The following is a 143,071-nucleotide window of genomic DNA, read 5'->3' as shown; positions in this document are numbered from 1 at the left end:
TAGCAAGGGAAGCTAGAAAGGTGTTTGCTAAATTTAATATGCTTGGTTCTCCTACTAATTTTGTTAGTCTCCTTGAAAAGATGGATATGGATAGAATAAGATACACTAATAATATTGATGATGGAGGGGAGACCAAAGCACCAATACCATGTAAGCTCCTAGCTATGAATGATGCGCTAGAAAATAACTATGCTTGGCTTGTTCCCGAAAATTTGTTTGATGAGAGTAGCACGCCTAAGACTAATGAAAAGGGAGATGCTAAAACTTATGTATCTAATATAATATGCCTGGTTGAGAAAAGCCCACACCCCGCTGTAGAAATACCACCCTTCGATAATACTTGATTCACACTTTCGCGCCTAGCCGAAAGGCGTTAAGAAAAGCGCTTATGGGAGACAACCCATGTTTTTACCTACAGTACTTTGTTTTTATTTTGTGTCTTGGAAGTTGTTTACTACTGTAGCAACCTCTCCTTATCTTAGTTTTGTGTTTTGTTGTGCCAAGTTAAGGCGTTGATAGAAAAGTAAGTACTAGATTTGGATTACTGCACAGTTCCAGATTTCTTTGCTGTCACGAATCTGGGTCCACCTCCCTGTAGGTAACTCAGAAAATTATGCCAATTTACGTGCATGATCCTCAGATATGTATGCAACTTTCATTAAATTTGAGCATTTTCATTTGAGCAAGTCTGGTGCCATTTTAAAATTCGTCAATACGAACTATTCTGTTTTGACAGATTCTGCCTTTTATTTCGCATTGCCTCTTTCGCTATGTTGGATGAATTTCTTTGATCCACTAATGTCCAGTAGCATTATGCAATGTCCAGAAGTATTAAGAATGATTGTGTCACCTCTGAATATGTCAATTTATATTGTGCACTAACCCTCTAATGAGTTGTTTCGAGTTTGGTGTGGAGGAAGTTTTCAAGGATCAAGAGAGGAGTATGATGCAACATGATCAAGGAGAGTGAAAGCTCTAAGCTTGGGGATGCACCCGGTGGTTCACCCCTGCATATATCAAGAAGACTCAAGCGTCTAAGCTTGGGGATGCCCAAGGCATCCCCTTCTTCATCGACAACATTATCGAGTTCCTCCCCTGAAACTATATTTTTATTCCATCACATCTTATGTGCTTTTTCTTGGAGCGTCGGTTTGTTTTTGTTTTTGTTTTGTTTGAATAAAATGGATCCTAGCATTCACTTTATGGGAGAGATACACGCTCCGCTGTAGCATATGGACAAGTATGTCCTTGGTTTCTACTCATAGTATTCATGGCGAAGTTTCTCCTTCGTTAAATTGTTATATGGTTGGAATTGGAAAATGATACATGTAGTAATTGCTATAAATGTCTTGGGTAATGTGATACTTGGCAATTGTTGTGCTCATGTTTAAGCTCTTGCATCATATGCTTTGCACCCATTAATGAAGAAATACATAGAGCATGCTAAAATTTGGTTTGCATATTTGGTTTCTCTAAGGTCTAGATAATTTCTAGTATTGAGTTTGAACAACAAGGAAGACGGTGTAGAGTCTTATAATGTTTTCAATGTCTTTTATGTGAGTTTTGCTGCACCGGTTCATCCTTGTGTTTGTTTCTAACAAGCCTTGCTAGCCTAAACCTTGTATCGAGAGGGAATACTTCTCATGCATCCAAAATACTTGAGCCAACCACTATGCCATTTGTGTCCACCATACCTACCTATACTACATGGTATTTTCCGCCATTCCAAAGTAAATTGCTTGAGTTCTACCTTTAAAATTCCATCATTCACCTTTGCAATATATAGCTCATGGGACAAATAGCCTAAAAACTATTGTGGTATTGAATATGTAATTATGCACTTTATCTCTTATTAAGTTGCTTGTTGTGCGATAACCATGTTTACTTGGGGAACGCCATCAACTCGTTGTTGAATTTCATGTGAGTTGCTATGCATGTTCGTCTTGTACGAAGTAAGGGCGATCTACACTGAGTTGAATGGTTTGAGCATGCATATTGTGAGAGAAGAACATTGGGCCGCTAACTAAAGCCATGATCCATGGTGGAAGTTTCAGTTTTGGACAAACATCCTCAAATCTCTAATGAGAAAAGAATTAATTGTTGTTGAATGCTTAAGCATTAAAAGAGGAGTCCATTATCTGTTGTCTATGTTGTCCCGGTATGGATGTCTAAGTTGAGAATAATCAAAAGCGAGAAATCCAAATGCGAGCTTTCTCCTTAGACCTTTGTACGGGCGGCATAGAGGTACCCCTTTGTGAAACTTGGTTAAAGCATATGTATTGCGGTGATAATCCGGGTAGTCCAAGCTAATTAGGACAAGGTGCGGGCACTATTGGTACACTATGCATGAGGCTTGCAACTTATAAGATATAATTTACATGATGCATATGCTTTATTACTACCGTTGACAAAATTGTTTCATGTTTTCAAAATCAAAGCCCTAGCACAAATATAGCAATCGATGCTTTTCCTCTATGAGGACCATTCTTTTACTTTCAATGTTGAGTCAGTTCACCTATTTCTCTCCACCTCAAGAAGCAAACACTTGTGTGAACTGTGCATTGATTCCTACATACTTGCTTATTGCACTTATTATATTACTCTATGTTGACAATATCCATGAGATATACATGTTACAAGTTGAAAGCAACCGCTGAAACTTAATCTTCTTTTGTGTTGCTTCAATACCTTTACTTTGAATTATTGCTTTATGAGTTAACTCTTATGCAAGACTTATTGATGCTTGTCTTGAAGTGCTATTCATGAAAAGTCTTTGCTATATGATTCACTTGTTTACTCATGTCATACATATTGTTTTGATCGCTGCATTCACTACATATGCTTTACAAATAGTATGATCAAGATTATGATGGCATGTCACTCCGGAAATTATCCGTGTTATCGTTTTACACTGCTCGGGACGAGCGAGAACTAAGCTTGGGGATGCTGATACGTCTCCGACGTATCGATAATTTCTTATGTTCCATGCCACATTATTGATGTTATCTACATGTTTTATGCACACTTTATGTCATATTCGTGCATTTTACGGAACTAACCTATTAACAAGATGCCGAAGTGCCGATTCTTGTTTCTCGCTGTTTTTGGTTTCAGAAATCCTAGTAAGGAAATATTCTCGGAATTGGACGAAATCAACGCCCAGGGGCCTATTTTTCCACGAAGCTTCCAGAAGTCCGAAGACGAAACGAAGTGGGGCCACAGGGGAGCCAAACCCTAGGGCGGCGCGGCCCCCCCCTTGGCCGCGCCGCCCTGTCATCTGGGGCCCCTGTGCCCCCTCTCGACTTGCCCTTTCGCCTACTTAAAGCCTCCGTGACGAAACCCCCAGTACCGAGAACCACGATACGGAAAACCTTCCAGAGAGCGCCGCCGCCGCCGATCCCATCTCGGGGGATCCGGGAGATCGCCTCCGGCACCCTGCCGGAGAGGGAATCATCCCCGGGAGGACTCTACGCCGCCATGGTCGCCTCCGGTGTGATGTGTGAGTAGTCTACCCACTGGACTATGGGTCCATAGCGGTAGCTAGATGGTTGTCTTCTCCCCATTGTGCTATCATTGTCGGATCTTGTGAGCTGCCTATCATGATCAAGATCATCTATACTGTAATTCTATATGTTGCGTTTGTTGGGATCCGATGAATAGAGAATACTTGTTATGTTGATTATCAAAGTTATGCTTATGTGTTGTTTATGATCTTGCATGCTCTCCGTTACTAGTAGATGCTCGGCCAAGTAGATGCTTGTAACTCCAAGAGGGAGTACTTATGCTCGATAGTGGGTTCATGCCGCATTGACACAGGGACGGTGACGAGAAAGTTCTAAGGTTGTGTTGTCTTGTTGCCACTAGGGATAAAACATTGATTCTATGTCTAAGGATGTAGTTGTTGATTACATTACGCACCATACTTAATGCAATTGTCTGTTGCTTGCAACTTAATGCTGGAGGGGTTCGGATGATAACTCGAAGGTGGACTTTTTAGGCATAGATGTAGTTGGATGGCGGTCTATGTACTTTGTCGTAATGCCCAATTAAATCTCACTATACTCATCATGATATGTATGTGCATTGTCATGCTCTCTTTATTTGTCAATTGCCCAAGCTGTAATTTGTTCACCCAACATGCTTGTTCGTCTTATGGGAGAGACACCTCTAGTGAGCTGTGGACCCCGGTCCATTCTCTTTCTTGAAATACAATCTACTTGCAATACTTGTTCTCTTGTTTTCACGCAAACAATCATCTTCCACACAATACGGTTAATCCTTTGTTACAGCAAGCCGGTGAGATTGACAACCTCACTTGTTTCGTTGGGGCAAAGTACTTTGGTTGTGTTGTGCGGGTTCCACGTTGGCGCCGGAATCCCCGGTGTTGCGCCGCACTACATCTCGCCGCCATCAACCTTCAACGTGCTTCTTGGCTCCTCCTGGTTCGATAAACCTTGGTTTCTTTCTGAGGGAAAACTTGCTGCTGTGCGCATCATACCTTCCTCTTGGGGTTGCCCAACGAACGTGTGAAATACACGCCATCAGGGATCATGCACTTCCTCCTCCCATTAGCAATGTCATGGAAGTAGGCCGTGCAGGCATCCCCTTGGAGAGTCCATTGAAGACGGCTACACTGCCTCCAGTACTCCTCCTCCACCTCGTCAAGATGGACGAGCTGGTCCTCCAGGTGGTATCGGAGGGCCCATCCCTCCTCATCCAGCCCAGCAGAGTCCGCAATCGCGTCTACCTCGGCCACCCTACTCAGCAGACCCACCCAAAACTCCCTCTTCTCCTTACCTAGGTTCGCGCCCCACCCCTTGAGGAACTAGCGCAGGCATCTGGAGATGCACTGCCAGAGATCGACGTTGCAACGATGAGGGCCCTTCTCATGTATACAGTGCTTGATCTTGCCCATAACAAGATCGTCAAAACCCGCCATGCTAAACCACCATGTCTGAAAAAAGAACCTTGGTGGCCTCTTGATCCCATTCTCCCCACTATCCAGCAATAGGGGGTTATGATCAGACCCAATCCTCGTGACAGCCGATATCGAACACAGAGGGAAGATAGACTCCCACGATGGGGTGACGAACACCCTGTCCAACACCGAACGAATGGGGTCCAGTTGATTGTTAGTCCAGGTGAAACGGGCCCTTGCCCTATTCAGCTCCCTCAAGGACATCGCCACAATGGCATCATTGAAGCGTCTGATCCTCGACCAGCAGACCACCTCATTACTCTTGTCTTGCCTCCTCCTGATGAGGTTGAAGTCGCCTCCAACCACCAAAGGTAGGTGGCAGTTGGTCACCTCCGCCTCAAGATCTTCTAGGAACTCCCCTGTCCTAGAGTGATCAGCTGGACCGTAGACTAGAACAAAGCACCACTTGACTTTGTTGTTGCGCTGGTAGATGTCAACACTAATGAAGAATTTCCCTTTTCTCCATATGCCAACCTCAAAGCACTCGTCCCTAAAGCCCAACAGCATTCCCCCTAAATGACCATCGGCCGGAACCCATTTCCAAGCGAACTGTCCGCACATGGGGGCTCTATGCACTTTCACCGTGCGTATCTTGCTGTTCCTCTCACCCTTGAGGCAGACCTTGCTGCGACTGATGGAGTTGATGGTGGCCGCAGGGAGCACCGCGGGGATGTTGCCATGGACATCCTCCAGCTGAGAAGGCCACTACGATGGCACCCTCCTCATTCTAGCCCTCCTCCACGGACGGCGCCGACCCCGGCGTGGGCCTTCGCTGAGATCTCGGAGGACTTCTCCACACCACCACAACCTACGACCGGAGCTCCGCACAACCACAACCACGATTGGAGCTCCACCCTAACCTTGGCTCGACAGAACGAGCACCACCGATGCAGATCCGGCTACCGGAGGAGGAAAAAAATCGGATTTTGTCGAGCTCGATGCGGCAGATTAGGTAGAGACCGCGGGAGAGGCGATGAAGCAAGAGGAAAAGGCGACGGCGACCTGCGCGAGGTAGAGGGCGGTGGCGGGCGAGGGAGACTGCCGCGGTGATGCGGGCGACGGAGATCGCACCGGCGCGGGAGGGTGCGGGTGAGCGAGGTTGACGAGAGAGCGTCTGTCCGCACGAATCGAGCGAGGCCATCCACGTGACGCGTGCGAGGGCAAAAATGGAAACCCCAAAAATTTCGTAACATGAAAAAAATTGGCCTATAATTCCCCGACGTCTTACATTTCCGCAGTGAGGGAGTATTAGTTAGCTAGGATTGGCCCAAATACAACCTTCCGGCCCCCCAGGCCCAACTCGGCAACTCCCTGCGACGGAAAAAAAGTCTGCCCTCACGGCTCACCTCCAATCATCCCCGCCGCCCGCCTCCCCCCATCGCCTTCGCGCGCCCCATCCTTCCGACCCAGCTGCCGGCGACCAGGCGCACTGCAGCAGCCACCCGCCCGAGCAGCGAGCAGCGACCTAACCGCCGGCGCCTGTGCCTAACTGCCTAACCTCCCGAACGGGGGCGAGCGAGTCGGTGACCACCACCTGCAACGGGTGTAGAGCTCCACTAGTAGACCTGCCTTGATTCTTCCCGGTAAGTGACAATTAGTTACGAATTTACTAGGACATCCTCCTCATTCCCAAATTTCCAAGGGCTATTATGTTGCTGTTTTAAAGTTTCAACTACAGATTGTCCAATTGAGAGTCGGATAGATTACTAGTGCTGTAGCTTGAGAATTGGACTGAAAATGGGTAAAAAGGGCAACATTGCATCATCATACTTCAAAAGACAGAGGATGTTCAGGAGATCACCAGAACAGCATGTACCACTTCTTGAACTGGATGTACAACTACAACAAGATCAACTAGTACTGTAGTTAGTTCTAGGACTATTTTGAAGTAGACCAGTATATAGATATATCAACATATGATGTCACCGTACATGTATTTTGCAACCAATATGGCCAATATCAATATATATTTGTCTCAGGTATGCAAATTTAAGGAGTAGTATTTTTTTACTGCCTTTCAAATTTTGTTCGTCTGTCTGAAGGCTATGGCATCTCAGCAACAGTCGCCGCCGGCGACGTTATCGCCGAAGAAGAAGAAGAAGAAAGCCCCATCACTACCTCCTACCACCATAAGCGGCCTTGACCAAGACACTCTGTACGAAATCTTCGTCCGCCTCCCCTCTCTCCCCACCCTCGTCCGCGCCGCCTTCACTTGCCGCACCTTCCTCGACGCCGTCCGTTCGTCCCCCGCCTTCCGCCGCCGCTTCAGCGCCCTCCACTGCTCCCCAGTCCTAGGTCACTTTATCGGCAACGAAGAAGACACCCTTATCCCTAACTTCCTACCTCTCCGCCGCCGCTCCGACCCAGACCTTGGGGCTGTTCTCCGTGGGGCCGATTTCTTCCTCACCCGCCTCCCAGTTTTCGACCAAGAAGATGCCGTCCCCGTCCCCGACCCCGAAGAGGACGATGATGCATTCCCCGGGTGGTCAATCAACGACTGCCGCGATGGATTCCTTGTTCTCGGCAACTGGAGCGCCGAGCAGATGGCCGTCTACAACCCGCTCACGCGTACCATGGACCTGTTTCCCCCGCCGCCGCCGCACGAGGACCCCGATCCCGATGGCTTGTATCATGATTTCCACATCCTGCGCTCAGAAGAAGACCACCGCTCGTTCCGCCTCGTGTGTGTCCGGCACGGCGAAACTGGGGCGCGAGCTCTTGTCTTATCATCATCGGACACCAGCAAGTGGCAGAATTTTCCATGGGCAGATATCGACGGGCTCTGGCCTCAGAATGGCACCATGGTGAACGGTTGCATCTATTGGACCATTGGAATGCCAAATGACGCCCGTGTGCTCAACACCGCCACGATGCAATTCTCCCGGATTCATCTGCCACCGCGGAGAGTGAATACGACATGGAAGGCTGGCGAGACCAAGGATGGAAGGCTATGTATGGCATCCGTACCGTTCGAAGTCCAAGCCCAACGGCCGCTTGATGTTTGGTTCTGGAGAGCCGATGGCGATGGTGTTGAGAGATGGATGCTGGATAAGTCGCTTCCGATGCAGGGAGCTTGCTCGAGGTCGTTCGGTGTCGCATCGATGATGATGGTAATGCTAGAGTTCAACTGAATATTGCGGCGATTATCCATGGTTTTATCTATTTGTCTGCTTATTGTGGGAGGTGGCAGCATCATCATCCAACTTTCTGGTTCCTATCCTTGTGCCTGGAAACAGGGGTCCTGAACAAGCTTGGTCGTGTCCTTCGTGGTGCGTCCCATCCGTATATCATGCCGTGGCCTCGTTCTTTGGTGCACAACAAGGTGAGCCTTCGACTCATGGTAGCTTCACTAGGAGGATCAAATTCTATTTCTAAAGATCTTTATCGTTAAGCCATATTTTATACTGCTATCTTTGTCATCTGTGGGAGTGAAATGTTATTCTGTTAATTTAATCGTACCAAGCGTCAAGAACTGAAGTTAATGTTCTGCAAATCAAGATGTGGCTGCCCTCCCGCACAAGCAAGTTTTTGCAAAATTTATCTTTTATGGCCTTGTTATATATCCTGACATGATATTGTATACTTGAACTTGAGCAAAGGATATATGTTGTGTTTATTATCTTGAAAAAATATTTGTAGCGATCAGTACGATTTCTAAATTGTCCAACGTAAAGTAATTTATTTCTTTTTTGCTTTTGGAAGCATGTTTACATAAGTTTTATCGTTCATCATGCGTAGAAAATAGCTTCTAGTGTAATTGCTAAGAGGCGTATTGATCCCAGCAGTATATCACTGACGCCCCCTCTTCTAGTAGTACAATTGATGCAGATGAAAGCAGCTAGATTTTGCATTCATTGTTTGTCTCAATTGTATGTTATAGACTTGTAGGTCTGTAGGCTGTTGAAAGCTTGGGATTAGCGTCGCATCGTAATATCTTTAGCCTACCAATCTCAACGATTCCAGATTTACAAGGCAGGGTGAGAAACTAGGAATCAGTTCTCTGATACGCCACCTAGAAGAAAGTGATAGTCGGTGTTAATCTTGTTCTTCTAGATTTACAAAACCAGCTTATCCAGGGTAGCTGATTGCATCAATATCTGTTTTGCAGCTAAGCAGTTTGTCCAGTTGAACTCTGTATGAGCTAAGCAACGGAAGTTATATATGTTCATTAAGCTGCATCATTGGGCTCCTAAGGGCAAAATCACAGAAGAAGAAACATCTGTGCCACTCACTACTGGGTAGCACAGTTATTTCGAACTGTAGATCTTGAATTGGGAAGATTGAAGAAGCGGGATGCTAAGTTTGCAAGCAGGGCTACATCGACATGCTAGACTTGTTGGCTCACGCAACTTCACTTAAAAGTTGCAACATTCTGTTAGAACTTCCGTAGAGCTGTTTTAATTTTCATATATGGGCTATGAACTGTGTGATCAGTGAATCGATCAAAATTTATTAAATTTGTCCTTTTTGCTGCGCCCAAATTACAAAATATTTTCCATTGAAACTTTCCGTACTTGTAGTGTTTTTTTTGGCTACATGTAGGTATTTTTTTGTGAATTTTTTTGATGCTTTTCAAAAAAAGTAAGGACAGGATCCAGTGAGCCCGTCTCCCAAAACGACGAACTCGTTTACCTTCCTGCTGAAGAAATTGTATTATTGTCTCCTTGCTGAAGAAATCAAACTGGACCACAAGTTTCTCCTTGATGTTTTCTGAGATAATAAAACAAAATCAATAAGAAAGATAAATCTACTTTTCTCTTTTCAGCTTAGTTCTAACTTTTAACAACGCAGTCGTTAGAACTATACAAAATATTTTGCTTTATTGTACAGTAAAATTCAGTATATATGCGCATAATTTCCATCTAGCTACAAGCCATGTCATCACTTAGTTTTGCATTAGGGAATGGAAGTCACTCTTCACTTACTATGAATATTTGCTTATCGTGTCTATATGCAATTAAAAAGTCTGTAGTGCTCAGCACGGTCACCTAATAAAAAGGTCTTACAATCAAGTCTATGGAATAATGGAATCTGAGCTAGGGCTGCCCACCACATGTCTGTTATAATACATTAGTGCATTACCCGATATAAGAATTATTTTCTACTTCGGGAGAATTTTCCATCCATATTTTTCTATATAGTTTAGTTCAGCACTAAAAAAATGGTAGCCTATTTATTTGTCGTTCACAAGTGACATTAGCATTGTGTAGAATATTTCTAAGATCTCATTTCGTATCTTCTGATTCTCAATGTACCATTTTGGGGCAGTTTGAGCGCTGAACAATGTTGCCATGTTGACCATTTCACATGTCTTTGAAATGTTGATAAGCATGATAATATCTTAAAGCCTCGCCCTTGGTCTTTTATAATGATACATGATTTCCACCTAACTTATTTAAGAGAGGCCCAGTTTGGATCTGTCTCACACAACAATTTTATACACTCGTACACTTTCATAGATGGCCACAAGCTTCCGTTTTGGGTGTCTGCTGTTTGGACAAGGTTATCTCTGCCAAAGCATGAGCATTCAATGTTCTGTGGTTTTGATTGAAGTCAGTAGTGATATTCTGCTATCTAAAGTATTGTTTTCTTTAGGTTTATTTTGGCTCTTTAGGTGGAAAGCATGGCGTGAACTTTGTGATTATAATTTCTGCTGATATGTTTTGTTCCGAAATTTATATCTCGCAGACAATTCAGTCAGTTAGGCCTTTTCTGGACATTTTAGAAGTACTATGCTCATTTGATTTTTTTCCCAACTGGACTAGCCCCTTTCCATTACTCACATAACGCCCCCTTTCCAGTCTTTTACAAGCAAGTGACAGGAAGAAACAAAGCGACAGGAAATAGAAGTTGGAAGAGGGAGGTACTATCAGAAACCTGCTGCTAATCCTCGCCCTCGAGCATCAAGTGTAGCTTAACCTGCAGTGAGCATCAGGCGCTTGGACCTCTCAGTTCCCCCATCACCAGAACACTTCCATCTTGCTCCAGCAACCTCCTACTACATCTTCTTCATGAGTTGATCAGCACCAGCTCGAATAGCTCCTTTCTCTTCGTCACTCTAGAGACCTGGCCAGTGTTTCAGAAACGAGCACACAGTGAAAACAATAGTGACATGAGATCTGAGAATGAATTTCTCAAGGTAATTTTGTTTCTGATGGTCCATATCGACCAGCAAACAGCTGACAAAAGCAAAGTATAATGCTTCTTTCCTCCTGGCCACATAGAACCAAGCAACGAATTGCCATAAAGACACAGGACATGTAACAGTGCCAAAAACTGCACCAATGAAACCCCAAATTGTCCTGGCAGTAATAACACAAGTGAAAAAGATGGTTACAGCTCTCATTCAGATTGCAAAAAGAACAACATGGATTACCAGGCCACTTTCTTTTTTTCATGTTATCTCTAGTAGGTATGGCATTTTGTAGGATCTGCCAAATAAAGATCTTGATTTTTAAAGGTATCTTATCTTTCCACACCACTTTGCCTGACTCATCTTCCAACACTACAGCATAATGTGGTCAGATTCTAAGAATTTTTTTTTTTTTTTTTGCGGGGAGATTCTAAGAAATTGTTTGCTCTGGTTTGATTTACTCTCTTGGTGCTCGGGAAGCTGGTTGTATAATGTGGTTTTTCATATGTTTGAACACATTTCAAATTTATTCAAACATAACTTCTACAATACATGAACATTTTTCCATCGTATATAAGAAACAACATTTTATAACATATATGAAGTGTTATATTATAAAATATATACATGTAAACATTTACGGTGATGTATGTCCCTCTTCAAGAAGTTCCAGTAGCCCATGTTCCTCCATGTGCTAGCATCCTATTTAATCTTCACATCGTATCTTCCTATGGAGTTAATCAGTTAAACCCTGTTGCCATCATCTCGAAGAACTGGTTGCACACTTAAATTCATCATCTGGAATTCTGGATGCTATTTCTCTGGCCTGCTTGATGTTCACAGTCTCAAGGGGCAAACACTTACTCTTACCAGTTAGTGCTCTGAATTATCAACTCTGGATCTGAAACACAAGAGCTTGCCTCAACACCTGAAAGCTGAAAGCGGTTCCTGATTTGCTACCCCTATCACTGTATGTTGTTACCCCTATCACTGTGTAATGTACATATCAATCCAAGCAGAAACATCAGGAGAACTGAAGGATCTAAAAAACACAAGGCAATAAAGCTCACATCTTACATATACATAGTTACAACTTACGGGTGATCTGTTCTCTTGTCAACATATCTACTGAACCGATCAAAAGGGAAGACGATTCTACGAAGCCACATTCATATCCTTCACTAGTTGAGAGGAGCAACAAACTCTGGTTTGGTCATTCGTATCCTTCACTAGTTGAGAGGAGCAACAAACTCTGGTTTGGTTTTTTCATGCTTTGCTACAACGGCTACGAGCACCAGTTCCAGCATCCGAGCGAGGACGGCATCCGGCCAGTTCTCCTGATGTGCTCTGCCTGCTCTGCCGTCCTTGCGGCACTACGGTCCCTCTTCGACTCCGCGTCAGCTCGCTGCTCGTCCGCAGCATGCCTTGTGGACGCGAGCTTGCTCATCAGCCTGTCCTGCGCACGGGCTCGCATCCTCTCCACATCGACCTAGAGCAAATGAAACATGAAATATTCGTTAACATGGGCAGTCGACAAATGGTGTTTCCACAATGAAAGGAAAAAAAAAGGTATCCAAGTCTCGAACTATTTGATTCTGTATGTTCTAAAACATGGTAATCTGCGGCAAAAGCATGGCCAAAAGAATACTAGTACCAATAGCTTAAAAAGCTACTCCCTCCGGTCCAAATTACCTGTCACCGATTCAGTGAACCTAGACAGATTTTAGGCAACACTTTGCCTATATTTGCGATAAATAATTTGGATTGGAGGGAGTAGTAAACTTGTTATGATAGAGCCTAGACTCGAAGCATATCCAAACGGCAGAAACATAACTGTGTGATAAGAAATTTTGGTGAAGCGGAGATAGGAGTTAATACATTTCGATCTGAAATGAAGGACGCTACTTCTTTTCTTTTTAGAGACCAAAAGTGCAAGACATTACTCAAAGGTAGCAATACAGCTCACAGCAGTGATCACAGTATACCAATATCATGCTATAAACTATGTGCTAAGGCGCAACTGCTAACCAGGCTGAGGCAAAATCTAAAAGATAATAGCAATGCTCAGCTGAACAAACTTCCAATATGGATTATTCCGTGTCATGAACATTAGAATCTCGTGGTACAAGGCATATTACAATAAGTTGGCCAAAACTCAGACGAAAACATATGCATCAGAAGGCTTATATTGGATGGCAGGAAGTAACTGACCTCGATTTTCCTCATTTCAGCTTCAATTTTTGCTTTCTGGTGATCTTCCCATGCGTGGATCTTGATTTCTTCGCGTTTAAACCTACACAATAAGGGCCATAACATATTAAGTCACCAAGCGCCTAGAGTATTTAACAGGACAGAAAATGCACTTAATTATTATCACCTTGCTAAGTATTTTGCCTTCTCTGCCTCCTCCCATGCAGCTGCACGGATTTCAGTTGCATTCTGTGTAGATTGGTCCAACGACACTTTCTTGAGAGAAAGTGATGCATCCTTTTCCTCTTCCTTCTTACTCGCCCACGCTGCGATGCTGGTTTTACCTAGCTGGGTGCCAAGAAGCATTATTTCTCTCCTTGTCTTCAGTTGCAGCTCCTGTTCGCTTAATTCTGCATTGCTACATTCACCGCGGTTGATAATAGCACCGGCAGCATTGACACCCAATGTCCTTCGTGGAGTAGTTGGTCGGGAGCAATCCGGACTTGTTGCTCTCAACGGTGTTCCTGTACGGGATGGTTCTTGGCTTGCAATCGGAGTCATTTCGGTACCCATATCCCTCATCGATACTGACCGGACTGTTGGTGGGGGTGGTATGCATGCAGTGGCACTCTGAAGCGTGGTAGATGAGTCGCAGCTAAGAGTAACTGCAGAAATTTCAAAAAAAAAATATTCATGGTTATTTCTTATGTTCCTGTTAGAAGATATGCACGTAGACAGATGGCGTTGTTCATTTGGAAATGGGCGAAAGGTATTTCTCACTCATGATTTATTAATGCTAAGGGTAAACAAACAGTTCAACATGGTGAGTCATGGACGATTGATGAAACTATGCTACATAAAATCTGGCAAAGAAATATTCTTGCATCACCTGCAGGGTCTATATAAAGAAGCAAACAAAAGAGTGAACTATTTGCATTTGTTTATTCATGCATTGTCTTTCAACTTAGCTACTGGATTACCAACAAAGCTTTGTGCATTGTCAAATGAAAAATTATGATTTTGAATAATACTGGAGGAATCTTGACATAGATAATACGTGGAGCCCTCCATGTTCTAATGCTCTGCTCAACTAATGATCCCTGATAGAATAATTAATCAGATGGCATACTGCACCACCAACTACTTTATGAGAAGTGCAAGAGGTGGGATATGGCAACATTAAAGAGTTCACTACTTACCAGCTGAATCAACTATCATACTTTCCACTGCAAGTGTAGACTTTGCGCAAGGCTCCACTTCCGGATAGGGATCAGGCGTGGCCCAGCTCGCCGCTTTCTGCCACCCTATCTCCCTCTTCTCTTGGCTCGGGTCTATCCTCTTAGTATCTATCTCTTCCATGGCCTCCAGCACAACCTTCGTCGCCGGAAGCCTCCCACCGCCAAAACCACTCTTCTCCATCTTCCTCGGGAAAGCTCCATTACCGGCCCTACCAGGCCGGTTCGCCGTCGGGCTGGCAATCCATTTCTGGGCATCGTCCCACTTCGACGGCGGGTGCTTCGAGAACGGCGGAACCGCCGCCGCGGGCGCCGACCGAGCGGAGGCCCCTCGCTCCTTGTGGAACTCGAAGTTGGACGCCACGCTCTCGGAGTCACACGAGTCCTCCTCGGGCACCCTGAACCTCGAGCCCGTAGAGTGGGCGTCTCGCGATCGGTGTCCGCCGCCGGTGTCTAATGAGGACGATGATCCTGACATGGTGCTCACCATGTCCACGTCCTTGTATTCTTCGGATATGGTGTCTCCTCCTGCATCAGAACAATGCCACGGTTTTCACAATCCGAAATGATGAAAGAAGTTCAAGTTTCAGGCAACATACTGTTTATCGATTTTAGTTCAGCTTAATCGGCATCTCATGCAACTAATTCAAGTACGAAAAGCATTGCTCATCTACTCATCAAAGCATCAACCTCAGGCTCAAACGCAAGATATGAAGGATGTGTAATAAATGCGTAAACAAATCAAAGAAGTCATCATTGCAGGTACAGTGAAATGGGACCCAAAATTCAGAGACAAAATGGCCCAAATCGAGCAATGCAGGCGGTCATCGGCAGCAACGGGGGAGGGAGGGAGATGGAGGTGCTCACTGCGCGCGTCGGAGTCGGATCTGACGGAGGCCATGGGCACCGCGCCGTACTCCTCCTCCTCCTGCTGCTGCTCCCCGCCGTCGTCGCCGGCGTCCTTGCGCCGCCTCTCCACGCCCAGCAGCATCGCGCGCAGCCGCTTCGGCGAGAAGCCTCCGCCCTAGTGAGCAGACATGGCACGCGTTACTCCGCCGGGCTGACCAGGAGAGAAGGGATAGGAGGAGCAATGGCGCGGCGGAATGAGGGCGAGGCGCAGTGCGTGCTTGCCTGAGTGGGGAACGACGGCTTCTCGATGCGCTCGTACTCCATGGCGGCGGCGCGCCGGCGGCCGGAGATCTGCGGCGGCGGCGGCGGCGGCGTGGGAGTGCGAGTGGATGGGATAGTGATGGGGGTTGCAGTTAAAGCTAAAGCTAGCTCGGGAGTGTGTCTACTTTGACCGCAGTTTGACGGGCTCTGAGCTGACGCTTTTGCTGCTCGCGTTCCCAACAATTTACATTTGTTGCCACTGACCAGTAGTCAAAGATTTTAATCGTTTCACGACGTCATGGTTCCGTGGAGAAAGAAGTTCACTTTTGGTCTTGAATTCTAGTGAAAGGTTATTTTTGGCTCTCCAATTTCTGTTTGGTTTAAAGTAAACCTTGTACTATCAGAATCATTCACTTTTAGTCGTGATCCCTCTTCATCCAGACAAATTTACTACCGATGGCCAAAAAATCAAGGCAATTATGCAATAGAAGAGAGGCATGTCGATGATAATAGGCAACGCAAGCGAGCTTTCATGTCACAACGCTTTAAGTGAATTTAGTCTAATATTCACTAGGGTAGCTAAATTCAAGTTAATTAAAAGAGACCGAGGGGGGGCGCCCCCAGCTTGTAGAAAATTTGTGAATGAATTTTTTTACATGGCTTGTAGTACATTTCTTTTTAGTATTTTGCCCCTTCAGGTTGTGAAGTTTGTGGTTTTCCCCACAGATATTCTAGCAAACTAGGCCACTGCTAATATTAGTGCGTAGCCTCACTCGTTATGGTATGTATGTAGCATTTTAAAATGTCTAAAATGTCTTATATTTGAGAAGAGAAAGTATCAAGGGTTGCTTCCATAGGTGGAGCCACACCTAAACAAGGGACTATTTAGCTTAACTCCATTCTAAATTTTTTGTACGCCTGCTCAAGTAATTCTGGCTCCGCCAAATGGCGCGCTACTTCGATGTATTATTTCGACCATGACACGGTGTCAGCAATGAACATGCTCAAGCGTCTGTTAATTCTATAATACGAAACCATCATTCGAAAAGAAGTGTGAAGCACTACTCTGCAAGTTGGGAAAAAATATTTTGAAAGATCAACAATTATTGACGGCGCAACCATCATAAGCTGGCTTAAAACATGTTTGACCCGCATGATTCCACAAGCACCGGAACATAAAACCTGTGATTAGAGCATCATGCATGCACATAGGAACCCTACCCAATTGAATTTTTCGTCAAATTTTATTCGATTGCGTAACAGAAAAAAAGTTGTTTTTCTTTCCAAAATCTTGGAGAAAGGATGATAAATTTCTCTTGGAGGTGTGGCATAATCTTTCACAAAAAATACTACGAAACTAAATTCCAGTATCTGACATTAAGAAAATTTCTGGGGACTTTCATCTGCGGGCTTCATGTAAATAAATAATCGATAAAATCCCCGCAGCCCTCCAGTGATCCCTTCATTTGAAAAAAAATGAAAAAAAATATGTTTATAAGTTTCAAAAAAATCTGAAAAGAATCTGGAAATAGTCAATGATGTTACATACAGGCATGCAAAATTAATTTATATTATGGGCTACAAAAACTTGACAGAAATATGATAAATTCAGAGGTTTAAAAATATATACGTAGTACTTAGATCCACAAATTATTTGAATTAAAAGTGCCCATCGTTAGGAGTGAAGCATGCCATGGAGGGGGGCAAGATGGGAAATATTAGGATGCACGGGACGAGATGATGCGGCGATTACCTCACTCGGCACGCGCTCCCCATTCTACGCATCATTGGCCCCCGCGCCTAGCCGTTTCTCACACAAGGCTGGCCGTAGCCACGTGTCCAACGTCTCACTGCCAGCTGGACCCACGTCTAGGTCTACACCACGTGGAGCCGACCCTCGTTCTGTCGCGTGGCGTGTGAGTGACTGACTGGCTTGTCGAGCCGCTGCCGGTGGGGCCCAGTCCCAATCATGCTGTCCTTTGTTCTTGTTCCCAGCAGCACGTGACCGACTGACTCTGACTGAGGTCGACTGAACGTTCGAGCCGTCTGGATGACAGGTGGGGTCCCTCGTTTGGGTTCGGTACAAAACGGGAACAGGCCAACGGGTTTGTCCGTGTGTGGGTGAGACCTGTTTTAGTCGTTGCTCGATCCAACGGGTTCTAATCAGAGGTAAACGACTCGTTTCAGTTTCACCACCATTGGTCGATACAGGACGAGAGCATCTCCACCGACCCCCTCTATTGCAGTCTTGATAGCATTTTGGGGTGTAGTTTTTGGGCTCGCACTGGTGCGTCCCAGCGCACTCGCGTCACGTCAGAAAACGGGCTTGGACTCCGCCTAGCAGCCAGACGCACCGTTTTCCCCATCTCCTACCCACGCATGAGCCGACTTCCACCCTCTAGATCGCCACCGTCACCGTCGCGCCCCTGCTTGCAATTGACACCGCCGCCTGTCCAGGAACCACCGTCCATCGACACGGCCGCCAACCCCTCGACCGGCGGCCGCTGTTTCGCCCGGAAAAGAGCTCGCCGCCACCGCGGCACAACCGCCCCCGCCCTCAAGGTGTTCGTTGGATTGCCGCGATGGACAACGACGACGAGATGATGGTGCAGCTATTCACGGAGGAGCAGAACGTTGAGGCTGTCCGGCGGCAACAACGGCAACTGATTCTGACGAGTATGTTGGGCGTTCGCCAGCCTTTCTTCGCCGTGCCTCGGCGCGGCGGCTCAAAGCTAGGCAAGAGGAGGAACATCAACCGGCATCGTCAAGCCGGCGCAATGCTGCTTGACGCTGAATACTTCAACGACGACGTGACTCATTCGCCGAAGAAATTTCGGCGCCGATTTAGGATGAACAAGGATCTGTTCATGAAGATTGTCTACGGCGTCAGTGAGTACGACGACTACTTCATGGACAAGCAAGATTGCATAGGTTTGTGGGCAGGGCCGGTCCATACATTTTGGGGGCCCCGGGGCACAACTACAAGAAGGGCCCTTATTGACAAACATAAATTTGGAATGCATGCTAAGGATCGAATACATAATGTAGGTTGAATCTTTGAAACATAAAACTAACACTACAAAGTAATTTTTATTGCAACGATCCAAGGAGTATGAAAATATTTTTGTTCTATCAAAAAGGAGAATGCATAGCGAGAGGTCTCTAATCCGTGCCAAAGAAGTTACTTTTATTAGTGCGACAAGGAGACCATACTTTTTCATCCGCAAAACAAATAGCCTACTCAAATTTGACTGCTACTTGCTTTCTATCTTGCTAAATCTGAAATGTTCCTCACTCCATGTCTTCATCTGAATAGAACTTCTGTAAAGCTTCCTGCAGAAGGCCCAATAAACCAAACTTAGTCACACCCATGAGCAGCGAATCGAATTGAGGAACGGGACTACAGAAAGGACAAAGTCCTACCATATCTGATCTGTCAATCATCTGGTTGATGGGATCATAGAAAACTACTAGAATATTCAGAATGGAAAGAGTGCTCCTTGGAGAATGAGATTGTGCCATTGGTCTCCATGAATGGTTGCGGCGACCTCAGAATCGAAAAGTAGAGCGGCGGCTCTTCCATGTGATTGGAAATTTGGGAGGACGAAGGAGATGAGTCGGCAGGTAGAGAAGAGAATGATGCCACGCTGGGCCGAGCAGAGGTACCGTAGCCATCCATCGATTCATTGGGCCATACCGATCCAGTAATTTGGTTCACGAGTAATCTTCTCATCGCCACTGTCCAGCTACGTGATGGGCCTGATTTTGCTACTTGGGCGACCATATTATTTTCTCTCTCGCATTTCAACATAAGGCAAGAGTAGCACGTACTATTACCTGGGTCGAGGCCCTTGACTCCCTGGGGCCTAGGGCAATCGCCCCGCTGACCCGGTCTATGGGCCGGCCCTGTTTGTGGGACTTCACCTCAATTCAGAAGTGCACTGCTGCAATGTGTTATCTTGCATATGGAGCTCCTTCAGATACAGCCAATGACTACCTACAGATGGAGGAGTCGACATGTTCACAAACTCTCTACAGGTTTTGCTCAGTCGTCATAGCGGTGTTTGCTAAAGACTACTTAAGAGCACCAAGGACAGATGATACACCTCGAATCCTGGAAAAGAAATGCAGCAAGAGGGTTTCCTAGGATGTTCGGAACCATTGACTGCATGCATGATGATCAACCATTTGATTATCAAGGGCCTCTTGCTGAGGTAGGGCATGTACTCCAATAATTTGCCGCTTTTGTTCACATGCATCATGAAATTCGAGATGCAGGTGTTCATGCTCAACTTCAGGCGGATCTAGTTGAACATCTGTGGGCGAGAAGAGGAGCCGCCAACAATGCATGATTTAATTTCTATTTGTTTGATTGTATGAATAATTTAATTTCCATCTGTTTAATTGTAAGAATAATTTATTTTCCATTTGTTTGATTGTATGAATAATTTAAGTATTATTTATGTGATTGTATAAATAATTTAAGTATTATTTGTGTGATTGTATGAATAATTAAATATAGTATGAATAAAATATGATTGATATGTTGTTTCAAAATATTGTAAAAAGAAGAAAAAAATTTGGCGGCCGCCGTATGGGAGGCGCCGGTGTGGGAACAATGTCCCCAAACAGAGGATTGATACGTTGCAAACGTAGATATAATTTTTGATGATCTATGCTTGTTTTACAACAATGGCTATATGTTTTGTTTATACTTCGTGACATTTTTATGCATTTTCTGGAACTAACCTATTAACAAGATGCCACAGTGTCAGTTCCTGTTTTTTGTTATTTTTGTATTTCAGAAAAGTTGTTCTGGAAATATTCTCGAAATTGGACGAAACAAAAGCCGAAGTTTCTATTTTGCTGTCACGAAGACGGAGTCCAAAGGGGAGACGGGGAAGAGCCAGGAGGCGGCCACACCACCTCTAGGCGCGGGCACCCCTGGCCACGCCTAGGCATGGTGTGCGTCCCCCGGGTGCCCACCGACATCGCCCTTTGGCCTATAAATTGACATCCTCGGGAAAAACCTAAATACCTGAGTCTCCATCCACGAAAAGTTTTGTAGCCGCCGTCATAGTCGACCCTTGTTCGGGAGGGTTCTGAAGCTCTTCCCGGCACCCTGCCGGAGAGGGATATCATCACCGGAGGCCTCTTCATCACCATGTCCGCCTCTGAAGTGATGCGTGAGTAGTTCATATTTGGACTACATGTCCATATCAGTAGCTAGATAGTTGTCTTCTCCTCATTATGCTTCATATTTAGATCTTGTGAGCTCGCTAACATGATCCAGATCATCTTTATGTAACGCTACATGTTGTGTTTGCTGGGATCCGATGAATATTGGGTACTATTGAGTTGATTATAGATAGGTTTTATATGTTCTTTGTGATCTTGCATACTCTCCATTGCTAGTAGATGCTCTGGCCAAGTATGTGCTTGTGACTCCAAGAGGGAGTATTTATGCTCGATAGTGGATTCATGCCTCTAGAAATCTGGGAGTGTGACAATAACTTCTAAGGTTGTAGATGTGCTGTTGCTACTAGGGAGAAAAAACAATGATTTATTCAAGGATAATTTTATTGTTTACTTTATACACTTTACTTATTGCAATAATTTGTTGCTTGCAACTTAATACCCAAAGTTTTTCGGATGATATCCTGATGGTAGATTATTAGTCATAGATGCAATTGATTACGGTCTATAAATCTTATTGTAATGCCCAAATAAATTTTATAGTAATCATCTTGTCATGTATGGTCTTTATTCTGTCAATTGCCTAACTGTAATTTGTTTACCCAACATTTATTTATCTTTATGGAGAGACACCTCTAGTGAACTATGGACCCCGATCGTTTCTTTTACACTGATAAAACCGTCTACTGCAAATACATGTTCTGTTTCCCTACTGATCTCTTTATTTCACTCCAAGCAAATATTTTTTTCCACACTATATGTCTATTCCTTTGTTATCAGCAAAACCAGTAAGATTGACAACATCACTGTAAGTTGGGGCAAAGTAGTTTGGTAGTATTGTGTGCAGGTTCCATGCTGTTGTTGACACCGGTAGTGCACCCTGCCGAAGTCAGCTAGTAACAACCTTCATAAGTGATTTTTTTTTCCTACTGGTCGATTAAACCTTGGTTTCTTTCTGAAGGAAAACTTGCTGCTGTGCTCATCATACCTTCTCTTGGGGTTTTCCAACTGCATTACTCTGCACAACATCAAGGATGCACTGCCGGCACCCCACATACGACAATGTCGACGCCCCTACCGGCGACTATTTGGGACGCGCCGGTGGAGATGCTCTGAAAATCACGTTAGGGTGTCTTGTTAGATCTGAATGCGTAGAATTTGGATGCGTTGGGTTGACTTTGACCAGTGCAAATCCACTGCCATTTGAGGTTGACTCTTAGACTCCTGATAAGCCGGTCTTTGAGGATACAGTAATATACTAGTATCATGCATATGATACTAGTGTATGATAATATCTCTATAACACGTGATATCATGTAGTAGCATCATAGTTTGGCGAGATGGTTCGAGCGGCCACTCAAACCTAGCCTTAACCACCTCTCCCATCCTCCGCCCCCCTAATTCCCACCATCACCGGTGGTTGCCGCCGGGCAAAGACCGTGCGACTGATGGCAGCTGGAGGGCCTCCCGTTGCTGCTCCATGTGGTATAGTAATCTTGTACGGGAGGGGGAGACCATTGTTTCAAAGAAAAATATAAGGTTTAGACGGCAATAAATACGATTATTTTATCACTCATCAGCATCCCAAGCTTAAACAAAATATTATTACGGAGCCTCGAGAAGGAAGAACTAGCATCAATTGTATTCCAAAGTTTAGATTAAAATTTGTGCAAGTATATTTTAATTGATAAAAGCTATAATTGTAAATCGATATGTCGTTACAATGTCGAGTTGGCCAGATAAGGAAAGTTCAGTTAGATGTAAGCCAGGTGAAATCAGAATTCTAAGAATGTGTGTAGTGTTTTTGTACACGAGGATTCATAATATTTATTTTCTATATAAATTTTACAAAATATCAGCACAAGGAATCTAATGGAACACTTACATGTACATCCTCGCTCGCTCGCGTAAAGATGCACACATGCAAACATGTTGCAAATATATCCTAAAATAGAGAAGGCGTGATCCAAATAGGAGCCGATTCATCCAGCCAAGGAAATAACCTAGGCCACGCTTCACGAAGGTCCTGGAGGCTCCTCTTTTCAAAGTTCCAGATACCTAGGTCTTGTCGCACTATCTGGCCGAATTCGGAGCAGTCGTCCGTGAGATAGGCGCAGTTTGGTTGAAATGCCGGAAAGTCCATGGTTGATAGGCAGACGGCAGAGTTGTACCCAAGGAACAATGCGTGCTCTCCGATGCTTCTCAACTCCACCAGCTTCTGCCTTTCAATGTCGACCTTGAAGACTAGGAGGTCGCCCGTGGAGACCGCTATTTTCTCCCAAGACTCGCTTGTAGTATCTTCTTCCTCCTCTGTCTCTAGTTCACCTGCAGGATCATCTCTGCCGGTGAAATCAATGCAACCTTGGGATGTATAATGCGGAAGGATTTTGTAGATCCGGCGATGTTTGATTTGGGTGTGTGCCTCGCCCGTATCCCAGATCCTCCACACTTGGCAGAGCTCGCCAGATGGGGTGATGACGAGGTACTTGGCAGGGTCGCTAAGTGTTGTTACCCCACGCATGATCTTTGTCACGATCGGTGAAGTCTCGCCGAGATCAAAAACATAAACAGAGCCATCGGAACACAGGCCGTAAAACAATCCATTCCTGTCGTTGTAATGGACATCGTCCAACCATAGGTCACGGGACAGCAATGTCCACCGCTCGTCGCCCGGCTTGGCAAACGACAGCATTTGGCCTGACAGGTGCACTACCAGGACAGTGCATGTTGCCGCATCGTCGCCCGCGACGGAGATGGCCACCCGCCAATACGCGTTATCCCTCGCCCACTCGATGTCTTCTTCGGAGGGTTTATATTCTTCGGAGGGGTTACCATTGTCGTCCAAGGAGATCTCTACGCACGGTAATGTCTTCACTGGCGGGAGCATGGCCTGGTCGCCGGTGACGGGGTTGAGGAGGTACGGGTCGGCGACCTCGTCGGTGGCGAACACCCAGCCGTTTGAGGAGAAGAAGCGTCCCCTACCGTGGTGCGGGAAGGGGACGCGGAAGGTAGTGTTGGTGGAAGGGCAGTACATGGCGGCGTGGTTGGGTCCGTACTCGTCGCAGGCGTACAGCAGGCACGGGGCCTGCTTGGGCGACCGGCGGCGGAGGGCGCGGAAGGTGGAGTAGGCGCCGTGCCAGGAGGTGCAGATGGCGCCGGATCGGATGAGGCTGGGGATATCGAGCGCCGCCATGATGATCAGCAGGAGGTCCTCCGGCAAGCTCGACCAATCGGCGCCGCCGACCGCATCCGACCTGATGCTATGTTGCGCGTGGTTCTTGGTCGCCGTCATGGCATCGCCAGATGATGGACGGAGCGCTCCCATATGATCCGTGCGGCGTCGAGTATAATGAAAGACAATCTGGCCGTCCGTGTACATGGAAATCAGTCCCAACGTGCACGAAGAGGACACCCAGATCAGACGTACACGGAAAAAGTTGTTCGAGCAGACGTACATGAAAAAGGTTGTTCCAACGTGAACGTAGACGCTGCTCTATGTTTTTTTTTTTTTGCAAAAAAAACCACCCACCTATTAATCATCATCAACAACATTACAAAGAACAACAAAGGAAATAATTACCTCAAAAACAACAACAAAGGAAATAAAAAATTACAAATGGATCTTTGAACCATCTAGCGAAGACTACGTGCACTAGAGCGAGCCGAAGGGGCACCGCCGTCCTTGCCCCTCCATCACCGAAGCCGGACAAAGCTTGTCGAAGTAGAGCTTGTTATCGTAGACGAACGGGAAGTCGCCATGCTAAGGCCCCAAGGGACCAACACTGCGGAGCAGCAACCATCACCAATGATAAGAAACTTAGATCGAAAGAGCCAAACCCGTAAACAGACTGAAGAACATGAAGACGGAACGGATTCCAGGAGATCCACCGGACATAGAACTCCACGCGTCCTCCGTCGACGTTAGACGCACCACCGGAGCAAGGATAGAACGTGAAGAACCTTATTCTGCTATCAGGATATAGCCGTCGCCTAATCACCCCGAAGAAGACACTAAATACAACCTAAAAAGAACGGAAACCTCTCGTCGGCGAGAGCCCGTGGTTTGTCACGCCTTCAATGTCTTAAAGTCACCCAAGCCCGAGGCGGAGCAGACCGACGACATCGCCGATGAGAGGACGGAACCCTAGATGGGTTTCACGAGTCACCTCTCCTGGAGACCTCCTAGGTGCTGGTTTGTAAGTATAGACGCTGCTCTATGTAACACAATTCAAACTTACGTGAAAAAACTTGGGGATTCACTCTTCTTGTCTAGCCTGACGGCGATAGAGTTCTTTTTACATTTGTTTTTCTCCATCAAGTATGCCGTCTATCAAATTAACCTTTTTTTAATAGAAAGGTAGAAAAGTAATTTACAAGAAATTGATAAGCACTGCAAACATTGCCACCAGTGCATACTCCTTTTCCAAGCTGGAATAAAAGTGAGGACTTTATCTAACATTGGCTGCCACCTGGCCTTGGTGAGTGGCCTGAATGCCAATTGTAACCCCAGGTATCTGATGGGAAAGGGCACTGCAAACAATCAGCAACCGTTGCACTGTCTTGATCATCTCCTCGGTTATCTGAGATTCTCAAAAGTAACAAATGCCTTCAGCAATGAGAGCCAGCTCCAACTTCAACCATAATAGTCATGCTGTTGAAGTGTTGAGTTCCTCCAGTATAAAATCTGCCCGATATCCTACCAAAATATCTTTTCATCCAGTTTAACTTCTTTGAACTGCTGCATGTGTTTCCCTCTTGTCTAACGTGAAGTCCTTCATCTCCAACACTGTCATGACAAAACCAAGAAGGTGAAAGAGTACCTCAAGAGAAAAAGCAAGAAGAGTAGCACCACGAAAAAGGCATCCGCAGCAGCTTGATGGATGATCTCATCTTTCAGTGGGTTTCCGTTGTGTGTAGTGAGCTTTGTTTTGAGAGTTTGTGGCCACAACAGGTTGGGAGAGTTGGTTGATCTAGTTTGGCGATCGAGAAGTTGTGGACTTTGGGTTTAATCCCCATGTGATGTTGTATCGGTTTTTACCCAGTTTTCCGTTAATAAACTGGGCATTATCTTCTTAATTAATAGATTGGGGCAAAGCTTTTGCCTCCGTTTCAAAAAAAAAAAAAAAGCAACCCTGAACACTGCTTCTGCAAGTGCGTGCATCAACAATATGACTTCCTTTCTTCAGCTCATTTATCAAACAAACATTATATTGGTGCAAGCATGGAAAATGCATGGTTGAACCGGCGGGCACATGCTCCTGGCGGAAATCAGGCTATCATTGGCCCAAGTGTGCGGTGGGTCCCATACAACAGCTGAGCATTTTTATGGATACGGATAGAATACATAGGGTGGGCCCGAGACATGATGATGGGAGAGAGAAGTGGAAAATTTCACTATCTCTCTGTAACCGCAGGCGTCGCAGCAGCAGCCCTGCTTCGAGGACGAGGTCGCCATTGTCTGCTCGAGGTCTGGAACAGCGCCTCCATACACGGCCGCAGAGCGGAGATTGGCGGCATGGTTGGCGGCGCCCTCGTCGGCAGGAGATCCGGCGCAGCGGCTCGAGATTGGTGGCGCTCTCGTCGGCTCGTGGCGCGACGGTGGGTCCGAGCTCGGGGCAGCTGCGCGGCACAGGCGGCGCGACCGTGCTGCTGCTCCACCCCGGCTGCTTCCACGGCCGCGGCCGACGTGGCGGGCGCGCCGACGTGGCGAACGTGGCTGCATGGTGGAAGCGCGCGGGCCGGGCGGCGGGGCGGACGCGGACATGGCTGGCGCGACAGAAGAGTGCAGGCGTGCTCGCGATTTCGCGAACGGTGCGGCGACGACGACGCGGAGGCCCTAGCGTGCTCGCGAACGGGTCAGGAACAACCTGGCGATGGCGCGCTCGCGTACGGGTGCCGCGCCGCGGTGGCCGCAGCCTCATAGGCCGCTCGCCTGTTGCTGCACGGACGGTGGCCCGGCGCTCCGCGTCCCGCGCGACGACGTGGAGGTCCGCACCAACATCCAGGAGGCCGGCGCCGGTTGCCGGGGAAGGAGGAGGAGGCGCTAGCGGGACAGCGGTGGCGGACGTGGACGCTGCTGCTGCACGGACGCGTCGCCGGCTCCGTCAGCGTGGACATCGCGGCCGACATCCTGCGTGCGCACGGACGCTGCTGCTGCACGGACGGTGGCTGGCTTCGAGGACAGGGCGGCGTCGGGGACAGGGCGTCGTCGACCTGCGTCGGGGACGGAGGTGGCGTCGAGGACGGGGCGGCGTCAGGGACAGGGCGGCGTCGAGGATGGGGCGGCAGGATGCCGTCGGAGACGGGGCAGCGCCGACGTGGCATCGTGGACGGGGCGGCGTCGTGGACGGGGAGGAGCCGAGCGCGGCGGTGACGGGGGAGAGGATAGAGAACCCACACGCGTACGTATGTACTGTCGTTTTGTACCTGTATATGGACAACACCCACTCCAGCCGTGGACCCCACGCAAAAAACTGGACCAATCAGAAGCTGACTTCGCGCAGGATCACATGCCGCCCGGTTCCATTAGTCCACTCTCTGCAAGCATTGCATAACATCTATGAGAATGATGAGATGCAAGACTTGTAGGACAGAATGGTACCAAAACAACCTCAGCCATAAAGAGAGAGCAGGTATAAATTTATGTTTGAACAGAGACAAAGACAGAGATGCTCAATTTCTAGATCTACAAGGAACTAACAGACAAATCCTTTATAATTTGGACTGTTTTTATGTAATATCTACAAAAAGCCCAGGAGGTGCTCAGAAACAAGTAGGCATTCTTATTCTTTGAAACAAATCCTTAATAGGAGTACACAGGAATGGAAATCGTACCAAGACATGTCAATATTCCAATAATTAGACATGTCTAAAATTCTGTCACCCAAAATGTCTGAAACTCAATTACACCATTTTAACCTTTGAAACTAATGCCACTGCATTATCTAGTTTAGCATCCCTATTAGCTGCATGCCCAAACAATGCATTAGCAATTGTACTCTGAATCAGATGGTTGGGCTTCCCCCATACCGATCTACATGCATCTTGACTATGCAATTAGCAATTTAGCACCATTGGTGATACTACAAAAACAAACACCATGCTTTCAAAGATCAGCACAAGATCATCTGCCCAATCACCTAATGCGGCTCTTTTCATTTTTATACAGTTTTTTCCTAGAATTCTAGGGAGGGTTGGGGTAGAAGATTTGTGTGCACCTTCCTGCATGAATTTGTTTTCCTCTGAGGCTCTTGTACCTGCACAGCAAAAAAGGCTTCAGAAACCCGAAGTATCAATTATTTGGCAAGGAAAGCTCCAAAAATGAAAACGTAGGTTGAGACTTGTAATATTCCTTCACCGTCCATGTTGAGGCTTAACTTGCATAAAAGGGAGAAGAAATAAAGAGCTGCTCTCAGTAACAACATTTTCATAAAATTGTGGTTCTAGTCAGCCTTCCATGTTGATTATTTCAATGCCCGTAAGTTCCACTCAGCAATTTCGCAATTTGTTTCTAATTCTAATGTACAGAACTGCAAGGATTACATATCGTACATACCGAAAAATATAATCAGCACACCAGAGTCTCAAAGACTACCAACGACAAAACAAACTGTGATAACATTCCATCCAAGTTTCTAAAAATGAAATAGCTTTTCCGGCAACTGCCGAAGGATAAATGGTTCGGACTTCGGACTTTACACTCTGGAAATCATTAGCAAGATCTCGCTGATGTTTTGCTAATGTTCATTAATAAATTTACCGACAGGCTAGGAACAGGTTTCCAAACTGCATATGCAAGAATACAAGCATTAGACAAATGACTTTCATAAGCATGACACCATAGATCTTTGAACATGAACAGGTGTCAGGTATACCAAACATAACACATAGAAGCAGGTGTTAGTCAACAAAGAGCTGCTGTTATGCAAGAATATAAGCATAGAGATTAGACAATTGACTTTTCTTGTCCAGAAGCATGTAAATCATAGCAGAAGATTTAGCATACACATGTTTTTGGCACCAATTTTGATCCAACACAGGGAACAAATCAGCAAGCAAATAACGAATCTGAGAGCCGGTAAGGTGCAATCTTAATACTAGCATGATTGTAACCGCAAGGCTGGAGAATTTATATCGGATTTAAGAGCCGGTCAGGCACAATCTCAATCTAGCATGATTTAAGAGCCGGTCAGAACAAACCAAGGTCCTGCAACAAGAGTAAACGGATCCAAACACTTTCAGTTCAGATCCGGGCGTCCCGAGGAGACGGACGAAGATGGGCCATCAAATCGGCGGCGCGCTGCAGCAGGCGTCGCTGAGTAAAGATGGGCGGCCACCTGATTTTCAGCTCGGGGCATGGTTTTGAAGTAGGTGACAGCAAGCGGCTGCTGCAGGGCCGCTGCTCGCTGTCGCCCTCTTCAAAAGCATGGCCCTTGCTGTATTGCCCTGGTGATGCTGGTGAGAGGGCCAATGGAGCTCACATCTTCGCTGGAACAAGGTGGAGGTCTGGAGGATAATGGCGGCGGCAGAGGCGGAAGATAAATAGGGATAGGGCAGAGGTGGTACGCGAAGGGGAGAGATTAGGGCTAGGAGTTGGGCCCAGGCCGCGTTTGTGGGCTGTTAGGGAGCAATGCACCATTGTCATTGTAATGGGCCGTACGAGACAATGCAGCGGCTAAGAATGCAAATACGCCGTAAATTAACCTCAAAAAAAAAATACTAGTACTGCACAGAGATTACTGAACCTGAGGTATATGGACACTGGACAGGGATAACTGAACCTGAGGTTCTCGAAGCCATGGCGGTAAGACAAGGTTTAAACCTAGCACAGGATCGTATCCTCTCAAATATCTGGCCGTTATATATCACCATGAAGGAACAAAACCTTGGCGACTGCAGGCGGTTTCCATGAGGCTGCCATCATGCATGAGAGTCGATCGTCCAACAAAGAGCCGCATGATCTGGCTCGTTTGGTATGGGGCTTGCAGGTTGGTCAATATACTTGGTGATCCGTCTGATGGCATTTGCATTCCCCGCTTTTTGACATTTGAATAAAAATGCTGGATGATTCTAAAAAAAATGTAAATAATCCTGCAGGCTGCAGCAGCATAGCCTTAATATTTTTAAGAATAAGTGCTTGCTTAGGTTTATTTTTCAATATCAGTTGGCTTACAGAGGGCACCGATACTATTTTGCAGCCACAGAAATACAAGTAGAAATCTAGAGAACACATCATCTCATTCTCAGATGGTTCTCGTCTTCTCTTATGATTTCAGAAGACACCAGTTGGAGATCTTGGTCTTGAGGAGACCTTCCTCTTCCTGCCGACCTTGGACAAGTTGCTGGAGCCGCAGTTATCTGCTTCTTCCAGCACTTTCCTCTTATTCCACTGTCGGGCTCCAGTAGATCCTCCACCGCCTTGAAACACCTGACTGACGTATTTCTTGATACAACTGGCATTTTGAGAAAACTAATGCCTCATCTGGTCCTCCAACTAGGATGAGACCAAAGTTGTGCAAGTCAGCACGAAGAAAAAGCAGCCTGAAGTAGGTCAGCCCCGAAGTGAGGTCAGCGTCAAGTGCAATGACGCTGAACTCCCAAGATTGCTTGGGAGCAGCTTTTCCTTGGCGTCGACATGCACAACTTCAGCTCCATACAAGTTGTCGCCGAACGCAGGGGTCAGATTTCGAAATAGATTTGCCAGGGTCAGATGAGGCATTAATAATAACTTGCTGTTGACAGCCCACTCTTGAAAATCAGTATTAAATCTTCAGCATTTTTATCCATGATCAGATCATTCAGTGGAAACATATGGTTCATGACATCGGCTTTACCTAATTGGAGGCAGTTGGGCCATGAGGCTGGACATATCCAGCAGGTGCTCTGGATGTCAGTACTGATCATTGTCATCGGATCTCAGAGTGGAGCAGAGATCATCCATGATCCTACCCTGCCGCACTAGAGAAGGCAGTGAAGTTTGCTTCTAATAGTTTGTGCCGCATACAACCAGTCAAGTAGAAATAAGATGGAGTACATTCTCAGAGTGTTGGGGCACAAGCACAAACGGACCAAGGAGAACAAGCTGCAATATAAGTATAGGTACAAAAAGAAGCATTTATCAACCATATAATTTGTTGACATTCCGGTTAATTACTAGTATATCACCCATTCACCCTTTTTCGCCTTCCCTTTGCACGTATATGTGCTTGCCCCCTCACCTGTATACAAGCAACTGTAGTCTGTAGAGTACTATCTTTCATCTGCTCCAGTAATTCATGAAAATTCTTGTCTCCAATAAGAAATAAACATTTACGGTCATGCTCCCTGAGACGGATAATATCTCAGGATGACAAACTGTTCACACATCTGCCTGATGCAAATTTATACTTCCTATACGAAACTCAAATATCCATAGCTGACATAACACCAAAATGATATATCCATGACAAACGGACCACAATTAGGATCAAATTAACACTTCCACAACAATCTCTCACACATTTATGATTTATCACAGGCATGGAGCAAGCAGTGAGCTCAGCAGATTTTACGACTAACTTATGGAGAGTAAGATAAGTTTTACCATGAAAGAATCATGACAACTGCAGCTACTAAAACAAGAAAACCTAGGCTACATGATTTTGGTTCTACCATCAAGAACCCAGCTAGTTGGTTAGATCAATGAAGCAGCACGCCACAGCCCTCAATGATGCCTAATTCTGGATATTCAGTTGAAGCCACTCAGAAGAAGATGTCAGAACGGCCGGCTTCACTTTTTGTGCACCCTGCATTCTGGAGAGTTTAGCGGCAAGGGTGACAACGGATGCCTTGATGCATCCACGCTGTTGAAATCAATAGCCATGCTGACTGGGCTGGTATCCTTCAGACTTGATGATTTGCGCTTCTGCTGCAAGCAAAGCAACACGTTATTGCATCGCATCAACCATCTAATCAGTATAGTGAGAAAATAGGGTAATCCTAGTTCCTACCAACAAAATTTCTACTCCATGTGTATTGAAAATCAGTAACTTTATGACAGGAATTTTACCTTGGTCGAATTAGTGGCAGAGTGCTTTCTTTCAGATCGATTCAGTAAACTAAGCAGCCTTTTGTTTCTAATAGTTTGTGCCGCATACAACCAGTCAAGTAGAAATAAGATGGAGTACATTCTCAGAGTGTTGGGGCACAAGCACAAACGGACCAAGGAGAACAAGCTGCAATATAAGTATAGGTACAAAAAGAAGCATTTATCAACCATATAATTTGTTGACATTCCGGTTAATTACTAGTATATCACCCATTCACCCTTTTTCGCCTTCCCTTTGCACGTATATGTGCTTGCCCCCTCACCTGTATACAAGCAACTGTAGTCTGTAGAGTACTATCTTTCATCTGCTCCAGTAATTCATGAAAATTCGTGTCTCCAAGAAATAAACATTTACGGTCATGCTCCCTGAGACGGATAATATCTCAGGATGACAAACTGTTCACACATCTGCCTGATGCAAATTTATACTTCCTATACGAAACTCAAATATCCATAGCTGACATAACACCAAAATGATATATCCATGACAAACGGACCACAATTAGGATCAAATTAACACTTCCACAACAATCTCTCACACATTTATGATTTATCACAGGCATGGAGCAAGCAGTGAGCTCAGCAGATTTTACGACTAACTTATGGAGAGTAAGATAAGTTTTACCATGAAAGAATCATGACAACTGCAGCTACTAAAACAAGAAAACCTAGGCTACATGATTTTGGTTCTACCATCAAGAACCCAGCTAGTTGGTTAGATCAATGAAGCAGCACGCCACAGCCCTCAATGATGCCTAATTCTGGATATTCAGTTGAAGCCACTCAGAAGAAGATGTCAGAACGGCCGGCTTCACTTTTTGTGCACCCTGCATTCTGGAGAGTTTAGCGGCAAGGGTGACAACGGATGCCTTGATGCATCCACGCTGTTGAAATCAATAGCCAGGCTGACTGGGCTGGTATCCTTCAGACTTGATGATTTGCGCTTCTGCTGCAAGCAAAGCAACACGTTATTGCATCGCATCAACCATCTAATCAGTATAGTGAGAAAATAGGGTAATCCTAGTTCCTACCAACAAAATTTCTACTCCATGTGTATTGAAAATCAGTAAACACTCGATTTATGACAGGCATTTTACCTTGGTCGAATTACTGGCAGAGTGCTTTCTTTCAGATCGATTCAGTAAACTAAGCAGCCTTTTGTTTGCTTCATCAAGGGTTCTGTTCTCCTCGAATAGCAACTTAACCTTGAAGGAAAAATGGAAGAAACTTCTAACCATCAGAACCACATTAGTGTTGCACAAGATGATATACACAGAGAACACGATAAGTTGCAGCTACGAAACATAGCTGCAAGGACAAAAGTGCTTCAGTATGCAATACCTCCTCCTCTGCTTTGTTTAAATTAGTCTTGAGTATTTCCCTGTCCCTCTGCAGAGCTTGCACTTCATTCTTTAATGCAGTAAGCTGGACATGGAGAATAACACAGGTAAGGTGAAAACTGTAGTTTCAGATTAAACAGCATCACATACATAGGTGGACAGCCACTGCGTCAGTAATTTCAAACACTCACAACACGAGCCTATATCTAGGAGCTAGGTACGAGGGGTAAAAAGGCTTCTTGCAAACAGAAACTTATATCAATGTTGATGCACAACTACATATGCCAGAATGTCATTTCATGGACATCAAGATTAGGGTCAACAGTCTTTCAGATTTCATTTTGGATGCTAAGACGATTTAATGCAGCGATTGTACCCTGTACAGAAATAGGGATAGGAAATGTACAACTTTCTTTGCTCCCCTGCTGCAACTTGCTACCATGAAATGTTCATGCCAAATTTTATGTATAAACGTCAAGATAGCACCAGTACATGTGTGGTTTTTAGACAACTACTTAGAGAAAAGCAAAGCCCAGTTTTCTCTATTAGGTAGATGTATGTCCAATATCAAATCATCTGATGGAACTACATAGACTCCAGACCAAAAGAAAACCATGCAACATAATCAGCCAAACTGAATATGCAAGAACTGTGGGTGATAGAATTCTCCAGCAGCCATGTATGTGCAACTAATTATCATCCCACTGAGAAGAACCCACAAGCAAGCATGGACTATTTTTGCAGGTTGGGTGTGTGAGGTTTCGTTGTAGTACCAAATTGGGGTCAAGATCCAATGTAAACTATCCCACTGGGGGGCGAATCACTGGTTACTAGTATAATAAGACTGGAACAGAAATTCTCGAGAAACTGAAACCGAGAGTGGCGGGCGCGGGGTACGGACATCTGCGGCGTCCTTGAGGCGCGCCCGGAGGTCGTCGTTCTCCCTGGCGAGGTCGTCGCAGGACTCCATGGCGCGCTCGAGGTCGCGCTCGTAGAGGGTGACCTCCTTGTCGAGCTTGGCGGCCTGCGCGGCGACCTGGGCGCGCGCGGCGGCCACGGCCTCCTTCTCCTCGACGCAGCGGCGGATCCCCTCGGCGTTCATGGCGGACTCCTTCTGCGCAATCACGTGGAGGAAACGTGTCGGTGCGCGCGGTGAGATGAGATGAGGAGGTGACGGAATGGACGGGGAGGGGGAGAGGGGACGGACCTTGAGGAGGTCGATGCGGCGGGCGGCGGCGTGGAGGTCCTCCTCGAGGGAGAAGACCTGGTCCTGGAGGCGGCGGCGGAGGTCCTCGGAGGCGAGGAGCTGGAGGCGGAGGGAGCGGTCCGGGACGGGGAGGCCGAGGGAGGCCCTGATGGAGTCGCGCACGTACTCGTCGGCGCCGCCCGGGAGCGCGGGCCTCGAGTGGGCGCCGTCCTTGTCGTCGTCCGGCGCCATGGATCCCGTCGCTGCCGCCGACGATGGGGAGGACGGCGAGGAGGCGGCGGCGGTGATGAGGGAGGGGTTTGATTTTGAAATCGCTGCTGCTGTGTGGCGTCTCTGCTTACCGAAACGTGCGGAAGGGGAAGAAGAGAGACCCGTTGCCGTTGGCTCATGTTAGCGGGCCGTTTTCAGCGCTGTCACCCCGTATGGGGCTTCTACTCTTCTCCTCTTCTTCTATTGCTGGCCCATCCCAGCCAGTTATAGTAATTTGTTGGGATCTTTTTTTGGACAGAGATTTGGTGCACATGAGCACCAGTGATCTCACTTCGAAAAATAAATTAAAAATCATATTTCTAAGCTTCATAAAAATCTGAAAATAAATCATGATGTAGCCGGTATTTTATCGCACAATCGTGTAAATTTTCAACTGAAAATAATGTGTATTTTAGGCTGCACAAAAATAACAAATGCATAGATCTGAGTATAGTGATTCAAATCTACAAAAAGAAAACAGATTTTGTCATTTTTGTATAGGTCAAAAAACAAAACATTTGAAATTGATATTTTGTAGGTTAGTGGGGTACATCATTAGGTACTTTTAGAATTTAGTTACATAATTTTTTTAAACATATAAATATTATTTTCGAATTTTTTAATCTGGCGAGAGCACTGGTGCCCATGATCCAATATGACTTTTCGTCTTTTTTTTCCTTTTGTTTTGTTACTAGCAACTACTCCCTCCATGCACAAATATAAGGCGTTTTAGTTCTCAAAAAAAAAAAAGGCGTTTTAGACATTTCAAGTGAACTAAAATAAACTGAATATAGATGTGTATTTTCATTGCTGACGGATCGGATGCAGTCGGTATAGTTCTCCAAGATAACCATGGTGCATTGGTGCAGCACTTGCTAATTATGCATGTCCGTTGGACCATGGGATGGATGCGAAGCTTTAACAGTGCTAAAAGGAATTGAGTTCCTGGAACAAGTAAGGATAACACGAGTATACGTGGAGTCATATTTTTTAGAATTAATTCAAGCCTGCAAAGTGGAGATTGAAGTTTGGAGCCCATACATTGCTATTTTTCGGAATATTTTATGAAGGCACGTCAGTTTGATTCTATTGCGTTTGAACACTCCCTTGAGATACAAATCAAGTGGCACATGAACTGGCGAAGCATTCTTATAACTCAAAAATAGTTGTAAGCTGGGATGGAGAGCCTCCAAAGTTTATTATTACTTTCGTAATATATGATGTAACTTTGTTGGCTAATAAATAAAGCGCCGAATGGCTTTCCTCTAAAAAAAATTAAACGATATGAAAATTGTTAAAGGTATCTTAGGTAATTTCCTATAAAAATGCTGATTTTTTTCTCTGCGGAACACAATATAACACTCACAAATACATGCATATACGCATCCCTAGAAATGCAGCACACATTATCCCTATGAGTGCCTTCGAGGAATAAGTCGAAAAACTGATTCAACAGGTTTTGAGATTGACGAAGTCACCACGAACATCTCGTTATCGATGAGACCGTCGCCTCACATTGAAAGAATATTCTGCTTTTTATGAGACATCAAAGTGTCAAACCTGGCGTTTGAACCCCAGTAGGTTGATAGAATAGTGGTGCCACTTTTTTCCTAACCATAGATTGGTTTTAAAAGAGGTGAAAACTAATATCTTCAGAACCATTGGTCCGAATTACAAATGATTTTACCATTGTGTTTCTATTGTAGGATTTTTTAATACTAAATACCATGTTGATAGGCTTTGACGAATAACTACTATACTAAAGTGTAACAACTTCGATTTAATTTTGAGCCTCCCTGGGAATTAACATCGCGGTGACATGTGTGCTTATGGTTCTTTAATTTCCATTTGCATTTTTTTCGTGTACTGTTTGGTGCTGCCTAGCAGTTTAGGGTAGCATGCTACTTCACCAGTGGGTTGTTGTGGTATGTAACCGGTGTGGCCGTAGCTACAAGGTGGACTAAACAGTGTGCGCCTAATAACACTGCTCTGGCTATTGTTTTGTCTCATGTGTGGCTTCTATATTCACAAATCCCCTTACCATACTTCTCCATTCCCTCCCCTCTCTCTCCGTCCATATCTTCCCAGGACATCCATCTCCCCCACCGACGTGAGCTTCTCCCAGCCAGATCCCCTGCTCCTTCATCGGCTCCCCCGCCAGAGCTCCTCCTTCCTGATCCCCCGCACTTCCACCGGCCTTCCCTCTACCATAAGCTTCTCTCTACCCGATACCCTACCCAGAACGGGTTGCCCCCGTCCAAGCATGCCAATTGTGTGGTCGGGGATGAGGCTTGGGGCGGTCAGCTTCGAGCGAACGATGGAGAGACTGACGTTCTGGCCTGGTGTTGAGAGGCGCTACAGGCGACCGACGATCTCTGGCATAGGGAGGTGGAGCTAGGCACTGGGGCGGGTGGTAAGCGACAGGAGGCAGCGTTGTGATATGATGGTGGTCTACACCATTGGGGAACCCCAAGAGAAAGGTGTGATGAGCACAACAACAAGTTTTCCCTCAGTAAGAAACCAATGTTTAATCGACCAGTAGGAGAAAGGCATGGCTTCTGAAGGTGTTGCTAGCTGACTAGTGGCAGGGCGCACTAGCGGCGTCAGCAACAACGTGGAACCTGCACACAACATAACCAAAATACTTTGCCCCAACTTACAGTGAGGTTGTCAATCTCACCGATTTTGCTGAACACAAAGGATTAAACGTATCGAGTGGAAGGAGATGTTTGCAGTAATTAAAGAGAACAGTTCTTGCAGAAAGTAAACAGAACAAGATTGCAGTAGATGAATTTATCAGTCTAAAGGAAAGGACCGGGGTCCACGGTTCACTAGACGTGTCTCTCCATAAAGATAAATAACATGCTGGGTGAACAAATTACAGTTGGGAAATTAACAGAATAACGACCATACATGACAAGATGATTACTATGAGATTCATTTTGGTATTACAATACATAGACCTTAATCCAACTACGTCTATGACTAATTAATAATCCACCTTTCCGGTTATCGTCCGAACCCCTTCCAGTATTAAGTTGCACGCAACAGATTATTCCATTAAGCAATGTGTGTAAAGTAAACAATAGAATTATCCTTGGATAAAACATTGTTGTTTTCTCCCTATTAGCAACAACACATCTACAATCTTAGAAGTTATTGTCACTCTTTGAGAAAACTAGAGGCATGAATCTACATCGAGCATAAATACCCCCTCTTGGAGTCACAACCATCTACTTGGCCAGAGTATCTACTAGCAACGGAGAGCATGCAAGATCACAAATAACATATGACATAAATATATAATCGACCTCAACATAGTATACAATATTCATCGAATCCCAGCAAACACAACATGTAGGATTACATAAGGATGATCTTGATCATGCAGGACAGCTCACAGATCTAAACATGAAGCACAAATTGGAGAAGACAACCATCTAGCTACTGCTATGGATCCATAGTCCAGGGATGAACTAATCACGCATCACTTCAGAGGCGGGCATGTCGATGTAGATGCCTCCGGTGATGATTTCCCCCTCCGGCAGGGTGCCTGGAAGAGCTTCAGAACCCCCGAGATGGGTTCTGCAATGGCGGCCACAAACTTTTCGTGGATGGAGGCTCGGGTATCCAGGGTTTTCCCGAGATCGTGAATAAATAGGCGGAGGGGCGATGTCGGTGGAGGCCAGGGGGGCCCACACCACCCCTAGGATCGGTCAGGGGGTGGCCCGCGCCTAAGCATGGTGTGGCCGCTTCCTGGCTCTTCTCCGTCTCTCCTTTGGACCTGTCTTCGTTACGGTAAAATATTGACTTCGGCTTTTGTTTTGTCCAATTTCGAGAATATTTCATGTACAACTTTTCTGAACTACAAAAATAGCAGAAAGCAGGGAACTGACACTGTGGCATCTTGTTAATAGGTTAGTGCCGGAAAATGTATAAAAATGCAACGAAGTATGTGCAAAACATATATGAATGGGTGTAAAACAAGCATGTATCATCAAAAAATATAGATACGTTTGAGACGTATCACGTCTCATCGCGCACTGCCCGGCGCACGAAAGCAAGCAACCACTTCCGTGCCGCCCGCTTCCAAGCGCCTCCGACCGTACACCCGACGGACGCGAAGCTGGCTTCCCGCTGCCGATTCGGCCCCCTCCCGTACCTACGCGTCTTAAGTGGCCCATTGCGGACAGAGGGGTGGTGGCGGCAGCGGCGGAGGAATTGCTCGCTAGAGAGGAGGTAGGCGGCGGCGGAGGAAATGGTAGCGACGGAGGGGAGTAGGGTTTGAAAACCGAACTTTCCTCCGCGACCCTTTTAATACGGGGTGACCGCTGAGTTTCTCGGGCACCCGAACTCGTTTTACGGGTCATACCACGAGTTTGGGCTCCGTTTTAGCACACTTTCAGCCTGTATTCAGCCCGTTTTACACGAGTTGCTCTAACTCCCCCTCTGCCCCTCTCCAAGTTCGAACCCCGCATTTCTCCCTTTCCAAAATCCCCACCCCGCACTGATTCCTCGACGGCTCCGCGCTACCCCGATCGAGCTCCCTCCCCAATTCCCCTTGCGCGACCCAGCCCTAGCTCCGTCCTCAGTTCCTCACCACCGCCCCAAGCCCTCCCCAATCAGATCCGCAGAGGTCGAGGCACGGGCGCCCTCCCGCGCCGAGGTCACCGGCCACGCTCGCGCACTCCCGGTATTGTTCCTATCCTCTGCGCGCGCGCGCTCTCTCGTTGCACTTTATCGCTTGCTTGCTGCTCTATTCTCCGATTCCCGCGCGCAGCTGGACGCTAGCTAAAGTTCCCATCCAGGATGGGATTAGGATTTAGGGCGCTGCTGCATGCGAATTCGCCAGGAATTATATTGCACAAACATTAGAGGTTGTAGGCTGATGGTAAAAGAGGAAAGCGATTAAGCAGACGCATATTAAGACACAAACTTCTCCATTCCATTTACGGATTAATTAGCGCCAACAATGTACGAATTGCTGGGTGCTATTTACTCGCCTTGTAGTATTCCCTCCATCTATATTCCATGTTGGTCATGTGAACCCACCCCGTGCTGACTTCTTTGCACAAGGTTCAAACAGTGCTAGGCGTGAGCTCCTAGTTTTGCCTCCGCCTAACGCCTATCTTAACTAAACGCCACACTTAGCAGCACTTAAGGCTAGGCGTTTGCTGTCTTCACTCTTAAGTGTACTCCTAGCAGCGCCCCTTTTTTTTGTCATTGAGTTTGCAAGAGATTGCTTCTTGTAATGGCACATAACCTAACTTTCCTTATATAATAACATTAGATCATCAAGGTTGTGTATGTAACACATGTTTCCTCGCGGAAAGTCTTCCTGCTTAGATTTTCTTTTTCAGTCCCCCTTTTCGATTCTCATCCAAAAGGCAGGCTACTGAAGCAAACCGTCTAATCTAATCTCCAGTGAACTGTATTTCAGCTTGTTCTGTGACTCTCAATGTCCTCGTCAACCAGAAAAGTGAGAAATGTAAACAAGCGCTATGCCAAAATCAATGAAGATTGGAACGAGAAGGATGCCGCAGTTGTACATAAAAGTAAAGCGCGAGTAAGTACCTGCACTCTACTGTGGTTTATACAATCACATAGTTGATCGTTGATCATAGAAACATTTATTTGCAGAAGAAGAAGTTATCTCACCTTGGTTCTCAGTGGAGCAAAGATGAGCTGGAGCGCTTCTATGGAGCTTATAGAAAGTATGGAAAAGATTGGAAGAAGGTTTGATGATCTCTGCCTTCTTATTGTGGTGTGGGATTACTTTTATTAAACAGTTAGAAATTTGTTCTTTAGGTAACCGCATACTACACCAATATGATTAATTACCCGAGAAATTTATTTTATCAAGCAGCAGTATTATCACATGAAAATAACAAACATGTTTGTAACCCACCTCTTAGGAGGATTTAAAATGAAACGCGAAGGTCCTTTGCGTTTTCTCGAGAGTATTATCACTTATCAGACCCAGCTGGCTGTTGGCTTGTTGTGGTCTTTTGTAGCTCACTGATCGTACTACATGTTTGTTATTTTCAAGTTGTTAAATATATGTGGCTTATATACAGGGAAAACAATCTTGGTAGTCCATCATATCATGCTGTTATATCAATGTACACAGTATCTGAGAAGCTAATGCACTATAATAAACATATATTGTTGTTCAAGCAGAGTCCTAGCTGTCTTCCATGTACCGAGAGACGAGATCAAGCTCGGTGTACAAATATGGAGTAGTTACATATTTTCCTAGACCCTTGCATTCCTTAAGGAAGTGTGACCATGCGAGTTTCAAATAGTAGCAGCAGTGTGCTACCGCCGTTGCATTCCCCTGTGACTGTAAAAGGTGGGGTTGCCACCTAAACGGGCCGGCCTCAACTCAGTTCACACCAAACCTATCTTCGTTGGCTTCGGGCTTCCTTAGTCAAAACTCAAAATCCCACTCCGGTCAGCCAATTTTTGGGTTAACTACGTCTCTGGTCCTCAGAGGCCACCTATCCTGGCAAACGTACTACTCTCACTTCCTCTGATCCTGCTGGTGGGCGGGGGCAGGTTTAATAAGGATGCTATCTAGTTTGAAGACCTGAATTTCTATTACTGATTGTTCATCTCAACTTGCAGGTGGCTGCTGCCGTCCGTGATAGAACATCTGATATGGTGGAGGCTCTTTACAACATGAATAGGGTAAATCCCAGCCTTCCTTTGTGTTCGGTGGGTCGGTGGCTGTTCTGGACTGTCTGCACTTGATTACCTATCACACACCACCTTGTTTTAACTTTCAATCCTGACTAGGAAAAATGTGTGGCATGAATTTATTGTTGTGATGTTGTTTCTTGTAGCTTAGTGGGCAATTTTTAGCAAAGCAATACTTGAGTTTTTCATAGCATAAGATCCCAGGGCTGGCCACAATATCAGTCAATAATCGTTGTGATATATACCGAGATCTTGGATTCCATCCATTTGGTTCCAGCCTTATCTCCTGCTATGCCCATATGTATGCATGAGAGGCTGGTTAAATAGATTGTATAAGTTGCACAATTCATTTTGCTTGTATTTGTCTTTCTTTTGCTATTTTTTTTACGGTTATTCTGATAAATTGATCAATCTCTGTTGTATCTCCAGGCATATTTATCTCTTGCAGAGGGAACTGCTACTGCTGCAGGGTTGATAGCGATGATGACCGATCACTATAATATTCTGGTAAAGTTAAACTTGAATGCCTATAATATTCAAGGTTCTATAGTTCTTTCCACGGATACCTGAAAATGTTGTGAAAGTTGAACAAGGATTCCATAAAGTACTATATTAAATGTTAGTTGATTCTTGATATATGTGAAAACTATATCAAGTACAGATTCCGAGAACAAGAACTATTTGTTGCATCTAGTAAGATAATATAATAGTATGAAATGCTTAGGAGCTGCAACTATTAAGATTGTAATAGTCATTTGTGTTGACTATATTAAGCTATTAAATGATTTTCAGGCTGACATCTCCATTACTTGTCCATCATTTATAGCAACATTCTTGAGGAATTACTTCAACATCATCAAATGAAATGAATTTCTCCCTTGTAAGATTACAACACATGTGTTCTTGTGAAGTAGCGGAATGGTGGACCTAGCCCTTATGGTGGCATATGTGCAGCCTTGGGTCACAGTTAGTCTGTCAGTGCACTATGCCATTTTATTGCGTTTACCAAGAATGTTTGTAATTAAGGACATACGCTCTGAACTGTAGGATGGAAGTAACAGTGATCGCGAGAGTAACGATTCACTGAAAACTTCTAGGAAGCCACAGAAGCGTGGGCGTGCAAAGCTTCAGTCTGTGTCGAAGACATCTGATACACGCTACCCTGATCTATTGCAATCTCAGCCCACTTCATCGAGCTATGGATGCCTTTCTTTGTTGAAGAAGAAACGTTCAGGAGGTAATTTTAACATCAAAGTCTAAATGTGTTGGAAGAAACAGAAAACTCGGATATGCTGTGAATAGTAGCATACATGTCCTTTTCTTTTTTTAATCTTTAGTACTCTCTCCGTCCATGAAAGGATGGCGAAGGTTTGTCCAAATTCGGATGTATATCTATACACTAAAAAGTGTCTAGGTATATCCGAATTTAGACAGGCTTCCGACATCCTTTTATGGATAGAGGTAGTAGATTTTCTAATTTGAGTCTAATAAAGTTTTATCTAAAAACGAAAACTAGGGGTGTGTGTATTTCGACTCAATCCAAGGGTCAGTCTTCCTACTCCGAGACAGTGAGCACTTTGGTTCAGAGGTTTGGAGCAGAAAAAATGACACGAGGGGAAATCGGTGCATTGGAATATAGGGACAGACCTATTTTAGTCCGCTACGCACCTGTCTGCAGAGCAGCAAGCGAGGAGGGGTAAATATTAACTAGTTTCTTTTTATTTTTTTGATACAAATAGCAAGCAATCAGGAGATAATACAAAATCAGTAACCTATTCCTTCAGGCGAAAGTTCATTTTCTCCCCTTCCCTTCAATCCATCTTTTTCAATCGCAAAATCAAAATCCAGAAATAATCAAGAGAGATAAACTGTGGTCTGCTTCCTTTGCACGGCTTAGTGACGATAGAGGAGTGAAGGGCTCCGGCCTCCGGCAATGCCCTAACCGGGCGCAGATCTCGCGGCCGCAAGTGAGAAACGGGAGCTGAGTGGAACACTGGTGGGCAAGCTGTGCTGGAGAGAAGATACAGAAGGGCGGGGCTGGTAACCAGCGCCCCCGCCTGCTGATAAACTTGCTTGAGTTCTGCAGCACTTGCTCTCGCTCTCCCTTGCCTAAAGGGAGTGGATCATTACATTAGATACAGTGGATTAAGTGTAGCAGACATTTTGGCCTGAAGGTTTGATCCATGCAATGTCATATGAGATTTGGTTTGTTAGATCAGGTGCGGTTTCTGAACACAAACCATGCCCACCCCTAAGGGCATCTACAATGCAATGTGCTTACAAAAAATAAACCCGGTTTTTTCTTAAGTACAGTGCCTATTTCTATAGGACAGATGCCTAATTAGGCACCTCTGGTGTAGAAATAGCACACCTCCCTAAGCACCTTGTACATGCCCTAAGGAGAACACAGAACAGTTCACAATTTCATTTACCAAAAGCTTTTAAGTCTAAATTTATTCTCTGTTAGTGTTTTAGTTTTTGTAAACAGTTAACAATCTACAATTCAACTATGTGCACAAAACATTTCACAATCTACAATGAAATTGTGAACTCTACATGTGTTCCCTTCTTATAATTAAACACGGATACATCTATGTTAAGTTCTTGTCGGCATGTGTTATTATTTTCTACTCTCTAACTTAGGACTAACTGCTATTTAATGGTTGAAAATATGACCTCCGAAATTTGCTTCATGGCTGCACAGTATTAAGATCTGGCACTGTGTACTCATAAACAAAATTAGGATTGAGGTCTTGAAACTTGTCTAGACTTGTTTTTAGGGAACAGGTCACGTGCTGTTGGAAAAAGGACCCCGCGAGTGCCTGTTGCAAGCATGTACCACCGTGATGACAAGATAGCAAATAGACAAGCAAAACTAGATGCTACTAATGGTGATGATGAAGGTGCTCATGTAGCAGCTCTAGCTCTAGCAGAGGTCTGTCAGAGAGGAGGCTCACCTCAGGTTTCTCAAACACCTGGAAGATCGAGTGATCATATGTTCCTGTCTCCTATTAAAAGTGCTGACAGAAAAGTAAGAACCCAGGATCTATTTGCCCTTTATCTCTAGTACACTCATCTTGCAAAGTAATTGCATGATCATATCTGTATGATGTTTGCAGAATGCGGATTCAGAGATGGGAAGCTCAAAGATGCATGGATTTCAAGTAGAAGCTGATTATCCAGAAGGTAGCTTAGGAAGCAGGGAAGCAGAGACTGGTGACCATCCCAAATATGATTCTTATTTTATGAATAATGAAGGCTGTGCATCTGGCAAGTCTAAGCAAAAATTAAAGAGGCCTCAGAGGAGAAGAAAGAAAGCTGCACACAAAACAGACGATCAATTCGAGGATGACAGAGAGGCTTGCAGTGGCACTGAAGAAGGGTACAGCGCCAGAAAAGCTAAATATGAATCAGAGGTGGACGCATTAGGAAGTAAAGCTTCATGGCCATCTAATAAATCAAGCAAAAGAAGTCGCCAGCTATTTTTTGGTGGTATGTCTGATCTTATCTTTTATTTTTAGAAAGGTAATGGAATTATTGAAAGATGATCACAGCATATTTTCTTCTAGGCTTCTAGCACAGTTGAAACTATCAGTAAGGTGGTTTATTGACTTGAGTCTTATCTTTTATAAAGTTGTACATTAGTATTTTCTCAACTATTGAATACAATATAGAGTATAGACATATTCATATTATTGAATGAGAATAATAAACCTCTTCGGAGGAGACACAAACCCTTCTACATTTTCAATGAAAAGAAACACAAAGGCTTTTTGCGTTTTCTCGATTTTTTTTATTGAATGAGAATATTATTCCAGCAAGGACAATGGGCTAAGCTTCTCATATTTTCGTACAGTACAGTATTTTCTTGATTGTGTGGTGAAACATAAGTATGTCCTATGCTGTGGTGGTCAACCATCAGTTTTATTTCAGAATATTTGTTGTCTTCGTTGGATTGTTGCATTTGTAAAATAAACTGACAATCCCCCTACCATGGAAAACTCAAACAGAACTATGTAATGATTATTACACTGAAATCAACGTTGCTCTACAAACTTCGCAAGGAGGATCTGTTGTTCTTTGTAATACAGTCTGTTCATCTTTGCTTTGTGCCCACATATTATTAATTTTATTGTGTAATGGTTGCTAAGTTGTAAGGATACTTTGTTGGAATTCTTGCTTTCGTATCTATATAGCACAAACCTTTGTTCCTGATTTGCCTAATTGGACTTTGTTTGGCAGATGAAAGCTCAGCTCTCGATGCATTGCATACATTAGCTGATATATCTGTGAATATTCTACAACCTTCTTCCAATGCTGAATCTGGTTAGTCTTATCCCAGACTATGGTGCTAATTCAGAAGTGGCAATATATTTTTACTATTTAATTTCCGTGCACCTCATTGTATCCTTTATCATGTAATAGTATTTGCTTTTTTAATGATTATGTGGTGCGGTGGCGAAACCATGCAATGGACAGCTTGGCAGTACAGTTTAGTACAAAGTTCTTGCAACCGCTGTACAATGGAGTCAGAGCTGATTATCTGTGGAGCCAATATGTAGTTCTAATCTTTTCTGGAGTCTAATATTAAAGGAGTTCTGCAATCTGCATAAATTCCTATACATACAAGAACCATTTATGTACCCCCACAGCTCCAAGCATGCCTGCACAACTGGTGCTGCCTTATGTCTTATGGAAGAAATGGATACAGCAAATGTTTGTATTATTATTATTTTCCTTATTATAATGCTATTGAGCACCTGCATACATTGTTGACTAGTTTCTAGGCAGCACCTCTGTAGCTGTGCAGATGCCTTCCACCTGTTTTACCTGCAACACACTTAACTTAATTCATCGGCTTCCATTTGCAACCACAAGACTTGTAGATACTGGGCATACTGTTCAATAATAAGTTTACTCACTGAGGTCAACAAATTGTTTAACCAGGTTCACAAAGGTAGATTTTTTGTAAGTTTTAGCAGTCCGACCATCATGTGAAAATCTCAGAAAAGTTATGGACAAAAGTGGTTTTGCAGAGTTAGGTTTTGACCAATATGCTAAGTTTGTAATGTTTTGTGTTTGATTGTGCTATTGATACTGCCTGTGCTTGTTTTCCAGAATCATCAGCACACATTAAGGATGAAAGCAAAGACAATGAATCTGATGAGAAGCCTAGTGTTCCTGCAGCAGTACCACTTCTTGAGAAAAAAGACAACTCCAGAAAAACGAAGAAGATTAAAAGGCAGTCAGAACTTGTAAACATTGAGATGGTTACTAGGAAAAAAGCTAGACTTACTAAAGATCCACATCATGATGGAAGTGCTATTTCTGAAGTAAAGCAGCAAGATTGTAAATGTGGTGTTAAAACGGAGAAAAAGAAAAGAAAGTATTCCACAGGAAAGGTACCTGCAAAACTGTTACTTGTTGAATATGTGACAAGCCAAAATATTGTTAGTTCTGTACGTTGCTTATGATTTGCATATATTTGCTGCTTTATGTTCAGATCTCCAAAGATGAAAAGAATGCACTAAAAGATATTGAGAAGACTGAGGTACGCACTCCACTTATAGTCTTGCCTTTTTCTTTTGTTGCTCGTGATAAACAGTTTTCATTTAGTAAGAAACAAAATTAAGCTCTCTCTGATTCTTAATCTCTAAACCTCCATTTGGACAATATATCTTCTCCCACTTAAGAGGAGAAAATACTTTTTTGTTGTATGACCTCCTTGTTTTTAAGCAACTTTCTCCTTCTCTTATCCATGTGGTATATAGTTCTTTAAGTCAATGACATATAGCAAATGGGGGACTACTAAGACATACATTGATCAAAGTAACTCTTATTGCTGTTGCCAAAGTATTCCCTTCCAAACATCCTGCCTTTTTTGTAAATTTTCCCTGGGTGACCTACTACAGTATGTCACTCCCAAACACTCCTTGGCTTTGTGAATTGAAAACTTGAAATGGCCAAGTTGACGTTTTTCTTTCCTCCCGTGTTCTTACTTCTTAAATGGCAAAATATAATTTCGCTTGTATATCTGCCTTTGCTAGGTTTCTGCTGAAGAAGGGAATGTAGTTTCTAATAAGGGTAGGCATACTCATGTTAGTCCAGTTTCAAAACAAAACAAGTCCAAAGCACAGGAAAGTTCTCCAGCACATGATGATTTTGGAAAAGAAGCCATGGATAATATGGACAGAACACAAAATGCAACAACTCAGCAATCTGACTCGCCGTCGAAGGCTAGAAGTCAGCGCAAATTAGGCATTTTAAAAGCACTTACTCCAGAGTGTAAGCCTTCTGAGGGTGCTGATGATCCCTGCGATAATGTTACCTACTCAGTGAATAACGTTCTCGATCTTAAGGTTTGATGTTTTGTCAAGAAACTTTTCTGACCTATTCATCTCATCATTTGCAAGGTAAGAAGTTACAACTTATGTTTTCCCTGACCCCTTGCAGGACAAGCTCTCTCACTGCTTATCCTCACGTTTTCTCCGGAGATGGTGCATGTCCGAATGGTTCTATAGTGCAATTGATTACCCATGGTTTGCGAAGAGTGAATTTGTCGAGTACCTGAATCATGTTAAGCTGGGTCATGTGCCAAGGCTGACTCGTGTTGAGTGGGGTGTTATACGGAGGTCTGTCATCTTCAGTTGATTTGTTTGCTTCAGCTTTGTTTGTTTTTCTGAGTCTAGTTTTTTGCAGTTCTCTTGGAAAGCCACGACGATTGTCGAAGCAGTTTTTACATGAGGAGAGAGAGAAGCTTTCTCAGTATCGTGAGTCAGTCAGACAACACTATGCTGAACTCCAGTCTGGTGTTCAAGAAGGTCTACCGACTGATCTTGCTCGACCTTTAGCAGTTGGACAGCGTGTCATAGCCTGTCATCCCAAAACCAGGGAACTTCATGATGGCAGTGTTTTGACTGTTGACCGTGACCGTTGCCGGGTTCAATTTGATCGGTCGGAGCTGGGTGTTGAGTTTGTGATGGTAAACGATATATATCTAATTTCTTTTTTGATTATTTTCGTGGCATGTTTTATTTTATCTCTTATGGTTTAAAATGTTATCTACTGATTGGTTTTGATTTCTTGTATTCCACTCTGCAATGCATGCTTTCAGTAAACTGTTTCTCTTCATTTGTCCATGTGGATGGACCAAAATAACTACGAGAGTAACTAATGCTGAACTGAAAACTAAGAGTAATACATTTTTGTTTTGTTTCTGTTCCATGTTTTTCACTCTTCCCATTTTGAGTATGCTTTGACCAATTACGCTCATGGCTTTGCTTTAGAGCCTGGCTGGCATCACATTTTCGTGTTGTTATATCTATTTTTTGTTGCTGGGAATCATTAACAGTTGCTTAGTCCAGTCACAAAGAAATGTCGTTTTATACACTCACATAGTCCGCAGAATTTTTTTTTGATTTGCGACCGGAAGTTTCTACTGTGTACTATAATTGTAAAATCTAAAAAATATATACATGACAAGAGTATCTTTGTAGACAGTAATCTACTGATATTTCCATATCTTCAATCTAAAACACACACAAATTTTATTGATCAAAGGTAAATTAGCTTGACTGCACAAATTCTAGGACAACTCTTGTTTTATTCTGGTGGGAGAGCAGTATACATTTTGTGTTTTGGTCACTATGCTTTAATGTGATTTGCTTTCCTTGCACAGCTATACCCATTCTATTCATTTGTTTTATACCCGAGGAAGGGGCATTCCTATGGGAGAAATTTCTATCTGAGTGGCTTAGTGCAAATGTTTCTTCTTTATGTCTGTTCGAATATAATAACAAAACCAATGTAAAGATGAAATATTGCCATGTCAAATAGGTTGCTGTTATTCACCCACAAAAAGTTGTTGAATGTTAAGGATATCTTTACTTTGCAGGATATTGATTGTATGCCACTACACCCACTCGAAAATTTCCCCGAATCTCTCCGACGGCAAAATATCGTGAATAAATACTACCGCAGTTTCCCAGAAGTAAAATTCGAGGATCGATCTAGAGAGTATTGTGGTAGCGGCGCAGCAAGATTCGTACCAAATGTGAGTTTCGCCGGTGCTGATGCAACTTCCTTTGTACTTTTTAGTCACTGAACAAGTATTTTAATGAAGCAAGCTAAGATGACAGCATATGTAGTGGGAGCTTTATAATATATGTACTCGATGTGGAATAACCTAACTGTTCCCCCTTGTGGAATTTCTTCAACAGGGAGACACATTTGATTCAGTTGCACACGCAAAAAATACTGGAAATGAGGCTACAGTTGCTGCACAACAGGCAATGTATAGCCAGCCATGTACACTGTCACAGCTACAGGAACGAGAAGCAGATATAAGGGCTCTTGCTGACCTATCACGCGCCCTTGATAAAAAGGCAAGTGCAACATGCTTGGGCTTTGTGATTGTGTTTGTTCGAAGATGAAAATGGAAACCACCTTTGTTATTAAAAGTTGGAAGTCATAATTGAGGATTGGAATTGGATGAATCTATACGACCATATGAGTCTGTTTTGGTTCCATGTCAGCCTGTGGCTGAAGGACTCTAGAATCATCCAAATTCCACTGTGGGGCCAGTGTGCAATAATAATTTATTGGATAAACATGCTAGGAGATTTTTACGCGATCCAAGTGCACAATATTTATGTTTTTTGAACTATTTAATCTTTTGTAGGAAGCTTTGCTGGTAGAATTGAGGCACATGAATGAAGAGATGTCTAGAAAGCAGAAGGATGGGGAAACTATTAGAGATTTGGAGCACTTCAGGAAGCAATATGCCATGGTGCTTGTACAGCTAAGAGATTCGAATGATCATGTAATTCCCAGTTCTAGATGTCACTTGCAGTAGTCTTTTTTGTGTGTGGATTTCGTGCACTAACAAGATTCAACAATATATTTTCATACTCAGGTTGCTTCGGCCTTGCTTTCTCTGCGGCAACGTAACACATTTCATGGGCATCCCACGCAGTCATATCCTATTCCTAAATGCGTGGAAAACAGTGGTGCTTTTAATAGAACACCAGATGCATCTAACCTTTTTGGTTATATTACCCAGGAGTCTGGATCCCAAGTCATGGAAATTATTGAGACTTCGAGGTGCAGAGCTAAGGCGATGGTTGATGTTGCTATTCAGGTTAGATAGTCATACTTATTTATACTTCTATGAGTATCATGTTATGTTATTCAGTCCAGGGGTCCTTGATATTCATGCCTTTATATACGTTGGATGACCACCATCCGCATCCGGTAGTATAGATCAGTCTCACTGCATGGTAATAGTTAAAAGCATATATGTTGTGATCTCTTTTCAACCAGGTCATGAACTCTATATTGCTCTTTGGACTTACCACTCACGAGATCATATTAATGAAAAATATTCCAAATTCGTAATCTAACAGTAAATATTGAGTTAATAATGAAATGTGTGAAAATTAAAAGTGAATAAGTAGCAAAGAGAACCTACTTTTTTTTATCAACAATCATTTATGTTCAGTTCAGTGCTTGAGGTAACTAAAGATTCATGGTTCGTTGATAATTTCCTGTTCCATTTATGTAGTCTGCACCCTCAGAATTATGTTTAGTGTTGGATACATGGAGCATTTAGCTTCTAGATTTTGTCTTTCATGTCTGAAGCATTGCCTATTTTATTCTGCCCTTGTACATCTGATGATACTGAAGTATACAACTTTGCTTTGTTGTTGATTTATGTGTCTGCTGTCTACCTTTTTCGTGTGTAATCAGGCAATGTGCAAAGTAAGTGACGGGGAGAATGCTTTTGCGAAAATAGGGGAAGCACTGGACAATCTGAATATCCGTGGCACCGGCTTTGGTTCTAGCATACTAGGCATACGGCGGATACCTCCCGATTCGGGGCAGGCAAATTCAGCCTGTCAAGATAACAGCACTTCTGGCCGCTTTGACCCTGCGACAACTAATGTTCCTGGTCCAAGATTGCCCAGCGGCCGTGATTCTGAAACCCAGTTCCCTTCAGAGTTGATTTCATCCTGTGTAGCTACCATCCTTATGATACAGGTAAACAAACCATAGAGATCTTGCATATTCTTCAGGCGCTATGTGCTGGTGTTCTAATGGGTATTCTTCCTGTGAATGCATCAGAACTGCACGGAGAAGCAGTGTCATCCTGCCGAAGTGGCGCACATTCTCGATTCGGCGGTCTCGCGCCTACAACCGCGCAGCTCGCAGAATGTCCCGATCTTCAGGGAGATCGAGATGTGCATGGGTATCATCAAGAACCAAATGCTGGCGCTGATACCCACTCCTAGTGGCTAGTGCGCCGTGGCTAACATTCTTTCTTGTGGTATATATGTAGGGGAATGAAAATTTGACGATGTATGTGCTTATGCAGTGTGTATTCTTAATCTCACAGCCTGTATAAGGTGTAACTTACTAGTTATTGTTATATATTTCTTGTACCGGAAACCCAGCAGCTGGAATCAACCCCAGGCCTAGCGACTAGCATCATGTCCTTGCCCAGCCGCATAAGACATTCAAAGATGTAGAGACATGAAAGCTCACCGGAACAAGGCCAAGTTTCTGCTTCCGGTAACCATGATCTAGGGACGTTCTCTTGAAGAATCTTAATGGAAATTCAACCACTGGTACTACCTCTTCTGAGTAGCCAGAACACAAGGAAGGGGAAAGCGGAGACCGCCGTGGCAACACCTAGTTATAAAAGCGAGAGGGTGGCTAAACAACAAAGCCTCTCTGCTGAACAAAGAGCACAGATTGTTCTTGCTAAAAGGGCTGGCTTGACGACAAAGGATCTTCCCCTTTGGAAAGAAGCCATGGCAAAAATAAAAGGATCTTCGCGTTTTCTTAGTGTCATGGATGTACTTAATTTAATTTTCCTGTGCTGGAATGTGCGTGGCCTCAATGTGAAGGCCAGCAGTACCCTCTGTAGAGTCGACAGAGTCCTAGGGTCAGTGGAATGGCACACGATCTTTCCATGTTGTTTCCTGCAAAGCTTGCCTTCATCTCTTTCTGATCATTGCGCACTCCTCCTCCCTATGGTGTTTGATGTAGTCAAGTGCATGAGCATGACTCTTCCACATCCGACGGGCGGAAGTGCAGGGCAGCGGGCACACATCATGTGAATTAATTAATTATTACTAATTAGTAGTACTGTAGGACGGAGAGTGCGCGTAGACGTGAGAAAGCTAGCCGGGTCCGCGTTCGCGTACACGTGAGTGCTGATCGATGGGTGCGACTCGCCGTCTGATCCTTTGCTGCTTTGGTTGACTACGTACGCCTGCTGCCAGCCTGGCTCCAGCGCGCGAATTCTCTTTCAGCCTCGACTCGTCTCTCTCCCTCTCTTTCTTGGCTCTCTCTTTTTTCTCTTTCCTTTCCTACACAGACGTACGTGCAGCTGACTCAAACTCATCGCATATATACCTGCAACTGATTGATTGATCCTACCTTAATTAGCTCATCGCCATTTCGATCTTCGTGGTTTTGCTTCCATTTCGATCTAGTAGTAGTAGAGTACAGCAGGAGGAGGCAATTAATCAAGCCAAGAGCCTATCTACGTACAGCTACCTGCATGCAGCACGCGCGCGCGTACACTTGATTAACTAACTTCATTAATTTTCTAGCTACTCCATCCAGTATTATTCTACCTCCTCCACGCGACTCACAGGACCAAAAACCATTTCTATAATTTCTTCAACCTCTCTTATTACTATTTTCCTTACAACGCCCTAGGTAGAAAAGAATTGGGAAAATTTAACCACTTACTTATTTATGAAATATTACCTCCACTTCAAAATTTAATTACTTTCGCGCTCCCGCTTAGGTTTGGAGAGAACCGGCGCAATGGCGCGACATCTCCATGTCGTTCCTCCGTTGGGAGCATTGCCTTTGGAGACACGGTCTTGTTTTTTTCTCATTGCGCTCATCCGATGCTCGTCGCTGTCCAAGGTTCATCTTCTGGTCCGCTATGTACGACGTCGAAAGAGAGTCCAAGCCGACGCCTTTCTCAGTTCCGACCAAGTCCCGCAATCTTCTACTTTGATGGTGCGTTGCCAAGGAAGGTTCGGACGGCGCTCCTCCCGCTCCCGCCGCGGGAGGTGAATCGTGACGTCGATGGTGGGCGGGTCCCTCTCCCACGTACTGTACGTACCAACCCATGGGCGGGTTCCTTGGTACTACTACTTAGCACTACCAATTAATTAAGCCGCGCAACATTTCATCATCAATCAACAAATTAAACTCGTACTATACTTACGTAGCTAGCACTAGCAGCACCTCATTTGGTCGATCGGTCCGGATCCACGCGACCAATCGAGCGGACAGCCAGGGCAGCTCAACTCCAACTCATATGGACCAAAACCACATCCTTGTTGGCTACCCAGCTACCGTAGCTTCTCGTCTCACTCTCATCCATCCACTACTGTTTATCCATGCACCAAAACCAGATTCACATAGGGCATCTCCAACGTGGACCAATTAATATGCGGCAATAAGGGTATCTCCCAACAGATTGGCGCGGCGTTTCGCGCTCGCGTCAAACTACCTGCGCGTGAACGCCTTTTCCCGCCCCGCCGTGGCTATATATGGTGGACGCCGGCGGGGCTGACAGGCACACCTCAACCTAAACCCTAGCATCCATCCATGGCCAAGCACAACCTTAGCTGGGATCAAGTTTTTCAGATGTGCCGCCAAGTCCACCCGGATGGTCTAGACCTCGCCCAGCTACGCGCGACGAAAGCGTTCGAGGAGAAGCAGCTCGCCGCCGACACCCTTCAGGCCCGACCAACTGAACCAGGAGGCGGCAGGGCGCACGCTAGTGCGACATCGGTGGGCGGCGGCCATGGTGGAACTCCAGGCCGAGCTCGCCGAGGTGCGGGTGGAAATGGTGGCGGCTAGTGCCGCCCTTGTGGCAGCTCCTCCGTTGCCGGCGGCCCCACCCACGGACGCTGTCATCCACATCATCGCCGACGATGATGAGGACGACCACATCCGCTTCAAGTTCGGCGGCGACCAGCGGGCTCTACTCGCGTCATTCAAGAGCCTACCTGGGGAATACGATCGCCGCCAGGCTCGGGCGACGGAGGAGGAAGCTCGCAGCCATGCGATCTCCATTAGCCGGGCGTACCTGTGCTCCGACCTAGATTCGGTCGCGCGGAGGGCACCGAAGCCCGCGCGTGTCGAGCTGGTGAACTCCATCGCCGCCAGGGACGAAGCTATGGGGGCAGCGGCTAGGGACAGGTCCCACTACCACGTCGACATGGCAGCGGCGGCAGCGGCGAAGAGAGTCCACTGGGACTCCGCAGTACATATATGAGTTGTTTGATTCATTGGGCATTATTAGAGTGTGATACACATGCAAGCTAAACTAGAATAACATCCATTCTAAAATATGTAATACTTAATATATAAGCAAGATGTGTACATGAATGCATGGAGATGATCATTTCGGTTGATACATGGAGTTGGCAATTCATGCACGAAGCCACGAACCCATGGTCACAGCTTAGTAGGTGTGCCTGGAAGGGGCTTAAGGCTGCAGGTGCCTAGCCTAGCTCCCTTTCCGACTCCTGCTGAGCCGTGCCGAAGGAAGATGATAGTGTCCGGGCTGCCGGCATGCATGCAGCCAGATGCCATTTCCATTTGCGTGAACTGCGTCGAAGACGTTGACCCGTTGGAATACACCCCAGCGCCACAGCGTCATCTTCACTCCGCGAACGGTGACATATCTACCAGGCGAACCACACATAATATACGACGGTGTCGAGGATAACGGCGTGCAGCCTGACGCCACCCGTACGTACTCCTATGAACTGCACCTAAGACGGCGGTGTCAGGGGTGCCGGCTACGCGACCCATGCCTAACACGATGGTTCCTGGGCTGCCGGCATACAGACGGACGCCATCTCTACCTCCAGGAGCCATGCCCAAGAGGGTGGCATGAGCGGCTACCAAGCGTACAGGCCGGCGTAATCTCCATCAACACAGACCGCACAAAAATACGATGGTGTTGATGCTGCCGGCATGCAGCCCGACACCTTCTCTACTTCCTTGAACCGCATCGAAGACGATGGTGTGTCGGGGGCTGCCAGCGTGCTGTCCGACACCATCTCCATCTCTGTGTCTGGGCTCTCTGTGTTGGAGATGTGCAACTCCTCCACGAACCTTGACCGAGGAGGACTTGCGTGGCTTCCGGCATCCCGCCCGACAACATATCTCCACTAGCTTAGACTGCGTCGAAGACAGTGACATGAGGAGTTTCCGGCGTGCAGCTTGTCACCTTCTTCACTCCATCCAGTGGCGGACCCATGTATAGCTGAGTGGGGGCAGTGGCCCCCACTCAATTTTTGAAATTTCAGTGTTATTTGTTTGCATTTGAAGGAAAAGTTGCAAAAAACTTGGAATCTGCACTAGAACTGCCTCCACTCAGATGAATTGCCCCCACTCAACATTTGGCTTGGGTCCGCCACTGACTCCATCCACCGCCATGATGTGGGCACCGCGGCTGTGGGGTGTGCGACTCGCCACCTTCCTCACTACCTTGATGTCAGAGCTGCGGGCATGAAGGGAGCCACCGTCCATGCCGACATGATGCCATCGGAGCTGCCGGAATGCAGCCCCTCTTCATCTCCACCACCATGAACTTGTACGATTCTGTGGCGCTACAGGTGTGTAGCTTGCCGACATCGAGGTGTTGTGGCCGTGCAGCCCCCATCAGCGTGCAGCTCGTTACCTCTCTTCATCGGAACAAACTAGACCCAAGACGATGAATTCCAGGACGCCAGCGGGGAGGCCGGCCATGCACTGATCGGAGGCGAAACAATTATCATGGCCAGGGTGTTCGACGGCTTGGTGCAGCTCACCGTGCTGCCTGCGTCATGACTCACGTACGCTGGAACTGAGGCTATGCACGTGTAGTCATATGGGCCCTACGAAAGTCTAGAAAAAAATATTGTTTTGGCTGAGCTCACGCATGCACCGTTGATCACTCTATTATGGTTACCTAACATCTAATGATCCTGCCAAACTACCCATATCTCTAGAAAATGCATGTAGCGCGCGGACGGCAAGATACCGCGGACGTGTGCTCGGACCAAATCCGCACTCGTGGAATAATTCCACGACACAATGTTGTCGGCCACGAGCAGCACAGAGACCATGTTTCGCTGACCTTGCATGCATGCATGCAACCCGTGGCATTACCTCGATGTGCTTCACTAGGGAGACAAGAGCGATTGCTTCGCTAGGGAGACACCAGCATGGGAAGCCATAGACGTGTATCCAACTCGCAATTAATACCAAAACAAGCTAACTTCATCAAACACCTAGATGCACACAACTATCATAAAGAAACGACGACAGAACCCTAGCGAAGTCGAGGGGAACTCGAAAAAACGTTTCGGCCCTCCGCGTTGCTCCCCGCGGGCGATGGGAGGGCGACAAACCGTAGCGCCCGAGCCTTGCCCCTCTCCGCCCTCCCCGCCGCCATGGTCGGCGCAAGCCACCGGGCAAAGCCTGTGCGGTGCCAGCGGCGGCAGAGCTTCCCTTCCCCGCGCACGTGTAGGGGAGACGGCGGGGTTTCCTCGACAGGTCGCGGTGCTCCAAGGTCGGTGGGATTCCGGCGGTGACGCCTCCTTCTAGGCGGCGACGCCTCCTTCCAGGTGGCGCGACGGCGGGTGGTGACGATGCGGTGGCATGTCTCCTTGGCCATGGGACAGCGCAGTGGCTCGGGGCAGCGCCTGCCTGGCCAAGATCTAGGCCCTTCAGGCCCCATCTGGGTCCGAGCGGGCCGACTCCCTGCCCGGCGATGCTCTTCTTAGCGGACAGAGGTGCGGCTGGAGTTGGGGCGGCGAGGTCAGCAGCGCGTACGCTGCAGGTGGGCCTGGTTTGTTCCTGTTGACGCGTCCGGCTGGTGTATGTAGGTGGAGGTGGAGGTGGTTCCCTCCGACGTGGCCGCTGACGTGCTGCCTCCCGCTCCCAGTTGGCCCTTCCTGTCCATGCTGACCCGGCTTTGTTGGTCACGGTGAGACAACGGTGGTGCCTGCAAGGCTGTGGTGGCGCGTGGTGGTGGGCAGCAAGTGTGGTGGAGCACGATGGAGCGTCCGAGGAGGGGTTGCGAGGGTCGAGAGGAATCCCTGTCGGCTTTGCCGACACCGACGCGGTGACGTCCGCGGGAGCCACCCTTCCTTCTTGAAGGGCGTTGGGTGATGCCCTGCTCCCCTGTCCTTGCGCGTACCGGGGAAACCCTAGGACCACTCCGGGCAGCAGCGGCGTCGTTGTTGCATCCCTTCTTTAAGGTGATGCTTGGTACGCATGGCTTCAGAGTGCTAGGAGTGTGGTGGGAATTCTCCGGCGGGCACAGCGGTTGCAAGACATTCCCGTTTTCATCAATCCGACCCTTTGGGCATTAGTTTCTCTTTTCTTTCTTTTGTGTTTTCTTTTGGGAATGCTTGTGCTGTTTGCCCCAGCAATGGTTACTATGTTGTATCGGTGTGTGCTATATTAATATAGCGGGGCGAAACCCTGTTTCGAGGATCATAAGAAACTAAAAATTTGAGTTGGTGTCATGCTCTTTGCCTCCCACGACAATCTTTGGTGTTGGAGCAACCACCCACCACCCACCATAATCATCATCGTCTTTATTTTATGCTAGGGGATAGTTATTACATCCTCCGATTCATATTAGTTGTCGCTAATATGGATGTACGTAGATACATCTTAGTTCTAGATACATCCATATTATCAACAAGTAATATGAATCGGAGAGGGTACCTATAATTTGATGTGCCATTTCGTGGACATGTGTTATTAGGTCCGTTGCTTTGGGGATTTTTTTTACATATTATTCCACGTGCTGTTAGGATTACTATTTCATCGATATATATAAAACACACCCTTCAATGCTTCAATGAGTCAAACTATAAGACAAATTGGTAGTCTTGCACTCCTGGCCACAACAAGAATAACTAGACCGTCACCGTGCACATATCACATGGTTTGAACACCCCATAGAGTAATTGTTTTACAATAATTTTACCACTAACGTATTATGCATGCAACTAAGTATACTATCATATTTCACAAGTTAGGTCACCGCCGCCGTAAGCGATGATGATGATTTAGATCAATATTAGTCCACCACCACTGCCGACGAGTATTTAGGTCAATATTAGTCCACGATGCAACATGTATCTAATCCATGCAATATAAGGATTTTCGTTGTATTAGTTTTAACTAGCATGTTGCCTGTGTGCTTCGCTACGTAGCCATAACCACAGAACAAATGTGATATATGACTTTTTGAAAATATATTAACGAGATTTGAAAAATGCGCATGCCGTATTAAATATGTCTAAGATTGGACGATATTTGCAACCAGAGTGTGTAGTGTGTACCTAACTATTTTTTTTCATTTGTACGTGTCTAAGATTGGATAACTGTTTTCCGGCGCTCCACAATTGTTGTCCCTGGTTGACCAACTGCTTTCGGGGCCATCGATTGCGCACTTCTCACAGGTGCGGTGACCAATGCCCTCGCGCACACAGCTTGTTTTTTTCCATGGTCGCCGAGAACGCCACCTCCACTCCCACGGACTGAATACGTCGTGCCAGCTCGACGCCATCTCTGCTTCCATCCGAGCGACGGCAAGGACGACTGCAGCAGGGCTTCCGGGCCTTCCGGCATGTAGCCAGGCGCCATCTACGCCGCGAACTACATCGAAGCTAGCGGCATCAGGGACAGCGTGTAGGCTATAGCTACTTCCACTCGTTGTGCCGAGGGTGTTGGTTCAGAGCTGACTGCGTGCAGCCCGACGCCACCTCTCCACATCCACACGTCATGCCGGAGACGACCTTGTCCGGGGCTGCCAGCGTGTAGCCCAATGTCATCTTCACCCCTGTGAATGGTGCCCAAGACGATGGCGTTAGGGCTCATGACATGCATCACATCCACGAACCTTGCCCAAGGAGGAGCACTCGAATGGCTGCCGGCGTGCTGATATCTCCACTTCCAGAGGGAGGGCATGATGAGCTGCCAATTGTCGGCCCACAGCTTGTCACCTTCTTCACCCAAGGAACCATGCTAGGTTGTTGGCGCCGAATCGTCCGGAGCTGCGGGCGTGCAACCTGCCTCCGTCCCCGCCACCGTGACCTTGCTGTTCGCACCGCCATGACGCCGCCGTAGCTGTCGGCATGCATGTCCTCACCATCTCCACCACAGTGAAAATATATCCCCGAGGCCGTGGCGTACGAGTGTATAGCCTGCTGGCATTGAGGTGTTTTGGCCGTGAAGTCCACCGATGTCAAGGTTTTTGACGGCCTGCAACTTGTACCGTTTTCATTGGAACGGACCAGACCCGTCCAGGCCGGCGGCGGGCAGCCGCGGCCATAGGCTCCCAAGAGGTGACACAAGTGTGGTGTCCACACTGTTCATTGGCTTGGCGCATGTCACGGTGCTGCCTGCGTCACGACGCAATTGAGGCGTATCGATCGAACTGCGGATGGACGTTTCGCCGCGCGGCGCCGGTCAGCGGTAACAAGGGCGTTAGTCTAGTCCAGGTCCAGGCAGCAGCCTGTCGATCACAATCATCTCTTGCTTCGTTCGCCGAGAAAACCACGGAGTACTTATTACTTCTGTTGTCTCGTGCACCCCTATTAATTCATCCGTCACGCGCGCGTCAGAGCACTAAAACCGGTCAGAACCAGTCCGACTGATGCAAATAGAGCAGAAAACACAAGCCGCTTTCATTGGAACGGACCAGAGACCCGTCTAGGTCGGAGCAGAAACCTGTTGTGGTGAGCATTCCAGCATGTAGCTTGTGTCTTGTGGCGTTGCCACCCCGGTCTCGGGTAAGGATACACCAGCCCGGCAAGTAACAGACGTAGATAGCTAGCTCTCAACAACAATAGAACAAACTCAGTTCATCAAAATCCCCATGTATATATGATGGAGGAGCATCACATGCATGTATGCATGCACCGGCACCTGAGGTGCATATACTCGACCAGTACATGCGTTCCAGTTCCAGGCTAAGGACACTGTTACGTTGTGCTACTCTTGGACACTCCCGCCAACGTCGAAGTGCTGCTAGCGTGCGGCGTCTTAACCAACATGCCCAAAGATGACGGCGTCGTGGCCGCTGGTGTGCAGCTCGCCGAAATTGTTGTTGGCATTCAGCTCGCCGATGTCGAGGCGTTACTAGCGTGAAGCCCCTGGATGTTGATGCGCTGCAGGCTTGCACCTTCTCGCTTTCCCCACCCCCATGAAAAATGCCCATGAGGACCACGTACTTGTTGCCGGCGTGCAGCCCCGACCATGGACTCATCGGAGTCGGCGTGAGCCATGGCGTTGCCATCGTTCAATACCCATCGAAGGTTGGAGAGGAGGAAGTACCCACCGCGTAGCTCAACCGACTTGCTCGTCCGTGGTGTTGTCCATGGTCAAGACCCATGGAGCGCTCGATCTCGCGCGCGATGGCGGGCATTGATGGTGTGGTATTATATGTTGCTGACGACGGGGACGTCATAGGGGGAGAGGATAAAGGATAACGAGCGAAGTTACATGATCCATGTACATATATTGTGCCTTATAGCAGGAGAAGTTGGAGGAGATAGGACGTGATAGACCAGTGTAGTGGTTAAAAAAACTGTTGTTGGCGTGAGCTCGCCTATGTCGAGGCGCTGCTGGCATGAAGCCCCTGGATGTCGAGGCCCTGCAGGCTTGCACCTTCTCGCCGTCCCCACCACCATGAAAAATTCGTATGGGGACCATGCACTTGCTGCTGGCGTGCAGCCCCGACCATGGACTCATCGGAGTTGGCGCGACTCTCACGGCACAACGTTCGGGAGCTCGGCGTGAGTCATGGCGTTGCCAGAGTTCAAGAACCATCGAAGGCTGGAGAGGAGGAAGTCCCCACCGTGTAGCTCAACCGACTTGCTCGTCCGTGGCGTTTTCCATGGTCAAGACCCATCGAGTGCTCGATCTCGCGATGGCGGGCATTGATGGTGTGGTGTTCGATGTTGCTGGCGACGGGGGCGTGATATGACGAGAGGATAAAGGATATCAAGCGAAGTTATGTGATCTGTCTATATATATATTGTGCCTTATAGCAGGAGAGGTTGGAGGAGATAGTACGTGATAGACATGTGCAGTGGTTTAAGAAAACTTGTTGTGTGTAGTGGCCAATCTACTCTTGGAAACACATGTCCATTTTGTTGCAAGATATTCGCTAGGTAAAGGAAGATTCTAAGCCTCCTCTGCATGGTCATGGTTGCATGCATGACCATTAAAATATTCCACCCACTCTCATCTTCCTAACAGACCAATGTGTAGTAATAATGGTACGTGTATGGTTCGCCATATTTAGTCCATCAACGTGAATAATGGGCCATGGCCCAGTCCAGTTTCAGAAAATAGCTATACAGACTAGAGTTGGTGGAGGCATGACCAATCTTTAGTCCCACATTGCTAAGAGAAGAGGGTTTGGAGCAACTTATAAGGAGAGCTCTTTGGTGACATCTAAAATAGTAGAGACACACATAGGGCTGAACCACACTAGCGCGTGCGCTCGCGTGAATATTCGCGACTTAAGACTTTGGACGCTTGGCGCGACCGCAACCCTATTTTTTTTTGTCAGAGTGAAATTCAGGCATTTTTTTTTGCTTCTGATAAAGGCCTTTTGGTCCGATTCTCCGTCCATAAAGTTGTTGAATGTTAAGGATATCTTTACTTTGCAGGATATTGATTGTATGCCACTACACCCACTTGAATCAGAGGTGGACGCATTAGGAAGTAAAGCTTCATGGCCATCTAATAAATCAAGCAAAAGAAGTCGCCAGCTATTTTTTGGTGGTATGTCTGATCTTATCTTTTATTTTTAGAAAGGTAATGGAATTATTGAAAGATGATCACAGCATATTTTCTTCTAGGCTTCTAGCACAGTTGAAACTATCAGTAAGGTGGTTTATTGACTTGAGTCTTATCTTTTATAAAGTTGTACAGTAGTATTTTCTCAACTATTGAATACAATATAGAGTATAGACATATTCATATTATTGAATGAGAATAATAAACCTCTTCGGAGGAGACACAAACCCTTCTACCTTTTCAATGAAAAGAAACACAAAGGCTTTTTGCGTTTTCTCGATTTTTTTTATTGAATGAGAATATTATTCCAGCAAGAGGGACAATGGGCTAAGCTTCTCATATTTACGTACAGTACAGTATTTTCTTGATTGTGTGGTGAAACATAAGTATGTCCTATGCTGTGGTGGTCAACCATCAGTTTTATTTCAGAATATTTGTTGTCTTCGTTCGATTGTTGCATTTGTAAAATAAACTGACAATCTCCCTACCATGGAAAACTCAAACAGAACTATGTAATGATTATTACACTGAAATCAACATTGCTCTACGAACTTCGCAAGGAGGATCTGTTGTTCTTTGTAATACAGTCTGTTCATCTTTGCTTTGTGCCCACATATTATTAATTTTATTGTGTAATGGTTGCTAAGTTGTAAGGATACTTTGTTTGAATTCTTGCTTTCGTATCTATATAGCACAAACCTTTGTTCCTGATTTGCCTAATTGGACTTTGTTTGGCAGATGAAAGCTCAGCTCTCGATGCATTGCATACATTAGCTGATATATCTGTGAATATTCTACAACCTTCTTCCAATGCTGAATCTGGTTAGTCTTATCCCAGACTATGGTGCTAATTCAGAAGTGGCAATATATTTTTACTATTTAATTTCCGTGCACCTCATTGTATCCTTTATCATGTAATAGTATTTACTTTTTTAATGATTATGTGGTGTGGTGGTGAAACCATGCAATGGACAGCTTGGCAGTACAGTTTAGTACAAAGTTCTTGCAACCGCTGTACAATGGAGTCAGAGCTGATTATCTGTGGAGCCAATATGTAGTTCTAATCTTTTCTGGAGTCTAATCTTAAAGGAGTTCTGCAATCTGCATAAAGTCCTATACATACAAGGACCATTTATGTACCCCCACAGCTCCAAGCATGCCTGCACAACTGGTGTTGCCTTATGTCTTATGGAAGAAATGGATACAGCAAATGTTTGCATTATTATTATTTTCCTTATCATAATGCTATTGAGCACCTGCATACATTGTTGACTAGTTTCTAGGCAGCTCTGTAGCTGTGCAGATGCCTTCCACCTGTTTTACCTGCAACACACTTAACTTCATTCATCGGCTTCCATTTGCAACCACAAGACTTGTAGATACTGGGCATACTGTTCAATAATAAGTTTACTCACTGAGGTCAACAAATTGTTTAACCAGGTTCACAAAGGTAGATTACTAGATTTTTTGTAAGTTTTAGCAGTCCGACCATCATGTGAAAATCTCAGAAAAGTTATGGACAAAAGTGGTTTTGCAGAGTTAGGTTTTGACCAATATGCTAAGTTTGTAATGTTTTGTGTTTGATTGTGCTATTGATACTGTACTGCCTGTGCTTGTTTTCCAGAATCATCAACACACATTAAGGATGAAAGCAAAGACAATGAATCTGATGAGAAGCCTAGTGTTCCTGCAGCAGTACCACTTCTTGAGAAAAAAGACAACTCCAGAAAAATGAAGAAGATTAAAAGGCAGTCAGAACTTGTAAACATTGAGATGGTTACTAGGAAAAAAGCTAGACTTACTAAAGATCCACATCATGATGGAAGTGCTATTTCTGAAGTAAAGCAGCAAGATTGTAAATGTGGTGTTAAAACGGAGAAAAAGAAAAGAAAGTATTCCACAGGAAAGGTACCTGCAAAACCGTTACTTGTTGAATATGTGACAAGCCAAAATATTGTTAGTTCTGTACGTTGCTTATGATTTGCATATATTTGCTGCTTTATGTTCAGATCTCCAAAGATGAAAAGAATGCACTAAAAGATATTGAGAAGACTGAGGTATGCACTCCACTTATAGTCTTGCCTTTTTCTTTTGTTGCTCCTGATAAACAGTTTTCATTTAGTAAGAAACAAAATTAAGCTCTCTCTGATTCTTAATCTCTAAACCTCCATTTGGACAATATATCTTCTCCCACTTAAGAGGAGAAAATACTTTTTTGTTGTATGACCTCCTTGTTTTTAAGCAACTTTCTCCTTCTCTTAGTCTTATCCATGTGGTATATAGTTCTTTAAGTCAATGACATATAGCAAATGGGGGGACTACTAAGACATACATTGATCAAAGTAACTCTTATTGCTGTTGCCAAAGTATTCCCTTCCAAACATCCTTCCTTTTTTGTAAATTTTCCCTGGGTGACCTACTACAGTATGTCACTCCCAAACACTCCTTGGCTTTGTGAATTTAAAACTTGAAATGGCCAAGTTGACGTTTTTCTTTCCTCCCGTGTTCTTACTTCTTGGCAAAATATAATTTCGCTTGTATATCTGCCTTTGCTAGGTTTCTGCTGAAGAAGGGAATGTAGTTTCTAATAAGGGTAGGCATACTCATGTTAGTCCAGTTTCAAAACAAAACAAGTCCAAAGCACAGGAAAGTTCTCCAGCACATGATGATTTTGGAAAAGAAGCCATGGATAATATGGACAGAACACAAAATGCAATAACTCAGCAATCTGACTCGCCGTCAAAGGCTAGAAGTCGGCGCAAATTAGGCATTTTAAAAGCACTTACTCCAGAGTGTAAGCCTTCTGAGGGTGCTGATGATCCCTACGATAATGTTACCTACTCAGTGAATAACGTTCTCGATCTTAAGGTTTGATGTTTTGTCAAGAAACTTTTCTGACCTATTCATCTCATCATTTGCAAGGTATAGAAGTTACAACTTATGTTTTCCCTGACCCCTTGCAGGACAAGCTCTCTCACTGCTTATCGTCACGTTTTCTCCGGAGATGGTGCATGTCCGAATGGTTCTATAGTGCAATTGATTACCCATGGTTTGCGAAGAGTGAATTTGTCGAGTACCTGAATCATGTTAAGCTGGGTCATGTGCCAAGGCTGACTCGTGTTGAGTGGGGTGTTATACGGAGGTCTGTCATCTTCAGTTGATTTGTTTGCTTCAGCTTTGTTTGTTTTCTGAGTCTAGTTTTTTGCAGTTCTCTTGGAAAGCCACGGCGATTGTCGAAGCAGTTTTTACATGAGGAGAGAGAGAAGCTTTCTCAGTATCGTGAGTCAGTCAGACAACACTATGCTGAACTCCAGTCTGGTGTTCAAGAAGGTCTACCGACTGATCTTGCTCGACCTTTAGCAGTTGGACAGCGTGTCATAGCCTGTCATCCCAAAACCAGGGAACTTCATGATGGCAGTGTTTTGACTGTTGACCGTGACCGTTGCCGGGTTCAATTTGATCGGTCGGAGCTGGGTGTTGAGTTTGTGATGGTAAACGATATATATCTAATTTCTATTTTGATTATTTTCGTGGCATGTTTTATTTTATCTCTTATGGTTTAAAATGTTATGTACTGATTGGTTTTGATTTCTTGTATTCCACTCTGCAATGCATGCTTTCAGTAAACTGTTTCTCTTCATTTGTCCATGTGGATGGACCAAAATAACTACGAGAGTAACTAATGCTGAACTGAAAACTAAGAGTAATACATTTTTGTTTTGTTTCTGTTCCATGTTTTTCACTCTTCCCATTTTGAGTATGCTTTGACCAATTACGCTCATGGCTTTGCTTTAGAGCCTGGCTGGCATCACATTTTCGTGTTGTTATATCTATTTTTTGTTGCTGGGAATCATTAACAGTTGCTTAGTCCAGTCACAAAGAAATGTCGTTTTATACACTCACGTAGTCCGCAGAAAACAATTTTGATTTGCGACTGGAAGTTTCTACTGTGTACTATAATTGTAAAATCTAAAAAATATATATATGACAAGAGTATCTTTGTAGACAGTAATCTACTGATATTTCCATATCTTCAATCTAAAACACACACAAATTTTATTGATCAAAGGTAAATTAGCTTGACTGCACAAATTCTAGGACAACTCTTGTTTTATTCTGGTGGGAGAGCAGTATACATTTTGTGTTTTGGTCACTATGCTTTAATGTGATTTGCTTTCCTTGCACAGCTATACCCATTCTATTCATTTGTTTTATACCCGAGGAAGGGGCATTCATATGGGAGAAATTTCTATCTGAGTGGCTTAGTGCAAATGTTTCTTCTTTATGTCTGTTCGAATATAATAACAAAACCAATGTAAAGATGAAATATTGCCATGTCAAATAGGTTGCTGTTATTCACCCACAAAAATTTGTTGAATGTTAAGGATATCTTTACTTTGCAGGATATTGATTGTATGCCACTACACCCACTTGAAAATTTCCCCGAATCTCTCCGACGGCAAAATATCGTGAATAAATACTACCGCAGTTTCCCAGAAGTAAAATTTGAGGATCGATCTAGAGAGTATGGTGGTAGCGGCGCAGCAAGATTCGTACCAAATGTGAGTTTCGCCGGTGCTGATGCAACTTCCTTTGTACTTTTTAGTCACTGAACAAGTATTTTAATGAAGCAAGCTAAGATGACAGTATATGTAGTGGGAGCTTTATAATATGTACTCGATGTGGAATAACCTAACTGTTCCCCCTTGTGGAATTTCTTCAACAGGGAGACACATTTGATTCAGTTGCACACGCAAAAAATACTGGAAATGAGGCTACAGTTGCTGCACAACAGGCAATGTATAGCCAGCCATGTACACTGTCACAGCTACAGGAACGAGAAGCAGATATAAGGGCTCTTGCTGACCTATCACGCGCCCTTGATAAAAAGGCAAGTGCAACATGCTTGGGCTTTGTGATTGTGTTTTCTCTAGTGTTCGAAGATGAAAATGGAAACCACCTTTGTTATTAAAAGTTGGAAGTCATAATTGAGGGTTGGAATTGGATGAATCTATATGACCATATGAGTCTGTTTTGGTTCCATGTCAGCCTGTGACTGAAGGACTCTAGAATCATCCAAATTCCACTGTGGGGCCAGTGTGCAATAATAATTTATTGGATAAACATGCTAGGGGATTTTTACGCGATCCAAGTGCACAATATTTATGTTTTTTGAACTATTTAATCTTTTGTAGGAAGCTTTGCTGGTAGAATTGAGGCACATGAATGAAGAGGTGTCTGGAAAGCAGAAGGATGGGGAAACTATTAGAGATTTGGAGCACTTCAGGAAGCAATATGCCATGGTGCTTGTACAGCTAAGAGATTCGAATGATCATGTAATTCCCAGTTCTAGATGTCACTTGCAGTAGTCTTTTTTGTGTGTGGATTTCGTGCACTAACAAGATTCAACAATATATTTTCATACTCAGGTTGCTTCGGCCTTGCTTTCTCTGCGGCAACGTAACACATTTCATGGGCATCCCACACAGTCATATCCTATTCCTAAATGCGTGGAAAACAGTGGTGCTTTTAATAGAACACCAGACGCATCTAACCTTTTTGGTTATATTACCCAGGAGTCTGGATCCCAAGTCACGGAAATTATTGAGACTTCGAGGTGCAGAGCTAAGGCGATGGTTGATGTTGCTATTCAGGTTAGATAGTCATACTTATTTATACTTCTATCAGTATCATGTTATGTTATTCAGTCCAGGGGTCCTTGATATTCATGCCTTTATATACGTTGGATGACCACCATCTGCATCCGGTAGTATAGATCAGTCTCACTGCATGGTAATAGTTAAAAGCATATATGTTGTGATCTCTTTTCAACCAGGTCATGAACTCTATATTGCTCTTTGGACTTACCACTCACGAGATCATATTAATGAAAAATATTTCAAGTTCGTAATCTAACAGTAAATATTGAGTTAATAATGAAATGTGTGAAAATTAAAAGTGAATAAGTAGCAAAGAGAACCTACTTTTTTTTTATCAACAATCATTTATGTTCAGTTCAGTGCTTGAGGTAACTAAAGATTCATGGTTCGTTGATAATTTCCTGTTCCATTTATGTAGTCTGCACCCTCAGAATTATGTTTAGTGTTGGATACATGGAGCATTTAGCTTCTAGATTTTGTCTTTCATGTCTGAAGCATTGCCTATTTTATTCTGCCCTTGTACATCTGATGATACTGAAGTATACAACTTTGCTTTGTTGTTAATTTACGTGTCTGCTGTCTACCTTTTTCGTGTGTAATCAGGCAATGTGCAAAGTAAGTGACGGGGAGAATGCTTTTGCGAAAATAGGGGAAGCACTGGACAATCTGAATATCCGTGGCACCGGCTTTGGTTCTAGCATACTAGGCATACGGCGGATACCTCCCGATTCGGGACAGGCAAATTCAGCCTGTCAAGATAACAGCACTTCTGGCCGCTTTGACCCTGCGACAACTAACGTTCCAGGTCCAAGATTGCCCAGCGGCCGTGATTCTGAAACCCAGTTCCCTTCAGAGTTGATTTCATCCTGTGTAGCTACCATCCTTATGATACAGGTAAACAAACCACAGAGATCTTGCATATTCTTCAGGCGCTATGTGCTGGTGTTCTAATGGGTATTCTTCCTGTGAATGCATCAGAACTGCACGGAGAAGCAGTGTCATCCTGCCGAAGTGGCGCACATTCTCGATTCGGCGGTCTCGCGCCTACAACCGCGCAGCTCGCAGAATGTCCCGATCTTCAGGGAGATCGAGATGTGCATGGGTATCATCAAGAACCAAATGCTGGCGCTGATACCCACTCCTAGTGGCTAGTGCGCCATGGCTAACATTCTTTCTTGTGTTATACATATGTAGGGGAAGGAAAATTTGACGATGTTTATGTGCTTATGCAGTTGTGTATTCTTAATCTCACAGCCTGTATAAGGTGTAACTTATTAGTTATTGTTATATAGTTCTTGTATTCTATTAGTCTCGATCACTTCTTCATTTGAGGTAATCTTAAAGGAGCTCTAGTGAAGCCTTCGTATATTGATCACTCTGACTATTAGCGTAATTGGCTATCAAGATGGATAATAACACGACTAGACATGGCGGACACGGTGTCTTCTAAACAATGTTCAAGAAATCGTTAATCTTAACTTATCGGTCAGCCTCAAAATAGAGATTAAGCGGATTAATCGGATTAATCGCTTATCGGTTGCCCATTTATCGGCTTATTTTTTTTGTAAATCCTAATTTTCAGCACTAAATTTTCCATAATATGGTATGTAAAAACAATATTGGAGTATTGAGTAGAAGAATTACCTTGATTCTTTGCATTATTTGAATCAATAAAAATGGAGCTATTGCACAATTCTACAAGACCATAGGATGAGAATATCAACAGTCATACCGAATTTCAGCGAAATTTCATTGACAACCGGCCAAAATATCGGTCACCAGAGTGAAAATCAGATGAAATATCGGCTCCCAGATAGAAAATCGGCCGATATATCGGTGTAGCGATAAATTAGCCGATATGCTGAAATCTTATCGGTTACCACCCGATTCACGATAAATCGGGCGATAAATCGGTATGTCGGCCGGTTTTTTAAACACTGCTTCTAAATGAGCAATAATAACTCGCTAAGTGAATCTTTTCAATTACGTGAAATTATGTCCTTGATTTTTTAAACTGAAGGCATGAAGCCTTGATTTAAATTAATAAAGTCGTGTGTCTGATAGATACAAGAATGCTGAAAAGCTTACAAGACAACACCCAACTCAAACAACAAAGATAAACCAGAAATGCAGCTTAACCCGATGATGTCCTCCTCGCAAGAGCGCTAAGATAGAAGTAGTAGTAGCACCACGTAAGCATTGGCATTGAGGGCAGCACACACTGATTACCGACGATGTCAACGAAGGAACATCTTCCTCCTCCATCACCGAAGAGAGTCCCAAACCTCTCGCCCTGGATCGCAGGGCGCCGTACTGAGATGTTCTAGGAGAGATAGATTCCAGGAAACCAACCGAGTAGACCACACAGACCACCAGTGCGACGAACAACTTCAACGAGGACACCCAGGAGACGGGAAAGCTTGGGAGCAGCGATAGAACTCAAAGACGCAGTGGAGCCGAGCATCAGCCGCACCGCCAATAGAACCACACCAACCATAGCACCATTCGCCGCTACACCACCGGTCCCCAGACGGCGCCTGCAAGGAGGGAACGACGCGCATACGCTGCCGCCATCCAATCAATCGGATTTTGGGCTTTCACCCGGGACGGGGGGTAGGAGGCGAGGGGATGGGACCTCAGTGGCGCCTCACCACGCCTCCTCAAAGGCGTCGCCGCCACTTTGGTCAAAGACCGAGGATTTCTCCCGGCCCCAGCATGCCACACCGCCACCAGCCATCAAACACCAGCACGAAGATGGCATCCCAGATCTGCGAGGAGTGAGAGAGAGACCAGAGGAAAAGTGAAGATCTAACCTTCGGGCTCCGGCGCGAGTAGACGAAGCCACCCACCATTGAGCCACACCCGGCGTCGCCATGCCGCCCGCACGGACCACGTCCTCTCACCATCCAAGGCTGCCGCCTCGATTCCAGAGCCCCCACCGTGGAAGCTGCCGGATAGATCACCCTCGCCTTAAGGCCCAACTAGGGGCTGGCCATCGGAGGAAGGGGATCCCAGCGTGGAGATCTTCCACCTAGACAACTCGCGGGGGGCCAAGGGCTCAGATCCCCATCGCCCCCTTCACCGGCGTCGCGGGCTTAGCCCAACGACATATCTAGGGGCGACGAGGAGGGGAGGTGCTGGCGGCGTGGCTGGGGTTTTGCCCTCTCGATCACCTAGAGGGAGCGACCCGAGGAGAGAGAAACGTTTGTGCTGTTTCCAGCCCGCCCAGCTCAAATGCGGATATTCCCGATTATGTCCTTCATAAGCTATCAGTTGGAAAGAAGTGTCAACACCAACTAGTACTACTCCCTCCATACCGGATTAATGGGCAATTACGAACTTCGAGAAACAAGTTTGACTACTAATTTAATCAAAAAATATAAGATATACATCACAAAAATTATATTATTCAAAATATTTTTTGAATACGAATCCAATGGTATAATTTTTGTGGTATATATCTCATATTCTTTGATCAAATTTGTAGTCAAACTTGTTTCTTGAAGTGTGTAATTGCCCATTAATCCGGTATGGAGGGAGTAGTAGTAACTACGAACAAAAAGACAGCTACAACTACATGATGGCACATGCCGCGTTGGGGTTGTCGTCGGAGAACGCCGACGTGTATTTCACCTCCGTGGATGACGCCCTGCCGAGCGAGCAGCAGTGGGGTCGGCGACGACGTTCCGGACGTACCCGGGCGGCGCCTTCTTGTCGTAGGCGCTGGGCGCGTAGGGGCGCGGCACGACAGTCGTAGGGCACGTACGGCCACGGCTCCACCCGCTTCCCCGTCTTGCGCGCCACCCGCCGCGCGCATCACCTTCGCCGGGTCGTCGGTCGATGTACCCGGCGGTGACGGCCACCTTGCTTTGCTTGGGCACCACCTCGACGCCATGGAGGCCGTGCAGGGCCTTGCGGATCTGGCGCTCGCAGCCCTCGCAGTCGATCCGGACCTTCATCTCCAATTCTCCACTGTCGTCAGCTGCGGCCGCTTCTTGATGCGTCGCCGCCCGACACATATCCGATAGAGCGTCTAGGATGCACATTTTGTGGTTGATCCCTCTGTGTGTGTTGGGGGTCTTTGCTAGGTCGACGTCTAGTCATAGGTGTTGCCGGTGTGCCTACCCCAATGCCAAGGAAAAGTGTTGTGTTTTGGTCTAGACCTAGCCTAAAATCCGGGGGTGGTGGTATTGGGTATGGGTGAAAACTTTGCAGGACCTCGTTCTATGTCGATGATCATGACGCGTTGGTGCGCCATTCACCTTCTTGGAGGAGTCGTCGCAAGACTCCCCTCCTTTAGTTCCTCAATTTTTTCTAGGTTGCAGGCCCGTCGCCGAGTGTTCCCTTGGGCTGCAGTCTTGGCGCGGTGAATGTTTGTTGGTGCGGAAACAGTCGTGATCGCTCCGGTGCAACATCAGACAAGGCACCCTCATCTTGGATCAAGCCCGCGCTTCTGTTTTGACATTTTATGTGTTGTCTCTTGTTGTGGGTTTCGGTGTGCGCTCTGCGTATTTATGTTTTGTAACTCTGGGTGTAACTCCTAGCTGTGATTGATGGCTTCGTTAATTCAAACTTAGGCTCATTTTGAGCCTTCCGTCCAAAAAGAGGAGAGAAGATCATCGAAGCCAACAAGGGATCGATCGATCGTCTGGGAAGTAAAAATTGACATGGCGTAACTTTTTATTTATTTTACGCTTTAATGACTCGTGCACAACGTTTTTTATGTCAATTTTTTTGTGAGTCAATGTGTACGTAGTTACTAGTATACAAAACATAAATTTATGGATGTAACAACGCTAAAAAATATGTTGGGTACAAAATAACTTTTCTACACCCTAGGTTTAAATAGTGTTTCTATATTTAGTAATACCAATATAATCACACATACATACATATACCTACATTTCATATATATATACATATACATGTATATATAGAGCACAAATCAAACTATCTAGACATTAAATTTTTATATTTTATGTGGAGGAATTAAATTTACCAAAAAAAATCTTCATATGTAGTTTTCAAGAATATATTTCCACGCTACATTCAAAATTGTAGTTTACATAGATGTTTTATGCTAGAGTATTTACAACAATTGACACTATAGTTTCATAATATTTTTACATGTATAACTTTTCTAAACTTAATAGAATAATATAATGGTTGATAACACATGTTGAATCAATGAGTTTTAAATAAAAAAGTTTAATATAAACAAGAGATATATAAAGAATATTCTACATCATAACATGATTAGGTGGGCTACATACAAAAGGTAACATTCAACAACAAGCTCATGATTAGGCAATTTTTGACTGTTTCCCACCGCTCATATTTTCGGGCTAGAAGATTATGGCTTTTATCACATAGAGGATTGGAATTGTATGACATTTAGTTTCAAAGCATAAAAGGAATGAATAAATCTATTCTTTGTAAAAAAAATTGATCTTTCGGCATACTTATCTTTATCACATATATATGTTGAATGTTTCAACTTGGAAATTTAATAAAGAAATTATAGGAAATGGTTTAAATGCCTTCACAGTGTAAGATTCATAAATAAAAAATATGATGCCACAAATATATAATAAATTTATTTTTGAATTCATGATTTGGTCAATAATATGTCCATGCTACAAAACATAACAAAAATTCTATAGTTTTCTAAAACCTAAAATTATGACTTAACTCTACAAATTCAATATTTAATACTTCATATGTCCTTGTACACAAGGTCACAAACCCATATTTCAGATACAAGAAAACAAAGCCAAGTGAGAAATAGCCTGATTATTCATGAGGAAATGCTCTCGGGTTCCAGGATAATTAAATATATTGATATTTGCATTAATAAGTAACGTCCTACGAGATTTTTTTTTTCGAAAAGGGGATTCGCCCTAGCCTCTGCATCATGATGATGCACACGACCTTTATTAATAGATTTGAACCAAACAAAAATATGTGATACAAAATTCACGGATCACGCATGGTGGATACATAAATCAACCAGCGAAACATCAAAACTCGGAAACTAAGCCAACTAAGCATCCTGATAAAAAGCTAATTCATTTTCTCGATGACTGTTAGTGACCTTGTATTGGTGAAAAATGTATTTTTGATACTCAAGAACGGAGGCAGTATGCATGTTTGTCCATCGCATGCATTTAAACATTATCCTAATGCTATAGGTCATTTTATTTAAATTGGCTTCCTTGGTCGTTATTTCTAGACATTTTCCACTTCTCATCGATAGTATCAGGCAATGAGGATTGTTATGAAGTTGATAATCAGTTTTACCAATGGTTTGATCGGCACAGAAAGCTTAAGCTTGTATAATTCAGTTTACTTCGAGTGCCCATGTTAATTATGTTTACTTCAATACTTTATTGCTACAGTAGTAAAGTGATTGTTTTAGCACTCTGCTTGTATATAGTTTCTTCCTCGTATAACTTTGGATTAGAGACATGTGTAGGAGTTTCTTTATTATTCATGATAGGTGGTCAATTTAATTTTGGCTTATCAAATACAGAACCATATAAATATGAGAGGTGAGAGCCGAGGTTTGATGCCAATCAATAGATCTATTATTGATAGGTGGCTCTCTGTTCGATCTGTCCCCTCGCCCACTATGGGAGTGTTCATGATGTCGATTTGTTAGCCATGGTCGGAAAATCATGAGTATTAATTGGGTCGCATTTGTAACCCAAATTTGGGTCGCGAATGGATCGATGCGGTTTCGACCCAAAATCATAGTAGAGAACCAACCTGAGGTTGGATGGTTAGGTGGGTGGTTGTACCCCGAGCCCACCAGAGTTCAAACCCCAGATTTGACATCTGTGTGTCTCATAAAGGCGGAATATTCATTCAGTGGGAGGCGACGTTCCCGTCGACAACGAGGCGCCTGTGGTGACTTCATCAATTTCAAGATCCAATCCGCGGCTCAGTCTTCCGGAGGTGCTCATAGGGGTAGGGTGTGCGTGTGTGCGTTCATATGGGTGAGTGTATGCGTGTGTATGTGAGCGTCTACGTTTGTACCGTGTTTCTCAAAAAAAAAACCACTCTAGTAGGAATTTGGGTTGTCTAGGCTGATTCAACAAAAAAAAATTACGGTTGTGAATCATATACTGGTTGTGATATGCTATTTAACACGGTTATGCCCAGTTGGTACCCCATTTTATGAACTTTCAACTTGGTTTAGCTTCATTTTCCTATTCATTAGCTCCTTGCTGCTACATGTACTACTCAGTTGTGATGGCATGTTTATTAGTAGTGTGTTCTTATTCAGGCAATGTTCATGTTTTTTAACATTATTATTCATGATTATGTTTTGTGATAAGAATATATTCACTTGAAGTGCGCGCATTCGTTGGCAGGTGGGCCAGAGAGTGGGCTAACTGCACTATGTCCGCGTCGACGCATTTGTAACCCAAATTTGGGTCGAGAATGGATCGATGTGGACACGACGGTCACTATGCATCGGGCCGTTGGGCTGGTGATTTGGCCTCCACAGGTCCGTTTTGATGCAAAGAGACATGTTTGATCTGTTTGCATCTGGGCAACATTTTGGAAGTAAATGGATGTCGTGAAGATGAAGACTGACATGTGTGTGGATGGTCAGCATGGTTAATTTCAACAATACTGTTTTTTATGCGCAACATTTGCTTTTGGGATGTTTAATGAATTCTATAAACGATTACAATATTCAACAGTACAGGACTTCTCCATCCTTAGATGTAGAGATCGATACGAATTTCCATTACTATAAACAAAGCATCTAAGGAAACCTACCACATACACATGATTGATGATTTCTGCATAAAGGAAACCACTCGTTGCGAGGTTCGCCCATTCATCATGCTCAGACTTGGTCTATGGTACTCCAACTAGACTGCGACGAATTTGAAATGATTCTACTCAAAGGTTTTCCAGTGAGCTCCCACGACCAGTGGATGGTCGCCACACAAACGAGAAGTACCCATGCGTACTACCTCCTTCTCTGAATGCCTCTCACTCTCATCTATTGTTTCTTCTGAAAATCTCAACAATGTCATCGCGTTCCGCAGTTGGTACTCTTGGAAATACTAAGAAGCAAGAGGGAAACTTATGTACAGTATATATAGATACAGACGGCGAGAGGATATGGCACCGCACTTTGGGTGTCAAGTAGGTGGATAGGTAAGATGATACGGTGTTCATTCATTCTAGAATTGTTGTTGCAATACGCCAGTGATTCTGGTAGCTAGGCCTTCTTTGAACTGCCACCGGTGGAGCACATGTAAACACAGATGAAAGCTTCAAGTCTTCTGCACTGCATAGACACGAAACTAAATTCTTTTTCGAAAAGTAGACGCGAAACTAAATGGCGTGAAGCATAAGAGAATCGATATATAGTCGGATACAGCATAGTCGATATTGGGAATACATAGCAAATTAATACGGAAACGCTTCGCTCGTACTGTACAACCTAACTACGTAGTACGTACACTAGCTAGTACTAAGTACGAAGAGAAGAACGGCTACAGCTAATTACATGACGATGCACGCCGCGTTGGGGTTGTCGTCGGAGAAGGCGGACGTGTACTTCAGCTCCGTCGACGACGCCCTGGCGAGCGGAGCGGCGGCGGGGTCGGCGACGACGTTCCGGACGTACCCGGGCGGCGCCTTCTTGTCGTAGGCGCCGGGCGCGTAGGGGTGCGGCACGACGTCGTAGGGCACGTACGGCCACGGCTCCACCCGCTTCCCCGTCTTGCGCGCCACCCGCCGCATGACCTTGGCCGGGTCGTCGATGTACCCGGTGACGGCCACCTTGCTCTGCTTGGGCACCACCTCGACGCCGGTGACGCCGTGGAGGCCGTGCAGGGCCTTGCGGATGCGGCGCTCGCAGCCCTCGCAGTCGATCCGGACCTTCATCTCCACCGTCGTCAGCTGCGGCCGCTTCTTGATGCGCCGCCGCGTCCGCAGCGACGGGCACATCTCCGACAGCGCGTCCAGGACGCCCATTGTCTGGTCGATCGTCTCTCTCTCGCTCTCTGTGTGTTTCGCAGGATCAAGCGATTGCAAGGTAAGGTCTAGCTCTGAAGTAATATAAGGCGCAGGGTGTAGAAGGTGCGCGCGACGTCGAACACGTACGGGAGCTGCGTGTGACGAGACGATTGGCGAAGGATCTAGAGGCGGGCGGCGGGCCACTCTCCGTCGAGATGGGATCATATCTCTCTGTTGAAAAAACCTGCCACGTCAATCCCAAAACGTAGAATGGGAGAAACGCGTCCTGATGTACGAGGACGGCTTGAATTGCTACTCTTGACACATTTTCTCGCTTAGTTTGGTATTCAGTTCCATCGGCTTTCCAGTCGGCCTACGTCCTTGTCAATAAACACGGGAACAAACAAAACATAGTACGGAGTACTACGCATCTAGAGTCGCTCAATCATCACATGGGCGAGACCACGACACATTACGAAGCGTGTGTAACTTGGTGCTCTAATATAGCACATATTTAAACTAGGCAAGATATTTACCATTTTTAGGTATATAAAAACGAGACATGTTAATGTTGCATTTATTAGTATACTATATGTGAATAATCAATCAAGCTACATTGAAAATAGCAACATCAAATAAAGAGAGCAAAACTACTTTGTTTTCAGTGTTCTAAAAGCCAAAATGTAGATTGCTTAAGAACAAATTTTAAAGCTAGAATATAGACTATTTCAGAACAAAGGGAGTAGGTCTTAAGACAATTGACTATGACACTTCCTAGAACTTTTAAAGCCTACTCTCTCAGTTTTACATTACGCTTAGCCCCTCGCCGCCACACTTCAAATTCTAGCCTCCACTTTGATCTTAGCAACTTGATGGCATGGCATGATGTTTAAAAACCCTCGAATTTCACTCCTTCCAATATCCCATGAGACAATCATAATCATGCATGGCAGACATTGCCTTCCGCACCCGTCCATTGCCCATGAAAAACTCCATTCACCACTCTTTGACGTTTCAATGATTTGCCCATGTCGAGGTAGAGATATCATGGAATTCGCTCCATGGAAGAATGTATGTGCAAATCCTCACAGAGAAGCGCCACAATTGAAGAGAAAATGTGATGCCAACCCTCAATTTTCAAGTCGTCCTCGGTTCCTGGGTGAAAGGACACGGATGTCGCCTAGAGGGGGGGGGGGTGAATAGGCGATTTAATTACCAAAATCACACATGGGGGCTCCATGCACTTTCACTGGGGACTCCTTTGATTCATAGGATAGGAAAATCATAGGAATAAAAAAAACATATGATTGAGATGTCATGGCTAGTTGAATTCCATAGAAAGATGAGTTGTGTTTGATTGTGCCAAAGAAAAATTTTCATGAGGTATGACCTAATATTTTATTCCTATAGGATTTGCACTATTAAATTCCTACAGGATTAGTTCCTATAGGATTAAATCCTATAGGATATGTTCCTATGAATCAAACAACTAGTGTAAGAAAAAATACCATAGGATCTAAATCCTATACAATTCATATACAAATCCTATGAATCAAAGAAGCCCAAACTCTATTATGAAAGATCAACCAAGCAAAAAAGATGCACTTGGGAGGCGCCCACGATTTCCAAATGATGCCATTGTAGGGAGTAGCAATGAGGCCTTCAAATTGCATTTTATAGGCCAAGGACGCTGAGTAGGTACCATCATTAGTAAATTTCCACGGGATGGGTCGGGCATTCCAACGGCAAGCTGGGTGGTGTACACCATCTCCCAAAGGGTGAATAATTTCCGAATGTGCTCAAGATCAAAGCCATGTTGGATATAAGTTATTTGACCCAAAGTTGATCATCAACTAGACAATTATTTCCTTTGTTCCTTTAAAAATCTTAGGAGCAATGTACATTGGCGTACACTCATGCAACCAAGGAGAGGTTTTTTTTTTTTTGCTTTCCACCATCTCTAACTATGGCCACCGTAGCCACTTCAAAAAGATCACTATATTGCTCGTTCTAAGGGTTCCCTAGGACGCTCCACACTTCAGTGTCATCAACCCATTCAAAACAAACCCAACGGATCCTCAACACGGTAGAAAACTTCTCAAGGTGCTAGATACCAAGGACACCAAGCTTTGTTGGGCGACAAACAATGTTCCAATTAACTTTGCTCTCCCGTTCAGTGAAATTGTCACATCCAGCCCATAGATATGCATGAAGGAGGGAGATGATCCACTTGATAACTTCTTTCGAAATATCGAAGGAAGTGAGATGGTAGATGGCTTGGGAAGTGAGGACCGCACGAACAAGCACCCTACGCTCGACCATGTTGACATTATTCCAATTGCCCTCTTTGAACTTTCCGGTAATCTTTTCCTAAAGATTGGAAATAAATTCTCTGCGGTCTCTAAATGCCAGGTGGGATCCCCAAGTATGTCATAGGCCTAGTTGTCAGGAAGTCTTGTAGAATATCATCGAGATCTAGATCTTCACATCGGATTGGAGCAACAAGACTTTTTTGGCAATTGGCACTCAAACTGGTAACTTCCCCAAACATGGCAAGAGTAGTTGCAAGAAATTGAATACTTATTTTATAGGAGCCTCAAAAACCACCGCTCATCGGCATAAAACAAAATCCTTGCAACCAGGGCTTTTCCACCGAAAGCGTGTAGGTCTCCTTTGAGTGGTTGATTGATGCGATCGATGGCCAAGTCAAAAAAAAAGGAGGGGTGAGAGAGGGTTACCTTGCCTATGTCCTCGTACATTCTTCCTAGGCCCACATGGAACACCACTTAGAAGCACTAGAGAGGTTGATGTAGAAAGTAGGATCCATATCCAATCACAAAATCTTGGAGGAAGCCAATGTGCCCAAGAACATCCATTAGATAGTCCCAACGAACGGAATCGAGTGCCTTCTCGACGTCAAGATTGAACAACAAGCACAATGTTTTGTTGTTGTCAAATTTTCTCGCAAAGTTGTCCATACATGAAGTTATCATGCATACTGCACTTTTTGATGATCTTTGCGCGCTGGAGACTAAGGTGCTCATGAAATGGGCCCATCATGTTCGCAATGAGCTTGGCAATGGCATGTATGAGACTTATTGGCCTAAAGTCCGACACCGTCTTTTTCGGAATCAAGGCTATGTTGACGTTGTTTATCCAATGAAAATTTGAATGCCGTGAACTTTGGAATTGTTGGATAGTGTTCATGATTTCCGGCTTGACAATGCTCTAGCGTGACTTGGAAAGGGCACCTGACTTAGTGTGTGTTTTTTTCGAAATGGGACCTGACTTAGTGTTGGTATATTTCCTATTTTGCATCTGAATTTCCTTGTGCTCGCAAGTATTGAGGGTATTCCGGAAGCAACAATGCAGCTCCTAGCTGCATTCCGCCTATTCTTACCGTGTGTGCGGTAGATTTTATTGAAGTACCCCATGACTAACCATTTGGCACCCATCGTCGGTTCTCATCTTTGAGATTTACTAGATAATGTCCTTGTGGGAAACACCACGAGTTATCCGGAGCTTCCGGATTAAGATGGAACATTCCAGTGGGATTTACTCGATTAAAACAGCATGTCATATGACCATTGCAGAATGTTGTGTTCCCTTGAAAAGATAGTGCTCTCGCCTTTTCACAGGACCATTACATCTATATGAATTATTCTTTCATATGAAAATATTCTGCAGGAATATCTTCCACCCCGTTAATAGTTGTTTCAGTTCTTCAGCATTCACTTTCTAGCGATAAAAGAGCTATAGTGCCAAAGCAAGCGGCACAATTGTTATATTAAGCTACTATGTGTGTGAATTGATGTACTGCTATTGTTACGTAAGAGGTACAAAATCAATATGCTCAGAGCTTCTGAAGTTTGCATGCAAAACTCAAGATGGTCAGGCTGGGGTTTGGGTCAACATCTTCACACATTACTACACCATGGATATTGACAAAGAAAAAACTAAATGGCTTTCAAAATGATGTACGGACAGGGAGAAAAATCCAATTCACTCAAGAATTGGTTGCATCATGACTGAGATGTACTAGTCAAATTGATGTATGTGTCAATATTGTTTCTATCTCTCTGCTCGTTGGTTACACCCGCCATTTACCAGAATGCTCATTTCTACGCCTTTACAGTGTGTGATGACTAATTAACAAACTATTCCTGTAAGTTATATCCCATCTTCAAGTGTCACGAGAAAAAAAAAGAAAACAGTATCACAGAGAGCCAACCAGGCTTCTCAACACATTCCGAGCTCATCAATTTCCAGGGCCATCAGAGTCTGACCCCCTTCACCATGAATGATAACGCATCGCAGAGACCCCGACCATGGTATGTATTTTAGACTGTTTTCAGAGGGAACTGTGCAGACTGTACATTGAATCGAAACATTTCAGAGTGTTCCACCTCTCTCGATGTTCATGGCAACCAATAAGAGGATGTTGTCTCAAAGAGCTTTGTTGGCCTACCTTCGCTACCTACTGACAAGCCAGCTCTGTTTAAATATAGCATCTTTCCTGAAGTTACGGCCTCGTCGTGAAACGGAATCACCTTGGTTTCGGTAGCACTGCGTGTAGACCACAACAACAGAAATCAAATCTAGTGAAACTTTATGCAAAAATATTAGTAGCAAGCTAAACGAGAAAGAAACACTCGACTTGTATGTACCCTGTAGCAAACAACTGAGTCGTCTGGGTACATGACAAACAGCTTTGTGCCAAGCCGAGCTCGACATGAATCACAGATGCTCTCATCAGTAAGCTGCACATGCCTTGATCTCTCCTCTAATCTTGTCAATCGCGCATCAAGGTTTGTCGCGAGTGATAAACTATGAACTATCTGATGACAGACACAGAGGGACAGAACAAACAAATGGAGTTTGCAGGTCAGTTCTCGCGCAAGTTCAACATAAAAGCAAGCATGGTAAACAAGGGACACACATCCACCGAACTAGAGATCAAAAGTCCAAAAGCTCAGGTTGAATCCAGGAACAAAATATGCATACCTGCCCTTGGCGATGATGGTGCACCCGAGCTCTGAGCATTCGCAAAATTGTATCTGAGGCTAGCTGAAGAGGCATGTCGGAGGATAATCTCTGGGACAAGATTGCTTAAGACTTCAAAGTTCTTATCCTAATTAATTAAAGCTGTGTATAACAGGATCGTGGCAGTAACAAAAGAAATTAATACCTCCAATACTTGTATGGGATCCAAATATTTTCCGTGATTATGCAGAAGTCGGACAGCTGCTGTGAACATTGGTTCTCTCCCATTTTTGGGGTCCAAATACAAATCCAAAAGCCTGAGTTCAAAGGAAGATGGAGACAGCGTAAACAAAGGAACAGAGATAATCCCATTGGATCATGATAAAATAAACTATATCCAGAATACTCGTAAGATGATAACATACTGAATATATGCATCATCTCGACCAATCTCTGCACAGTACTGCTCAGCAGCTTCGCTATCCTCCAGCTTCCTGCATCGCAGACCCACAAATGATAGTCAAAGCAACAGAACTGGAAGTGCTAAAGACATGATATGGCTAGTCCTACAGGTCCGGCTTGACATAAAACCACCACTGCTGAAACTTACAAGTTACTACAAGAGAAAAACAAGTGCAGGATAGCATCTTACAGTGCCAGTATCTGAAGTACAATGTTCTCTTGGCCCATTTTCCTATATAATATTGCCTGACAAAGAAAAACACATGCCTTAGCATCTGAAACTTGGATGAAAGGACTAGCAAACCAGCAGAAAACACAATAGTGAACACAAAAGGAGATAAACATGTAACCGCGTCAAGGAAGGTGAAAAATTGTAAGAACACCTTTTCCAGCCAAAGTTCAGATTCTTCTATAACATCAAGCACTTCTTCTGGATCATACAAGTCTGAAGATTGCAAAAATAATTGCAACCTTTCTCTCAACGAAAAAATGAACTGTACATCAGAGTCAATTTCTCTATCATCTTTCTCTCTGGAATTTGACTCCACATGAAATGCTTGCATGGCAGATTTTGACAGCAGTAGTGCATATGATGTGTGGTAGTGAGGGTCATCACAGCCCTGATCCTCGATCAACCACTGCAAATATCTGCATAGAGTAGCTGATCATCAAACAAAACTGCCACATGGTAAATGAACTTTTGATGCTGATGATTGTCGAATGTCAAATGAAGAAGATTATATAATACTCTGTAACAAAATGCACAGGATATGACATGGACAACATTATATGATGACCATGTGCACAAAAAGGACTAATAGCAGGCATACAAGCACTAGTTTGACGCCCCATTATGATCAACTCTCAGCAGAAGATTTAATAACATAATCTGTGGCACTTAATCATTATGCAGAAAAGTCAGTATGACCTCAAATTATGCGCCATGGAAAAAATAAGATGCTTACACAGTCCTACCAAGGTTCATGCTACTGTACAGGCTGTTTTGCAACAAGATAGCAATTAGTTAGGCTGCTATTATTAGTGCATTGCTGAAGATCGTTTAAGTGTGTACTCCCTCCCTTCCATATTAGTTGTCGCTCATTTGGATGTATCTAGACACATTTTGTGTATAGGTACACCTGAATCTGCAACAACTAATATGGAACAGAGAGAGTAGTAAACAAACTAGCAGTACAAATGTATCACAATTAAATTATACAGATTTTGTGTTCATATACTCTTCACATAGACATCGAGGTTCATTATGGAATCTTGAGAGGTTTAAATTGTCGAAGGTTTCATGGTGCATCATATCATTTATACGTACCTTTGGTGAATCCCAACCTTTCCTGAATCAAGGGCAGCAATAACCTTTTCTGCAGAATACCACCCAACAAAAACAAATGTTAACAAAGTTTATTACGTGTCAAGGTTATTTTAACAGCCCTAAATAATTAAAAAATGAATTTGAGGATGCAATCAGCTGTAGTCACAGGATTCGTGTGTTTTGCAGAAAAATGGTCTTTAAGAGAGAGAGAAAAGAACGTCCTTCTATACTTGTACTCCCTCCGTCCCACGAAGGTTGTCTAAGATTTGTCAAAATTTGGATGTATCTAAAACGAGAATGTGTTGATCTGCCATGAATAAGCCAGTTAAAGATACTCGTGAATTATTTTTGAAACAAATCAATTACCAGCAGAAAGCTGTTTTTCCCGCATCTCAGATGTTAAAATTGCAGTTGCAAGGTCCTGATCAATGTCTGCTACCTGCATAAAAAATATTCAATAATAATAAATATTCACAACATAATGAAACAGCTCATTATAAGATATCAAGTCCTTAGCATGAAGCACATACCCATCCAAGATGTTCCAGAACAAGGTCCTGATCAGATGTTGCTTGAAGTATCTTGGAGGCTTCGATAGCAGCAATTTGCTCACCAGACCTTTTTTCAGCCAAAGCTTCATGGGAGTCCGTTTCAGGCAGATTAGGACGATCCTTCCACAAACCTGTGCTGTAATTCCTTGCTAAGATACGCCAGATAGCAACAGCTTGGGAGCACATTCCCTTACTACCATATAAGAAAGCAAGTGTCCGCTGATGTCCAGAGTTTTCCAACAGTGATTCTAGTTCCTCCTGCACCACCCATATTTTTTACAATAAATGCACCTCCAATTTTGCATCATATGTGATGAAAGACTAAGAACAAGTCTACATCATACTATATTCTATCTTCAAATCCAAAGTAAATGTCAATTTCAGTACCACATAGTATAGTTGAACTCAAGATGCTGCAGAGTAGGGATGTATTTATACAGGAAATATGCATACCACAACACAGCTATTTCGAGATGATGCAAGCCTCTCCATGTCATCAACAAGATCGAGTGCTCTATAAAGGTACATCAGAAGAGTATCAACTCCTTCCATCTCTGCAGGAGACAAGGTCTTCTCACGTGCTACATACAGGTACCTAGTTTCATTTAGCATTCGGACATTGGTCGTTATATGCAGCCTCATTGCAATTCATAAATGAATATAAATACTGACAAACGATAAACCAAACCTGATAATATTTCTGATAGCTAGTTCCAATAAATCAGCTCTACTTGGAGGATTTGAAAGGAAATCTTCATCCACAACTGTGTCCACACCTGCTTTTTTGAGAAACAATGCCCGTTGAAGTGTTACCAGTCCATCGTCAATAACTTCTTCAAGAGGCTTAGGGGGAGGATGCAAGCCCCAATAACGCTTTCTTGGCACCTAAATTTTGACAAAAACAAAATTAAACTATCACAATTTGAAAAGTCTAGTTAAAGATAAATCAGGCTGGGGAATCCTCTAGGTATTAACTACTAAGCAGCCAGCTGAGAATAAGGAGAACTTTAAAATTTATTTTACAGTTCACAAGATGAGTTAACGAAATATAATATATTGATAAAAGTTGCTAGATAGCCTAGCTATAAAAGCTTCTCAAATTTTGTGGAATAGGTCATACACTGAAAAACAATGGTTGCATCAGATTTACTGAATCATGCTAGAAGCTAAAAGCTTTATTCATCATGAACTTTTGTCATACACAAGAATGCAAAAGGGGCCTTGCAGATACGTGAATCCTCATGTACATTATACCCTGATTTTGAAATGGGCAAACGAAGAAAAACAGCTATTCAGCAATTTACTACAACTTCCCAACTAACTGACAGTGTGACATACCAGATCCGACCAGCGATTAGGATCCCGCATGATGAATGGAAATACTTCTGCTGGTTGCATAGTCTCCGACAGCAAGAAATGATTAACAGCATCCTCAAAACGCAAGTCAAAGAACAGTAAGAATCCAAGCTGTGCATGCACAAAGGAAATCATATCCTTGGAGATTTCACCATCAGATTCAAACTCTTCCAACAAAGAAATAGCTTCCCTATAACTCTTTCTTCGCAACGGCGCCTTGATCTGTTCCACTGCAGATACTTTGCTGTAGCAGAAAACCTGGACAAGCCATTCATATGTTAGTGTAGCATGAGCACAGCCTGCATAAAAATTAAAATGGGAAAAGTAGGAGATAATTGGCAATAGTTGGTTGGTACGATAACCGCTGTAATTAACTGATAACATGGAGCATAAAACTATTAAAGTGGTGTCAGTCATAATGGAAAATTTTCCAACAATGATGTGATTCGAGAGCAGCATGCACACTTGTAGAAGCAGAGGGGAAATCATTTGGTTCATAAGCTTATTCAGAGCTATTAAACTAGTGCAAGTTCCTCTTCCCTACACATTTTAGTTTCAGTTTATGCAAATTATAAGTTGAATGCTCTTCCAGGCTCATGTAAACGTTGTCCAATTGTGCATTCAAAAAGATCGCATCTGCTTACCATATTAATAAATGGGCTGGCATAAGTAGTCACAGTATACAAGCTACATTCTGAATGAAACAGCGTGTAGCTAAAAATTAGAATTCAGGAACAAGTTCCATTAATGGTGAGTTTACGTACCTACATTACCTTATAAGCCGTAGCGATGACAACGACCTTATCATCACTCGCCACAGTCAACACACCGGCGCGGCTACTCTCGATCGTGACGGTCTGCAAGTGCGCCCAATTCCTCCTCCTGTACACGTCCAACTTTGACTCCCCGGCCACCACCACGTACGGAAACACCTCGGCGATGCAGCCGGGCCTGCTGTTGAACACGAAGCTGCTCCCGGAAGGGTGCCCGAACCGGTCGACGACCACGCCGACATTGTCCACCAGCAGCATTACCTCCTCGCCCCCGGACAGCGGCCTGATCCTGGGCGACCCGGCCGACTCCGGGAGAGCGAAAATGTCCACGCTCTGCCCTGTTGAGCCGGTGGAGAAGAGCGAGTACCCCGTGGAGGCGCCAGCGAAGACCGAGCCGTCACCGACCCAGGCGAGCACGCTGATGGCGTCGATGCCAGGGCCCGCGGCGATCTCGCGCGTCTGGACCTCCAGCTCGTCGGCCTCGCGCAGGGTGAGGTCGATGGCGAGCAGCTTCTTCCCGACAGCGACCGCGAGGGAGCAGGAGGAGGCGGAGGGGGAGGAGGCGGCGACGGCGGCGACGTTGCGGAGGGAGCCGAGGCGGCGGACGGGGCGCGCGAGGAGCGGGTCGGCGAGGAGCAGGGCGCCGTCGGCGAGCAGGAGCACGCGCGAGACGGAGGGGAGCGGGAGGATGGCGGAGACGGGGCGGTTGGCGCCGGTGGGGACGAGGCGGAGGAACTCCGGGGAGGAGGGGGTCTGGAGGGAGAAGAGGAGCAGCTTGCCGCCGCCCGTGCCGAGGTAGAGGAGGTGCGGCGCGGAGAGCGCGGCGGAGCGGATGGTGATGGGGGTGGTGGCCGGGAGCGCGGCGAGCACGGCCGGGTCGAGCGTGGCGAAGGGGGAGAGGGCCGTGCGGGAGGGCGCGGGCGGCGCCGGGTGGGATCCCATGGGTGGTGGGTCGGGTGGTGGACGGGGAGGGGCTAGGGTTTGGGGGAGGGAGACGCCATTGACGACGCTGGAAGGTGGACTGGATCACTCGAGACGAAGCTGGAAGACGACTCAGACGGCAACTCCGATGCGTTTCCTACTTTCTTTGCTTTTTTTATAAAACAAGATTTAAATTTGGAACGAAACATAGAAATTTCGAGGAAAAAGGCCGGGTTAAATTTCAAAACAGACCCATTTCCTCATGTTCATATTAGTTGTCGCTAATATGAATATATCTAAAACTAAACTATGTCTAAATACATTTATATTAATGACACATAATATGAATCAGAATGAGTATGAAAAGCACGAGCCGCCGAGCGCATTTTTACGGAGCTAAAGGAGTTAATAGGAAGGCAACAGAGCAAAGCAACTACTAAGACTTTTCAACCGTTCTTGCTCCCACCGCCCCTTTCTCGTTCTCTCCTAGATTCGGGTTGACAAGCCGCTCCCCTTCCCTTGTTGGATCCGTCCATTCGGGTTGACAAGCACTGAGCACGGCCGGGTCGAGCGTGGCGAAGGGGGAGAGGGCCGCGCGGGAGGGCGCGGGCGCTGCCGGGTGGGATCCCATGGCTGGTGTTGGAAGGGGAGGGGAGGGGCTAGGGTTTGGGGGAGGGAGACACCATTGATGACGCTGGAAGGTGGACTGGATCACTGGAGGCGAAGCTCGAAGACGACTCACACGGTTGCTGCGACGGCAACTCCGATGAGTTTCCTACTTTCCTTGCTTTTTTGTATAAAAAACATTTATATTTGGAACGAAATAAAAAAATTCGAAGATAAAAAAAGCCATAATATGGATTATCTAAAACTAAATTATATCTAAATACATTTATATTAATGACACATAATATGAATCAGAATGAGTCTGAAAAGCGTGAGCCACCTGATCGCGCGTTTCTTCTTCTCATTCTCTCGCAGATTTGGGCTGGCATGCCCCTCCCCTTCCCTTCTCCAGCGGTACAGTAGGTGTAATTTTAGGTCGTTTGTTGTTTGCATCTAGTTTCAGCTCCATGCCGTAGTCTCAGGTGCTCCTGGTGCTATCGAGTTGCAGCCAGGGGGTGCTCCTCCACTTCTTGCTCGCGGCGCTTCCATGGTGGGAGCCGAAAGTGACGGAGGAGACATGTGCGAGATCTTGTCCAAATAGGCTTGTTTATCCTCTAGATCTTGATCTGGGGACTTTGTTGCTGTGTGGATGTGATGGGAGCGGCGGGCCGGCTTTTCTTCTTCAGCCATCGTGGAGGTGGAGATGGAGGATACTGAAAAGTTGCTCTGCTTCGATCTATGCAGCAAGGAACTACGAAAATCTTCGGAGTTTATCAACTGAGGCCAAGTTTTGCCTCAGTTATCCCTGGTTGAAGGGGCCTCCGTTCTATGGTGTTGTGTGCACTGCAGTGTCTTCAACCTCGGGGCCAGCGTGCCATCAAGGAGGCTCTCAGTGACTCCATCACGACCATCGCCAAGTGGTCTCGTCTGCAGTACGTGCTAGTGGCTGTGATGTCGAGTGCAACTTGTCGTGGTGGGGAAGGACCAGAAGGATTCGATCGCTTTTTTCATCTTGTTACGGGGGCCTTTATGTAAAGTTGTTGGTTCTGGTAGATTTTTTTTTTCCTTTTGGGCCACTTTGTAATTTGTATCCCACAGTTGAATTAATTGCAGTTCCAGATCCTTTGGAGCGTTATCTTGTTCCAGTAACATTGTGTCATCCATGTAACACGAATTCACAATTAGGGCCTTCTGGATTGAAGGTTTTTTTATAAGAATCTTGGAGAATTTCAATCAATAGATTTTTTTTATAAGGAAGCCTTTTGATCAATTGAGTAGCACCTCTACAAATTTGCATGGATTGCATTCCTACTCCTCCATCAAAAAGGAATTTTAATACCCACTCTAACCTCCTTTTCACACATTTGAACATTCAATATTTAGATAAACAACCCAATGTTTGCTAAATTGCATTTCTTGGATCCGTGCCTTTTACTAGTACATATAAGGTCAAATTAACAAGCAACGGTAACAATGAATAGAACATATGCTTTAGTACTTTCTACTTACAGATAAAATGACACAACCGTTCTACGTGTGGAAACATCTGTAAGATATTTCTTAGATTCAACAGAGCATGCCAAGATACATAAGAATATAGAAATATATTTGAACACATGAGTATACATACATTTCAGCTAACTGAAACAAATTAATCCAAGGCGACACACAATCTTGTTTGCCATTTCCTTCCAAAATATAGAAAGAACTTTGTGCAAAATGTATTTGTAATAATATACATCTGAATTGTATAAGCACATCTCAAACAATTCATGGCGTACACTTATTAAGGGTGTGCGGATAAGAGAGTGTAGGGAGATAGATTGAAGTGTTCTCTCAGGAGGAAATGACCCTATTGTTAATGCCAAATCTGAAGGAACAACAAAAAAAAATGCAGACTTGCTTGTTTCCTCCACAAAGTCGAAGCCTAATCAACGAAAAAAACTACTTAAGATTAAGTTTCTTTGTAAAAAAAGTTGATAATATTTATTTGTAGCTTTACATGAATCATTTTGCTAATAAATTATACTAGTTAAGGGCGTACCTCAGGATAATGAGTTATAAACAAGTAAAAAAGTTTAGTATAAATAAAACATTATTCATTTTATAAAGTGAGTAATGCTTTATTTTTTAGGCCAATCTATATATATACTAAATAATGAAATAAGAAGTGTTATCTTTGTTTTGCCCGTAAAATCCTTCATCTGTAGTCACAAGATAACAATCCTTCATCCGTTGTACTACCTAACTTTGAATTCTCAACTATTATTTGGAGTTAATAAAAGTTCTAAAATTGGATGTCATAGTTTATGTTAGGCAATTACACCTACTTGGTGAGGCTAATTGTGCCCCCAAGTGGTTAGGAATATCTTGTAGTTGGTCTAGCTATTACACATGCATAAATTACACAACTAGGGATTTGGTTACTAGTTGAAATACATCGGTTCCCGGTTGGTAAACAGACTTCCTAGCACCTTCCGATAAATAAGTTTAATTACACATAAAAAAATGTCGGTCCGTATAAGTTTGGATCATCGCATTTTATAGTTGGATCGTCAAGATCGTCTCCACCGAAATCGACTGCGTGTTTCTCATCGCAATGTAATGTTGGTACACCCACAACGCTATCACTATATATATGTGCAGTAGATGTCTTGTTTGCGTTTGTGCATTTAGGTCTAGGTTATTCTCGGTGTTGTAAGAAAAAGTCAAAATCGTGCACGTACTCTCTCCGTCCATGAATACAAGACGACATGAATTTTCGTGTCAAACTTTGACTAAAGATTTAGTCAATCAAATATAAATTATATGGCATCCAAGAATATTTTATTGGAAAGCTCATTGAAATATGCTTCTAAATGACACCTAACTAATATTTTGTTGCCTTAATTATAGTCAAAGTTTGCCAAAGAAAAAAGTTGGCTTATATTTTAGGATGGAAAGTGTATGTAATTGAGTTAGAAATCCAATTTTGCTAGACATTCTGGTTCAGTATTCCACCGGTAGAGGTGGCCAAAACCTTTGTGCACAACATCGTCGCACATTATACTCCGTAGTTGCGTTTGTGCATTTAGGTCTAGTAGATTATTCTCGGTGTTCTAAGAAAAAGTTGAAATAGTGCGCGTACGGTTAAGAATTGCATTCTGAATTTACAAGTTGCAGTATTACTGTCACAGCTAGTGTGTACGTACGTATGATCCTAACTGGCACAGTTAATCTGTTGTTGCTGATCGTTGGCCGCAATCAAAATCTAAAGAGTTATCTACGGCCGTGCTGCTCGTCGGAGGAAGTCGTCTCCGGGTCGGCGGCGGTGCAGGCAGCGATGGCGTCGAGCCGGTCGAGTAGCTGCTGCGCCGTGGGCCGCGCCTTGGGGGCCTCGGAGACGCAGGCGCACGCCAGCTCCAGCACCCTCTCCGCCTCCTCCCGGTGCTTCCCCGAAGAAGACACGGCGGCGTCGACGGCCTCGTGGCCCCTGCCCTCGCGCCGCAGCCGCACGGCCCACGCGGTGACGTCCCGCGCGCCGAGCCGCGCCGCCATGTCGACGGGCCGCCGCCCCGTCACCAGCTCCACCAGCACCACGCCCATGCTGTACACGTCGCCCCGGTACGTGGCGGCCGGCGAGCTGGCGTACTCCGGCGGGATGTACCCCAGCGTGCCGACCAGGTCCGTGGTGATGTGCGTGTCGTCGTTCCCGCGGGCGGCCGAAGTCGGCCAGCCGCGCCTCCATGCCCGCGTCCAGCAGGATGTTGCTCGACTTCACGTCCCGGTGCATCACCCGCGGCCTCGACGCGCCAGCGCCATTGCCGCCGCCGTGCAGGTACGCCAGCCCGCGCGCCGCGTCGCGCGCCACCCGCAGCCGCGCCGGCCACGGGAGGATGTCGCCGCCGGCGCGCTCGTGGAGCCAGTGGTCGAGGCTGCCGTTGTCCATGAAGGGGTAGATGAGGAGGCGGACGTCCTTGCCGACGCGGCAGTAGCCGCGGAGCGAGACGAGGTTGCGGTGGCGGACGCGGGAGAGCGCCTCCACCTCGGCGCGGAACTCGCGCTCCATCTGCTGGAAGTCCCCGGAGAGGCGCTTCACGGCGACGTCGCGCCTGTCGGCGAGCGTCGCGCGGTACACCATGCCGAACCCGCCGCACCCCACGATGCGCGAGTCGTCGAAGTCGCCCGTCCCCTTCACCACCTCGTCCAGCGTGATCACCGTCGTCCTCTCGGTTGCGGCGCTATCGTCGTCGTCGTCGTCGCTTGGGAAGAGGAGCACCAGGGTGGACGACCCTGCACGTGTTGTCCTCCTGCAGCCGCCTGGACCAGGAAAGCCACGTCGCTGCGAGCAGTAGCGCCGTGCCGACGCATATCGCAGCCACGATGCCAGCGCGATCCCTTCGCCTGGTGCTATCGGTCTGATTCCGCGCAACGGGTTCTCGCGCGCGGCGCGCTCCATCGATGTGCTGGTGGTGGTACACGCGTCTGTTGTACGTACGAGCCTGGCATTGAGCCCGGCCGCGCGCAACGCCTCCCATGGGTGGGTGGGACCCAAGGCGCGATGCTCCTGACGGACGGATGCACGCAGGCCCACCTACGCATCGTCGCCGTGCTCGGTGAGGTTGCGCCGCGGATGGTTTGATTCCACGTGCGAGCGACCGTGCGCCGGAAAATCTTCGGTCTGACTTGTACACGTGCACGTCAAACTGGTTTTGCGGAAATATCAACCGCCTCCATTCATTCATTGCCTGCCCTGCACATTAATTAACTGATTGGCCGAAATCCAGGGGGCGCGCGCGCTGGATTACTTAATAATGAAATGAAATTGCGCTGGATTTTTATCCTTTTTCCTATTCCATCGGCTCGTTCCAATCCATCGCGAATTAATTTCGGGCCGGATCCATGCTGCCGCTTCGATCTTCTCCCGCGCGCCCAAATCAACTGCCTAAAATAAACCCGATCGAGAATTCTGAAAATGCTTGGCACACCGCATACGTGATCGACTCCTCGATCTCGCCTCTTTTCTCTTCCGCCCGGCCAGTGAAATCCCTTTCACCTCACAAACACAAGTCCTAGCTTAATTGCACCACCACAACACTCCCAAAGGCTAACGTCTATTGGCAGCTTAATTAAGAAATAGTACATTACTACTAGGTGTTGTTTGCATAGCCCCATGCAAAGTTGGCTAGGTGCATTGCGGTGGCGCCCTCTTTCGACCATGGTGATGACACCTCGGTGCCTCGGGGCATCTCCAACGGGGCGCGCAAATAGACTCTGTGCGACCGTTTGCGTCCGCGCGAACCGGAAATGCGTCCACCATTATTCCCCGCAGATTATAACCCCTGCGTCTGCTGTAATTGCCGTTGGACTCGGAGAGCGAGGGCAAGCCGTCGGGATGACGACATTGGTGGGAAACGCCAGCGACCCTGACTCCACGTCGAGTGAGGAGGAGGAGGACGGAGGCACCATTGCCAGCGACGGCCAGGAGGAGGAGGAGGACGGAGGCGCCATTGCCAGCGACGGCCAGGAGGAGGAGGAGGAAGAGGAGGAGGACTCCGAGGCCAGGTTCGCCCAGCTGGAGGCGCAGGAGGCGGTGGACGAGAAGGCGGAGACAAGGAAGGAGGTCAGGGCGCAGGCGCGGGCGACGCGTCGTCGTCCGTTCACCGACGAGGACGACGAAGACGCCACTTCGTCCAACTCAAACTCCTCCACGGACGCGTCGTCCGGCTGTTCCTCTTCCGACGAGGAGGTGACAAGCAAGAGGCGCACGAGTGAGGACGACGAAGCAGAGCCTTCTAAGAAGAAGGCCAAGAATTAGCTTATAGTTTATTTGTTTTTAAATTTGTTCTCTAGTTTGTATTTAAATATGTTTGAACTTGTTCGATTCGAGTAATCAGTACTAGTTATTTTCGCGTTTGAATTTGTTTTCGAGTAATCATTCATACAAATTGGGGAGTTCTTCAATAAAAAGGAAAAGAAGGGGCAAGGAAACAAAACACTGAGATGTCCAAAATACGTCGGACCGCTGGGGGTGGCCCTCGGCAAACGGACAATTCGCGTCTCGTGGTCATTTTCGCGTCCGTCAGAGCGACGCAAACGGACGCCCGCAGACAATTTAGGCGTCCGAAATGCATCGCCCCGTTGGAGATGCCCTCATAGTCTCGGTCATCTTTGTTGTCTTTTGGCTTCACCGATGCACAATAATGCTATGTACTATTGTATACTAAACTAAATGACTTTGGAGTGTGCTATAGACACTACTCGGTGCTATTGTGTTTGGTGTACATGTATACCGTCCCAGAGGCTAGAGCTCATCCCTAGACTCGCCCTTCTTGTGTTTTGTGTATGTATATCCCCTTGGGTTCATCTAGTTCTATCCCCTAGTCTCGACTCCACCGTCAACCTGCGGATGCTTATTCACTCAAGAGATGCACGACCTACACACTAGACTCGCATGTTCACTTCCATAATGTGGTAGATAGACGACAAGATCAAATGTTGCTGATGCACGTTGCAAATGGAGCTAGCTAGCACATCAAGCTAAACTTTTTATTTGTAGAACACATCGTGAGATTTAAGTGCATCGGTTGCTTGGTACATGAATATGAATGAATAGAAAACTCACACGAATTGAAGCCCGGTCTCCACCGTGTCATCGTCGTACCGAAACCAAAGGAACCATCGGGGTTTTCTCGCTACCAAAACTGACACAAAAAAGAAAAAGCAAACTCGGGTCTCCATCCCCTTTCGCAACCTTGTCTTCGCTCCACACCACACACCTTGCTCGATGGCGCCATCCCCAGCGAACCACTAATGTCGTTGCTCGCAACCAGGATATGACGACGACCGAGGGTTCGACTCGACTCCACCTATGCGGCTCCCCATCAGTGGCCTCTACGGATCCTCATCACGACGGTCGTTGCATGTGTCGTGACATCACCGTTTGAATTCCTCGGCGAGCTTGAACGCCAACGTGATTGCATGTTGCGGAGGAGGTGCCCGCTGAGTTCTCGAAGAAAGTGTTGAGATAGTACCACCACCAGTCGATGTGGATGTGGATGTGGATGTGGATGTGGATGTGAAAAGGGTACGTATATATTTTCAAGGTAGATGTGCGCAAGAATTTTTTAGGTTGACCGAGCGGCGGGAATATTTAGTTTGAAGGAAAATAACCGTATCTCCCGCCCCGACGCCACTCACCCCGAATCCCTCGGGTCAATTACAGTAGATCAGAATAATTGCGTTCGGTGGATCGCCCCATTAAAACTCGATTGGAGTCGTCCATCTGGGCTAAATTCAGCGGCCAGAGCATTATCTCAGTTCCCGAGGCGCCACACTAATTGCACACCTTCACACTAATTGCGTTGCTGAAGTTCAGCAGCTGAACCCAACCTAACCTCGAGACTCCAAACAATTCCCCACTCACCCTCCTCTCCCGACGCCTCCTCTCCCTGACCCATCTTGCCGCCGGCACAGTCCCTCGCCGCGCCCCCTCCCTCCCTCGCCGGCCACCCTCCACCGCTCCCCTGAATCCCCAACGCATCACCGACCCACCTCCTGGACGAGTACCAAACGGAAGAAGATGCGCGCGGCTGCCAGCCATGCTCGCGGGGCTATTGGTGGTGGCCGCCGGCCATCCTCGCGGGGCTCCTGGTTGTGGCCGCCGTCTATGCTCGCCGGGATCCTGGTGGTGGCCGCCCGAGCAGCGGGGACAACAAGGGCGGCCAGACCCCGTGGCTCTCGGCGCCGCCGGCAGGGAGATCGACGGAGGAAGGCCTGGTGGTGGCCTGACCGAGCTGCTGCAGCTGGCAACTACCTCCCCGACCTCTCCCCAGGCCGGCAACATCCCTCGACCTGCTACTCCAGAGTCCAGACGCCATCCACCTCTCCGTCCCGCTGCTGCCTCCCAGTCCCAGTGAGCATCCTTCCAAATCCCGCTGCTATCTATCTCGTTGAGTGAAATACTCTGTGGGTTAGAAATATTCTCTATTCACGTTACTTTACATGGATGTATGTATTCAGATTTGCCGCACATGCGTGTATTGATCTGTACTTTCATGCTCCTTCAACAATTGATTTGGGGACAGGATCTGTGTAATTGTTTGCTTGGACAGTGGGATATGATTAGTTTTTTTTTTTTTTTGAGAAAGGATATGATTAGTTGAGAGTGGGATATGATCAGCGGACAGCAGGCTGATCATGCATTTTTTCCTACCATTTCTCATTAGTCAATCTAATTCTTTACCTGATATGCCATAGTAGACTGCTCATATTAATGAGCTAAGTGTGCAAATGCTGCTGACCAGAAATGATAGGGACAATTAGGCGTGCCGAATATTCTACTGAATTTATATGTGTACCTCACAACTATATTTTCGCATTGGTAATCTTGTATCTTCATGAAGATATCATAGCGCACGTGTATGTCACCCAGTAGTTTATGCATGCTGGTTATGCAAGGCCAAGGCCTTATGTAAAATAACAGGTTCAGATAAATTTAGATCATTTAACCAGCCATCTCCAACATTAAGAAGAAAAGAAGCACTACTGTTTAAAATTTGAACTTATTATGAGAGTTTAAGCTTTGCGATCTCCTTGAATAACTAATAGCCTTTTTTAAAGTGAAATTGTATGCACTCTGTTTTGCATACAGTAGTACATCTGTGTCCATATTTTGTTCCTGGTTGAATGGGTTACTTGTGTAACCCCAACGTTTTAACCATGTGCAGCAGGTTCTCTGTTTTTTTTCCCAGAAAATTCAATGGATCTGCTCTACTCTGAAATTTTCAATCTTCGTTTTTGGTTACCAGGAACGCTTGGATGGGCCGGACACGGAGAAGAGCAAAGCTACGGCGAACTACTTGGCGTTGGCTGACCTGTGGGAGCACTTTCCTGAGAGCAGCGCCTACGGCCTCGTCGTGCTCATCCACCTCCTCGGCCACGTCCTACCTCTCCGCCATCCAGCTATACACATCAACTAGCCTCACCATCTCCAGGTAATCAAATGGTTCTAGTACTGAACATTCTCTTACTGCAAACTTCAGAATTCGATTCAGAATCGACCACTGGTTTGTTGATCCTTGCCTGCAAACTCATGTGCAGGAGGAGCACGGGCAGTGTAACGGATTCCTGGAGCGGTGTTGGCAGCGAGAGATTTGTAGGGCCAGCATACAAGTGTTGTCTTGTCATCGAAACCTGAATTTCCAGTATAGGGAGTCGGACTGACCTTACGGCAGAGTGCCCCTGTCTGTCTCATAAGGTGCCAATCTTCTACCGGTGCTTGCTTCAAGTTTGGAATTGGTCTCCCCTCAAACATAATAAAATTTGGAATTGGTTTGTTGGCATCCTGACTATCATTCCAAATCCTTTTCCTATCTATCATGTTGAATGAATGTGTAACATCAGTGGGGGAAAACTACACATGAATCCCTCTCTGCCATGGTGTTCTAGCGTTACTGTTCGGTCCCAGTGTATGCGGGACATTACTTCGATTATTAGCCCACCAATCTTCCGCAAGAAATAAAAACACTTGGTAGTTTGTGCCGCTTTACTCCCCCCCCCCCCGACGAGAAAAAAGAAAGCTTTGGCTGCTGACTTTTAATTGTTACTATTAGCACATTGCGTCTACTGGTGTGAAGCTGCTTTGGTTCCCGGGGAATGTTGGCCTCCAAATTTTTTAAGCTTGTCCTGCTCGTCACATGCGTCCTTGATTGATTTTTTAAACTTTTATTTCCTGTTCATGGATGAATGGCTTGGCGGTAGAGAGAAGCATGCCATGTGTGGAATCAGGGAAATCTGTTTTCACTCGATTAGAAGCTTGTCCGGTTATCATGTATACAACTCGATTCTTTTTTCTTTCATAGTTCTTTGATTATCATTCATAGGCGGTGATGAAACTATCATTCTTATTTTAAGCAACTACTTACTAGTTGTTTTGGTTTTCACTAAGGTTTCCTTACTAACTTGTTGCAGATACCCGTGGCTGCGGTTTATGGCTAGGCATCAACATCGTCGGTGGATGCACCCATGGAGCCAGCTACTGATGGTGATCTCTCTTGGCAGCGAATGAGGGGTGCTGATGGTGTCGCCAGAGAGAGCTGTCGTCATCGCGTCCTGCTGCATGGCATCACTATGGCGATGAGGTAATCCCACTTTCTTCAACCCTACTGGTTTCCTATGCATGGTTGCTGCAGATGGTGATCTCCTTTGTGTTATTGCAAAATGCAAGGAATAGGCTAGTAGAGAGCAAAATTACCGTAAGAAATCTTTCTAGGAAAATTCGGTGTCTTGAGGCCAGACTGGATGTATGTACATGTTTGCACAATGTTCAAATTATAAACATGTTTTTCCCACCTTGATGTAGTCTCTGAAACTTGCCCTTTTGTGGGTGTGTAAAAAGGTCCGATATATTATTATAAAATCTACACCCTAGGGGCTTCCCCTACGGTAATGTTGCTAAAAAAGCATGTTTTCTCTAATTTGCCAAAGCCATCTAGACAACTAGTAACCTTTGTGTTGTCAGCCGTGCCCCTTCATATTTCGTTGTGATGTGATCGTCTTATAATTGTACCTTTGTTCATGTTCTTTTGGGTAGAGGGTTAAGCCCCTTTATTCGGGACCATGTTCTGCTCTATTTTTTTTTACAATGGCGAACCTCTGCTTCGCTTCTTACTATTTTTGTCGTGTTGTGGAGAATTCTTGGTAAGAATTTTCTCTGGTTTTGCATGAAGATTCTTACTACGAAAATATGCCTTGTCTTCCTTACTCGACTTCCCAGGCATAATCTTTGAACCTCTTTTTTTGTTGACAAAAGAAGGAAAATTCTTCACCTGGGTATGTTTTGCCCTGGTCTGTAAAGGGCGAGTGTATGTTTTGCAATCAGCTTTTCCCTCTTATTTTCATCTTGTGGAGGATTCTTGGCAATATTTTTATGGGTTCAGTGTGAAGATTTTTGCTACCAAAATCTGTCTTGTCTCTGTTTCCCTGGTTCAGTGTGAAGATTTATTTGGCTCATTGCGAAGATTCTTACTACCAAACCATGTCTTGTCTTTGTTAGTCACCTTCCTGGGCATAAATTTGGAACGCTGTTTTTTTTAGGATACATAGAAATAAGGAAAATGCTCTTTGGTGTGACCAAGTGAACACAACACATCCTCCCCGTGCCTCTATAATACACAATGCTGCGTTTTATTTGCTTCAACCAAGAATAGCAATTTGCGTAGTGACTTTTGCATACTACTTGAGTATTTCAGTTTCATGAATTTGAGTACTCAGTAAGGCTGAAGAGCATTTCTACATGATGTAGTAGCATTGGATCAATTTTCAGTAACATTTAACAGGATGCCTCCGCCTTCTCTCTGATGCCAATTGGTTTCCATTTGAGTCCAAATTCTCTGCATCCAATACAAGTGGAACAGCTTCTTCTTTTCTGAACATAAAAAGGCTTGGCTTACTTTGATGGCTGATTTATATTTTGCAAGCTTTCAGTTTCAGAAATTGTGCAGTATGCGATTCTTTATACAAACTTTGTTTATTTGATCCCGATGTAGTTCATATATTGCGATTTCATCTGATTTCAGAGCAGTTGGTCACCCTCGAGAGGCTGGTTCTTTTGTTGCGGTCGCCGAAACAATAAAAAAAGTATTTCTATTGTCTCACAGTTTGTTTGCTCTGAATCTGTTAGTAGGTATTACCAGCTAGCTATGCATGGGCCATTTTGTATTTTTCTTCAGATTCGAGTATGTATGCGTTGTCGTGGCATATCAACTGCTTATTTAGCTACTCATGTGTCATTACATTTTAAAATTCGACCGGTAAATGTTATGTGTCAGGTCAAAATTTAGAGCGACAGGTATTATGGCCTTATAGGGGTAATAAATAAGCCTTAATTGGCTTTTTTATTGATTTGTGTTCAGGCTCTAACATGTGGCTTCCAAGTACTAGCCTACAGTACTTGTTAATTAAACATATATTATGCTAGTAGTAAAGGCTACAAGAGGATCAACCCAGATAGCAGAGGGTATTGTTGGGAGTAAAACACTTCAGGAATTTTGATTCATCGCCATTTTTGGCTTGGAGGCGTCAACATTTTAACTGTACTACACTACATTTACTTCTGTTGTGGTGTCATATTGTAACGTCCATTCTAATGTAAATGATGAATTTATCTTGACTGTCTTATATTTTAGCTATACAGGGTTCCTTTTGCTTTCTACCATGGATAGCAATTTGCACAGGGAGTTTTGCGTACGACTTAGTATTGCAGTTTCTGAATTCGAATAATTAGTAAAGACTAAAGAGCATTTGAACACAATGACAGTAGCATTGGCTACATTTTAAGTGTTACAAACAAGTTACATTTAACATGATTTCTTTCTACTCTCGTTGTTGGCCAGTTGCATTGCATTTTGAGTTCAAATGCTCTGCATCTGTTAAGTAAAACATTTACACCTGCTGCTTCTTTTCTGAAAATAAAAAAGGCTTGCCTTATTGACACAGAAGTTCAATATATGACTCTCATTTGCCTCCGCCTTCTCTCTGATGCCAATTGGTTTCCATTTGAGTCCAAATTTTCTCCATCCAATACAAGTGGAACAGCTGCTTTTTTCTAAACATAAAAAGGCTCGGCTTACTTTGATGGCTGATTTATATTTTGCAACCTTTCAGTTTCAGAAATCGTGCAGTATGCGATTCTTTATACAAACTATGTTTGTTTGATCCCGATGTAGTTCATATAATGCGATTTCATCCGGTTTCAGAGCAGTTGGTCACCCTTGATAGGCTGGTTCGGTTGTTGCGGTCGCCGAAACAATAAAAAAAGTACTTCTATTGTCTCACAATTTGTTTGCTCTGAATCTGTTAGTAGGTATTACCAGCTAGCTATGCATGGTCCATTTTGTATTTTTCTTCAGATTCGAGTATGTCTGCGTTGTCGTGGCATATCAACTGCTTATTTAGCTACTCATGTGTCGTTACATTTTAAAATTCGACCGGGAAATGATATGTGTCAGGTCAAATTTTGGAGCGACAGGTATTATGGCCTTATGGGGGTAATAAATAAGTCTTGATTGGCTTTTTTATTGATTAGTGTTCAGGGCTCTAACATGCGGCTTCCAAGTACTTGCTAATTAAACATATATTATGCTACTAGTATAGGCTACAAGAGGATCAGCCCAGACAGCAGAGGGTATTGTTGGGAGTAAAACACTTCAGGAATTTCAATTCATCTCCATTTTTTTTTGGCTTGGAAGCGTCAGAATTTTAACTGTACTACACTACATTTACTTCTGTCGTGGTGTCATATTGTAACGTCCATTCTAATGTAAATGATCAATTTATCTTGACTGGCTTATATTTTAGCTATACTGGGTTCCTTTTGCTTTCTACCATGGATACCAGTTTGCACAGGGACTTTTGTGTACGACTTAGTATTGCAGTTTCTGAATTTGAACACAATGACAGTAGCATTGGCTACATTTTAAGTGTTACAAATAAGTTACATTTAACATGATTTCTTACTACTCTCGTTGTTGGCCAGTTGCATTGCATTTTGAGTTCGAATGCTCTGCATCTGTTACAAGTAAAACATTTACACCTGCTGCTTCTTTTCTGAAAATAAAAAAGGCTTGCCTTATTGACACAGAAGTTCAATATATGACTCTCATTTGCATTTGGATATTTGGATGTGGTTTGTCATCTGTAACTGATCATCTCTAATGACTATTTTTTCTCTGATATGTAGTTGGCCTTACAATTTGGGATATAGAAGAATTTCAGAAGAACACTCACCAAGCCTCCCGATTTGGCCGTCACCGCCGCAGCTCTGTCCCTGCACAACGCGAGTCACCTACGGAGAACCCACCAGCAGGCACAGGCTCGAGGTGGCCGCGTCCTTCACTGCCGCCATGTTCCGGTGGCCGCGAAATCCAGCGGGGGCGGGGCGGCACTCGGAGCGGTTACAATTGCTGCTCTTCGACATCGTCCACTCGCAGCAGTGTATGAACTGTCCACAACCACCTCGTCAGGGACGGCTCCCTCCATGTCTGCAACACCATCCAGACACGCAGGTGACTGTCGTACATGCACATTTCTTGCAATCCTATTTTGGCTGGTTTGTTATGGGACAAAGATCGGATATTCTCTGCTTGCTTCGATTGTTGGGGCTTCCAAGAAAAAAAATGCACACATAGCAATCTAGGAACATCATTTTAGCCTTTAATAACTCAAAGAACTTGATAGTTGGCCTGTTGGGAGAATGGTTCTGTTAGAGCGTTAATAACTCAAGTTCAAATTCAATTGATTTCTACGTTTTATTTAGCCAGTAGCATGTAAGTAGTAGAACATGTGCAGTTGCTTGTTTACTTTTGAGTAATTAGTCTGCCTGATGCAATCTCACACTTCTGCGAATTGTAAAAAGTCTGAATTCTTATTCCACGGTGATTTGACACGCTGTTTTATTTGTGAGTGTACTCTGATGCAATGAAATGCACTTGGCTTTTCATGCTTTAACAAGTACGAGCCACAAAGAAAGCTCTAGGCTCCTAGCATCTGAAAGTATCTTCTCCAAGAACGAATTGTGCAGTGTAGGATTTTATCAGCCCATTGTAGGATAACGTTGCATAGAAAACAAAAATTTTCCTACCGCGAACACGCAATCCAAGCCAAGATGCAATCTAGAAGACGGTAGCAACGAGGGGGTATCGAGTCTCACCCTTGAAGAGATTCCAAAGCCTACAAGATGAGGCTCTTGTTGCTTGCGGTAGACGTTCACTTGCCGCTTGCAAAAGCGCGTAGAAGATCTTGATCACGATCGGTTCCGGCGCCACGAACGGGCGAGCACCTCCGTACTCGGTCACACGTTCGGTTGTTGATGAAGACGACGTCCACCTCCCCGTTCCGGCGGGCGGCGGAAGTAGTAGCTCCTCTTGAATCCGACGGCACGACGGCGTGGTGTCGGTGGCGGTGTAGAAGTCCGGCGGAGCTTCGCTAAGCTATGCGGGATGTGGAGGAGCGGGCGGCTAGGGTTTGGGGAGAGTGGCGCCGGCCACTATGGGGTGCGGCCACCTTGGTGGTTCTTGGGTGGCCGGCCCCTCCCCTTGGTCCCTCATTATATAGGTGGAACCCCAAGAGGTGGTGTCCAAGTCTTCGAATAAGACCCGAACCAAAACCTTCCATAGGAGGGGGCAATCCTAGCCCAACTAGGACTCCCACCCAAAGGTGGGATTCCCACCTCCCATGTGGGGGTGGTCGGCCCCTGAGGCGAGTCCACTTGGGACTCCTCCCCACTAGGGTTGGCCGGCCATGGAGGTGGAGTCCCTTGTGGACTCCACCTTCCTTGGTGGTTTCTTCCGGACTTTTCTAGAACCTTCTAGAACCTTCCATAGAACCTTCCGCGACATTTTATTCACATAAAATGACATCCTATATATGAATCTTATTCTCCGGACCATTCGGAACTCCTCGTGATGTCCGGGATCACATCCGGGACTTCGAACAAATATTCGAACTCCATTCCATAATTCAAGTACTACCATTTCAACATCCAACTTTAAGTGTGTCACCCTACGGTTCGAGAACTATGCGGACATGGTTGAGTACTCACTCCGACCAATAACCAATAGCGGGATCTGGAGATCCATAATGGCTCCCACATATTCAACGATGACTTTAGTGATCGAATGAACCATTCACATATATTACCAATTCCCTTTGTCTCGCGATATATTACTTGTCCGAGGTTTGATCTTCGGTATCACTCTATACCTTGTTCAACCTCGTCTCCTGACAAGTACTCTTTACTCGTATCGTGGTATGTGGTCTCTTATGAACTCATTCATATGCTTGCAAGACATTAGACGACATTCCACCGAGAGGGCCCGGAGTATATCTATCCGTCATCGGGATGGACAAATCCCACTGTTGATCCATATGCCTCAACTCATACTTTCCGGATACTTAATCCCACCTTTATAGCCACCCATTTACGCAGAGTGGTGTTTGGTGTAATCAAAGTACCTTTCCAGTATAAGTGATTTATATGATCTCATGGTCATAAGGACTAGGTAACTATGTATCGAAAGCTTATAGCAAATAACTTAATGACGAGATCTTATGCTACGCTTAAATGGGTGTGTCCATTACATCATTCATATAATGATATAACCTTGTTATTAATAACATCCAATGTTCATGATTATGAAACTAATCATTCATTAATCAACAAGCTAGTTTAAGAGGCATACTAGGGATTTCTTGTTTGTCTACATATCACACATGTACTAATGTTTCGGTTAATACAATTCTAGCATGATATATAAACATTTATCATAAACATAAAGATATAAATAATAACCACTTTATTATTGCCTCTAGGGCATATCTCCTTCGATCTCCCACTTGCACTAGAGTCAATAATCTAGATTACATTGTAATATACCTAACACCCATGGCATTCGGTGTTGGTCATGCTTTGCCCTAGGGAGATCTTTAGTCAACGGATCCGCTACATTCGGATCAGGTGTGTACTTTGCAAATCTTTACTTCTCCATCTTCGATGTACTCGCGAATCGAGTGGTAACGCAGCTTGATATGCTTCGACCTCTTGTGTGACCTTGGCTCTTGTGCATTGGCGATGGCACCTATGTTATCACGAGTAAATGATTAATGGGTCCAATGCACTAGGAACCACACCGAGCTCTACAATGAACCTCTTCATCCATACCGCTTCGATGAAGCCTCCGAAGCCGCTATGTACTTCGATTCCGTTGAAGACTTCGCCACCGTGCATCGCTTCGAGCTTGCCCGACTTCATCGCAGCACCATTCAATATAAACACGTACCCGGATTGTGACTTAGAGTCATCGGGATCGGTGTTCCAACTTGCATCGGTGTAACTTGTTACAACGAGCTCTTGGTCACCTCCATAACAAAGAAACATATCCTTAGTTCTTTTCAAGTACTTCAGGATATTCTTGACCGCTGTCCAGGTGTTCCATTCCTGGATCACTTTGATATCCGCTAGTCAAACTAACGACGATGCGCTATATCCGGTCTTGTACATAGCATGGCATACATAATAGAGCCTATCTGCCGAAGCATAGGGGATTTGATTCATCCTTTCTCTTTCTTCTGTCGTAGCCGGTCCTTGAGTCTTACTCAAGACCTTGCACAGTAACATAGGTAAAAACCCTTTCTTACTTTCGTCCATTCTAAACTTCTTTAGAATCTTGTCCGAGTATGTACTCTGTGATAGCCCTATTAGGCGTCTTGATCTATCTCTATAAATCTTGATGCCTAATATATATGATGCTTCACCAAGGTCTTTCATTGAAAAGCTCGTTATTCAAATAACCTTTTACATCTGCTTAATAGTTCTATATCATTCCCAATCAATAATATGTCATCTACATATAATATCGGGAATGCTACGGAGCTCCCACTCACTTTCTTGTAAATACGAGCCTCTCCATGACACTCGTATAAACCCGAAGTCTTTGATCACCTTATCAAAGCGTCGGTTCCAACTTCTCGATGCTTGCTTCGAGTCCATAGATTGAACGCCGAAGTTTGCATACTTTGTCGAGCATTTTTAGGATCGACAAAACCTTTGGGTTGTACCATATACAACTCTTCCTCAATGTCTCCATTAAGGAATGCCGTTTTGACATCCATCTCGCCAAATCTCATAATCGAAAAATGCAGCTATTGCTAACAAAATCCTCACAGATTTTAGCTTCGCTACGGGTGAGAAAGTCTCATCGTAGTCAATACCTTGAATTTGTCGGAAACCCTTTGCGACAAGTCGAGCTTTATAGACGATAATATTACCATCGACATCTGTTTTTCTCTTGAAGATCCATTTATTCTCGACGACCTTTCGGCTATCGAGTAAGTCTACCAAAGTCCATACTTTGTTATCATACATGGATCCCATTTCGGATTTCATGGCCTCTTGCCATTTGTTGGAATCTCGGGCTCATCATCGCTTCTTCATACGTCGCAGGGTCCTCATCATTGTTATCCACAATCATGACATTTAGACAAGGATCATACCAATCGGGAGTGGCACGTTCCCTTGTCGATCCGCAAGGTTCGATAGTTTCCTCGTTCGAAGTTTCATGATCATTATCATTAGCTTCCTCTCGTTGTCGGCGTAGGCGGTACGAGTACATCTTCCGTCATCGCGCTACTCGATCAACGAGTATAGATTCATTAATCTCATCGAGTTCTACTTTTCTTCCAAATCACTTCTTTAGTGAGAAATTCTTTCTCAAGAAAGGTTCCGTTCTTAGCAACAAAGATTTTGCCTTCGGATCTCGTGATAGAAAGTGTACCCTATAGTTTCCTTAGGGTATCCTATGAAGACGCATTTCTCCGCTTTGGGTTCTAGCTTGTCCGGTTGTAACTTTTTTACATAGGCTTCGCAACCCCAAACTTTAAGGAACGATGCACTTAGGTTTCTTATTAAACCATAATTCATACGGTGTCGTTTCTACGGATTTTGATGGTGCTCTATTTAAAGTGAATGCGGTCTGTCTCTAATGCATAACTCCAAAATGATAACGGCAAATCGAGTAAGAGACATCATAGAACGAACCATATCTAAGAGAGTTCGATTACGACGTTCGGACACACCATTTCGTTGTGGTGTTCCCGCGGTGTCAATTGTGAAAGTATTCCGCATTTCTTTAAATGCATGCCAAACTCATAACTTAGATATTCACCTCCGCGATCGGATCGTAGAAATTTAATCTTCTTGTTACGTTGATTTTCTACTTCACTTTGGAATTCCTTAAACTTCTCAAAAGTTTCGGATTTATGTTTCATGAAATAGATATACCCATATCTACTCGGATCATCTCGTGAAGGTTAGAACATAACGATAACCACCGCGCGATGCTACACTCATTGGTCCGCACACATCGGTATGTATGATTTCCAATAAGTCAGTAGCTCGCTCCATCATACCAAAAAATGGAGTCTTAGTCATTTTTCCCATTAGACATGCTTCGCATCTATCAAGTGACTCAAAGTCAAGTGATTCAAGTAATCCATCAGTATGGAGTTTCTTTATGCGTTTCACTCCAATATGACCAAGACGACAGTGCCACATATAAGTAGAATTATCATTAAGTTTAATTCGCTTAGCATCAATGTTATGTATATGCGTATCACTACTATCGAGATCTAACGAAATAAGCCATTCTTTTGTGGTGCTCGACCATAAAAGATATTATTCATAAAAATAGAACAACCATTATTCTCGGACTTGAATGAATAACCGTCTTGCATTAAACAAGATCCGGATATAATGTTCATGCTCAACGCAGTACATAATAACAATTATTTAGGCTTAAAACTAATCCCGAAGGTAGATGTAGAGGAAGTGTGCCGACTGCGATCACATTGACCTTGGATCCGTTTCCAACGCGCATCGTCACTTCATCTTTCAGCAGTTGTCGTTTATTCTTTAGTTCCTGTTTCGAGTTACAAATATGAGCAACCGAACCAAGTATCAAATACCCGAGTACTAGAACGAGAACTAGTGAGATAAACATCTATAACATGTATATCGGATATACCTTCTTTCTTCTTCTTGACAAGACCGCTCTTCGGATCCGCCAAATACTTGGAGCAATTACGCTTCCAGGTGTCCCTTCTCCTTGCAGGTAATAGTACTCGACGATCGGGCTTAGGGCCGTTCTTAGGTTTCATAGGAGGCGTGGCAGCTTTCTTGCCACCCTTCTTGAATTTTCCCTTAGACTTGCCCTGTTTCTTGAAACCGGTGGTCTTGTTGACCATCAACACTTGGTGCTCTTTCTTGATCTCAATCTCGCAGACTTTTAGCATGCCAAAGAGTTCGAGTAACTCCTTGTTCATGTTCTCGCATATTGTAGTTCATCACAAAGTTCTTGTAACTTGGTGGCGGTGATTGAAGGACACGATTAATCCCCGATCTGTTAGGAATCACTATTCCCAAGTCACCGAGTTTCTTCGCATGCTCGGTCATGGCGAGCATGTGCTCACTAATGGAGCTGCCTTCTTCCATCATACAGTCGAAGAAATGTTTCGATGCTTCATAGCATTCCACGGCCGCATGAGTCTCAAAAATAGCTTTCAGCTCATTCATCAACTCATGAGGATCGTGGTGCTCAAAACGTTTTTGAAGATCGGATTCCGCATCGCACAGGATGGCACACCGAACTTGAGAGTACCGAGTTTTCCGAGTCTCGTAAACAGCTTTTACTTCATCGGTTTCGGCTTCGCAGGAGGGTCACCTAGCGGTGCATCAAGCACATATTGCGTATTTCCGCCGAGAGGAAGATCCTCACATGACGGAACCAGTCGGTGAAGTTGCTACCGTTGCTCTTAAGCTTTTCTTTCTCTAGGAACTGGTTAAAATTGATTGAGGACGCCATCTCTACAACATATATTTAGACTAAGTTTATGACAAATTGAGTTCAAATTTTAATTCAACATAATTAAAAATCTAGGTGAACTCCCACTCAAAACAATATCCCTCGCATTGTCTTAGTGATCACACGAACCAAATCTATCGCACCTCAAATCGATCATCACGAGAAAAGGTGTAATTTCAATGGCGAACACTCAAAGTGTTCATCATATCAATCATATGATTCATGCTCTACCTTTCGGTATCACGTGTTCCGAGACCATGTCTGTACATGCTAGGCTCGTCAAGGCCACCTTAGTATCCGCATGTGCAAAAGCTGTCTTGCACCCGTTGTAAGTACTTATCGAATCTATCACACCCGATCATCACGAGATGCTTCGAAACGATAAGACTTGATAACGGTGCTACTAAGGATGAACACTTTATTATCTTGAGATTTTAGTGAGGGATCATCTTATAATGCTACCGTCGCGATCTAAGCAAAATAAGATGCATAAAAGGATTAACATCACATGCAGCTCATATGTGATATGATATGGCCCTTTTGTCTTTGCGCCTTTGATCTTCATCTCCAAAGCACGGACATGATCTCCATCATCTTCGGGCATGATCTCCATCATCGTCTGGCGAAGCACCAAGGTCAATGGCGCCGTCTTCATGATTGTCCTCCATGTAGCAACTATTACAACTACTTTGAAATACTACTCAACATGAAATTTAAAGACAACCATAAGGCTCCCGCCGGTTGCCACAATACAATAATGATCATCTCATACATATTCATCATCACATTATGGCCATATCACATCACCAAACCCTCGCAAAAACAAGTTAGACGCTCTCTAATTTGGTTTGCATATTTTACGTGGTTTAGGGTTTTCGATATAGATCTAATCTACCTACGAACATGAACCACAACGTTGATACTAATGTTGTCAATAGAAGAGTAAATTGAATCTTTACTATAGTAGGAGAGACAAGACACCCGCAAAGCCTCTTATGCAATACAAGTTGCATGTCGAACGAGGAACAAGTCTCATGAACGCGGTCATGTAAAGTTAGTCCGAGCCGCTTCATCCCACTATGCCATAAAGATGCAAAGTACTCAACTAAAGATAACAAGAGCATCAACGCCCACAAACCATTGTGTTCTACTCGTGCAACCATCTATGCATAGACACGGCTCGATACCACTGTAGGATAACGTTGCATAGAAAACAAAAATTTTCCTACCGCGAACACGCAATCCAAGCCAAGATGCAATCTAGAAGACGGTAGCAACGAGTGGGTATCGAGTCTCACCCTTGAAGAGATTCCAAAGCCTACAAGATGAGGCTCTTGTTGCTGCGGTAGACGTTCACTTGCCGCTTGCAAAAGCGCGTAGAAGATCTTGATCACGATCGGTTCCGGCGCCACGAACGGGCAGCACCTCCGTACTCGGTCACACGTTCGGTTGTTGATGAAGACGACGTCCACCTCCCCGTTCCGGCGGGCAGCGGAAGTAGTAGCTCCTCTTGAATCCGACGAGCACGACGGCGTGGTGTCGGTGGCGGTGTAGAAGTCCGGCGGAGCTTCGCTAAGCTATGCGGGATGTGGAGGAGCGGGCGGCTAGGGTTTGGGGAGAGGGCGCGCCGCCACTATGGGGTGCGGCCACCTTGGTGGTTCTTGGGTGGCCGGCCCCCTCCCCTTGGTCCCTCATTATATAGGTGGAACCCCAAGAGGTGGTGTCCAAGTCTTCGAATAAGACCCGAACCAAAACCTTCCATAGGAGGGGCAATCCTAGCCCAACTAGGACTCCCACCCAAAGGTGGGATTCCCACCTCCCATGTGGGGTGGCCGGCCCCTAGGCGGAGTCCACTTGGGACTCCTCCCCACTAGGGTTGGCCGGCCATGGAGGTGGAGTCCCTTGTGGACTCCACCTTCCTTGGTGGTTTCTTCCGGACTTTTCTAGAACCTTCTAGAACCTTCCATAGAACCTTCCGCGACATTTTATTCACATAAAATGACATCCTATATATGAATCTTATTCTCCGGACCATTCCGAACTCCTCGTGATGTCCGGGATCACATCCGGACTTCGAACAAATATTCGAACTCCATTCCATAATTCAAGTACTACCATTTCAACATCCAACTTTAAGTGTGTCACCCTACGGTTCGAGAACTATGCGGACATGGTTGAGTACTCACTCCGACCAATAACCAATAGCGGGATCTGGAGATCCATAATGGCTCCCACATATTCAACGATGACTTTAGTGATCGAATGAACCATTCACATATATTACCAATTCCCTTTGTCTCGCGATATATTACTTGTCCGAGGTTTGATCTTCGGTATCACTCTATACCTTGTTCAACCTCGTCTCCTGACAAGTACTCTTTACTCGTATCGTGGTATGTGGTCTCTTATGAACTCATTCATATGCTTGCAAGACATTAGACGACATTCCACCGAGAGGGCCCAGAGTATATCTATCCGTCATCGGGATGGACAAATCCCACTCGTTGATCCATATGCCTCAACTCATACTTTCCGGATACTTAATCCCACCTTTATAGCCACCCATTTACGCAAGTGGTGTTTGGTGTAATCAAAGTACCTTTCCGGTATAAGTGATTTATATGATCTCATGGTCATAAGGACTAGGTAACTATGTATCGAAAGCTTATAGCAAATAACTTAATGACGAGATCTTATGCTACGCTTAAATGGGTGTGTCCATTACATCATTCATATAATGATATAACCTTGTTATTAATAACATCCAATGTTCATGATTATGAAACTAATCATTCATTAATCAACAAGCTAGTTTAAGAGGCATACTAGGGACTTCTTGTTTGTCTACATATCACACATGTACTAATGTTTCGGTTAATACAATTCTAGCATGATATATAAACATTTATCATAAACATAAAGATATAAATAATAACCACTTTATTATTGCCTCTAGGGCATATCTCCTTCACCCATGACATCACGTTCTTATGTTTGCTGAAGTAAAAACCCTGTGTGTAATCTTGCAATTACAGGAAGGAGGAGATGGTGGTGGTGTTCTTAACCGCTGCGAAGGTCCTGGCGAGGGCGGTCGCGCCCTTCCCCTGTCCTCGCTGTCTCCTCCGTTGTCCTTGCCGGGAGCAAGGCACCGTCTACCCCCACTATGCAGCTGGTGAGACATCTCATCGCTCATCTGCTATGTGTGTTTTAAGATGCTTCTCGGTTGTAAAAAAAATGCGTTCTTGGTGCCGCTTTTACAGCTTCTCGAGTTAACTGTTGTTTGTATATTCTGGAGTTCAAGGCTTAGTTCTGATTTGTTTGAGTAGAGGCTGGTTTACATAAATTCTGTATGCAAGGGTTGTATATTAGCGAGCCAGCGACTACCCCAGGCTAGCCAGTAGCCAGTGAGATGTATTGTTGTACTCTAATTAGTACTCTATGTTGAAGGGGCTGAGTGTGATTACAAATCCATGAGACAGTGAGATGTTTGAGAAAATCAAGTATGTTTTCATGACACAAACTGTTGTACAGAGTATGGTGTGTGTGTTTTTTCTGTGTTAATGGGGATACCAAACATGGTGTTAAATAGTAGCGGCATGTACATACATATGTAATGTACAGCTGCATATAGACAAGTAGGTACAATAGTATTTTATTTCGCCTTGCATGATGGATACAGTTGCAAGCTATCATGATTGAGCCCTTGTAAAAACAGAAATTTTTAAACTAAATATTGAACTCTTTCTAAGGCACCGGACTGGTGGTGGCTTGGGCAAACTGGACATCAGGGACTGGGTACATGTCCCCAGTCGGATGTCACCACTGCTGCATCAGATTAGACGCGGCAGAAATACCACACTAGCTACTGGACTACTGCTTTTATGTAATTAATCAGGGTTTGCATTTGGCAAGTATGGTTGGTCCTGGTAGTTTATCTGTTTGAATACAGTTTTGTTTCACTTGTTTTCAATATTTTTCCATGTAGTTCTAAGGATTCACTCCTTTTTACTTTCCAAATACGTCTCTGTTTTTGCTTATTTCAAGTGGTGATGGATAAACTGCCACAATACGAGAGGTGATTCTTAGTTTTATATGAGATGATTTCTCCCTCTGGATAACAATTTGGTGTTGCTGTTATTGAAAGAGAGAGCACTCTTGTAATTGGAGCACATGCCATGCTTGAAAGTTCAATTTAGGATTTGAAAATGATGTGGAAGCTCTCTGTTTATTGATCCTCTCATCTCAACCTTGTTTGTTCTTGCTAAAAGTGAAACGTGTGAGCAACTAACATGTTACTTGTTTTCTGATTAAGAGCATTCTGTTGTTGTCTAGATCTAGCTTATAATGAAGTCACTTCAATAAGCCAGGAATGCTCGTATATGAAAAGTTGGTAACCATAGGTCCTTTACTGTCTGATATTGTAATCCTTTTCATGTTCAGGACTAGCCATGCTTGTATATGAACGGTTAAATATATTACAGCAGGACTTTGTATATCTTTATATATGCATAACCAATCATGAACTTTTATTTCTAATAATTTTTGCTGGGATGCTTGAAACCTAGATTTCGTATGTGCTATGCCATTATCTATGTTTAGTAGCGCGTTTCTCGCGATCAGTGTATGTGTTGTGCGTAATTATCCTCCTTTCTGCAGCGCTGCACTCCCCAAGCTGCTGGTGGCTTCCACCCGGAGCTGATGTTGTTGGCGTTCTTCCCTGGCAACATACTTGAGCTGCTGCTGGCCTCAACATCGATGTGCTGCTCCCTCTCCGCCTTGACACCATGAAGAGGCTCTATATTTTCCGCGACGATGCTCAAGGTATGTTTGAATTCTACTTTGCTGGCTGTGTCAGAATTCTAAATGGAGTCTCATATCTTATATTCGTTTTGTCCTAGTTAAGAAAATTTAAAGTATCATTAATGTAGTTTTATCTCAGCCAACTGTATCCTTAGCTGCATCTACAGTGTGTATTTGATCAAACTGGCTGTTCAATCTGTGGATGCTATTTGTTTTACCCGACAGGTTTTATGCCTATGTTACCCTCATCCATAACAATGAGACCTATGGTTGGAAAGATATCATGATTGTGTTTAGTGTATCATTTGTCCAGTGAACAATGAGAGTTCATTGCTACTTAAATTTAGTTAATTGACTATTCTTTTCTTTGTGCACCAGTTCACTGTATATGATTTGGATGGACATTTGGATGTTCTTAAATTTTGTTTCTAAAACAAACAAAGTTATTTTTCCTAAAATAGGAAAGACCACAGCCTCTGCATCGGCTGATGCATATAACCTTTATTATTATTAAACAAACATAGTTGTGAGTTTCTTTTATGATAAATCCAATTCTGATGCAATTTACACTATAATTTGATGACTTATATTGATGTTTGTGTAACATGCTCTCTATGCCTTTCAGGTCTTCAAGATCTGGTGTATCCAGTGGTTGTCCACACGCGCTCTGAACATTCGTTAGGTGTTTATCAGCTAGCTGGGGAGGCTATGCAAAATCTTCAAATGAACAAGGTTTGTATCAGTAAACACAAATTTGCTGAGATATACTGCCAAGTGTTAGTTCCTAATAGTATTGGAGAAGCTGTTATCACCAAGATTTGACCGAGTCGGAGGTGGGCCGCAATCAAGATGGGCTTAAAGGAAGTATACATGGAGGATTACGTGGATCGGCCTTTTATACCAAGTTGGGCTTAATTGCCCGTGTATCTGTAACATATTAGATCGTATTTTAGTTTAGAGATAGAATCTTACTCGTGCACGGTTTAGTGCACGCCCTCATTAGAAAGTCCCTTGGACTATAAATATGTACCTAGGGTTTATGGAATAAACAACAACTCACGTTCAACCCCAAAACAAACCAATCTCGGCGCATCGCCAACTCCTTCGTCTCGAGGGTTTCTATCGGGTAAGCGACATGCTGCCTAGATCGCATCTTGCGATCTAGGCAAGCACAAGCCCCACGTTGTTCATGCGTTGCTCGTATCGAAGCGCTTTTGATGGCGAGCAACGTAGTTATCATTAGATGTGTTAGGGTTAGCATTGTTCTTCGTTTAAGCATGCTTACGTAGTGCAACCCTTGCATATCTAGCCGCCCTCACGCCTATCTTAGGTGTGGGGCGGCACCCGCTTGATCATTATTTAGTAGATCTGATCCGTTACGATTGCTCCTTGTTCTACAAGGATTAGTTTAATATCCGCAATAGTTAGGCCTTACAAAGGGGGAGGATCCGAGTGGCACGTAGGGTGGCGTTCGCAAGTCCTAAACGGGATGTTCCGAGGATCAACTTCATGTTGGTTTTTTGGCCTTGTTTAGGATCGGCTTACGAGCACCGTGCGTGGCCGCGAGGCCCAACTCGGAGTAGGATGATCCGATTATGCGGTGAAAACCCTAAATCGTCGTAGATCTCTTTAGCTTTATCTTGATCAAGCAGGACCACCAAGTATTCGTGCACCCCGTACGAATCATGGGTGGATCGGCTCTTTGACCCGATTCACAGGATAACCTGAGAGCCGATCGAGGCTCGTATTTAATGTTTACATGTATGCCCCGCGGAAACTAAGCGAGGCATCCCCATCACCTTCCCGACCGGGTATAGGTCGGGTGGCACGCCCTTGCACTTCGCAACGCCGCGTGTGACCGAGAAGAGCATTGCGGGCCGTCGCTCGGAGGGGTCTCGGCCGGCCGCGGCTCTAGGCTCTTCCCGGCTCTACGGTGTTGACAAGGCCGCTGCCCGCCGGTGGGTTTTGGCGATCCAACACATTCCGGCACGCCGGTGGGACAATCGTCTACATCAACCACATCGCCATCTACATCCGAGATGGCGGACGGCACGCCGGTCACCTACGAGGATCCGCTCGACGAGCTCAAGAAGCGGTACAACGAGATCAAGGCCACCCTCGAAGCCGACCTCATCGGCTCTTTTCGGAGAACCCGTACCCATGGCATCGGATGGAAGGGATTCTCACCGCAAGGTGCGCTCGATGGGATAGACCTCTCACCCCGTCGGAGGAACGCACCGGGGTCCGCGGCGAGGAGATCAACTACCCGGTGGCTCGCTCGCTACACCGCCACTCGAGAACTTGGTCAACGTGTTGGAGCGTGTCGCTCGCGCGTGATCCAGGAGATCATGAGCCACCGGTACTCGCCGTCGGGACCAGCTCTCGGGACTCATCAAGGAGAGTTGCCATTCCGGTCCCGACCACCGCTGCCATATGCGTTGGCGGCACTCGTCGAAGTGCCGACTACACCGGCATTCCTCGTTTACGGGATTGGTGGCGACCCTAGTGACTACCGGTTCTTAATGGAGGCGCCTAAGGAGATCCCTCAAGGATACGCGTGCATGTATGTGCCGGATTGTGGTGGCCGGGCACTCACAAACCGAGGCCACAACATCGGGGACTCCGGCGAAGACGGGAGGAACGTCGGCGACGAGAGCGGACGTGGCTAACTAAATACGCCACACCGGCGAAACTCCCGAGCCCGGCTCCGCGGATGGCTCGGAGCTGGAAAAGCAAACATGGCAGGCCAAGTACGCCACCCGGCGAATCTTCGGAGTACAACTCCTACGGCCAGCACGGCGGATCGGATCGGTACCATGCCGAGAGACCGGTTCGGCATGATGCCGAAAAGAAGAGCGATCGGCTATTCCAAGCCGTACCACGACGATTACGAGATGATCCCGCTGCCACCTAAATATCGGCTCCCGACTTCTCCAAATTCGGTGGATCGGATGGCTCCGGCTCCATCGAGCACGTCGGCCGATATTTGGCTCAACTAGGACCGGCTTCGGTGTCGGATCAGCTACGCGTGAGGCTCTTTTCACGGTCCCTCACGGGATCGGCTTTTGGATGGTACACCTCCTTGCCGGCAAACTCCATCCGAGTCTTGGAAGCAATTGGAAGAACAGTTCCATATGCAATACCATTCGAAGCTTCCGAGTCCGGCATTGCCGATCTAGCACAACTACGTCGAAGCGCGGGGAAACGGTGACGAGTACATCCGGCGCTTCGAGGAATCTTAGGAACCGATGTTATTCGGTTCGTATAAGCGAAAAGGAAGCGATCGAGTTGGCGTAGCGAGGCCTCGCAACACGGCTCAAGGACATGGCCTCCCAAGCGGATTATCCCTCGGCGGCGCACATGGTTCGAAAACTATCGGCATATGAACGGCGCCACCCGACCTCGTACCAAGACAAGTTCAAGCGTGCGGTAGTTATGGTCGATACGAGAGGAAGATGAAGTGCTTGCGGGAGACCAAGAAATAGCGATGGTCGAGTGGACTCGGGGAGGAACCCCGTGGCTCGCAAATGGGTAAAGCCACCGGGGCCGCCCGGGGATTTGATTTTGACGTAACCAAGGCCGAACGGATCTTCGACCTCCTCGCTCAAGGAGAAACGAGTTGACGGTTCCCGAAGGTCTCAAGTTCCCCACGGCAAAAGAGCTAAACGGAAAGCCATACCGCAAATTCCACAACTCGCTTTCCCATGCCACCAACGACTGCCGGGTGTGGCGTCGGCACATCCAAGCGGCGATAGAGAAGGGCGGCTAATTTTCAACCGATACGCCATGAAGGTCGACACCCAACCCTTCCCCGCCGTTAACATGGTAGAAATCACCTACCACGAAGGTTGCCGGCCGGGTCCCTCGTTCGGCATCAACATGGTAGGACACTGGAAACCACTCCGGCAAAGATGGAGATAAGGGCAGTCTGCTCTCATAGCAAGGATACAGAGGAGGCCGCTCCACGCGATCGGCTCCGTCATGATGGCAAGCGCTATGTCACGAGAGGGAGAGGTGAAGAATATAAGATATCGGCGACCCTCTCTCGATCACCTCCTCAACAAATATGTGAGTCGGTATGACCAACGCCGACGGTCCAATTATGATGATAGAGGAGATCGTCCGGCTAGAGAAGCGAGAAGATATCGTCGGCGAGGATCGCGATGAGGAGGAGCACGAGCGCCGTGCCACGGAAGCATCAAGGGAGCAAGATGACAACGCCGGGCATTGGGACCGCCCTTTCTTCGGACACTGCTCGGGATTCGAGGAATGAGCCGATTGCCCACAATCGGCAATTGCCTGAATGCAATCGAGAAAAGAAGGAGGCAGCCAATGTGTCCGTGTTCGAGCGCCTAGGGCCTCTCCCGCCACAAAGCAAACGCGGCCGAGTCACCTCGTTGGGCAGATCTTGAGGATTCGGAAGACGAGGGAGAAGTGGAAGAAGATAGGTACCACCGGCCAAGGTGGTGCCACGACGGACTCAGCCGTTCCCAAAAGCGCGAGGGTTCAACGATTGCGCGGCCCGGAGGAAGCCGAAAGGTTGTACCGCATACGCTAAGGAAGGCACGGCTCGATCCGGCCGCAAGGTTCGGCGAACCCTGGATGAAGAGGGTCGTCCACGGAAAATGGAGTGGCGCCCCAAGCGAGGAAAGCCGATGATGAGACATCGGCCGGCACAAACATGGTACTCGTCTTGCCGACGAGCTTAGCGCTCCACGACTCTACGGAGCACTCAAGGTGGACGACGGCAAGCGCATCAAGTCGAGAGGTTGGGTTGGTTTTATCCAGCTCGACCAAGTAACAAGACTAAACCAATGAGCAAACCGAGGCGAGGCTGATCCTTGTGATCGGCCCCAAAAAGTTTATGAAGGGACATTACGGGACCTTCGGTCGGCTCTCCAATGAATATGGAGGCCGATTCCGAGCAATCGGCCAAAATTACTTCCACCACATGCTCGCTTGCGTTCGAGCACCGATCTACTGGACGGTACCCACGTCGGCATACGAGAGTCGGCGCGGATTTTTACGGAGCCGATGTACAAGTGCAATGCCCTGGCTAACCATACAAGCCGATATCTGCAGGTCATTCGGCGGGTATCGGCTCGGGGGGCATATAATCAGATGAACATGTGCAGATAAACATGTGAGAACATACGTGCAATGAAACATTGGGGGCCGATTAAGAAAAATCGGCCAAAAATAATTTTTTTTTTTTTTTTTTTTACAGCCGATGCGAGGGCATCGACTTTAGAATTGAGAGGCAGCCGATGCGCAGCCATCGACTTTAGTGGAATTATGCAATGTTTATCGAGTCTCCACCAAATCCGGACCAACGGTGGTGCCTTCGTTGCCTCGAGGGAGTAAAACAATGGAAACTTCTCCAGTGCTTCGAGCCGATCCGGGTTCTCGAACCTTTTTGTTGTCAAGGATTTCCAATCTTTGGGGCTAGTTCAGTTGAAACGGAAGATTATCGAGCTGTCGGAGGAAGAAAGAGGATCGGGCTGTGGCACATTCTCTCGACATTCTCGCCTCGAGTAAGGCTCGGGGGCGGCGAGGCCTAGTGGATACTCTGTTTAAAGAACCGATGAGGATACCATCGGCTGATCCTTCATTGCAACCTTCTTCACAATGATGGGTACTGAAAAGGATTATTGGGTTTGGTTGGAAAAGTTCGAAGGTTTTCCTGAAAATCCGGCATCTTCCACCAAATTTAGAAAATCATCAGTTGAAGAAGAGAAGGGTGAATTTCAAAGGACCGATGCGGTGCGATCGGCTCATTACGCATTGGCAAAGGGGACGAATCGGCAAGGTCAGTAGAAGGGAGAATCGGCTCAATTAAAAGGAATCGGCAAAATCAAGATTGGGGAAAAGTTCTTCATTGATTAAGATGAGATTTCTTACATAAAGAGCTAATTGCTCTCAAAAGGGAAATACTAGGGGATCCATGGCCCCATCTACTACTACGGCCCTATTCTAGAGGTCCTATCTATGGGCCATCGCTGCCCTCGTCGCCGCCGTCGTCGCCACTATCGGCCGCTGCTCCGGCGGGCTCGTCGTCGCTCCAATGGCCGCCGGCCGGGCCCTCGTTGTCTTCATCTTCTTCGTCGGCGTCGTCCTCGTCGGCCGTCGAAGTCGCTAAGATTGCCCGGCCAAGGGCGAGAACCGCTGGCCGGCGGCTCGTCGGAGGGCTCTCGTCATCGTCCTCCTCCTCCTCTTCCTCGCTCCTCCTCCTCCCGGAAGAGGTGAAGTCGCGAGAGAAGGCTGTCGTCGTCACTCTCCTCCTCCGATTCCCCAACGGCGAGGAAGCGGAGGTCGCTCTCCCGTCCGTCGAGGACCGGTCGTCCTCGGACCGGATGGAGAAGTCGTGGTCCGACTCCTCCCCGGCCGCAATGGCGCGGCGGGTGTTGGCCGCGTGGACCGCCGCCGCGTTGTACTCCGGCGTCGGCTCACGGGACGTGGAGGATTGGGCGGCAAGATCCGATGGGGCGGAGGAGGAGGAAGACATGGTGGCTGGGAGGGTTTTTGGAGTGCTAATGCGGAGGAGATACAAAGAAGAGCTGTTCGGAGCGGTTAAATCGAAGGAGGATATAGTGGAAATTCAATGCCACGGCGAGTTTCCGAGGAAGTGGTGCCTAAAAAGAAAGAAAAAAACTGCCGAGTCACGCGGAGAAGTTGAGAAGGCAAGGCATCATCATAAGGGATACTGCGACGGTTCTGCCACGACATGACCCGACGAAGGAAAGCAGAGTGATTTTGGAATTACCAATTCCAAAACCAGGGGGGCATGTGTTATCACCAAGATTTGACCGAGTCGGAGGTGGCCCGCAATCAAGATGGGCTTAAAGGAAGTATACATGGAGGATTACGTGGATCGGCCTTTTATACCAAGTTGGGCTTAATTGCCCGTGTATCTGTAACATATTAGATCGTATTTTAGTTTAGAGATAGAATCTTACTCGTGCACGGTTTAGTGCACGCCCTCATTAGAAAGTCCCCTGGACTATAAATATGTACCTAGGGTTTATGGAATAAACAACAACTCACGTTCAACCCCAAAACAAACCAATCTCGGCGCATCGCCAACTCCTTCGTCTCGAGGGTTTCTATCGGGTAAGCGACATGCTTGCCTAGATCGCATCTTGCGATCTAGGCAGCACAAGCCCCACGTTGTTCATGCGTTGCTCGTCATCGAAGCGCTTTTGATGGCGAGCAACGTAGTTATCATTAGATGTGTTAGGGTTAGCATTGTTCTTCGTTTAAGCATGCTTACGTAGTGCAACCCTTGCATATCTAGCCGCCCTCACGCCTATCTTAGGTGTGGGGCGGCACCCCGCTTGATCATTATTTAGTAGATCTGGTCCGTTACGATTGCTCCTTGTTCTACAAGGATTAGTTTAATATCTCGCAATAGTTAGGCCTTACAAAGGGGGAGGATCCGAGTGGCACGTAGGGTGGCGTTCGCAAGTCCTAAACGGGATGTTCCGAGGATCAACTTCATGTTGGTTTTTAGGCCTTGTTTAGGATCGGCTTACGAGCACCGTGCGTGGCCGCGAGGCCCAACTTGGAGTAGGATGATCCGATTATGCGGTGAAAACCCTAAATCGTCGTAGATCTCATTAGCTCTATCTTGATCAAGCGGGACCACCAAGTATTCGCGCACCCCGTACGAATCATGGGTGGATCGGCTCTTTGAGCCGATTCACGGGATAACCCGAGAGCCGATCGAGGCTCGTATTTAATGTTTACATGTATGCCCTGCGAGAAACTAAGCGAGGCATCCCCATCACCTTCACGACCAGGTATAGGTCAGGTGGCACGCCCTTGCACTTCGCAACGCCGCGTGTGACCAGAAGAGCATTGCGGGCCGTCGCTCGGAGGGGTCTCAGCCAGCCGCAGCTCTAGGCTCTTCCCGGCTCTACGGTGTTGACAAGGCTGCTGCCCGCCGGTGGGTTTTGGCAGTGAACAGAAGCTTATGCATTTCTTCAATCAACATGGGAAAGTGCTCGGCATTGACCGCGTTGATGTGCAAACTGTGAAACTAGAAGGTTGGTGTTCTTAACTGTGGCTCCACTAAGTTCTCATATTAATGATCTTTTTGATTATTTGGTTCAGGTATCCTGCATGACATTGGAAATGGCCCCTCCAGTCATTTGTTTGAGTCCCCGAATGTAGGTATGCATCTCACTCTATTGTATTTTATCACTCCATCGTTCATTTTGCAATGACTACCATTCAATTTTACACACTCATGTGTTAACTTCTTTTAACCTGCAGATGTCTCAACTACATTGATTGTTAAACCTGGTCCTGTTATTGATTTTCTTCTTGCTAACCAGAAAGTTGATCACCCTGAAAGAATTGACTAGCAAAAAGTAAGTTGCATCTTTGGTGCTCTTGATAATATTGTATGAAAAGTTAGCCAAACATATTTGTTTTTGATAATTCTGATTTGGATGTTTGCATAACAGGCTAAGCGTGCTCTCAAGAACTTGAGGACCAAAGCTGCTCCTGTAAATTCGGATTTCAAGATTGTTGGTTGCAGTGACAGAAAATGCAACGAACAGATGTGAGAGTTCCTCGTAACACTTATATTAATATAAGAAGTAGTCAAGAGCCGTATTCACTTTAACAGTGCTTATATTATTAATTTGGAAAGGGTGCCCTACTGTTTGTAGCTTGTTCTACAATTTATTTTTGTCTACAGTTTATTGCTATTTACTGAGTGCTCTCTGATTGGTATGTTTAACTAGGTTTTCATGGAGGGAGAGGAATGATGACAACGGAGACACTAATACTATTAAATAACAGTCTATGATTACTTTTGAGGCACAAAGGCATCAAACTCCAGTATTCTGATAATTTCCCCTGTATCCATGCGGGGAGGTTAAAGCGTCCAACCGTATTTCCCTGTGGAGGTTTGTTTCAGGTACATCCTCAAAGCCTCCTCCCTTTTGAAATTTCATCCATCATCTTAAGTCCTGGTGAAAGTTTTGTATGACCAGCTTTGCACGCCAAGATACTTAAAGCTCTGTCTAGTCTGTAATGGTCCTCACTTGTCGAGAAATCCAGACAGAAGGGTGCTACTGACGGGAGAACCCACCAGCAGGCGCAGGCTCCTGGTGGCCGCGTCTTTCACCGCTGCCATTTTCTGGTCGCCGGTGGCTGCGAGATCCGATGGCCGGCGGGGGCGGGGAGGCACTAAGAGCGGTTACGACTGCTGCTCTCCGACAGCGTCCACTCACAGCAGTGTATGAACAAGAACCTCGTCAGGGACCGTGTCTGCATCACCATCCAGGCATGCAGGTGATCATACATGCACATTTCCTGCAATCCTATTCTGGCTGGCTTGTTATGCGACAAAGATTGGATATTCTATGCTTGCTTTGATTGTTGAGGGTTCCAAGAACAAAATATGCACACGCTTAGCAATCTAGGAACATCATTTTAGCCTTTAATAACTCAAATAACATGATAGCTGGCCTGTTGGGAGAATGGTTCTATCAGAGCGTTAATAACTAAAATTCAGATTCAACTGATTTCTAATTTTTATTTAGTCTGTAGTGTTTTAAGTGGTAGAACATGTGCAGTCGCTTCTTTACTTTTGAGCAATTAGCCGGCCTGATGCAATGTCATTCTTATGCAATGAAATGCTCTTGGCCTTTCACAAATAAAACTCTTAGGCTCCTAGTATCTGAAAATAACTTTTCCAAAAACTAATTGTGCCATGTAGGATTTTATCAGCCCATGGCATCATGTTTTAATGTTTGCTGCAGTAAAAAAATGTTGTGTGATCTTGTAATTATAGGAATGAGGAGATGGTGGCGGCGTCCTTCACCACTGTCAAGGTCCTAGGACAGTGGCCTTGTCCTTTCTGTGTCCTCCTCTGGGGACTTGCGCAGCGCCTGGGTTTCGTCCTCCGACGTCCCTGCCGGGAGCAAGGCAGCATCTACCCCTGCCATGCAGCTGGTGAGACATCTCGTTCCTCGTCTGCTATGTGTGTTTTAGGACACTGCCTGGCAGTAAAGAAAATACATTCTTGGCGCCGCTTTTACTGCTATGCGTGTTAAAGGGGTTTGCTGCAACAACTCATGGTGCAATTAAGCTTTTGATGTTGGTGAGTAATGCTAATCAAACAAAAAAGTATCCGTATTGGATTTAGAAGAGTTCTGATAACTTGTGAAACTGGTTTTGCATATCCATTTCATTGTTGTTTTATTATAACCACTGCCTTGTACCGAAGCTATAACATTTAGTGAACATCCATCCAGTACCTTCAGATGGTCATTGAATTGTTAGGTTATTTATTCGGAGGATTGGAACTCCAGGTCATGGCTAAATTTCCAACACCACAGCTAATTAAACTTGCATTTGTTAATTAGCTGAAGTGGTAAAAAAAATCTTGAAGAAAAAACATTAGTGGCCAGGGTTTTTCTTGTCTTGTATTATTTGTTTATCATGAACTAGCTAGTTTGTTTATCTCTTTGGTGTAAGAAACTTGCTTGTGTATGGCAGGTATGACCAAATCAGTTCTCGTAGTACTATTTGGCACAGTGGAGTGGCTGGGTGTGTCCCGTCCATGTTCGCCCTTGTCGGCGGAGAATATGGAGCAAGATGAGGTGATTGATGATGTGCCGAGCAGCGCATCATATTTTTCGTGACATAAAAATACAGGTCTGTCATCAAACTTGGGATTTACCAGCGTTTCTGCCTTTTTCTACTTGGTTACATTGAGGTAAAACAACCCAAATTCATCCTATCTGCTTTTGTATTTTGGGCATTCGGTATATAGGTATGTGTCCAAGTCAGTAGGACATCACTCTTCATAATTTGGATCAAATGAATGTCAGGAAGCAGGTCACATTCAAAGTTGGCTTTGACTCATTACTAGCAACCTAGCAAAATCTAGTGCTAGAATTGGTGTTTTCTGGAATTAAAACAAATATTGATACTTGCCTGGCATTCTTACTCTCTTTTGTAAAATTGAAATGTATTTGCTACTGAGGTAACTGGGGTACTAAACAAGCATCTAGAATGCTATGTTCTATGCTTTGGTTGCACCTACAACGGTCTTGCATTGTCTATATACGGGACTTGAACTAGAAGAGTAATCCGCGTATGTCTAGTGTCCATAAGTGCTAAAATTTATTCCAGAAATGAGTAGTGACAATACCTGAGATTTGGCTTCTTGGATACCTGAAATTATGGCTAACTGCCAAGAAAGAAACCGGTTTCCCTTTCTGGTCTATTTTTTAAACTGGAACATAGATTGTGGTCAGCTTGAATGCTTTGTGTTCTCTGATCTAGCACTTGCCATGTTTAAAGACATGCTCTTTTGATTGCGTGGAGGCATGTAGACGTCCTGGTGCTGCCGTGTGGAGTGGATTTAAGTCAAAACCGTCCCCCGAATTTATTGTTGCTAAAACTGATCTGTTGACCAGCAGCTTCTTTTAGTAGATCTCCAAAGTGTCATGTTTTAGCTCCTGTGTGGCTGATACAAAATAATTAATGTTGCCTAGGATGAAATTGCATCCTAGCTTTGAACCGTTCATAAACGCATCAGTAGCTATCTACGATGGCTATGTTAGTTGGTTCATGGTTGCTTTTTCTTGCACTTGATAAGATTTATGACTTAATACATGCTCTTTTTGGTTGTGTGGTGGCCTGTGGTGCTGCAGTGTGGTGTGTGGATTATGTTGAAACCATCCTCCGAATTTACTCTTGCTAAAACTGGTCTAATGACCATCATGTGTTTTTGCAGGATATTGTGGAGGGGACTAGAAGGATGTTACCAGCTATGCATTTGGAATGGCGTCCTGGCTCATTCGGTGCGGTGCTGCTGCTGGCCACATGTGAACAATGTGAGATTTATTGTTGAAGTTGCTTGTAATGTTTAGTGGTAGTCGATACAAACTTGTATCGTCCATTTTCTGTATTTTTGTGTTGCATGCTCTCATGTATTTATATTCATAATACTAGCTACTTGGTACAGATAATGTGTACTGTACGCGTGTAAACTCAAATATTAATCCCTAATGATAAGATTGTGGTTAAAACCAGTTTAAGGTGCTCGACTTCGAGCTAATTCTTTATTATTCGCGATTCTTTGCTGTTCTTGCATCTGCATGTTGCTGGATCTGCTGCGCATTTGTTGCTTTGTTTCTGTTCTTGGTTTACTCCATCCATGGGATGAGGTTCTAGCTCGGCAGCTGCCAGTCGGTCCTTATCCGAGCCATGAGTTCTTGTTGCTACAGAAATCCTGTGTTGCTTGTAAGCCTAGTTAGGCCGTTGCCGAAAATGAGCACTTTGGTGATTGTTTGCACGAACAAAATAGCTAGGCACAAATTTAACGTAACAACGTTTGCCCATCAAAATAATTACGGAACTGCGTTGGTGCCCTGTCATGTAGTGTAATGTTGAGGTACTGCCGACGCCGCCCATACCAGCGTGCCGATGCTCTTAGATTACTAAATGTGCCGCGTGTTTCTTGTGAAAAGCTCTTGTGTTGAGCAGCTTCACCTTCCAAGATGTGGGAAGAATCATCACGCCTTTGTCGAGCTAGTAACATGCAATGAGGGTGGCGGCCACTAGCTATTCAGCCATCTCTCGGGAAATTGTCATGCGCTGATGGAGAGTTGTGCTGTTTGCACTATCATCCATTGAGATTGTGTGTTACCAAACAGAAAGCTTCTTGGCAAAATTTTGAAACACTACTGCCAAATGACTAGCAAGGGAGTACTAGATTGTGTGTTTGCAGCTAGCTAATAATTGATTGACTTCACTCGTAACAGTCTAGCTTGTACGTGCCTTCGTTTTGTCATTGGCTAATAGGATTGACTCAGCCGGAGGAACAACGAAGCTAAAGTAGATTTTGGTGAGTTGATTTGATTCTGCGAGTCAGACCTTTTTCAAAAAGAATTGATCGGTTTTGTCGTTGACGCTGTCGCTCATGTCCCAAATGAGCTGCAGACTGGTTGGAGTTTAGGGAAAGATGGCGATGCTGGTGGGTGCAGTTAGAGTCGATGTAAATATAGCTTGCTGTAGTGCTCAGATGTAGCAATTAAATAAAAGTTGTCTCGATTATATGTGTGCCATCCGACTTTCACAATAGTCTGGAGGGTGGATGGGATGAGAGCGCTTTCTGTAGTGCTCAGATACGTCAGTTAAATAAAAGTTGTCTCGTTTATTATATGTCAGCCATCCACTTCACAATAGTTTGGATTGTTATGGTGAGAGAGAATTGTTATAGTGCTACTCATTTCCTTAAGATATGGAGAGTGTGCTGGAGTTACGTGAGGGAGGAAAACGAGTACTACTCCTCGTATTCCGGACCATGCACTTATCAAAGGAAGTCAAAGGTCACGGTGTCTCATTATTCGTGCCTGCTCCTCGGTTGTGTTTTCCCTGCCTGTTTGGTTGCTCTTGCCATGTCAGCAATCCATGCTGCTTTTCATCTAAACCACACAACTTCATCATCTCCCAAGAGGAAGCTGCACTTTTGGAGAATGGAAATTTAACCGGCTGCTCTTCTATTCCCACCAGCCATACCTTAGCTCCTCTATAATCACTTTTGGTATTCGGTTAATCTGCTGTTGCTGATCGTTCGCCGCAACTAAAATCTAAAGAGTTATCTACCGTGCTGCTCGTCGGAGGAAGTCGTCTCCGGGTCGGCGGCGGTGCCGGCGATGGCGTCGAGCCGCTCGAGGAGCTGCTGCGCCGTGGGCCGCGCCTTGGGGGCCTCGGCGACGCAGGCGCACGCCAGCTCCAGCACCCTCTCCGCCTCGTCCCGGTGCTTCCCCGAAGAAGACACAGCGGCGTCGACGGCCTCGTGGCCCCTCCCCTCGCGCCGCAGCCGCACGGCCCATGCGGTGACGTCCCGCGCGCCGAGCCGCGCCGCCATGTCCACGGGCCGCCGCCCCGTCACCATCGTTTGCCCTTCCCACGCCGAAATCTGGGGAAATTTACGTCCGGATTGGACGTAAATTTGGCGTGGGGAGGAGTAGTTTCCCAGCCGCGATCTCAGGCCAAGACGGCGATTTAAATTTGAAAAACGGAAACTTGACAAACTACGGTATAAAAAGGTCGAATTTAGACTAAATTTAATGATATTTACTATATAGAGGGCGAAGTTCGTACATAGAGATCGAATTCGACTATATTTCGAATTCGGCTAGGGGAATACAACTGTAAATATAAAAACACGGCGCTCTACATGCCGAAATGGCGGTAGAACACCGTGTAGTCGCCGCCATCGTCGTCGGAGCTGTCGTCGTCGAACTGTGGCGGCGCTTCATATCATGTTTGTTTCATGCTCTTGGGGCATTTTTATCAAACACCTTGTGTGCATAAGAGGAACCAAAAGCAAACCTACACCCCCATGTGAAGCTTGTGAAGAGAAGTGGCACCAACTGGCTAAGTGCTGTGAGCTGAGGCCCTTTTATAGGGATGGGCCTTTAGTCCCGGTTGGCCTGACCAACCGCGACTAAAGGCCTTCGGGCCAGGCCTGAGGACCTTTAGTCGCGGTTGGCATGGCCAACCGCGACTAAAGCCCCTCTCGTCCACCAGCTGGCCAGCGAGCGCGCTGGGCCCAGCTCTTTAGTCGCGGTTCGCCACCCGAACCGCGACTAAAGACCCCATTAGTCGCGGTTCCTATATTTTGGCGACTAATGGGGCTGGACGGAAGACCATTTTTCTACCAGTGGTTATTAAGGGTGTGCCGATAAGAGAGTGTGGGGAGAATAGATTAAGATGTTCTCTCAGGGAGGAAATGTCCCTGTCGTTAATGCCAAATTTGAAGGAACAAAAGAAATGTGCAGACTTTTTCAGATTAATGAAAGACAGATCATAACCCCAGGTCTATGCACAAAAAATAGGGTTTCCCATCAATATATAGTGTTGGAGATGCAATCTAGGCCATGGGATGGATGCCCTTTTGATCCAAGGGCTCTTGGGCACCTCTAGAACCTTTCTAGGATTCCCCTTTGTCCTTCATGAGCCTCACAACTCATGGCTGGGCCGAAATATCCAGGTATGGAAAGAGTTTGTGTCAAATAGGTCACCAACTTTCGGAGTCCCGAGACTGCACGAACCTCCGCAGTAATTCTGCTCTGCCGGATGCATCCGTTGTCTGTTCTGGACGAATAAGATGTCCAAATTGTTCGGCTTGAAATTCTCTACAACTTTTTAGTTTACGACTTTTCCATTGAACGTCGTTTTGATGGAGTTTCAAAGCAATCTTTGAAAAGTGTTCAGCAGGAACAGATTCCGGAAAATTCCAGATTTCACCATAATGAGCTATTTCCTTCCATATTTGCCTATTTCCTGCACAACAAAGTTGAAACCAAGAACTTGTGCACTTTTGCAACTATTAATAGGTTAGTCCCTTAAAACATATCGAGCATAAATACTCCCTCTTGGAGTTAAGAGCAAAAACTTGGCTAGAGCCTCTACTAGTAACGGAGAGCATGCAAGATCATAAACAACACATATGTAATAACTTGATAATTAACATAACATGGTATTCTCTATCCATCGGATCCCGACAAACACAACATAGAGTATTACAGATAGATGATCTTGATCATGTTAGGCAGCTCACAAGATCCAACAATGAAGCACAATGAGGAGAAGACAACCATCTAGCTACTGCTATGGACCCATAGTCCAGGGGTGAACTACTCACTCATCACTCCGGAGGCGACCATGGCGGTGTAGAGTCCTCCGGGAGATGAATCCCCTCTCCGGCAGGGTGCTGGAGGAGATCTCCAGAATCCCCCGAGATGGGATCGGCGGCGGCGGCGTCTCAGTAAGGTTTTCCGTATCGTGGTTTTTCGCATCAGGGGTTTCGCGACGAAGGCTTTAAGTAGGCGGAAGGGCAGAGTCGGGGGGCTAACGAGGGGCCCACACCACAGGGCGGCGCGGGCCCCCTGGCCGCGCCGCCATGTGGTGTCGCCACCTCGTGGCCCCACTTCGTATGCTCTTCGGTCTTCTGGAAGGTTCGTGGCAAAATAGGCCCCTGGGTCTTCGTTTCGTCCAATTCCGAGAATATTTCGTTACTAGGATTTCTGAAACCAAAAACAGCAGAAAACAGGAACTAGCACTTCGGCATCTTGTTAATAGGTTAGTTCCAGAAAATGCACGAATATGACATAAAGTGTGCATAAAACATGTAGGTATCATCAATAATATGGCATAGAACATAAGAAATTATCGATACGTCGGAGACGTATCAAGGAGCAGCTTGTCGCCGCCCATGCCGAGGTAGAGGAGGTGCGGCGCGGAGAGCGCGACGGAGCGGACGGTGATGGGGGTGGTGGCCGGGAGGGCGGCCAGCACTGAGCACGGCCGGGTCGAGCGTGGTGAAGGGGGAGAGGGCCGCGCGGGAGGGCGCGGGCGCTGCCGGGTGGGATCCCATGGCTGGTGTTGGAAGGGGAGGGGAGGGGCTAGGGTTTGGGGGAGGGAGACACCATTGACGACGCTGGAAGGTGGACTGGATCACTGGAGGCGAAGCTCGAAGACGACTCACACGGGTTGCTGCAACGGCAACTCCGATGCGTTTCCTAATTTCCTTGCTTTTTTGTATAAAAAAACATTTAAATTTGGAACGAAATAAAAAAATTCGAAGATAAAAAAAGCCATAATATGGATTATCTAAAACTAAATTATATCTAAATACATTTATATTAATGACACATAATATGAATCAGAATGAGTCTGAAAAGCGTGAGCCACCTGATCGCGTTTCTTCTTCTCATTCTCTCGCAGATTTGGGCTGGCATGCCCCTCCCCTTCCCTTCTCCAGCGGTACAGTAGGTGTAATTTTAGGTCGTTTGTTGTTTGCATCTAGTTTCAGCTCCATGCCGTAGTCTCAGGTGCTCCTAGTGCTATCGAGTTGCAGCCAGGGGGTGCTCCTCCACTTCTTGCTCGCGGCGCTTCCATGGTGGGAGCCGAAAGTGACGGAGGAGACATGTGCGAGATCTTGTCCAAATAGGCTCGTTTATCCTCTAGATCTTGATCTGGGGACTTTGTTGCTGTGTGGATGTGATGGGAGCGGCGGGCCGGCTTTTCTTCTTTAGCCATCGTGGAGGTGGAGATGGAGGATACTGGAAAGTTGCTCTGCTTCGATCTATGCAACAAGGAAAATCTTCGGAGTTTATCAACTGAGGCCAAGTTTTGCCTCAGTTATCCCTGGTTGAAGGGGCCTCTGTTCTATGGTGTTGTGTGCACTGCAGTGTCTTCAACCTCGGGGCCAGCGTGCCATCAAGGAGGCTCCCAGTGACTCCATCACGACCATCGCCAAGTGGTCTCGTCTGTAGTGCCAGTGGTGGGGAAGGACCAGAAGGATTCGATCGCTTTTTTCATCTTGTTACGGGGGTCTTTATGTAAAGTTGTTGGTTCTGGTAGATTTTTTTTCCTTTTGGGTCACTTTGTAATTTGTATCCCACCGTTGAATTAATTGCAGTTCGAGATCCTTTGGAGCCTTATCTTGTTCCAGTAACATTGTGTCATCCATGTAACACGAATTCACAATTAGGGCCTTCTGGATTGAAGGTTTTTTATAAGAATCTTGGAGAGTTTCAATCAATAGATTTTTTTTATAAGGAAGCCTTTTGATCAATTGAGTAGCACCTCTACAAATTTGCATGGATTGCATTCCTACTCCTCCATCAAAAAGGAATTTTAATACCCACTCTAACCTCCTTTTCACACATTCGAACATTCAATATTTAGATAACAACCCAATGTTTGCTAAATTGCATTTCTTGGATCCGTGCCTTTTACTAGTACATATAAGGTCAAATTAACAAGCAACGGTAACAATGAATAGAACATATGCTCTAGTACTTTCTACTTACAGATAAAATGACACAACCGTTCTACGTGTGGAAACATCTGTAAGATATTTCTTAGATTCAACACAGCATGCCAAGATACATAAGAATATAGAAATATATTTGAACACATGAGTATACATACATTTCAGCTAACTGAAACAAATTAATCCAAGGCGACACACAATCTTGTTTGTCATTTCCTTCCAAAATATAGATAGAACTTTGTGCAAAATGTATTTGTAATAATATAGATCTGAATTGTATAAGCACATCGCAAACAATTCATGGCGTACACTTATTAAGGGTGTGCGGATAAGAGAGTGTAGGGAGATAGATTGAAGTGTTCTCTCAAGAGGAAATGACCCTATTGTTAATGCCAAATCTGAAGGAACAAAAAAACAATGCAGACTCGCTTGTTTCCTCCACAAAGTCGAAGCCTAATCAACGAGAAAAACTACTTAAGATTAAGTTTCTTTGTAAAAAAAAGTTGATAATATTTATTTGTAGCTTTACATGTATAATTTTGCTAAGAAATTATACTAGTTAAGGGTGTACCTCAGGATAATGAGTTATAAACAAGTAAAAAAGTTTAGTATAAATAAAACATTATTCATTTTATAAAGTGAGTAATGCTTTATTTTTTAGGCCAGTCTATATATACTAAATAATAAAAGAAGAAGTGTTATCTTGGTTTTGCCCGTAAAATCCTTCATCGGTAGTCACAAGATAACAATCCTTCATGTACTACCTAACTTTGGATCACCAACTATTATTTGGAGTTTATAAAAGTTCTAAAATTGGATGCCATAGTTTATGTTAGGCAATTACACCTACTTGGTGAGGCTAATTGTGCCCCCAAGTGGTCAGGAACATCTTGGAGTTGGTCTAGCTATTACACATGCATAAATTACACAACTAGGGATTTGGTTACTAGTTGAAATACATCGGTTCCCGGTTGGTAAACAGACTTCCTAGCACCTTCCGATAAATAAGTTTAATTACACATCAAAAAAATGTCGGTCCGTATAAATTTGGATCATCGCACTTTATAGTTGGATCGTCAAGATCGTCTCCACCGAAATCGACTGCGTGTTTCTCATCGCAATGTGATGTTGGTACACCCACAACGCTATCACTATATATATGTGCAGTAGATGTCTTGTTTGCGTTTGTGCATTTAGGTCTAGGTTATTCTCGGTGTTGTAAGAAAAAGTCAAAATCGTGCACGTACTCTCTCCTTCCATGAATACAAGACGACATGAATTTTCGTGTCAAACTTTGACTAAAGATTTAGTCAATCAAATATAAATTATATGGCATCCAAGAATATTTTATTGGAAAGCTCATTGAAATATGGTTTCTAAATAACACATAACTAATATTTGGTTGACCTAATTATTAGTCAAAGTTTGCCAAAAAAAAGTGGGCTTATATTTTAGGATGGAAAGAGTATGTAACTGAGTTTGAAATCCAATTTTGCTCGAGAATGTGGTTCAGTATTCCACCGGTAGAGGTGGCCAAAACCTTTTGTGCACAACATCGTTGCGTTTGTGCATTTACTACGTCTAGGTTATGGTCGGTGTCGAAATGTGCACGTACGGTTAAGAAGTGCATGGACTGTTAACAAGATGTAGTATTACTGTCACAGCTAGTGTGTAAGTACGTATGTATGATCCAAGTAAGTCGCACAGTTAATCTGCTGTTGCTGATCGTTGGCGGCAAAATCTTTAAAAGTTATCTACCGCACGTGCTGCTCCGTCGTTGGAGGAAGTCTCCGGGTCGGCGGCGGTGCCACCGGCGATGGCGTCGAGCCGCTCGAGGAGCTGCTGCGCCGTGGGCCGCGCCTTGGGGACCTCGGAGACGCAGGCGCACGCCAGCTCCAGCACCCTCTCCGCCTCCTCCCGGTGCTTCCCCGATGACACGCCGGTGTCGATGGCCTCGTGGCCCCTCCCCTCGCGCCGGAGCCGCACGGCCCACCCGGTGACGTCCCGCGCGCCGAGCCTTGCCGCCATGTCCACGGGCCGCCGCCCGGTGACCAGCTCCACCAGCACCACGCCCATGCTGTACACGTCGCCCCGGTACGTGGCGGCCGGCGAGCTGGCGTACTCCGGCGGGATGTACCCCAGCGTGCCGACCAGGTCAGTCGTGACGTGCGTGTCGTCGTTCCCGCGCGCGAGCCGCGCCAGCCCGAAGTCGGCGAGCCGCGCCTCCATGTCCGCGTCCAGCAGGATGTTGCTCGACTTCACGTCCCGGTGCATCACCCGCGGCGCGCCGTTGCTGCCGCCGTGCAGGTACGCCAGCCCGCGCGCCGCGTCGCGCGCCACCCGCAGCCGCGCCGGCCACGGGAGGACGTCGGTGCCGGCGCGCTCGTGGAGCCAGTGGTCGAGGCTGCCGTTGTCCATGAAGGGGTAGATGAGGAGGCGGACGTCCTTGCCGACGCGGCAGTATCCGCGGAGCGAGACGAGGTTGCGGTGGCGGACGCGGGAGAGCGCCTCCACCTCGGCGCGGAACTCGCGCTCCATCTGCTGGAAGTCCCCGGAGAGGCGCTTCACGGCGACGTCGCGGCCGTCGGCGAGCGTCGCGCGGTACACCATCCCGAACCCGCCGCACCCCACGATGCGCGAGTCGTCGAAGTCGCCCGTCCCCTTCACCACCTCGTCCAGCGTGATCACCGTCGTCCTCTCCGAGGCGGCGCTGTCGTCGTCGTCGTCGCTTGGGAAGAGGAGCACCAAGGTGGACGACCTAGTCGCGTCGAACGAAGAGTCGTCGCAGCTCTCGTCGCCGGCGGCCACCCTGCATGCGTTGTCCTCCTGCCGTCGCCTCGACCACGCTCGCCACGTTGCGGCGAGGCCCACGGCGAGCAGCAGCGCCGTGCCCACGCATATCGCCGCCACGACACCAGCGCTGACAGCGCTCCTCCTGCGGCCACTGCTCCCGCTCGCGCCGCCCGCGGTTTGATTCCGGTCGCACTTCCGCACGTGGATGCCGCACAGGAACGGGTTACCTGCGAAGTCCGCACGGGAGAAGGTGGAGAACTGGCCGCCGACGGGGACTTTGCCGGAGAGGTTGTTGTACGCGACGGCGAAGTGGGAAAGGAAGGTGAGCTGCGTCAGCGACGGCGGGATGGCGCCGGAGAGCGCGTTGTGTGACAAGTCGAGGGACTCGAGGCTTGTCATCCCCGACAGCTCTGGCGGGATGGACCTCGAGAAGCCGTTCCAGCTCAGGTCAACGATGTGCAACCTGGCCAGCGCACCCATCGCCGGCGGCACTCCGCCAGTGAGGTTGTTCCGCGCCAGCACCAGAGACGGCGGGAAGCTGCTCACCTGGTTGTACTGCCGCCCACTGGCCGACACGTTCCGCCGCATGAAGAACGGGAAGTCCTGCACCGTCGTGTCCTCGTCGTTGCCACTGCCTTTTGCAGCCAGCATCGCCGTCATCCGCGTGAAGCTCGCCGGTATCTCTCCCTGCAGTGAGTTGTTGGAGATGTCGATGTAGAAGAGGCGGTCGAGCTCGCCGAGGAACGGCGGGATCGGGCCGGCGAGTTTGTTCCACGAGATGTCTAGCACCTTGAGCTTGCTGAGCCCGGCGATCCACGCCGGGATGGCGCCGGTGAGCTCGCAGTTGGCGATGACGAGCACCTGGATGTTGGTGAACCCGTCGATCCCGGCCTCCGGCATCGCCTCGCCGCCGTGGAAATTCTTGGTGAGCACGAGGCTCGTCAGGTTCGGCAGGCGCTGCAGTATCATTAATGCCGACGTGACGTTGGAGAAGCCGTTGCCGGTGAGGGAGAGGAATGAGATGGAGCGGAACGCGGCGAAGGACGGCGGTATCTCGCCGGTGAGGCGGTTGCGGCCGAGGTTGAGCGCCGTCATGCCGGCGCATTCGGGGAGGCTGGCGGGGATGGGGCCGGTGAAGCGGTTGGCGCCGAGGTCGAGGTACACGAGGCGGTTCACGGCGCGGAAGTCAAGGCCGATGGCGTCGGTGAGCGTGTTGTTGCGGAGGTTTAGGACGCGGAGGTTGACGCAGAGCGAGAGCGTGGCGGGGAGGCTGCCGTTGAGCAGGTTGCTGGGCGCCGAGAGCTCCTGCAGCGTGCCGGCGAGCGCGTCGAACACCTCGGGCAGCGCGCCGGTGAAGGCGTTGAAGGAGAGGTCGAGCCGCACGAGGGCGGTGAGATTGCGGAACCCCGGGGAGATCCCGCCGGAGAGAGAGTTGGTGTGGAGCACGAGGATCCGCAGCGACGTGGCGGCGAAGAGGTCGTCGGGGAGGCCGCCGGTGATGCCGTTCCCGTCGAGCGAGAGCTCGGTGAGCGATCGGCATTGGGCGAACCCGGCTGGGAAGTCACCCGAGAGCCTGTTCATGGACAGCCGTAGGACCTGCAGCGCCGGCGACGAGGCGCACACCGCGGCGGCGTCGACGGGGCCGGAGAACCCGTTGCCTGACGCGTCGTACGCCGTGAGGTTCGCCGCGCCGGGGAGCACCGGCAGGGCACCGCTGAACGCGTTGTATGACACGTTGAACACGCGTATTGCCGGGAGCGAGATGGTAAGCGTGCCGGCGAGCGCGTTGGAGCTGACGTCGAGCGCCTCGAGGAAGCTGAGCCGGAGGATGCCTGCCGGCAGCGCGCCGCGGAGCGCGTTGCCTGAGAGGTTGAGCACGCGGAGGGCCGTCAGGTCGGTGAGCGACGCGGACACCTTCCCACGGAGCGTCCGGTTGGGCAGCACCACCCCGACGACGGACGCGCCGGAGCAGAGCACGCCGGGCCACGCGCAGCAGCCTTCATCGGGCGCGGCAGGCCAGCCGGCGACCGGAGCGTCGAGGCCAGCAGAGAAGCCTCTCAGCGCGTGGAGGTCGCTGGACCCGCAGGGAGGCGAGGACTGCGCCGCGCCGGTCCGGCACCGCGACAGCAGCAGGATCGCCGGCAGCAGCAGCAACCGCAGCGCTGCCACCAGTGCACTACCTCTGCTTCGGCCCATTGATCATAAGCATGGACGCATCAAGAATCCGAGCTTCTTGCAAGGAGAAAACCCGGAGGAGGGAGACGATGGTTGTTGTTAACTAAAAACTTGTTCGTCTGTCAGCTAGGTTTGACTCTTGGCTAAGTATGTTTAAGTTCTTATCGATCTTCTTCTCCATGAAAATCAAATGGTTGTCTTGGATGTATCAGGACTTATATCTGCGTATGTATACATATTGTTTTGGGTGATGTGTCATTTTCTTTCCATCTTTCTGATCACAATGGAGGAGGAGGTTTTAGTTTAATGGCAGGGTGAGGGTGACCTCGCCGGTGGCCGGTCAAGGAGGGGAAGCAGGTCAACGGTCGTACGATGGTGACACGTGGCAATCCAGCTGCAGGTATATTAGTGTAACCTTGGAGGCTAGAGGGCTAATATACTAGCCTAATGACCTAATTGGTCAGTATAATCAACAGCCTCAGAAGTCAGAATGACTTTCCAAACTGCTGAATTTCTGTCTGAGAAATATTATTATCAGCAGCAGGAGACAAGTTGAGAAGGAACGAGACAACGAGTACACGAGACAAGTCGCAGCCGTCTCCCTAACAAACTATCTGTGTATCTATGTGTAGAAAGAAATTACAAGTTGCAGTAGAAAATGCACTCTATTCTACCGACATAGAAAAAAAATACTCAAGTCTACGCCTTGATCATGCCTTCCTAAGCAAGCATATTAAAGGGAAAAACGGCCGGCGCAGATGACTTAGTGTTTAGATCAGCAGAAGCTTCCTCTGTCTGCATGTACATGCATGCACTTAGCTGCCAAAAAGTCAGATCAGATAGTATTATTATTTTCTTATTATAAGTTTTTTACCATCTCTAGCTTGTCATCAAATGTTACCAACCGATGTAATTGTCAGCGTCAGGTTCAGGTGAAACTGGGGACTGTTAGTCTAGGAATGAGCGGGGTTAGTAATTATTTACTACTAATTACATTCTGTCTTAGGACTTAGGCACACATATAAAAAATGAGAGGTTTGGGGTTAGTGGTTTTACCATTTACAAAGATTGGTAAACTTCACCGAGAATTAGTTAAGGATCGGTCTAGAACAATAGCACATCAACCACTTGCAGTTTGTTGCAGCCAAAACAAAAACAATTGGCAAGTTTACTTGCTGAAGAAAACAATTGACAAGTTGAACAATAATATGGAGGATGGTCAGAAATCCAAACCAAAAAGAATTGACCTGTCACTTCAACAAGTTCAGGTATGGACGGAAGGAAGGTCTCCTCATGAAGCAATCACCCAAGTAGGTTTTTGAGCAGCTTAAAGGCCTAAAACTATGGAGCTGTTGGCTGTTGCTAACTAAGAGAACTGACATAGGATTGTATTAAAAGGACTGTTGATGAAGCAACCAAGTAGGTTCCTGACAGCAATTCAAAGTCTAACTATAAGAACTGAGATACGACAGTACTATTTGTTTTGCATTATCAAATTGCTCTTCCAATGCTTGTGCTGCATGATTGACCTAAATTAACCTTTTTTCATGCTTAAGACTGAAAGGGTCAGCCCGGATAAACCGCAAAGAAAATGGAATGTAAGCCTTGAATAACATGCAACTAGTTCATGATGAGGTACACGGAAACATTGACATGTACTAAGCAAAACTCCATGACCATTTTTTTTTTTTTTGGACCAAGACAAAGGTATCTAGGAGCTAGCACCCCTTCAGCTACACTCCAAGTGCCATCTTTACCAGTAACAGAATCTATCAGCAGCTAGCTAATTAGCTGCACTAATACTAATCAATCTGTCTTGGATCAGGACCAAAAGGCATGCTTCATTGTTACTCTAAGAGAAAAGGCACACTGCAGCTGACCAACTGATCAGGGCAAGGTGGCTCATAAGATAGCTTCATGTACTGATTTGTAACTAATTAATCGTTTAATTAATTTTTCGTTCACCCTGGTCCAAGGTTTTATATACCAAGATCACCCACAGCTTTAGTTTCCACTAGCACAAATTGCAGCAACATTTCTAATATTCTAGTGACCACTCATGTATCTGCAAAGTTAGCATCAAAATGACAGGGTACAAGGCACCTAAAGATGTTCATCAGGATATGATAAACAAAACCACATGATTATTATGGGTCAGCCACAGTACCGTTGTCATGTAGACCAGAGGCTATCTTTTTTCTTATCTATGTGGTTCTTCATTTCTGGGTTTTATATTTGATAATGTCTGATGATGGTGCAGCCTTTTGCTTAATTAGCTTTCCTTAATCTCATGATGACCACTGGATTGAAGCAACGGCTCACAGCATGTCAACCATCTGGGCAGGCATAAAATATGTTGGGATGGAGGTGGTGGAATCCACTTGTTGTCTAAAGATGTCAGAGGATGTTGCTGCAGATCTTCATGGCCACTTCCTGCTATCCTTATCATACCTAAGATTTATTTTTTAATTTATAACAAGATTTTTTTGTTTTGTTGGGGTTGGAACAAAATACTTGACTTCTTTATGTATGTCCAGAAATATGATAATATGGTATGATTTCAGAGATTGTGTACAGCTATAAACTTGCTACAAGCCAGTTTGGATTTTTTTAATTATACAATGTGCCTCTAACAACTGTAGTGAACATTAGTTTCATCAAATAAGATATTTTTAAATAATGCTCCTCTAACAACTGTAGTGAACATCATTTTCATCAAATAAAATACTCCACTCAGTTGGTCTAGAAGGATCTAGTATGCTGCACTACTACTAATTAGTGCTGAAGTTGGTACCCTTTTATTTCACAAAAAAAGAGCACACAAGAGCTGCACAAGTGTCAAGCACCAACTAAATAGCCACTCTTAGCCTCATAATCCCCTCCATACTAGTGCCACACTTACACCCAGATCGACACATAATATTCGCCCCCGTAAATTAAGATTGAATGTGATAATCTCAGTGTTTTCTTGTGGTGGTAACACACCATTACGACAGTGGATATCAGCTAAAGATAATCAAATTAAATAGGAACCAAGCACATTTTTAGATGTGCTTGCTAATCCATGTGGTCTCTATTTGTTGGTGATAATAAAAAGGAGGGGAATTGGGAATCCATCCATTGCTTTGTGGAAGGGGTAACAGTCAGGTAGAAAAAAAAAAGTTGCAGCACTTGGAGACAGTGGACCGGCAACGTCCATCCATCTGCTGGTCTCTGTGTAGTGTATGTAGACAGGCTCTCAAGTGGAGCAGACAACAAACTTTAAGCAACTGATTGGTAGGCAAAAAGTCCAACTAGGAAGTTATTCCATTTCTTCTACATATGTTGATAATCATGGCTGATCCTCCGAGGAGGCCATGTAGGGCATCACTGGTTCAAACGAACTTTAAAGGAACATACAAAAATTATGTGGGTTGTTGATTTGTACAGGTAAATCCACAGGAACTTTTCCTTCAGGATTCATTTGCGCTACAGTTTATATCAAAAACATTCCATTGACTCGAACCACCTGAAATTATTCTTTATGATTTACAATGAGTGATCAAATGTCATTTCATACTTGTAGATTTTAGATGGCATGTCATTGTAATACCATGTTTATTTTTGGAATCCTACCGATAAAAAACATCCTGGATTCTATTTTGAAAGAAGTCAAGAGTTTCAGGACTTAGATTATCACACAAATACAAAGTAATTGTATCCAAAGTTAAACCACAACAATTTGGCCATTTATTCACATGCTCATAGTTTCCTCTGGGCTCGTGCTTACTAGGCGCTCATGGATATTCCACAAGCACGGACATAATCAAAATCTGTTTAAAATTTCCCTCGATAACAAGTCAACTTGAAAACAGGCCTACTGAAACAAGAGAGGTGAGCTATTAATACTAAGAAAATAGGAGAACATACGCGTCAATAGGCAAAATACTGACACATATTCATCACGCATCGAGCACAAGTATTCATTCAAAAGGGAGATCTACATCTTTTGAGAATTCCAAGAGCATGTGTTCATGAGAAATTCAGCTTGGACCTTCCACTCTAAAAGACAGCATATCCATTTCAAGTTAAAAAGAAATGACCCTCACCTTAAGTTCCTGATTTTGGTGAGGCACAGCGAGATGTTGGCTCGTGTCAAAAGAGCTCTGCATGAATTCGACGAACCTCCTGCCGTGACTGCAGTTCTCCCTTTTGTCTCGGCCGCACTCCGGCTGCACTCCACAGTTTTTTAGAGACATGCCATGGCTCACCTACACCGATGACGAGGCTTCTGGACAAGCCTACACAGGAAGTGATGTTGAGCTTTGGCTCCTGCTCAGCTCTTGCTCTGCCATTACATGATCTGTTGTCTTGTTCAACTTGTGAAAGATGTCACCTTCATTTTGAAATGATCAGCTCCTCTGAGAACATGTTTGGACTACTCAAGCAAAAATTTCTCCCAGGAGGTTTCTAATCCTAGAAAGTGTGTCTGCTTCTTCTAATATGCTCAACTTCCTTGTGGCCTCGCCTATTCAAGCGACTTTGAAGGAGTGTTTTCACATCATTTGCTTAGCTAGGTAGATTCTTTAAGGCGTCCAAAGTTATGCCTGTTCATTCTTCTATCCAGGCAAGTCTCCTCTCAAGTTTTAGCACACTAGTATGCATAATCCTAATATCAACTTCTGCAAGCTTGGCCAATGAGCGTATCAACATGTAATAATCAGCATGTCCAACACAAAGAAGACTGCCAGTTATTGTCTTTCTTCTGTGGTGAATATAACCATCTGATTTTAGCCACTTCCTTGGCGACATATAACAAAATCCATGATCTTCCATTTCTGACTTAGTACGTTGTATCCCTGGTGATGCAGAAAAGCACCTTGCACCAACAAAAGTTCCATCCCGACCTCGTTTATTCACTCCACTGGTGGTTCGCATTTCCTCCATGTGTGCTTTTGCATTCTCATCCTACAATGCAAAAGTCTTAGTCATGAAGTCAACAAGAATCACCCACAAAGGACATGTAGATAATCCTCCAGGTGCTAACATCCATACAAACTTGAAGCTCAAATAATCTGCATATAAAATTAAGATTTTTTTATGAATACTAACTCATGTTATTTCTCTTTTAATTTAAAATTTGGCAGTTCCTAAAAAATTGAATTTTATTTGGTTTCTAAAATAATTTACAATTTTTGTGTTCTGATTTTGTTCCTGAAAAAGCATCCATAGATAAAGGTTGGTAATGGTACGCACTCAAGGTTCAGAAAGGCTAAATCAGTAGATTTGACGTTCAAAACAAATATGCGATTAGAATAAAATAGCTAACTTCTTATGATAGCAACTTTCTTGTTCTTCATCTATAATTTTATGACTTGGCAGTTCCTCAAAATAAATAAAAAAGTTTGAACCAATTGTGTTTGGTTTCCAAGATCATTTATGATTTTTCTTGTGCTGAATTTGTTCCTGAAATAACATCCATACATAGAAACTTGTTTATGGTCTGCACTCAAGGTTCAGAAAGGCACTAGATGTTGGGCTGGCATTTTGTGTTTGCCTAGCCTGACTAGGTGGCGCATCGGTAACAGCAGCTCCTCCCTTCTTCTCCCTCACCGGGCAAGGTCACTTCCCTACCAAAGAGGTCAATTCCTGGCTGGCCGTCTAGACCGTCACCTAGTGCCAAGTCTCATCGTTCAGCTGTCACCTAGCGCTAATGAGTGTGTAGGCCAGCGTCGAGGGACATGGATTTTTAACCTTGTTCACATTACATAATTGATTTTATCATAATGTCGGTACAGCTAATAAGTAATAACCTCAAAGTAAACTAAACCAGGCCATGGGAGGGAAATATTGGAATTGAGCAACAAAATTAAGATTAGGGCAAGATTATTTTTTTAGTCAGATAAGATGAGCAGTAATCATGATGGACACAATTTTTGAGAGCCACACTACAATTTCACCGCTAGATGCAGAAAAAGGAATAAGGGCTGATAACAACATCAAGTTGGGTGCATTACCTCTTGTCCTTTGTACATATCATGAAAGTTCTCTATCAAGTGCTCCTCTTCAACTGAACATGCAATCCTAGGAAACAACATCTTTGCAGTATTTGAGATAAGAGTGAAGGTCCTTCGAATAGTCTGCAGAATTAGAAAGCTTATAGACAATTTTGTACCAGTACTAAGTATTTGGTCTGGTCAAATAATTGTCACCCTAGAGTGCATTCAGTCAGACCCAAACCATATAATTTGAACATGCATATCACTGTGAACATCTATGTTGGATACTAGACGAAAATGACATGCTCACTTCTTATCAAATATATTTGACATTATTGTACTTCCATACTTTCCTTAGGCTATAAATAACAAAGTATATTGGTTTAAATAGAAATCCAGTTACAGTGCAAAAGTGAAGTTACCGAGGTCCATTTGAACAAAAGAAAGGGAGAATTGTAGCTTTGTCTTAGTTGAGTGTTTGAAACATAATGATATGATCTATAATAGTCTCTGTCAGAACCATATGTTTGTGTAAAAAAGCATAAGAATATGCTTATTGGACAATCCAAATGTACTAGCAGAACAACAGTATTTTTCAGTGGAAGATACTCGTGCATTGTTTGTTAACTTTTGTAATGCTGTCGGGTGCACAGGCCGCACAGATGTTCAAGCCTTGTGTTAGTCACTAACAGGCATTATGAAGCTCTCCATTTATAAGTGGGGAAATTGAGATCCAGGAAATGTTTAAAGTCCCTCCACTAAAAAATATGAATGTTATTCTAGCCTTGCCAGTTTATTATATTAAGTAATACAGTTACAACAACGGTCCATACATACCCTACCTCAATAATTGAAATTTTCCATTGCAAGTTAGACTAGAGGCCTTACACATAGGAAGGCATAATGTATTAACGCAGGACATACAACATTATAGTACCATGTTATTCTCTCTTATGACATAGCTACTGTGCTAGAAGCTAGAATAACATGTACTATTTAGTAACATAAGAGCTAAGTACATAAACCACTACTTGACATGTGTAAATTACAAGAACAAAAATTTATGTAGATGGAATCATGGAAAGCAATGGCTACTGAAAGTTACCATGTGCAACATCATTTTTGTCATAGGCATCTTCAAGAGTGCATAACAATTCTCTTGCTCGGAACTCCTCACTGGTGCCACTATCAGCATCAGGCTTCTGTTGACT

The 143,071-nt window shown here is 45.4% G+C and overlaps 9 protein-coding genes and 2 pseudogenes across 11 annotated transcripts; 3 read left to right on the top strand and 8 right to left on the bottom strand.

Moving 5' to 3' along the window:
• Positions 1–6,487: 6,487 nt before the first annotated feature.
• Positions 6,488–8,046, top strand: LOC124689547 (the record flags this gene model as incomplete). Its single annotated transcript, XM_047223061.1, has 2 exons — positions 6,488–6,561; positions 7,021–8,046. A coding segment is annotated over exon 2 (1,023 nt), but the record flags the coding sequence as incomplete, so codon positions are not given.
• Positions 8,047–12,154: 4,108 nt separating this feature from the next.
• Positions 12,155–15,709, bottom strand: LOC124686271. Its single transcript, XM_047220245.1, has 6 exons — positions 15,668–15,709; positions 15,404–15,560; positions 14,501–15,064; positions 13,489–13,966; positions 13,323–13,404; positions 12,155–12,600 (listed from the first exon to the last, which is right to left on the bottom strand). Exons 1-6 carry the CDS (start codon positions 15,707–15,709, stop codon positions 12,397–12,399), a joined length of 1,527 nt encoding a protein of 508 aa, XP_047076201.1. The 3' UTR covers positions 12,155–12,396.
• Positions 15,710–32,367: 16,658 nt separating this feature from the next.
• On the bottom strand, positions 32,368–34,706 carry LOC124689546 (cytospin-A-like). Its single transcript, XM_047223060.1, has 5 exons — positions 34,476–34,706; positions 34,170–34,382; positions 33,270–33,353; positions 33,026–33,133; positions 32,368–32,877 (listed from the first exon to the last, which is right to left on the bottom strand). The coding sequence occupies exons 1-5, from the start codon at positions 34,704–34,706 to the stop codon at positions 32,740–32,742; spliced, it is 774 nt and encodes a 257-aa protein (XP_047079016.1). The 3' UTR covers positions 32,368–32,739.
• Positions 34,707–39,360: 4,654 nt separating this feature from the next.
• LOC124691599 (protein ALWAYS EARLY 2-like) lies at positions 39,361–69,311 on the top strand. 2 transcript variants are annotated; one of them, XM_047224892.1, is made up of 20 exons: positions 39,361–39,417; positions 40,165–40,290; positions 40,365–40,460; positions 41,352–41,414; positions 41,853–41,930; positions 42,471–42,660; positions 44,192–44,454; positions 44,543–44,915; positions 45,666–45,749; positions 46,542–46,825; positions 46,927–46,974; positions 47,471–47,782; positions 47,877–48,055; positions 48,123–48,405; positions 49,318–49,476; positions 49,643–49,807; positions 50,104–50,244; positions 50,338–50,562; positions 51,171–51,461; positions 51,546–51,990. In XM_047224892.1, the coding sequence occupies exons 2-20, from the start codon at positions 40,183–40,185 to the stop codon at positions 51,717–51,719; spliced, it is 3,516 nt and encodes a 1,171-aa protein (XP_047080848.1). In that variant the 5' UTR covers positions 39,361–39,417; positions 40,165–40,182; the 3' UTR covers positions 51,720–51,990. The 2 variants fall into 2 exon arrangements, with proteins under 2 accessions (XP_047080848.1, XP_047080849.1); XM_047224893.1 differs by lacking the exon at positions 39,361–39,417 and adding an exon at positions 69,204–69,311 and having other exon boundaries at positions 40,178–40,290; positions 44,204–44,454; positions 51,546–51,826.
• Positions 63,547–69,311, top strand: LOC124691600 (protein ALWAYS EARLY 3-like). Its single transcript, XM_047224894.1, has 12 exons — positions 63,547–63,729; positions 63,904–64,187; positions 64,289–64,336; positions 64,836–65,147; positions 65,243–65,421; positions 65,488–65,770; positions 66,683–66,841; positions 67,006–67,170; positions 67,475–67,615; positions 67,709–67,933; positions 68,543–68,833; positions 68,918–69,311. The coding sequence occupies exons 2-12, from the start codon at positions 64,011–64,013 to the stop codon at positions 69,089–69,091; spliced, it is 2,154 nt and encodes a 717-aa protein (XP_047080850.1). The 5' UTR covers positions 63,547–63,729; positions 63,904–64,010; the 3' UTR covers positions 69,092–69,311.
• Positions 69,312–71,512: 2,201 nt separating this feature from the next.
• On the bottom strand, positions 71,513–71,985 carry LOC124686270 (annotated as a pseudogene).
• A 4,483-nt stretch (positions 71,986–76,468) lies between these two features.
• On the bottom strand, positions 76,469–76,942 carry LOC124686269 (heavy metal-associated isoprenylated plant protein 27-like). Its single transcript, XM_047220244.1, has one exon. It carries the CDS (start codon positions 76,940–76,942, stop codon positions 76,469–76,471), a length of 474 nt encoding a protein of 157 aa, XP_047076200.1.
• A 3,995-nt stretch (positions 76,943–80,937) lies between these two features.
• Positions 80,938–87,318, bottom strand: LOC124691598 (vacuolar sorting protein 3-like). 2 transcript variants are annotated; one of them, XM_047224891.1, is made up of 15 exons: positions 86,377–87,318; positions 85,586–85,861; positions 84,936–85,132; positions 84,701–84,842; positions 84,227–84,505; positions 84,063–84,135; positions 83,697–83,745; positions 82,753–83,017; positions 82,560–82,615; positions 82,333–82,401; positions 82,113–82,224; positions 81,929–82,018; positions 81,592–81,762; positions 81,393–81,490; positions 80,938–81,294 (listed from the first exon to the last, which is right to left on the bottom strand). In XM_047224891.1, exons 1-14 carry the CDS (start codon positions 87,316–87,318, stop codon positions 81,398–81,400), a joined length of 2,814 nt encoding a protein of 937 aa, XP_047080847.1. In that variant the 3' UTR covers positions 80,938–81,294; positions 81,393–81,397. The 2 variants fall into 2 exon arrangements, with proteins under 2 accessions (XP_047080847.1, XP_047080846.1); XM_047224890.1 differs by having other exon boundaries at positions 80,938–81,490.
• Positions 87,319–91,161: 3,843 nt separating this feature from the next.
• On the bottom strand, positions 91,162–92,341 carry LOC124689545 (annotated as a pseudogene).
• A 34,382-nt stretch (positions 92,342–126,723) lies between these two features.
• Positions 126,724–127,023, bottom strand: LOC124689544 (phytosulfokine receptor 1-like). Its single transcript, XM_047223059.1, has one exon. It carries the CDS (start codon positions 127,021–127,023, stop codon positions 126,724–126,726), a length of 300 nt encoding a protein of 99 aa, XP_047079015.1.
• A 5,634-nt stretch (positions 127,024–132,657) lies between these two features.
• Positions 132,658–135,903, bottom strand: LOC124689543 (phytosulfokine receptor 1-like). Its single transcript, XM_047223058.1, has one exon. It carries the CDS (start codon positions 135,901–135,903, stop codon positions 132,658–132,660), a length of 3,246 nt encoding a protein of 1,081 aa, XP_047079014.1.
• Positions 135,904–143,071: the final 7,168 nt, after the last annotated feature.

The sequence above is a fragment of the Lolium rigidum genome, chromosome 2 (genome assembly GCF_022539505.1).
Source record: "Lolium rigidum isolate FL_2022 chromosome 2, APGP_CSIRO_Lrig_0.1, whole genome shotgun sequence".
NCBI classification, from domain to species: Eukaryota; Viridiplantae; Streptophyta; class Magnoliopsida; order Poales; family Poaceae; genus Lolium; species Lolium rigidum.
Note: the sequence above shows the minus strand (reverse complement) of the source record. Positions and strands in the feature narration are given on the sequence as shown.

Coding starts and splice junctions, on each gene's coding strand:
- LOC124691600 (XM_047224894.1), top strand. CDS start 64,011: ATGAAGAAGATTAAAAGGCAGTCAGAACTTGTAAACATTGAGATGGTT. Junction 64,188..64,288: donor GAAAGTATTCCACAGGAAAG/GTACCTGCAAAA, acceptor CTTTATGTTCAG/ATCTCCAAAGATGAAAAGAA. Junction 65,148..65,242: donor ATAACGTTCTCGATCTTAAG/GTTTGATGTTTT, acceptor GACCCCTTGCAG/GACAAGCTCTCTCACTGCTT.
- LOC124689543 (XM_047223058.1), bottom strand. CDS start 135,903: ATGGGCCGAAGCAGAGGTAGTGCACTGGTGGCAGCGCTGCGGTTGCTG.
- LOC124686269 (XM_047220244.1), bottom strand. CDS start 76,942: ATGGGCGTCCTGGACGCGCTGTCGGAGATGTGCCCGTCGCTGCGGACG.
- LOC124686271 (XM_047220245.1), bottom strand. CDS start 15,709: ATGGAGTACGAGCGCATCGAGAAGCCGTCGTTCCCCACTCAG. Junction 15,561..15,667: donor AGCCGTCGTTCCCCACTCAG/GCAAGCACGCAC, acceptor TCTGCTCACTAG/GGCGGAGGCTTCTCGCCGAA. Junction 12,601..13,322: donor CTGAAATGAGGAAAATCGAG/GTCAGTTACTTC, acceptor CATTTGCTCTAG/GTCGATGTGGAGAGGATGCG.
- LOC124689544 (XM_047223059.1), bottom strand. CDS start 127,023: ATGGTGACGGGGCGGCGGCCCGTGGACATGGCGGCGCGGCTCGGCGCG.
- LOC124691599 (XM_047224892.1), top strand. CDS start 40,183: ATGTCCTCGTCAACCAGAAAAGTGAGAAATGTAAACAAGCGCTATGCC. Junction 50,563..51,170: donor TGGTTGATGTTGCTATTCAG/GTTAGATAGTCA, acceptor GTGTGTAATCAG/GCAATGTGCAAAGTAAGTGA. Junction 51,462..51,545: donor CTACCATCCTTATGATACAG/GTAAACAAACCA, acceptor TGAATGCATCAG/AACTGCACGGAGAAGCAGTG.
- LOC124691598 (XM_047224890.1), bottom strand. CDS start 87,318: ATGGGATCCCACCCGGCGCCGCCCGCGCCCTCCCGCACGGCCCTCTCC. Junction 84,506..84,700: donor CTCGAAATAGCTGTGTTGTG/GTATGCATATTT, acceptor TGGGTGGTGCAG/GAGGAACTAGAATCACTGTT. Junction 82,019..82,112: donor ATCCCATACAAGTATTGGAG/GTATTAATTTCT, acceptor ATCTTGTCCCAG/AGATTATCCTCCGACATGCC.
- LOC124689546 (XM_047223060.1), bottom strand. CDS start 34,706: ATGGCGCCGGACGACGACAAGGACGGCGCCCACTCGAGGCCCGCGCTC. Junction 34,383..34,475: donor GCCGCATCGACCTCCTCAAG/GTCCGTCCCCTC, acceptor GTGATTGCGCAG/AAGGAGTCCGCCATGAACGC. Junction 33,354..34,169: donor GCCTCAAGGACGCCGCAGAT/GTCCGTACCCCG, acceptor CTCCATGTCCAG/CTTACTGCATTAAAGAATGA.